Source organism: Clarias gariepinus, chromosome 28 (assembly GCF_024256425.1).
Source record: "Clarias gariepinus isolate MV-2021 ecotype Netherlands chromosome 28, CGAR_prim_01v2, whole genome shotgun sequence".
NCBI lineage: Eukaryota > Metazoa > Chordata > Actinopteri > Siluriformes > Clariidae > Clarias > Clarias gariepinus.
This window is the reverse complement of record NC_071127.1, coordinates 14,160,857-14,282,752: the sequence shown is the minus strand read 5'-3', so window position 1 is coordinate 14,282,752 and position 121,896 is coordinate 14,160,857. Positions and strand designations below refer to the sequence as shown.

General features: G+C 38.3%; 3 protein-coding genes, 1 long non-coding RNA gene and 5 other non-coding genes across 13 annotated transcripts; 5 read left to right on the top strand and 4 right to left on the bottom strand.

The window, feature by feature from the left end:
* Positions 1 to 1,397: 1,397 nt before the first annotated feature.
* Positions 1,398 to 11,749, bottom strand: gmeb1 (glucocorticoid modulatory element binding protein 1). Its single transcript, XM_053489730.1, has 10 exons — positions 11,555 to 11,749; positions 9,216 to 9,365; positions 8,059 to 8,093; positions 7,430 to 7,551; positions 7,109 to 7,212; positions 6,313 to 6,461; positions 6,040 to 6,171; positions 5,812 to 5,949; positions 5,561 to 5,683; positions 1,398 to 3,298 (listed from the first exon to the last, which is right to left on the bottom strand). The coding sequence occupies exons 2-10, from the start codon at positions 9,344 to 9,346 to the stop codon at positions 2,616 to 2,618; spliced, it is 1,617 nt and encodes a 538-aa protein (XP_053345705.1). The 5' UTR covers positions 9,347 to 9,365; positions 11,555 to 11,749; the 3' UTR covers positions 1,398 to 2,615.
* A 1,355-nt stretch (positions 11,750 to 13,104) lies between these two features.
* Positions 13,105 to 13,240, bottom strand: LOC128516231 (U11 spliceosomal RNA). Its single transcript, XR_008356757.1, has one exon. It is a non-coding gene; the product is annotated as a U11 spliceosomal RNA (small nuclear RNA).
* Positions 13,241 to 18,418: 5,178 nt separating this feature from the next.
* On the bottom strand, positions 18,419 to 23,906 carry rab42a (RAB42, member RAS oncogene family a). The gene is made up of 2 exons (XM_053490409.1): positions 23,544 to 23,906; positions 18,419 to 20,361 (listed from the first exon to the last, which is right to left on the bottom strand). Exons 1-2 carry the CDS (start codon positions 23,756 to 23,758, stop codon positions 19,935 to 19,937), a joined length of 642 nt encoding a protein of 213 aa, XP_053346384.1. The 5' UTR covers positions 23,759 to 23,906; the 3' UTR covers positions 18,419 to 19,934.
* A 4,830-nt stretch (positions 23,907 to 28,736) lies between these two features.
* Positions 28,737 to 33,807, top strand: LOC128515845 (uncharacterized). The gene is made up of 9 exons (XR_008356712.1): positions 28,737 to 28,751; positions 29,223 to 29,281; positions 31,109 to 31,243; positions 32,232 to 32,286; positions 32,476 to 32,534; positions 32,837 to 32,900; positions 33,096 to 33,138; positions 33,348 to 33,396; positions 33,586 to 33,807. It is a non-coding gene; the product is annotated as an uncharacterized LOC128515845 (long non-coding RNA).
* Positions 32,012 to 32,149, top strand: LOC128516225 (small nucleolar RNA SNORA16B/SNORA16A family). The gene has a single exon (XR_008356751.1). It is a non-coding gene; the product is annotated as a small nucleolar RNA SNORA16B/SNORA16A family (small nucleolar RNA).
* On the top strand, positions 32,557 to 32,694 carry LOC128516224 (small nucleolar RNA SNORA16B/SNORA16A family). Its single transcript, XR_008356750.1, has one exon. It is a non-coding gene; the product is annotated as a small nucleolar RNA SNORA16B/SNORA16A family (small nucleolar RNA).
* Positions 32,944 to 33,025, top strand: LOC128516236 (small nucleolar RNA SNORD103/SNORD85). The gene has a single exon (XR_008356761.1). It is a non-coding gene; the product is annotated as a small nucleolar RNA SNORD103/SNORD85 (small nucleolar RNA).
* LOC128516232 (small nucleolar RNA SNORD99) lies at positions 33,437 to 33,509 on the top strand. The gene has a single exon (XR_008356758.1). It is a non-coding gene; the product is annotated as a small nucleolar RNA SNORD99 (small nucleolar RNA).
* Positions 33,808 to 33,921: 114 nt separating the features above from the next.
* On the bottom strand, positions 33,922 to 48,801 carry ctps1a (CTP synthase 1a). Of its 5 annotated transcripts, none has more exons than XM_053490060.1 (20): positions 48,328 to 48,490; positions 46,767 to 47,220; positions 46,009 to 46,189; positions 44,382 to 44,552; positions 43,945 to 44,045; positions 43,731 to 43,847; positions 42,824 to 42,907; positions 42,633 to 42,713; positions 42,021 to 42,172; positions 41,761 to 41,893; positions 41,570 to 41,658; positions 40,635 to 40,729; positions 40,490 to 40,552; positions 40,346 to 40,389; positions 40,151 to 40,247; positions 40,003 to 40,058; positions 38,899 to 38,995; positions 37,409 to 37,553; positions 37,151 to 37,267; positions 33,922 to 34,533 (listed from the first exon to the last, which is right to left on the bottom strand). In XM_053490060.1, exons 2-19 carry the CDS (start codon positions 47,076 to 47,078, stop codon positions 37,183 to 37,185), a joined length of 2,103 nt encoding a protein of 700 aa, XP_053346035.1. In that variant the 5' UTR covers positions 47,079 to 47,220; positions 48,328 to 48,490; the 3' UTR covers positions 33,922 to 34,533; positions 37,151 to 37,182. The 5 variants fall into 5 exon arrangements, with proteins under 5 accessions (XP_053346035.1, XP_053346034.1, XP_053346033.1 ...); XM_053490059.1 differs by having other exon boundaries at positions 37,159 to 37,267; XM_053490058.1 differs by lacking the exon at positions 33,922 to 34,533 and having other exon boundaries at positions 35,278 to 37,267.
* Between the last annotated feature and the right edge of the window lie 73,095 nt (positions 48,802 to 121,896).

The window sequence follows — 121,896 nt, the reverse complement described above, 5'->3', positions numbered from 1 at the left end:
TGGTGAATATGGTCAAACAAAATGTAGAGCGAATATAAATGTTTTGATTGATATAGATCCAAATCTGGCCCACAAACAAGCCTGGGCGAACTTAACCTCTCAAACACAGCGATCACAAATTCCAGCCCAAACTTGCTGTCTTCAAGTATTCATAGAATAGGCTTTGGATTCATCAAAACCCCAACATGGATAATGCACTTACTGAAGAAGATGAACACATCCCGTGTAGGGTCACAGACAATTTAGGGCACAAGATAAGGAAGGGTAAAAGGAGAAGCACACACACAGTCATACATTACAAGCAATTTGGAAACACAAATCAGCCTACAACACGTCTTTGCACTTTGGAGGAAACTGGAGCCATCATGCACACAAACCAGAGGCAGGATCGAGACCCATAGCTCTGGAGGTATGGGGACATCCAGGACCTGGAAATTCTGATAAATACATGAAACATCTGTTATCCAGTGCTTTCAATAACTAATCAAACCCCATGTGGATTTTGTTACCCTATACCCTGAGAAACACATTATACTCCATCTTGTGTCAGTAACTAAAATGCCACAGGGTGGTTAAGTAAAGACTGATGGCTCTATGAGGATGTATTACCCCAAACCATCTTTGCCAAGAGATAAACACTAAAATAAAACACAACAAAGAGACTTTCAGACACTGATTGTATTTATGGCATCACTTTTCTACAGGATCCTACAGCAGTCTGACTGAATAATAGACTGGCATCAAAGCGCTGAAACACTGTGAAAGCTTAAAAAGGCAGGGCGCTGTTAATGGAGAAAAGTGCAGGGATAGGAAGAATAAGCTCTTTCTCATATTTAGGAGTGATCCTTTTTTATCCACAAAAGCGTATGAGGAGAGTTAAGACAGGGCTCAAGCACTCCCTGCTGGTTAAAGCATGCACTAGGTTGTGCTTGTGCTCTTGACAAAAAGCAAGTCCTCTTTTTAACGAGACTCTGCAGCTGCAGTAAAATATTTGAATAGTGCAAATGTTTTGAGAGAAGGCCGTACGTCCATGAATGACGATCCCGGGTGATGATCACTGCAGTCATTCAGAAACACCACTTGCACATTCCAGGAACTAAACTGGGGATATTAGTTATTGCCACATCTCTTTAAAGTCCTGACCACGCCCCAAGCCAGTCCGATCGTGGGTTCTGGTGTACTGAGAAAACCCAGTACAAGCACCAGTAAAACACTGGGATAAGTGCATTAGTGTAGCAGGAGGTTATATAGAAAACAAAAAAGAAAGTTTTCACTCTCATAACTGTGTATGAGAGTAATTTGTATTTGCATAATACAGTATTTGTTAATAAAAGAGATTATGCATTGATGCAAGGCTGACAAACAAGGATTGTTTATTGAAGAGATAAAACCTGAGCAAACAGAAAGACTCTTGCAGCCAATTCCACTTCTCAATTTAATGAAATATTAGTTGCATACTTCTGTGCCAAGACAAGGTTACAGATTACAGATTTTTGTCACTGTAATCCAGTTATTAACTCAGCCTTCATCTAAAATCAGGGATCCAGAGAAGATCCACTAAACCCATTTTACACCACAGAGCACGTCACTTGTCAATTGGGAAAACATACCATGGAAGACTTTTTGTCTTCACTGAAGGACTTAATGCATCACATCTAAAAATAGTTTTAACACATTTCCTCATGTTGTGCTGATATAAATACATGAAACACTCACATTCTCAAATAAAACACATTTTTCAGTAGTGCCAATATACTGTAGCTGGTTAAATTAGTAGCTTTTTTTTTTTTTTTAGACTGTCAAATATACACAACTTTACACATACTAAAAATATGATTTATTAGCCAAAGCCATGTTTGGTGTCTGAAATATTTTACTGTTTCCGGGCTAAAAAGCAATGATGTATCCCACCCGCACAGCACTGTACATTCAGTACATGCCTCACATTTTCCAACATTTGCTTTAAACAACGTTGTTCCATAAGGTTCATCTTAAATAAACAACTTTTGTAAAATAACAGAGAAATTCAAGTTTAATATTTCCATACTTAAATTAGAATTATATTATCATTCATATCATTTCTAGATATTAAATACAATTCGTCACACAAATTTTGGCTGGTTAGTTGTATATTATTTTTATCATAAGGAAAAAAAACTGGGTTTTAGCCAAACCATCACTTTAAGAGAATGGTTGAAAATCTGCATTGTTAGCTGAAGACATACCAAGTTATTTTATGTTATATAGAGCAAAGTCTTGTTTCATAATTACAGTTGTTACTCGTAATTAACAGTTGGCTTGAGTAACAGAGATAAACGTAGGTAATGGAAATTCCTAACATTTTGGCACCATGCTAAAGAAAGTGCCAATAGATTCATGTATGAATCATAAAATAAAATAAAAAGAAATAAAATAAAATAAAAATACTGTACTCATTTCTACAAATGCATATCAAAATACACGCGCATTCTCTAAAGTTCATAAAGGAATACTGGAGTTGCTCATACAAAAAGCAGTTACACAACTGGGCCATGCTGACCTCTATTAGGAAAGTAGTATAAAAAAATACAAGTGCAAATGTCAAAGCGTTCACTATGTGTGGTGATGTCCATGGATCATTCGACTTTGCCTTCGACCTGCATTTGCTCCTCATCTTCCACTACTAAAATCTGTAGATTGTGAATCTGCCCGTTGGTTTCCAAATGCAGCTCCTCCATTTCAACTTTCTCTTCTTCTCCCACCACTATTCCACTTGCATCCTCAGCTCCTGCCTCCATCCTTCTTATCTCTTCGTCCTCCTCCTTGGCTGCTTCCTCTGTCTCTGCTCCCATCTGCAGGTTGATCTCAATTGCTTGGCTCTCATGATCCTGCACTAACACTGTGTTTGCCATTTCCATTGCACCTGCTGCTCCCAGTTCCACCGTGCCCATTGTTCCCACCGCACTGAGATCCACGGTGCTCAGCTGTGCCGGCTCCTGTGTGGCCATCGTTTCCACCAACGTTAGGGTCTCGGCCTTGCCGTCACGCTGTGGAACGTGAGTGAAGAGAGTGACCGCACCAGGTGGCTGTGCCAGGCCTGGCAGGGTAATGGGTTGGCATACAGAGGAGAGGGTAATGGGGGAGATGAGAGTGTACTGGGGTGAGTGGAGCGTTAGGGGTTGGAGCACTGTGGCCGAGGCAGGCCGTTGTAGGCTAGGCCGTTTAGGAGCGCGCTTCGGTGGGGGAGGGGAAGATGAAGACGAGACCAACCAGCTCTGAGCTTGCTGCTTCTTCTGCTCCTCCAGCTGCTGTTCCAGGTCTAAGTAACACAAACAGACAGCTTTAATGTCAATTATCTTCATTGGGCATGTTCCCATTTTACCAATTGTAGATTGGTTAATGGGTTAATCAATAAGGCAGCTATCATATCTTTAACAGTAGTTATTGGTTAGTTATTGGTTTCCCCAACATGGCAACGTGAGACTTGTGCAATTCACCTACCCATATAAATGTCTTAAATCTTAAAAATGGCAGTCTAAAGTACTGGAATATTTAACTGAATTCATTCCACCATCGTTGGAGTGATCAGGACTTTGCGGTGACCGCTCCGAAATTATGTAATGCTTTACCATCTGATCTAAGAGCTATCTCTGATATATAACTTTATTCCAAATACTCTTTTAAAGTGGAAACTAAGCTTTGGTCTATTTTGGTATTTCTTCGGCTAACAATAATGCAGATTTTCTACCACTCTCAAAGTAATGGTTTGGCTAAAACTCAGTTGTACATATTTTCTAGGATATTCAATTCAATTTTATTTGTATAGCGCTTTTAACAATTGTCGCAAAGCAGCTTAACACAATCAAAAGATTTATTTAAGTTTGTATAAATCAAAATTATCAGATTATCCCTGATGAGCAAGCAGAGGACGACGGCGACAGTGGCAAGGAAAAACTCCCTGAGATGGCAGAAGGAAGAAACCTTGAGAGGAACCAGACTCAACAGGGAACCCATCCTCATTTGGGTGCAATTGGGTGCATTATACTGTGTGTTAGGAGACTGGACGTTCAGTATAACAAGAGATGTGTTTAAGTTAATATGGAGTCCAGTTCATCATTGGAGGCTCAGGTAGACTGTAGGAAATTCCAGTCCTGAACCATTAAGTGACTGCAATGACAAGTCCTCAGGATCCTCAGGATATAAATAATATTAAACTATCCAGCCAAAATTTGTGTGGAGAATTGTATTTTTAATATCTTGAAATGAGTTATATAATAATCTAATTCTAATTTAAGTATGGAAATATTAAACTTATATCTTTGTTATTTCACAAATGTTGTTTATTTAAGATTAACAATATGGAACAACATTGTTTATAAGCAGACTTCATATCCTTTTTTTTTATGTTTAATCATGCAAAATTGTAGGACAATTTTATTTCTCTTCTCAATTAATTTTTTTATTTATCTATTTTTTACGCAATGTTTTTGATTATTTTCACTAATTCGCAAAAAAAGCACTTTAACTTTTTTTATTTAATGAGCTATACAAATACATTTGACTTGACTTGACTTATAGCAGTGTCTTGCATTTGTGCACATCGCAAATGAGTTAAGACCTAATACCCAGGCCTGACAGTGAAATCATTACTTCATGTATAGAATTAAAAAATTTCCTTAAGTGCATGCTGTCCTGGAGAACATTCCACTGTGTAATACCCTGCTGTATATTATTGTAAATTATAACAAATAAAAAAAATTAAGTGGTTTGGGCCTAGTGTTTTAAACTACAGTAAGAAACGTTTTTCCACTTGCTTGCACATAACTGGCATTTAGACAAATCAGGCAAGTAACTAACTACTTGCAAGTAGGTTGTGGCCTTTCACAATTTCAGGGAGTGAGGTCTGAGGTCTCCGGTACCCCTTTTCCACCAAAGTGAACCAGGTGCTAGTTTACGTCTGGTGCTAGTGCCAGGTTCAATAGTTAACCTCCTAGAAAACTGGCTTTGCTTTTTCCATTGGCTGTAGATTAACCTTATTATGTCACTGTATAGTCCATGTACATCTCTACTTTCCCAGCAATGCTAACAGCAATGCTAGTGGCAAAAAAATTAATAAGGAAAGCTAGCACAGCAACAACAATGACAAATACCAACATGGCTTTGTGAGCAGTACTCCTGACAACTTAGACAAATTATCTAATCTGTGAGCCAGACAGCAGTCATTCCCCATCCGTCAGTGTGTGTGTGAAAGTTGTCCTACAACTATCTATCCTATCTCACTTGACTTACGGCCACCGCGTGAAACCGTGTAGGTGAGATAGGGGTATTAGTAGTTAACAGATTATGGGCCAAACTTCTCTATGTGATGATGGTAGAATAATTATAAAGGTCTTGACTAAAACATCATGCATGAGGAATCACAAAGGAGTTTTCATTTTCTGCAATGAAAAAGTACTCAAACTAGTTACTATAATCAGAAAGTAATGCTGTAATGGAACTGATTACTTTTTAATGACAGTAATTTTGTAATGTAATTAGTTACTTTAAAAAGTAACGTTCCCCAACACTGGTCATTACTTACTGGTTAACATTTTGAGGAAGTGTTTCTGTCCAAGGTCAGTCATTTGCCGCCGAATATTTAGGATGCATTTGATGGAGTCCAGCAGACCAAATACTTGAGCAAGGTTACTCAGAACTGCCACTTCTGCAAAACAGGAAAAAAAAAAAGTCACCCTTATATACAGTATTAAATAATCAATGACAGATTACCAAGATAACTTTTAATTCAGACTGATTAGGAAGTGTTGAGCGTGATTAGTGCAATTGGCTCACCAACATCTTGTATACTAGTCTGGTCAGAGCGAATCTGTACCCCTCTCAGCATCTCCAGCAGTTCTGTACGAATGTTACTGACCACTTCTCCCATAAGACCGACGTCCGCTATGCCTTTCCAGAAGTTCAGTGTCTCCTCTGGTAGATAAAGTGCATGCAATTATAACACTTTAGAATAAGAAGCCTAAGAAATGCATTGTCTTGAAAAAAATGAATAAATAACCGTACCCGATATCTCTACCACTTCCTTTTTCTTTGTAGCCTCTAAACTAGATGTAGGCCACTCCAAAGAGCTTGTCGCTTCCTCTGGCTTCTCTTCTATCATAACAACTTCCGCTCTATTACCCACAGTGACCTGACCTGGAAAGCAAAAAATAACCAACTAAAAAAAGATTTTCCCCAAAATAATTGGATTAAGATCGAAGAATCTCCTGCACCTTTCTAGAAAGTGTGAAAATCTTAATCGTGATGTGGAATTGGATTGGTGTGTAAATGTCCAACCTTGGGATGATGAAGGAGTACTGAGTAGACTGCTGTCAGGAGGGAAGCGTGTGTTGTTGATCAGGAGATCGAATTTGGTACTCCGGCAGGTGTTGGTGCACAGCGTGCTGTGCTGATAGAAATCTAACTGACCGGAGTCCATCATTTTCCTACACACACAGAGAGATGAAAATTTATAAAATGATTTAATATGCACAAAACTATAAAATTGTTTAGGAGATTATTTAATACTAATAAGAGAGCAGAGACCACAACTACTGTACAACCCCTCTATTGGTTTAGAAACTTTAGAAAACATTTTGGGAACCCGTATGTCAAAATTCACCTGGATAAAACACCAAGAGCAAATATGCATCCTTACCCATCCACTAAACATTGTAAAGTGTTCAGTAACAATATACAATGTTGGACTGAAACAGTTGTTTACATTTGTGTTCTTAAACTAATTATATACCAGAGCCTTAAGGTTTGATTGGTCACTATTAGATTAGATTTAGAGTTTCTGCTAAGCGTGGTTGTAAAAAATGGCCATTTAAGTTTCCTGTCAGCTCGAAACAGTCTGGCTGCTCCCATCGGAGTTTTCTAATCAATAAGGTGTTTTCATTTGCAGGACTGTCACATGTGCAACTAGACCTTTTTGTTTGCTTTCTTTTTGGTTCTTTTGTTTTTTTCTCCATTTTGTATAAAAACTGGGTTAATTAAACTGAGACAAACATAAACTTACTGTTTGAAAGTTATTTAAAGGACAACCATTTATAGCTCCTTATATCAGAATAATTGTTTTTTTCCTCTATACCTGAGCATGACACCTCCCATGCGGATGGCCCGTTTCCAGTCCTTAAGAGTAGCTTTGCCAGACATATGGACAAACTGCTTAGGGCTGATTAATTCATCTTCATACTAGAGAGAGACAGAGAGAGAGAGATTTAAAGTCATAGTACAATGAAGTTTCTAAACTTTTAACATTAGATATGTATAAGGCCAACGGATTGGGTTTCTAAATGCAGGTGGAAAAGTAACAGCTTATTTAATAAGACTCTCAAGCAGCACACTTATTAGTTTCTATTTCCACGATCACGTCTTATAAATGTCAAAAAACTCAACCAAGGTCACTTACTTTTACACATTTGACATTAATCCCTGGGCAGACAAATTTCTTGAACAGAAGAATAGCTTTGCTCTCGCCACATGTAATAGGGTATCCCAGCTCAACTTCCTCACCCGATGTCAAAACGTCATCTAAAATTGTTTTTTTAAAAAAAACATAAACAACATAAATGCTGTGTGCATGCCCTCAAGGTTAAAATGCCTTGGCTGAAACCAAAATAACACTTTTTTTATTATTTTGCACTGTTGCATGAAATGAATATGTTGTAAACACAGTACGTTGTTTGATGCAAATCTGAATAGAAATGAAATTTCGAACTGAACATTTGGTTTGCATGCTGTATTTAATACAAATAATAATACATTTTATTTATAAGCACCTTTTAAGCACTCAAGGACATTTTACATTAAACAGAAAAGGTTAAAAAAATAAAAACAGCATTTTATAAAGAAGTGAGAACAAAACTAATTAAAAAAATTTATAAAATAGTCGACAATTAGGACCTGCAAGATTAAATATAGTATAATGAAAACTTTTAGTCTCTGACATCTGAAAGTTGGCATGAACACTTAAAATAAAAAAATAGTTAAGAATTTAGTTGCAAGTTTGTGTGTAAAAGCAAAGAACATTTGTACTACCTGTTGAAGCTGTCTCTACTGCATTATCTTCAGTCCTGTAGAAACACACAGACAGATACACACTTAAATAAAAGCCTTTATTGATGCATGAAAGCCTTGCATTACTTGTCAGCTACATTAGTCCTCGGACATACTAAGAAAAAAAGCTAATGTCAAGCACCCACTATGCATTTGCCTGTTCCTCTATGCAGTACATCCAAAATCTTAATAATGTACTAAGGGAATACTGAAACCTTTCGCATATTTTTTCACCTTCGAGTAACTCCTCTTGATATGGCTCAGTGTTAAGGCTGCATTTATCTGATGTTAACATTACAAAAACCTAAACGCAACGTACGTTTTTGCGCATATAAGCAGTATTCCTTCAAATCGTACAAGTCGTGGTATGCCGTGTGGGTTTTGAAAATCGTTTTAAACCCGACTGGAACCGGGATTTCACCTACTGTATTAGCAATAACTTACAGTAAGTTGTGCATATTATTAGCAAAAAACTGATTATATGTCATGCCACTTAAATAAAATGTAATATAATAAAAATGTCAATTAATAAACAAACAAACAAGCAAAACACTATGCTGGGTATCAGGACGTAATTGACATAATTGTTTAGAACTGCTTTAGGACTGAACCAGTTCCATACACAACTCTTGTTAACACTAATAAAACTTTTACTTTTCTTTTTTTATATATATATATATATGCAAAAGTGCTGGACGTGCTGTACTGGCTAAACCTTAAAGTGTTGCAACAGTATAATTAGGTCTCCATAATCGTTTTATGGAGTTTTTGTATACTAGAGGTCGTCTACTTCAGCTGCTTCCTTGACACTGTCAGACCTACTCGAGATAAAAGAATAAATAGAAGAGGCTTTTTTACACTGACCCTGAAGCATCATTTATGGTAATGTAATGCTGAGAGCTTTGTTTTGCCTATCGCAGGCCAATCGCCCTCAATAAATACACTGTTTGTTATTCCGCATGTATTATAGAAGATCAGATTTTTTTCTGCCTCATGAGCCTAAGCTTTATCTTGCTCAGTACGATCCATATTTTTGTCCCAGTTTGACTGATCTCTATGCTAGTGATGTTGGAATACATTTACATGAGGCTGCTGTCACACATGCAATTAGTATAGGTGTTAAGGAGTAAATGACCCACCCAGGTGTGACAGGTTGCAGCTGAAGAATGACTTGAGTCTTGGCAGAATCACCTGCTACAACCTCCTCTTCATCAGTGGCCTTCATCACCACCACGTCACCCATGGACACGGTCATCTCTGTCTCCGCCATATCCTTCCTCTGGGCCACACTAGTACAAACAACAGAGACCCACTGTAAAGTCTTTCAAATGTTCAAGAAATGCTTTTGAGGTTAAATGCTTTTAAGTATCAAGGTTTATCACAAGCCAGTTCAATCTTGATATCATAGAACATTGAGGGGCTTTCGTCAGGAAGTCTGGGAGGGAGAAATCCAAACCATCAAAAACATTTTTTCCACATGCTTGAAACTTTTTCAACTAAAAAAAAAAAAAAAAGAGCAGGTCGTAGCAGTTCATAGGTTATCTTTGTAATAGATTGTTGAGTCTGGTTTCCTTTATCTCCTAAAGAACATTGTGGAAGTGAACTGCCTTTAAATAAAGTTTCCCCTCTGTGTGAACGATTATGTAAGGTTGCCCTGAGATGGACTGGGGTCCAAACTTAGTTGCATCATCGATCTTTATAATAAGTAGTAAAAAGCAGGGTGAACATGATGTTGATTAGGCATAGTCATATCTTAAACACTATGCGAGATACACCGATCAGCCTTAACATTATGACCAGCCACCTAATTTTGAATAGGTCCCCCCCCCCCTTTTTTTGCCTCAAAACAGAGATGCACTGTGTGTTCTGACACTTTCCATGGAAACTAGTCTTTTTTTTAGTTAAACCTTCACATATACGCTACTGCAGAGTGAAATTCTTTCTTTACATATCTCCGCGTAACTGGGGTCAAAGTGTAGGGTCAGCCATGATACATCTCCCTTCAAGCAGAACAATGGCAACCTGATGGACCTAGGGCTTGAACCGTCGACCTTCTGATCAGTAACCATGTTAACATAGCCATTTAAACTACCACCGCCCCTTTAAGCATTAATTTTTTCCTCAGTTTGAACTACAGTGGATCTTCACAGGCCAGCATTCAATCCACATGTGCATTAGTGAGCTTTGGTCACCCCTGACTCTGCCAACAGTTCACTGGTTTTACTTTCTTAGATCACATTTGGTAGGTCCTAACCACTGCAGCCTGGGAACATCAAACAAGAGCTGCAGTTTTGCAGAGTTCCTCTGAGCAAGGTGTCTAGCCATCACAATCTGGCCCTTATTACAGTAGCTACATTTTCAATATCTCTTACAAATGGCGGCTGAAAGTGGGTGGGTTATACAGTATTATGTAGCAAGTAAACTTTCCTGATGTTGATTTTGGATTGGGAAAAAATGGCAAGCATAAGAATTTGAGTGACTGACAAGGGACAAATTGTGGTGACTAGAGGACTATTCTGCTGGTTGTGAGACAATGGTGTCAGAATACACTGTGCATTACTGTTATTGTGACAAAATGGGGGGACCTACACAATATTAGGTGGGTGTATCAGTGTAAACATGAATGTTAAGCCATTACTTAGACCAATCAATGGAACTTTTTTAAAAATACAATACTGTAGGTTTTGTGTAATATATACTTAAAATCAGGAAAAGGCCATGCTCATGCTGTACTATATATAAAAAAATAAACAAAGGTGTTTTTTTTTTTAACATACTAAATTTATTAGCAAATGTTTGATTAGTGTTTGCATTTTCACTTTGTTTATTTTTTATGTATTATTTATTTATTTATTGCAGACAGCTCTTAAAATTGTGTTAAACACAGATATAATTGATATAAATCATTTATGTTTTGTAAGTTTGTGTTTCTAAGTGAAATATTTTAATATTTTTTGTGTTCAGGCCGTAATTTAGCTCCAATGCTAGCTGGTTGCTTTCATTTACGTTAGCAGGATAAAGCTCGCTTGCTAGTTAACGTTAGCTAACTGTCGTGTTAACTCCACGGTTACTTCAAATTAGCATGCTAAGCTAAAATGGTAAGCTTTTTGTTGTTTGGACAAGGGTTCAAATAAGAAAAGGAAAAAAAAGAAAGAAAAACGAAATCCTGCGTTAAGAATGAACCCGGCTGAGGGAATGAACCCGACTGAACGTCGGATCACGCATTTACGTTGCGTGTCGCCGCTTGTTTCTTGAACGCGTACGTTACGTTCAGCTTTTTTTTTGTACGCCTCGAAATGACGTGTCCCCGTGCGGCGGCACGCACACTGAACAAGCACGGCCACGCCGCTCCGCCATGCCGGGGGGCTGCAGAGCCGAGGTCGGGGTGATCACAAACTTCGCACAACACCCGCTTTCACAATCTCGCTAACATTGTGGTGTTAATATAATAAAATCTGATCTTTATTGTTTGCCTTACCGTTCACATCGACGTCGGAGGCATCCTTTTTTTCCCCCGAAAGGGTTGTGCGCATGCGCAGTTATGTCAGGTTTAGACTTCCTGGTAGAAGCAGAGGTTCTGTCTTTGCTCTGTAAGCTTTTGACAGAAAGTGTTTTATGCAAGAAGTAAATCGACTCATAGACCCATAGTTTTATGTTTAAATATACGAACCGATATTTGATATCAATATTCGGACTACTTGTTTTCTTTTTTTTTCCTTTTGGCATTTGTCTGAGGGTAGGCTGTCACAGAAACAAATAGATAGGATTCTTTAAAGATCCATTTTTACCATAAACTGAATTATAGTTTAGTTTAAATTAGAGACTAAAACATAAACAGAGTCATAACCTGGCTGACCTGGGCCTTCTGGAATATATCTTTGTGCTAATCGAAGTTCAGTTGAGATCAACCCTCTCATTCTACCCCTAGGTGAGATATTACTGTTAAAGCCACCTAAATGACAATAAACAAATTATTAAAAATGTTTAATGACTAAACATTACTTGTTCAGAAATGTAAAGACTTTTGGTGCATACATTTTAGCATTTATCTTTACTGGGATTAAGAGGTAAAGAATAAACCTGTTCCAGCATGACAATGTGTCCTGCACAGAGCCCTAACCTCCACCCCATTGAAAACCTTTGGGAACTGGAACACAGACTTCTTTGAAACCTTACTAATAAATTAAAAAAATCATTAAATAAATAAATAAACTTTTTAATAGCAAAATGTCTTCCCAAACTTTCTCTCATCTTCCTCAAAAACTCAAAAGGAAACCTGATTTTCAAACATCAATATTACAGCAAAGAAAATTACTGGGAAATATTTGTAGGTTAGAGAATAAACCAGAATTTTATGTAAAAGACTTTAATGTAAAAAGAAAAAAAATCTGGGATTTGCATGCACGAACAAAGACGCTGAAGCGACAAAACTGTGACTGGTTCTGCAGAATGTTCAGTAAAACTAAGCAGCTAATTTCCTCATTTATTAGTTATGTAATATATAATATATAGTATGTATAGTTTTGTAATATATATGTATATATATATATATATATATATATATATATATATATACACACAGTGGGTATAGAAAAGAATCACTCCCTTTAAAATAATCACTGTTTGTTTGTTTTGCAGCCTGAAATGAAGATACAGTTTTATCCAGCTGTATTTATTCTGTGCAATTTATAACATCCACTTAAAAAAGTATAGAACCAACATGTCATAAGAAAAAAGAAAAACAGAATCACTGATTTTTTAAAAGGATCCCCCACCCCCAAAAAAATGTGACTTGTCTGTCCTACATGGCAGCTAATTTAACACTTACATGAAGTTTCATTAAACAAACCTTTTGGTAAAACTCTTACTAAGAATGAATGATGAAACAAGTTTAACTGTTTAATAAAACTTCATCTCCTCAACTTAAGCACACAAGTAGTAGAAATTTAGAAAAACGTACACGAATTACCAACTCAGTTCCGTGATTATATATAATGCATTTAGAATCTATATTTTGACCAACATTTTCGGGGCGCCAAAACACACGGTTATCAGCAGCCCCAGGTAGTAAAAATTATGCATCCGAAATCTCTTGATAGCGATTCCGCAGTAACAGCAGAAATGCCCTGCCTTTACTGTGTCAATCACGACAGATGCCCTTTTTAAACAAGGCTACTGCGTTCATCCTGGCACTCCAAATGTACCCAGTATCCCGAAAACGGTGGGCACATTAACACCGGCCAACCTATTGTACAATTATTTCATGTTGTTTTAAATCTGTAAGTAATAGTGTTTACACTACAACTACTCTATAAAACCAGTTGGTAAAGAAATAACTTAGGAATGTTATCGAAAATACGGAATGTTATCGAAAATACGCACATACGAAGAGTACTTTACAAAAAACAAAGCAAAGGATCATGGGATGTTCGGTTCAGCCAATGGCAAAGCGTGCTTCTTTGCTTCTTTGTTTTTAAACATCAAAAACACAAAGACTCACAAAAACAAAGATTTGTGAAGCTTTGATATTTTTTGTCCACGTATTTGGTGTAAGTTTTTTAATTATAATAAGTCTAAAATGGTTATTCGAGCTGAACTCATGTCATGGCGTAAACGTATTAGTATCGCTAGTGAACTTTTTCTTTTTTTTTACCACCAGATGGCGCCATTGGACTCAAATCATTTTATAGCACAGAAATTCCCTGAATGGTCAAACCTCACTATAACATCAATATGTAGTGTTTCCCCACTTCCCTATCTGTTACCATAAAGTTTAAAGCACACAATTGTCTTTAATGGCATTGTATATTGTAGCATTACAATTCCCCTACACTGTAACAAACCAGGCCAAACCTATGCCAGCATATCAATGTTTCTGTACACAAATCGAGGACCATGAAGACATGGTCTACCAAGGTTGGACTGAAAGAAATCTAGTGTCCTAAAAAACTCAACCCCACTACACACCTGTGAGATTAACTGGAACGCCGACTGGACGCCCAGACCTTCTTGTAAAATCATTAATGCTCTTGTAGATAAATGAACAGGTGAAATTCCCACAGGCACGCTTAAAAATCTAGAGGAGAACATTCCCAGAAGAGTGGGGGTTATTGAAAAGCAAAAGGGGAATAAATCTGGAATAATATGTTTGACCTGTCCATATACTTTTGCCTATGTAGTGCATATCTCTACACAAGTTTTTTTTTTTTTTTTCGTTACAGGGCAACTGATATTCCCCACTGTGGAGATATAACTGTAGTTTCTGTGGCAGTTACCTAAGGAGTCAGGTTGTAATCTCAATGTGTGATTGTCCTTCAAACACAATGGGCAATTTGGGAACACCAATTACCCTAATCTGCATGTCTTTGGACTGTGGAAAGAAACTGGAGGAAAGCCATCAAGCATGGTAAGAACATGCAAACTCCATGTACACAGACCACGAGGTGGGGAATCGAAGCCAGACCCTAGAGGCAAAAAGTTAACCACTAAGCCACCATGCTGCCAGTTACCTTTAAATAATTATAATATAATACTTCCATATATAAACAAGGCATAGGGCAAACAGATACCTAACAAAAAACCTAAACTGTATTAATTATTTTCTTTTTATAACTAATTGTCACTGCACATCACGCTGCATTTAAAGAGAATCATTCCCAGGTAGACTGGTTTTCTTAAAAAAGAAAATCACTAGAACCATCATGACAGGACACGATGTTATTCGACATAAATAATTTATTTTTACGCCACACATTTAATCACAAAGTAATCTGTGTCAATTTACAGAATCCACAAGCTTGCACACAGCCACTGTGGGCATTAGTTGAAGGTAATCTGATGTTAGAACAGGTTTTCTTGCTTTCTTGAGTGTAGGTTTTTGCATGGGAAAAAAAAGACAAAGTAGGTCACTGTGGCTTATTTAGGCGCCACCACAAGGGGGCGCAAAATGCATCCAAATTAGATTTATTTTTTTTAATAAACATGTCAAGAAATCAAACATTACACAATCCACTTGAAATAATAAATGTGATGCTTAACGTGATATCATTGTAACATATTTGTCATGATTAAGTAGCTACAATTAATTAAAAAAAAAGTACACTTAATAATGTGATCTTTCTACAATTAAAAAATAAATACAGAGTGCCAAAACATTTTTTAATGTGAAAAATCATTTTTATGCATCTTTATGCATTGTCCTTGGTATCATAGATCATAGAGTCCATTTGAATCAAGCTAATATTGTTAAAAACTTATGACTAGTAAGTTACTGTTAAAGAAGTTGGCCAGAAATATGACAATATTGTAAATGTGCACATAAGCAGTAATATAAAGGAGTTCATTTCAGTGCAAGGACAAGGGGCATGCAGTAATGACCAATGCATTGACTACCTACATCAGCAGTGAGATATATATATATATATATATATAGTTATATATATATAGTTATATATATACATATATATAGTTATATATATAACATATATATGACACATATATATATATATATATATATATATATATATATATATATATATATATATATATATATATACACATATATATATATAGTTTTTTTACATGTAGAAATCCCAAACATTGCATAATCAGCTATGAATAATTAATGAAATGCAAAATATACCATTCTGAGCAGTTAGTTAGTGCAGACAGCAACACTATCTCGCTCTCTCCATAACAAACTACATATAGTGATTGCCCTGATTTATCATTGTCAGTGGACTTTTTAATTTTTATATGAGTTACCGCTTCACCTTAAGTTAGAGTAGACTTTGTTTAGCAGTGTATTCCAGGAACATTTGGTGTAAAACAGAATGCCAGTTCATTGTACAGCACTATTCACACACTTATGGACACCTACTGGCAATTAGGATCACCAGTCCATGCATCAACCTGTCTTTAGGAGGTCTGAGAAGGGAATAGAACCTGGAGTAACCTCACGCATACAGAGGCAGTGTGTGTAAAAAAAAAAGTCCAAAAATACAGGAACCCAAGCTCAGGATTGAACTAGAGACCCTGGATTTAAAAGTAAATATGTATTTAACTAACTCCTATAAAAATCCATCATATTGAAGAAAGAGTCCTGTGAAAAAATTCACACAAATTTCGTTACACCACAAATGTAATCGGTTAAATCCATTTTTTTATCACTAAAGCTTCTAATCTGTAATGGAAATCAATCTCAGCCAAAAGTTTAAACCATTCCTCCAATCCGTTCTGGTTACTACCTGTTTATCTACCCGACATTTTATCCATCCAAAGAACACATATGAAGAGAGATTTTGTATGCACCATGGTACAGCAATTATTTTACAGCTCCTTTTGAAATCTACTTTATAAAATGTTTATACAAAAGAAACCCTGTTATTAATATTAGTCACCAGGAATGAATGGAAAACGAGGGATTAGTTGCTGGCACTGTGTGTATAGCAGCTTTTAATGATCTCTGGTAATGAGAGTAGCATGATTAAGACCTCCTAGTCATTGAGGCGACAAAACTAATAAAGTATAAGAATATTATAGAATGTATTCAAATCATGTCAGATTTCCAATCGATTACACACAGTCATGTTTGTATGTACGTTTTGATTCTTTAGAACAGATATATAGTAATGCATAGTGACTATACACCAATCAGCCATAACGTTAACACCACCACCAGGTGAACTGAACAAAATTGATCACCAACTATACACCAGTATACTGGTGACAGGATCATGGTCACCCAGGACTAACTTTTGCCTGCAGTCAACTAAGGTCAGCCTATCCATTCTGGTCCTACAGAGAAGCCAATGCAACAGAAATAGCTGAAAGAGTTCATTCTTGCCACGTCAGAAAGGCATCAGAACAGCCAGTGCACCACAGCCTGTCACACATGGGCGGGCAGAGAGCCCAAGGCCACCAACCTGGCCTCTAAACCCGCCAGATCCCATCTCGATCGACCCCATGGACAAATAATTCCACTCCATGGAGACCCCACCCTGCAACACACAGCACCCTAAGGAGCCATTGGCAATGTCCTGCTGCCAGTCACTACAGCACCCCACCCAAAAGCCCTGTGGAGCCATGCTCAAGGGGCCAGTGCTGCCCCGGTGGCACATGGAAAACACTTAGGTTGTTTTAATGTAAATGGTTTAAAGTTATGGCTCATCTGTGTAGCTATGTTTCCAAGATGAATGTTAATTCTGTTTTTTTTCCCTTTTTTTAAGTATTATTTAAAATGATACAGTATGTAGCACACAGGAGATCCTTGTCAAACTAGGTTTCAAGATTTATGCTGTATTCTGGATGCCCATTTGCATTAGCTTTGCAATTAGTAAAAAGACTGGACTCAAGCACATGAGATCTGTGTTATTGAGTGTCATTGCATTGGGGCTGGGTGATGATGCTAGTTAGTTGGTTGTAATAGTAAAAGAGTAAAAGTTAGCTATAGTCTATAAATAAAAGTTGCTGATGAAATGAAAATAATTCATAAGCCTACAGGGATTATGTGAATGTTACATTAAATAACAGCTGTCTTAGTTATAGCACATGCCAAATCTATATATAGAATAGGCTATTTATATAATAAATAACCATAAAGCATGAAAAAAAGAAATGTGAATTAATGTAACAATGATAAAAGTAAAGAGAAATCATTTTAATTTCCAGAAGAACAAATCAGCAGTACCCTTATAAACAAGCGGTTTTTGGGTGTAAAAAAAATCTTTGTACCGTATATGCGGACAATTCCAGAGACGGCCTAAGCACCCATTGAAATCAATTTGCCGGATGTGCATTATGCAGATTAGCAAAATTACTTGCATTCACGCCTCTGAGATTAGCCAGGTTCGTCTTGAATAGAAACATTCAAGACTGGCCATTAAATACAAACACTTGCCTAAACTACAGTTTTAAATGCTTACTGCACTTATTATAATTTATTTTAATGTATTCTTTTTTATATTATTCAGGATTCCCAATTAATTATCCATCAGGTCATGGTAAATCCTACTGCATGGTGGCATTTGATTTTAATTGACTTTAAAATACAACATACAGTATATTAAAATCAAACTTTTGTTCTTAACAAATCCAGACTAAACTTTGGAACACTTACATTAAACAAAATGAAGATTATGTTAAAAAGAAAAGAAATAACAGCAGTTTAATATCTTGTTTATTAATTATGTTAGCTATGCTTTCAGGCTAGTTAACATGGCTAGCCAGGCTGATGCTAGCTACTGTACATGCTTTATACTGTAGCTTGCAGGATGTCCTCAGTTTTGGAACATCTTAAACAAAATTGGGATTATGTTAAAAAAAAAATAATAATAATAATAATAATAACAATAATAATAATAATAAAATAACAAATAATAATAATACAATAAAAAATTTAAAAAAGGATTTATCCTGTATTGAGTTAGCTACCCTATTAGGCTAGTTAACATCACTAGCTAGTTTGCTAACTTTCTAGCTTGCATCTGAATTTCCTTGTAGAGGAATCGAAAAGGCATGTAACTGTATTTAATGAATTAACAGTGAGTTTTTAAAAGTGAGTTTTATTCAGTTGGGTTTCATATTAACTGCAGTGTTAGTGATCAAGCTAAAACCTTAAAGCTAAGATTTACCTCCTACTGTATGTGATTATACAGTATACTAACTCTCAGACAAGTAGAACCATGATTTATAACTCAAGTATAATTATAATTACTACTAATACCAGACAATCAAAATGCCCTAGATGAAAGACCTTAATAGACACATACAGTATAGATATATCTATAATCCATACTAACGTAGAGCAGGATTTCATACACTATGAATAAAAAATTATTATAATGAAAGAAAAATAAATAACTCCCCTTATATTGTTAAGAGTTTGGCACTTCTAGAGCTGAATGTGGCTGTGTATTCACTTTCTGCTTACTGATGCACTAAGAAGAAGCTTGTAGAAGTGGCTTTTCTGACAGGGTACAGTAATGTTCATGCCGTAAGTGTATATTGCCATGTATATTGGCACTCAGATTTTCTTCTCTTTTTGCGTTAGACACTAGATTTAAGAGTAAGGGATGATTTCAGTTTGATGATAAGTTAGATAACCAAGTAAAGTCTACATGATGATACAGTGCCAGAATTTTGGCACATGGACTTGCTAACATTTCAGCTACTAATAATGACAGACGTAGTAGCATACAGACCGAGACACCACCTGGGAGTTTCAGTCTCTCAGCCTACTCTGTTTTCCCAGAATTGACACTCAGTTTAACTGTTTTCCCACAGCTGATTTTGCATGATTCATTTACATAATAACCGCATGATTAAACAAATTACATAACCTACTGTACCATGTTCATGTGGATCTTGTTTAGCATTTGTGAGTTCATGTGAAAATATGTGAAATTGTTTGCATCAAATGAAAAAGTAAAAGTATAACATTGGTTGAATAGGTGACGCAGGTAGCGTACGTCATTCCGCAAAGAGAAGGTACACTACATTCCTCTTCAGTGATTTAACCCTGTCTGACAAAAACTACAATAATACAGGGGAAAAGAGAAGTCCGCTGCCACCTCCTTCAACCAGTGATGTCTCCAAGTGCTTTTCTGCTCTTACTGCTCTTGCTTAGAACCTTGTTCTGTCCATCCAAGCGTATAATAATCCAACATGAAGCCTATCCAAAAGGAAGAAGGCCATTTTTTTTCTATCAGCGCTTCTTCATAGACCGACATGTCTAAAGATGGGTACAGACGAAACAAATGCAGGGACAAGCACTGAGCTTGACTTGCAAGACAGGAAGTGAAAGCGTGAACTCAGCAAGGACAACTGACTGACACACAAGTGAGAGGTTAAAGGTGAAGTCAGCAGTTGCAGCTCTTCTCTCTCGCTGCCTCTTCCTCAGCCGGGTAGAGGACTTTAGCTGTGAGGCCGCTTTTGACGCCGTCCCAGCCGTCACGTGCCGAGATCTCACCCATCTTCATGAGCTCATAGATGTCACGTGCCAGCAGCTCAAAGGCACGCTCTACATTGCTGTTGGACTTGGCTGACGTCTCCACATAGCGCAAACCCAACTCAGCCGCCAGCTGCTCAGCCTCATCACGGCGTACTTTGCGCTCCCGGATTAGGTCACTCTTGTGGCCGATCAAGATGTAGACCATGTGGTGGGGCATAATGTGCTCAGTGACTTCACGGTGCCATTCCCGCACGTGTTCGAAGCTCTTACGATTGGTCAGGTCGAACACCAGGAGCCCACCAACTGAGTTGCGGTAGTAGGAAGTTGTAATGGACCTAAAAATAAACAAACATAAAAAGCGTTTAGACAAACGTGTTATACTTGTTATACTGATAAAGACCCAAATAAAAAGGCGCAAAAGTGCAAACTCAATTTTGGTAGTTTTAAATAAATAAACAAAAATCAAGATAAAGGTAAGCATTCAAAAAAAGTTTTTTTTTTAATTCTAAAAACTTGCATCATCACCAGCCTCTTTCACTTTCCCGTGAGATTTTGATGACGATATCTTATTGCTGTCATAGCACAGGGAGATACACTGTATATGTTCAGATTGGGCATCAACTTAGTACACATACTTTTGTTGTACCATAAGGTCATAAAGGTTTTTTTTTTCTTTCTTTTTGCTGTACACACACACACACACAAGATAGATAAAGAGCTATATACACTAATATCTCTTTGAACAGGCGTTTGCTTTGATGATGATAATGGCCGAGTCAGGCCACTGTGTAAAACCTTTTCACAACATCCAAAAGATTCTCAAAGGGGGAAAGGTCTGGAATCTGTGTTGGCCAGTCCATGTGTGCACCCAAAACCACTCTTTCACAATTTGAGCCCAATTAATCCTGACAATGTCATCTTGGAATATGCCTGTACTACCAGGGAAGGAAAAAAAAATCTACTGATAGACAAACCTGGTAATTCAGGATATACATGGAGTCAGCTGACCTCATTTTTTGGGCAAATAAAGTTGCTGAATGTAGACATGACCAAAAGAAGCAACCACAGATCATAACACTGCCCCCACAGCCTTGTACGGTAGGCACTAGCCAGCATGGTGCATCAATTCTCTGCAAGTAGAGTAACATCTTTGCCATGACCACATGATGTGTCTTGACCTGTTGTTAAAAAATTGAGAAACTACTCACCGCATCGGTTAAGGTTAAATAACTTGTTGCCAGTTGAAATATATCAATCACTGCAGTAGTTATCTAGTGGAAGGCTCTTAATTATTTGTTTAGTTAAATCGAAGTTGGCTGAGAAGTGTATATGCATAGTGCATCTGGAAAAAAAAAAATCATGACTAAGTAAATTTTTTGTGATTTAATAAAAAAATTTAATGCTCATAGTGTAAATCAATTACACAAAATAATTGCACAATAATTCAAGCCTTTTGGTTTCCATTTCAATGACGACTGCTTATAAATTATAAGTTCAGTATGTTAAAATTTTAGAATATTTTATTTCGAGTTACTAAATTACTATTCATACATTATAAATAACATTTATATCTTGGTGTAGTTCATTACATGCAAAGCAAAGACTGCAAACTTGGCAGTTGTCCAGATAACCATCGTATACCACCTCCACAAGGAGGGTAAGCTCACAGAAGGTCATCGCTGGAAGGGCTGGCTGTTTGCAGAGTGCTGTATCAAAGCGTATTCATGGAAAGTTGACTGGAAGGGTGGTAGGAAAAGGTGAGATGAACACAGAATTAAGAAGATTGTCAAAGCAGAGACAATTCAAGAACTTAGGAGAGCTTCACAAGGAGTGTATTGTAGCTGGAATCAGTGCATCTAGAGCCACCGCACATACAGTAGACATCCAAGGTCCTCATTTCAGATAAAAGTAAATTTTGTATACATTTGGAAATCAAGGTCCCAGAGTCTGGAGAAAGAGTGAAGAATCCCAGTTGTTTGAAGTCCAGTATGAAGTCTTGCTGCTTGTGTTGGTCCATAGTGTTTTATGCAGTCTAAAGTCAACACAGCCACCTACCAGGATATTTTAGAGCATTTTATGCTGCCATCTGCTGATGAGCTGTATGCCAAATCTACCACTAACTGGTTTGCTGGCCAAGACAAATCAGTATGTGTGCAAACATCGATTACTGGGATATTGAATTTGATTTGCAGGTATCAGAGAGGTATTAATGTGCGGGATGTCTGTATTACCAATATCGGAAAAAAAAATTAACCTTCTTTGCTCCTCACGTTCACCACTTTGCATGGTAATGATAATTAAAGAAAACATCACACACACACACACACAAAGTGATGAGATCACACAGGATTTGGACTCAAGTTGTGTGGCCATAAGAGATTTTCTTATGGCCCACAACTGTTTAGTCCCAATCCCTAACTATTAGAGACTAATCAGAAAAATGGCTTCGTTCTGCTACTGGACAAAAAATTTTGCACTCAGGAGCAATAAAAAAAAAAAACATCATGTGGTCTGATGAGTCCAGACTAATCCTATTCCAAAGTCATGGCTGCATCCGGGTAAGAAAGGAATTGCTGATGCAAATGAAGTCAGGTGACTCCCTTAATGTACTGAATGACCAGGCTATCCCATCAATATTTTTTTCTTCCCTGATGGCATGGGCATATTGCAGGATGTGAAAAGAGTTGTTCTGAGAGCACAAGGAATCATTTTCACACATGAAATTTCCTCCCTATTGAAAATATTTGGGATGTGCTTCAAGGAGTGGTTCGACTCACCGTCATCAATACCAGTTCTCAGCCAAAAATGTATGCAACTCTGGATGAAAATAAATGTTGTGACGTTGTTTAAGGCTGTCGAAAGAATGCCACAACAAATGCATGCCATAACCAAAGCTAAAGGTGGTCCAACCAAATATTATAAATATAATAAATATTACAGTTCTATGGATATAAATATAATGAAATATTACAATGTTCTAGTTCTTATGCTTCTGTGAACATTCACAAAATGTGTATGAGGTTGTAAGAACACAGGCGGTAGGTTGTGTAATTCACCAGATGCTACTATGCCATGAGCTGCATGGATGGATGGATGGATTGATCATGAAGGGGGTTTGTTTACTTGCTTCATTCATCCAGTCAGATGCAGGGAGCAAGGAATCATACAACAAAGCATAGTAAATATGGAGGTCAATACTTATACACAGCGTTAAAGAGTGGGGGGGAAAAACCTCGATGATGTTAATTATGAAAATGCTGACGAGACCGAAAGGAGGTTTTGGTGGTTTATGGTGCTTGGCGCTGTTTAAACAAGATCATCGTTTTTTATCTTCCATACAAGATGATTCATAGAAATGGGTGAATAAAAATGAAATATTTTATATGCAATATTTTATAATAAAGACAATGCTTGGTAGATTGATGTAGAGGATTTGTTTATGCAGGTGTGAATGTGAGATGACGGAGGACTGTGTGTGTGCGTGTGTGTGCACGCGCCGTGAGCGCATAACAAACACCTGAATCTTTCCTGCCCGGCGGTGTCCCAGAGCTGCAGTTTAATCTTCACCCCCGGTTCTATATCGAGCGCGCGTGCATAGAAATCTACCCCGACCGTCGGGTCCGCCACGTCGCTGTACACGCCGTCCGTGAAGCGTTTAAGCAGAGACGATTTGCCGACCGTGGAGTCGCCGAGCAGAATAATCCTGAACTGGTATTGCCAGAGAATATCCATCGCATGGCGAGCTGGGAGGAACGCGCGTGCGGGGGTTCGAATGGTTCCGGGAACGAGAAAAACGAAAAGAAGAAAAGAAAAGCGCACGGAAGGGGAGACGCGGCGCGAGCGATCCTCACGGCGAGGCCAAGACGAGCGGTGGTGCGCGCGGGCGTGTGCTGAATGTGCGTGCGCGCGTGCGTGCGCGCGCGTCAGCTTTTGCAGTCACGTGGCCCACCCGATGCGTGCGCTTCACCATCGGTGCGTTTTGACGCCAAGAGACACAAATATGCGCTCAACAGGAAACAGGAAATCTCATGGTGCTGCGGCGGACAAAGCTCTTTTTATATCATTCAGCCACCAACTCAGCTGATCTTATCGCAAAGATTTTAAATATGACCCACAATATATATCCATCCATAGAGGAAACTCTGTAGTACAACGTGTAGGAACGTGAAGGCCATTGTACTTATTCCCATTTTATGACTGTGGTGGGACCTCTGGTCAACATTCACACACGCATTGGTGTAGTGGTTAGCACTGTTCGATTCCCAGGCAGGTTTGATTCATGCCCCTGTGCTTGGTGGATTTCCTCCGGGTTCTCCGGTTTCCTTTGACAGTACAGGGACATGCGAAGGACTGGCACCCTGTCCAGGGTGTACCTAGGTCTCCTTGAATGGGCCCCAGCCCCCATGACCCTGTATATAAAACATGCAAACTCCATATACACAGACCCCGAGGCGGGAATTGAACCAGAACCCTGGAGTTTGAATATGGGGTGAGTTTGGGCTCAGATGGCTAAGCATCTGGGGTGTTCATTTGAGGATCTGGGGATTCAGGTTCAAGCCCTGCCACATTTCATTCCAGGCACTAATGTCAGGTGAGAAGGACTGGGATGCATTCTGTGTTTCAAGTCACTCCAAAGGTGCTCAGTGGTGTTGAAACTAGGGCAAGACACTCAATTCAATTCAATTCAGTTTTATTTGTATGCTGCTTTCAACAACAGTCATTGTCACAAAGCAGCTTTACAGAATCCGAAGGAAATTAGGGAAATGATTATGAAAAGTGTGAGTAGATACGATATGTATAAATTAAAATGAATAGTTTAAGTTCTTTCACGCCACTATTGACAAAAATGTGAAAAATGTGTTCATGGAGACATTGTGACATTGTCACGCTGAAACACCTTTTAGATCAAGTGTAAAGGGAAACAGCAGAAATTCACAGTGATGGGAAATTCACAGCATTAAAAAGTTATGCACAATTTTGCAACAGTGTAGAAAAGACGATATAATGAAATGTAATGGTCAGGTGGCCCCAAACTTTTATATACAGCCATATATTCCATATATTGTAATTCTTAGATATTTTTACATCTTTAAATAAATGTTATGGTGCAACATTTAATGCACCTTTACTGCTTACCTGCCGGATTTGACATATCGTGGGGAAAAAAGAAATGAAAAATGTTATATTTGCAAAGGTTTGGCCATCAGTTTGTGCTCTAACATTCCTGCCACAGTTTAGGATGGGCTGATTATTAGACAATATGTTGAATCAGATGTTTTAGAAGCAGGACAATTGGTTGGGAACCTGTGGTGGTGTTACTGAAGTTTTTACCATGCATATTCGGTAGTTTCCATCTGCTAAATAAAGCCAGATCAGGAATGGTAATTAGTTCATTAGTACCACAGCATGGCACCAAGATTAAGAAACACTATAATTAGGTGTGTAATTGGTGTCTTTTTAAATCTCAGCTACTAAACAAGCAAAACATAGCATCATGAGAAGAGTTACTAGGGTGGTCAAAGGCTCTGTCCATGGTACTGAAACCTACATCAATGAACAATGGACTGCTCCTTTGCAAAGGTGTTTTTAAAAATATATATTATTATTATTCCTTCCAGCAAAATAAGCTGATCATACAAGATCTGGCTCGTGACTGAAATTTACTTTTTTGTTTCTTAATGATGCTTTAAATCTGTATAAATTTAATAATATTCTGTTGTAAGCCCGTGACTTCTGACCCATTTAAGAGTACATACACCATCAGCCATAACATTGCAATGCAAAACATTATGCCCTTTATTGTGTAGATTCCCCTTTGTGTAACTGGGGGCAGCTCTGGCCTCTTGGGCAATAACTCCACAAGACCCCTGTGGGCGTGCTGTGTTGTCTGGCACCAGGAAAAAAAAGTAAAACATTTTATTTATATTCTATTTCAGATCAGAACTTGCATGGGGTCAGCACTGCAATGGTAGCTTAATTGTACACAATGTTTTGTGTACTGCCTGGCACTGTTTGCACAAATTTTGTCTTGTGCACTGTATGTAGTTTAGGGCTCTTTAGTATAATTTTTAGACATGTGTAGTCTCGTGTAGTTCTGTGTTTTATGTAGCACCATGGGTAATCCAAAGAGGAGTTCTAAACAAGTGAAACTGGGATTTGTGATGAAAAATCTGGTGGATGAGGCATAAAACTTGACATTTACAGAAGACTTCAAGACTCTTAGCTGCAGTAAAACATTTGAATGGTGCAAAGGTTTTAAAGAAGGCTGAATGTGATTTCGGCCGGGGTGACTTGGCGCCCATTGTGAACATTAATAACTTTTTGCCAACTTTGCGAACAATCTTTTAAAAATACTACTTACACATCACAGTAACGTGGCTGGGAGTTATTGCCACATCTCCCATAAAGTCCTGATCTTGCTTCGAGCTATTTCCTCATGTTTGGGTCATTAAGGGTGTTCCTGAGAGGCCAATGTTTCATTGTCGGTGTGAAGCAGACAGTCCAATTATGGATCTAGCATACTGAGGAAACTTTCTACCTTTTTAGTATTGTAGGATTACAAATTTATAAAATGTTTGATTTACCTTCCAACGTAATAGTATATAAACAAACAGAGTTATGTACACTGGGTTTTACATTTGGAGGTAAAGATGGTGACATTCTAAGAAGATCAAGTCTGGTAGCCCAGGTGTCTAAGATATTAACCTTTTGTCTTTATGGACGTCCTGACCACTGGGTACCAGTGCATGTGCCTTTGTCTCTATTTGATAATGTGAAGGTCTGAGTGATACTGTCAGGCTGATTAGATTAGCACCTATGCATTTGAAAGGCACTGTTATGCTGATGAGATCAGGGCTGGGGAACTTCCGTTACCAGGCTGATTCCTGTACTGTACTACACCATGCTTTGTTTAGATCGTCTCCACCTCTTTGTATACCTTCCCTTGAAAAGTATAAACTCTCCAGAACTGATTTTTAGTCAGACTTGGATGAATACAGCAACGCACAGCGAGTTCTCAATAAAGAGTAACTTCTGCCTAAAAGATATCCCAGCGTCTCCTTGTCTCTCAACAAAGGAAAAAGTTCCCAGCAGTTTCCATTCAATAGTGAAACACTGGGATACTGCATTAGCAGGGGATTACAGTATATAGAGAAATAAAGGCAGTTTTTACTTCCATAACTGTTTTATGTTATTTTGTGCAAACAAAAAAATGCATTGCTGCTTTGATGTTATATTAACCACTAGACTTGTGGAAGGGCTTTCCACAAGTTTTTTGTGATGTGTTTTCATTCCTCCACAATAGCATCAGTGAATTCAGTAACGTTCAGTCATTTTATGAGCTTGCTTTTTTATGCAAAGGGAATTGTCATGCTGGAAGAGCTGGGGAGTGTCCACATACCTTTGATCATACATCTTACAAATTCTATCAGGCCTATCATACTCTAATATGGAGCTCTCCCACTTTATCAAAATACACAGCAGCCTAGTGGGAGAAATGACAGTCTGTCAATCAGCACAAAAAAAGGTGTAGCCGCTAGATGGAGACACTGACCTTTTTTCGTTGGACATGTGGCTCGCGACACAGGGGAGATGATGTCTTACAACTCCTTTAATTTTCACTCATTTTGACCGCGCGCCTGTTAACCGACAAATGCACTCTGAGACGCGTTAAATACCAAACATCAACGTTGCCATGGCAACAGTGTCCAACGGAAATTATTACGTTTGTCTTTAATAGAACACATTTTTATGTCAAAGAAGGAAGTGTACACTTTCACCCAGACTACAGTATTGGTGCTGATTTTATTATTATTTTTAAAAATGTTTTTATGTTTTACATATAATACAGATTAACGTGTGTGCCAATGAAGCTACTTCTAAAGTTTATGCAACATCAAAGTAAACAAATCCAGCTTCTCTAAAAAATTTAAGCTTTTCTTACTTTTTTTATTATATGTGCCATAAAAATTTTAATTTTTCAGTATTATACTGTCTCGCTTCAAACAATAATAAATATAAATGCAAATGATTCATATAGCTTTATGAGTATTGACTTTAAAATTGGTGTAAGCTTCTAGAAGCATATGACCGGTAAAATTATTTCTTAAATTGGTATTTGGTAAAAGCTTAAGAAGAAAAAAAGAAAAAAAAATCGGTAAAATCTAATTCATATTACAATATCTTAACAATCTTGCCTTTTAGACTAATACACCTTTTCAGGTTTATGTCTTTTTATGTGAGATCTAAATTGGCCAAGTTTCATCTAAATGACAGATAAGATAATTGAAATATTTGAATAAAAAAAGTTATGCACACTACATAAAAGAGCATGAAATTGTATTTACTGTAGCAAGTGTGTTCCTTTTCATCTGATATATATATATATATATATATATATATATTTACAAAAAAAGATACCAAGGACTGTGTGATAAGAAGCATTAAGTATTATAAAGAAGTTCTATAAAAAAATGGTTTTATTATGATCCTATATGAAAACTCACTTTTTCACCTAGGTGAGACACTTTTTATCACCAACATGCCATTTTGTATCATTGCGTTCCTAATCTTAATAATGAGGACATCATCTCATACACACAGGCCTGAGACACATGACAAGGGACTTTAGATTCTGCACTCCTGTTTCACATCTTTACTCATCACACAGATATGCTGCAGATAGAGAGAGAGAAAGAGAGAGAGCGAGAGAATGACGTTATATCAGGTAAGCAAGAACTTTTTCAATTAAATATTTAAAAAGGTCTCCTGAAATGGCATAACATGTAGATACTCCCAGGCATCATCACCTTCGTCATCTACATCGTCTTCCTCTTCGTCGTTATCGCCGTCGTCCCCAGCATCGTTGTTATCTTCGGCCTTGTCATCAGTGTCGTCATCATTGTCATCCTCATGGATACCGGTACAGATCCACAAATCCAATAATATAACCCTGTAGATTTACCCATCACCGATTCTATTTGAAAATAAGAAATTATCTCACCCTAACCACCTTTCTCAAGTTTAAAGTTTCAAAAGGTGTTTTAATCACATGACAAATATTTACATTCATATTGCCAAAGCTCACTAATAAGTCACAAGAAAATAACAGGAGTAGATAGATAAAAAAGGAGAGAAGATATTTATGTGTGTGTGTGTGTGTGTGTGTATATGATGGCCCTATAATCTTCTATATAAGGGGAAGAATAAAGAGGAAGAGGATAAGGAAGAAAAGAATGATGGATAGAGAGAGAAAAGGTAATAAAATGAAACACTGCACTGACTTAAACACCATCAAGACTTTAAAGGAATAAAACTGACATACAATAAAACTCTAAGCATAATTGTTCGCATTTTTCCCTCTTGGATATGAACAGATATTTATCTATAACACTTGCAATTACTTTGACATTTCAAAAGACACCTATTATGCACTATTCTGTTGTAACTCGTGTTTAGTTGTTTAAAGGAAGCCTCCAGTCTCTGTGTAAATTCAAGAACCATGAAAATCATTTTTGTCCTTTTTCCATGTGTGAATCAGCCAGAGTTTAAACAACCCTATTAGATTTTGCCCTAATATGATCTTATATAAGAGGAGCCCCTCCCCAGCTTGTCACTCAGCTCTGCTGTTTTCTAGAGGAGTGTGGCTCATGAGTAGCTCATTTCCGAGTCAAAATTATCCACATTCTGGCTGGAGAATTTATTTTAATTTACTTTTAGAAGAGACAAATGCACTGTATCGTTAAAAAAAATCTTTGCTTGTCTGCCTTTACATGCATATGTACTTGAGTAACATCGAATTCTTTATCCATTGTGTTTATTTTAATGTTGGCCCCATCCCTTTGCAGTTATAACAGTTTCAACTCTTCTGAAGAGGCCTTTCACAAAGGTTTAGGAGTGTTTTTATAGGAATTTTGGACCATTCTTTCAAAAGTGGAAGCTTTTGTAAGGTCAGACACTGATGTTGGCCAAGAGGGTCTGGCTCGCAGTCTCCGCTCTAATTCATCCCAAAGTGTTTTATCAGGTTAAGGGCAGGACTCTGTGCAGGCCCATCAAGTTCTTCCACACCAAACTCGCTTATCCATGTCTTTATGGACCTTGCTTTGTGCACTGGTGCGCAGTCATGTTGGAACAGGAAGGGATCGTCCACAAACTGTTTCCACAAAGTTAGGAGCATGAAATTGTCCAAAATGTCTTGGTATGTGTAACGTCCTGGGTATTGCGTCAGGCAAAGCCACAGACAACTGCTCCACGGGTTTCCAGTCAGGCAGGCCCGTGGCCACCCTCAGGTGCAGTCACCGTTATGATGGCAATCAGGGGGATGCATGACACCTGGATGCATGTCTATAAAGGCCCCCAACACAAAGTGACGTGATTAAACTGAAAAGACACTAAAGAAGGGTTAACCCCGTCTTCAGGGGACTTTTCAGTTGTATATGTTTCTTTGTTTCATTGGTGATTTTGTGTTCAGTTAATAAACCCACCAACGGGAAAAGCCTTCCCTAAGCATGCGCAATCACTTCCACAGCTTACACACACAAATTTTCCTCCGATGCCCTGCATCAGGAATCTGTAGAAAAACCCAGGTGAGCTATGACCACGCACTATCCCTACCCATCATAACAGTATGCTGAAGCTTTAAGAGTTCCTTTCACTGGAAATAAGAGGCTGAGCCTAAATCCTAAGTAAACAACCCAACATCATAATCCACCAAACTTTACACTTGGCACAATGCAGTCAGACAAATACTGTTTTCTTGGCAACAGCCAACCCAGACTTGTTTATCAGATTGCCAGACAGATGTAGAGTCCAGTGGCGGCAATCTTTACACCACTGCATCTGATTCTTTAAAAACCTATTGAAAGAAAACAATAGAAGTGACTGCAACACCTGAATTAAATTATTTGGATGGTTGAGTGAAAAAAAAAAATAATTATATATATATATATATATATATATATATATATATATATATATATATAATTATTGCACAATGGAGTAAAGGAAAAATTTTATAGTCTAAAACTGAAATACGAGACATTGTTATTATGGTTATTAATTGTACTTTATTTTCCTTAACAAAAGAAAAACTACATTTCCCACAATACTATGCGCGTCGGCGTAGTCCCTGAACCAATCAGCGTGCAGGAGCTGCACACATAAGAGGAAAGACCGCCTTCTTTCTTCCTCTTTCTCTGTGTGTGTGCTGAGCTAGTCACGGTGAGTCCTCTCAATCCTTCAACATCGTGCAATTTATCTTGTATTAGGTTTAGATTATATTTATATTTGGGTGTATTGAATGTTTAAAAGTAAGATGTGTTTAAATTTTCAATGAATTGGAAGAAAGATTAGGCATTATTTTCACGGTTCCACGTGGGGTGGGGTGGGGGTGCTCTGTGACTGTGCATATGGTTAGGAAGTTCTAGGTATTAAAGTTGATACAATGTATTACAATTTCAGTCACATCCAGTACAGCAGTTTTGATCATACTAGTGATGTATTAGATTGTAACAATGTAACAATTTCTCATGGTGAATGCTAAGTTTTAACCCGGGCCCTTTTTTTATTTGTGCACCTAAGCATTAGAGATGAAGCATTTCTGAATAACATATTTATCAGTATTGTGTGTTTTAGAGTGGAATAACTCTTTAATAAACTTGTTGAGCACCATAAAAAGGCTTCATGCATTATATATGACTTCACAGCACCCAAAAGGTGTTGGATTGGGGGAACTAGATAAGCTTTAAGTGTTCTGTTAATTCATCATGAGGAAATGCTGATTCCTAGTCTGGATCTCTAGGAATTTATCATTTATCTGACCTTGTTCATTCCCATGATTTATGCATTTGCTTATTTGGACTAAATGGTAATTTAATCCTTAAACATGGCCATTCATAAGTATTAGCATTTAATTTTTAGAGCACTGCATTTCTAACAGAGTCTTTGTCTGAGCATGTTTATAGACTGAAGGGATGTGTGTATTAATACTTTGGCACTTTATCGGAGGAGTTCCTGTTTCCTTATAGCAGGTTGCGATCAAAGGGTGCCTAAATAATCACTTTTACCGACGGTCGCTGTGCGGCTTTCCCTATAGCCGCTTCAGCAACATTAAGGAAAAGGACACTTGATATACTCAAGTTTAATATGTTGCCAAAATAAAGAAATCAAATTGTGATCTTTAACTCTTGACATTTTCTGGCCCTTACAGTTGAGTCATGTTCAGAGAGCCTGATGCCATGGAGATGAAAATGACCTGCTCACTGGTAATTTACATTCTAGTTTCCTTTATATATTATGATTTGGCTGTGATTTACTTACTTGCCCTATCTGAGAGTGAAAACCCTGTTATGAGAATTTCTTAACCTCAATGATGAGCCACACAAACCCTAAGCTTTTGCTCCGTGTTTTTGGATATTGAATGATTTATCCTGAGCTGTTCGTTTCCTTTACAGCTGAGTGCAGTCGGATGAAAGTCAGACAAGCTGATCATGAAGCTGTGTTTGAAAAACAGGTAACTGATTGTTGTTTTGTTGCCTGGCCCTTATCGAAGGCGTTCCTGTTTCCCTGTAGCAGGTAACGATCAAAATGGAGCCTAAATAATGACTTTTACCGACGGTCGCTGTGCGGCTTTCCCTATAGCCACTTCAGCAACATTAAGGAAAAGGACACTTCGTTCAATGATATTTCATATTAATGATAAATCTAGATTGCTAAAATAATGACGTGCATTAATCAATCTGTTAATCTGTGTGAGTGTTTTGTGCCTAGAATACTTTGAGATTTGGTATTTATCTTGAGATGCTTTCCTTACAGATGAGGGCGAGGGGGAAATCTTGCCTAGAAGTAGACAAGATGATCCTGGAGTCCAAATAAAGAGGTAATTGACTTCTAAAAGAAATTTTTATTGCTGCAAGCTTTGACCTGACTATGATGACCCACTTGCCCTATCTGAGAGAAGCTCTGTTATGAAACAATCAAAAATCCTCATTTTTCTGAGTCAGTCCCAGGAACTTTAATTTATTGAGCCTAATTTAAACTTCAAACATAGTAATTTGTCCGCTTTCTCTTTTAGGTGGTGAATAAACCGTCTGACATGGGGCTTCCACTTTGAGAAGGTAAGAAGTTAACGGTCTTCTGCTAAAATGTTATGACGCACGGTTTCTGAGGATCTTTGCTCTCGACAGTGGGACTGGTTCTCCAACTACGTGCTAAAGTAACGGGCAGATTTAGGCAGCTTGGGCTGTTCGGTGCCCAGTGCTGCTACGCTACTTTCCTACACAAGTCTTAACATATTTGACTTATTTTATTTGTTTCATTTGTCTAGGATGAAGCCTGATTTGTGACGCGAGACCATAAGGCACCCAACACCACAGGTATGTCATTATAATAACGTTCCTTCCTGCCCCATTTTAAGCTGATCAAGGATGACTCCATTTTAATTGGTGACTGCTGGATGAAGCTTGCGGATATGGGACTGAGATCAGCTAATTATACACTGTTACTTTTTTTTTTTTTTTTTTTTTCCAAGGCAGAACTAAGTTGTATTTTCTCTCTTTGCATAGGATAAAATCCAAGGAGGAGCACACCGAAGCTGGAGTGATGCAAGACCAGTCAAATCTCTAAATCGCCTTACTAGCTGAAAAAGTTTGTTACATGATGAAATAATTGGCAAGACGAAGTTCATGGAAAGCCTGTGATCTTTAATCAGAATGGAAAGTGAGACTATAGGGGTGCATATTGTCCCTGTGTAACTCCTTTTAACTAATAAAACTTTGATAAACCAATGATCTGTGTGGTGTTTCATAATGTTACAGGCCAGAAGTAGCGTTTTGTTGAACTAGTTAAAATGATTTAATAAATTGGGGCAGTTCTTTTTACAAGGCAATGAACCCATTGCACAAAACATTAATGTCAAAGGAGTTAGAATACTCAAACATTTAAGCAAGCTTATACATGCACATCTGGGTATTAAAGATTTATTAATGGCTAAACATGAAGGCTGACACTCATAATTATTGTAATGCCTTCCTAAAAGATTTAAGACCAGCTAAAGCTCTACAGGCATTCAATAGGCATTTTAATTACCCCTATTTGTTATGCATCATGATCTGATTTAGCTTTTCTTGCAAACCTTTTTATACAAAAATCATAGGGGTGATCATGTTAAATGGGATGAAGTCATGAGATGGGATAGCTGTTTGGATTGTAGGGTAGAGCAGAAGCACCTATCCTTTTTTTTATTATTACAATAATACATTTTTAACAAACAAGTGTATAAATTATTGACCAGAAAGATTGACAGATTTTTCCTGAAACAAGTTGAAGCTGCACAGGCCACAACCAAACACATGAAGATGGAGTAATACACTTATAGAACTAATGCAAAAAAACAAACATGCTGGACAGAAGAGTAATTGATATGATGCCTCCAATAAATTTGCAGTAAAACATTTTGAGAGAGAAAAAAAAAACTGGTGTGCCCTTCTTCCTTTTGGAAATACTGAAGACTCCTGTAGAAAAGACAAATGAATACAAGTTAGCTATTTGTGAAAGATGCCAGAATGTACTTCTTTTTGAACAGGGTAACAAAGGTTTCCAGAGTGCTCTTTAATGTTCCAGGTAATTTCTGGCATTTCTAAAATTCTTTAAATGGTGATGCACCATTTCAGTATCTGCAGCTTTAAAGACTTACATTTTAATCTAAAATCTTTGTTGAAGTGCATTTTTCTAATCAGAACACAGGAGGTGGGAATTCCTTCAAAACCATGACAATTTAAACTGTTTAAGTCCCATTTATGGATCTCTTATTTTGTTTGTTAAATGGGTCTCCTGTGTGTGTGAACACAAAGTCCAAAAATAAGTGAATTTTGAATATGTGCCCTTTAAAGAAACTAATAGAAAAATACACCATTATAAAGTGATTCATTTTACAGACCTGCCAAACTCTTTTTTTTTTGCGAATGCTTTATCCTAGTCAGTTATAATGGTTTAAAATTTGTGCTGTCAATCGATTAAAAAAAAAAAAAACTAATTAATCGCACTTTTTTTTTGCAATTAATCACGATTAATCACAATTAAAAGACAAACTTTTTGGATATGTAAATGTAAATAATTAATGTAAACTCGAGACAATGAAACTATTTAAATTCAAATATGATTGTTTATTGGAATTTTTGTTTAACTTGTAACAGATTTTCTCATGTAAACAACATACCTGCAATAAACCATCAGTATCCTCCAAATTAACTGTTGGCATGAAAGCAATATTTATTACAGAAATAAAAACACAGGTATGTGCCATTTGTGTCATTTGAATTTTAAAACAATCAATGCAATTTACATTGGCGAGGCCCTGTAGAGATTGTTTCGGTGGGGTGTTTTGCTTTTAAGTGATATGTCAAAGACGAATTACTTCTGTGGTATTTAAAGTCGGCTTTGCAAAATGTACAGATAACTTTTGTTTTATTCACAGAACCATCCGGCAGATGGTTTATCCATACTTCTTTGCACGTTGAACACACGTCGGCTACAACAGGAAATTAAAAAACTGCGTTAATTGCGTTACATTTTTTTAATGCGTTAAATATTTCAAATTAATCGCATGCGTTAACGCGCTAATTTTGACAGCACTATTTAAAATACAAATGTTTTTATTTAGAGAACTTCAATCAAGTGCCAGGAGAAATGGGCTTTTTATATACAGTCCTAGTACAGCCATGGCCAAAAGTTTTGAGAATGACCATTTACAATTTTGTCAGAAGAAGAAAAGGTGAGCGCTACCATCAGCCCTGTGTCATGTCAACAGTAAAGCATCCTGACATCATTCATGTGTGGGGTCGCTTCTTAGCCAAAGGTGTGGGCTCACACAATTAGGCCTAAGAACACAGCCATGAATAAAGAATTGTACAAAAAAACATCCTGATAAGCGATGCCTTGTCCAGTATGATATAATGTGTAGCTTGCCATAAGGCAAAAGTGATGAAGGTGCTTGGAACACTTTGTGGGGAAATTCCCCAGACAGTAATCCCATTAAGAACTTGGGGTTAATCCTAAAGAGGTGGGCGTACAAACAAAAACCCACCAAGTCTGACCAACTCCAAGCATTGATTATGCAAGAACAGGCTCCCATCAGTCAGGATGTGGCTCAAAAGTTGATTGACTTTTTCGCCACAGCTGTGCATTCCCAATGCAGCAGTTAAGTTAAATCGCCTTAGTCTTGGTCTTACTATTATTTACTGATCGTCCATGATACCATCTCTACTGTGGATCCAAAAAGTTACTACTTTTGGCTGAAACTTGCCATATACAGTTCTGTAGGAAGGCAACTTGTGTGCAAAACTTTTATAGTACTTTTTAATGACATTTATTTTATGAGTTCATTATTACATTAATACAAAAACATTTCTGATTACTATTTAAAAATTTAATCTTACAGGAAAATATCTGGAGGGCAAGAAAGAAAGCAGAATATTGTGTAAAAGACCACTTTTCAGCAAATAAACAAAACAACAAAATAAAAAAGCTTCTGGGTTTTGCATGAATAAAAAAAAAGAAGCTTGTGCAACAAAGTCCTCAGAAGGACTCAGTAAAACTACGCAGTCATTTTCCTTATAAAAACTGCACAAATTCTACCGAAGACTATATTAAGCAAAGGCTCATCACACCAATTAATTGACAGTTAGCGTTTATGGCTCTTTTGAAGACATCCTTGCTCTACAGCAGTTATATGCATATACCCAAGACTTTTGCACAACGCGTGCACAAACACACACCCATTTAGCTCATGTTTGGTACAAATATGTTTACAGTGAACATAATTCGGTAGCTTTGAATTTACATTAACGTTCGGTTAAAGAGCATTCTTTAAGCTTGACATGACCACAGAGAAAAGGTTAATTGCTCTGCATCACAGATGAAAAGAGCTCCCTAGGGTGTTGGTTAATACATGATACGATATGATTGGTTTACCTGCTGGTTTATTGGGGGGGAATAAAGAAGACTGATGTTTTTGTGCATTTTAAGTAATAAATGCAATAGATGAACACACACGCGTATGCACGTGCTAAAGTTGGCAAGGCTGATTGCATTGTGGTCAACTTAAAAAAAAAAGAAAGAAAAAAGACCTACAGACATACTGTTTAATTAGATCAATAATTTGATCAGTCCTGGGTGATGGAGGGCAGTTTGAACTCTGAGATCTCTGAATCTGGAGAACTGCTGCCACTGCGATCGCTATACATGTCTCTGTATGGAGAGAGAGAGAGAGAGAGAGAGAGAGAGAGAGAGAAGAAGAAAGTTAAGGACCTTAAATCTAACCAGTGGTTGAATGAAGCTTTTGGTGTGCTGTGTAAGAGAATGTTGGCGTAATGGTTTAGGGTTCCATACCGTGGCGAGAGCTGGCAACCTCTCTGTAGGTAGCTGGGCAGTTTTCCAGCAGCAGCCAGCAGGAGCCCAAAGTATGGTGGAGAGGGTTTTATTGGCCGGGATGTGAACTCTGGATGGTACTGGACACCCACGAAATACGGATGATCTAGAAAGCAGATGACAAAGTATGCACGTTTAGACCAGGCTACAATACTTATTCAAAACGAGAAACAACCAAGATACAGTATTTAAGCGACAGTTCATGCTGTTTAGAATAAAACTACTCAAGATTACTCGAACATTTATGCTTGAAAGATAATAAGAAATAAAGTGAAAAGCTTAGAGAAAACTGCTACCAAGTCTGTAATTATTGTCACAAAAGGTAAAATGTATTAAAAATCAAGTTTAAAAAAATTTATTTGTTGTTCATTTGAATTTACGTCATTTTAAGTAAAAGATTTCCAACACAATCACGAGTCAACTATTGGCACCCCCGCGTTTAGAACGTTGCACAACCTTCCTCTGCCAAGATAACGCCACCAAGTCTGATCCTACTTTCACGAGAATACAGAATCTTTCCAGATCCTTCATCGCTTAAAACCAGTTAGGTTAGATTATTGGATAGATTTGGATGCACGTTGGAAGATGTTGGAAGATCCAACCATGTCATGGTTGAAAAGACATGGTGGGAGAGACAGTCAGTCCCCTGATAGTCCATAGAGTCTCTGATGGTGAGGAAAAAAAAAACAAACAAACAACAGGGCAGCAGCGCGGTTGCGTAGTGGTTAGCACCTCTGGCCTTGCACCTCTAGGGTCCGGGTTCAATTCCCGGCCAGGTTTGATTCCCATCTCTGTGTGCATGGAGTTCTCCCCGTGCTTGGGTACTCTGGTTTCCTACACGGGCCAAAGACGTGCAGATAAGCCTAATTGGTGTTCCCAAATTGCCCATAGTGTGTGAACGAGTGCATGTGTGTGCGCCCTGCGATGAATTGGCACCCTGTCCAGGGTGTACACTGCCTCAGTCTCTTAGGAAATAGGCTCCAGGCCTCCTGTGACCCTGTATACAGGATAAAGCGGGAAAAAAACGTTTTTTTGCCTGCATAACCATTATTTTACGCCAAATCCATCAGGGTCTGATGCACCAAAGCTATGTTTAGATAGATAGTTATAGATGAGAGGGGGTGCCAATAATTATGACATGTTAATGGTATGGTATGTTAAAAAATGTCTAAATTGATGTTTATATTTCCCTCATATTTTCAGTGTAAAATACAGCTAAAAAATGACAATTATCTTTTTAAAGGAGGCGCCAATAATTTTTCTACAAAATTTTCTCTTGACCAAACCCAACATTCTCTCTGGTCCAGCAAAATTTACACACGGGTATGATAATAGAGATACATATACAAAACCTCGTCCGATACAGGAAATGCTAGATGCTATCAGATTGTGTTGTTTATACATCCAGGAAAACAAGCAGACACGACTTCCTGTAGAAAATGCTGACTCACCCTCCAGCTCTATGACCTCCATCCTCTCTCCCTCCACATCCTGCCCCACAAAGTGGAAGCCCTTCTTTTCAAAATGTTGCTTCAGCTCTGGGTTGACCTGCAGAGACAACAAAAAAAACGACGCCTTCATTTCTCAACACTACAGAGTGCGCCCCCTACAGCATGATTTAGACAGTACAAGTTTAGCAAAATGATAACTTATTATAAACACTGTACGAGATGATCCTAATGAAATCTTTGCAGACTCCCAAAAAAGACTGTGTGATATAATGGCGAAGATTCTCTAATTAATTCCAAACTTCCTGGAGGCTGATTCAGGATTGTGCAGTCAACAAATATTTTTCATAATGAGCTTAGAGTCAGCATTTTTACGTCTACTAGAATGTATTGTTTAATTTTTTCATTGCGATTATGGTATTTGTTGCCATAGTGTGAGATTCACATAATTTACCCTATTGGTGGCTTTTAGGTCAAACACTATTCACCACATTAAGCTGATTTCCTTAAATTTATTATTTAAAAAAAAAAAATTTTAACGTTGTCTAAAAGCCTGGCCTCCCAGGAACTCCTTTAACTGGGGGAGAAAAGAAAAACACAGCCTGGTTTGATCACCAAAGGCGTTCTGTTCATGACCCATGAACTCGGGTCATTGAAGAGTTCTGCATGATCAAAAGTCCCGGTTTGATTTGAACATCCCTTGAAGAAATCCTATCAAAGTTATCATCCTTATTGCAAACTGTTATTCTTTTGCATTTTTTTTCTATTTAACAGTTTAATCAATTAGAATTAATAATCAAATTAATCAATACCAAATATTTATTGTTGATTCGTTCATGACGTCATCACAATTGATTCTCGTCCGAACTGTGTAGGTGTTAGACCTACTGGAGTGAAAGTAATAGAGTAATGGCGCTATGGCGAAAACCTTCACCAACTAAAAGCATCTCCCAAGTGTGGGAACATTTCACTCTTAACTCGAGCAAGGCAGCCCATAATCGCTTCAATAATCGACAGATGAATCAATAATTAAAATAATAGTTACAGCCCTATTTACCAGCAGAGTAACATCTGATGGTCAAATGGTTCAAAATGTAAGCCACGTACCTCAAAACGATGTCTGTGTCTTTCTTCCACATAGTCTGCATCTCCATAAAGCCTTCCTGCAGGAAGACAACAGGATTCAGATCAAATCACACTGATTTATACGTTAAAAAAGTAATTTGTACAATATCAATCGGATCCTGGTTCTTACTTAATATACTATTCTTGTTATGGAAAATAGTCCGTCGCTTTCCCAGCCTCATTGTGCCGCCCATCTGTCCTGGATTGTGCTCAGGCATATCGATCACCTGCAACACAAAAGTCCGATATATTTACACAGCATTATTTTCCCTATCCATAATTTTATCTTGTTGGTCTTAGGCATTATTTAATCTTGTAAACTCACCACAGGGTGTTTGGATTCTGGGTCAAACTCAGTGGAGTTAGCATCTGTTAAACAAAGTTCAATAATTAGCAAACAACAGAATTGGACATTTTCTCTAGAGTTTACAGACCGCATGGAACGAGAACGAAAAGCAGTAAAACGTACCTTCCCAGCCCAGTATGTTCCTGGCAAATTCACAAACTGCGAGCTGCATTCCCAAACACACACCTAAAACCACCAAAACAAATATAAGTCTCTCTTTAAACAGACCAAGTAACTAAAATTCTTCCTTAATGTGCTTCGCTCTTACCTAAAAATGGTTTCTTTTGTTTGCGGGCCCAGCTGATGGCCTGAATCTTGCCTTCTGTCCCTCTTACTCCAAAACCTCCGGGTACCAAAATACCACTGCAAGCAAATGGTTCATATTTAAATCATGTTGTGAATCCTGTAAACTGCACTGATATTACAGGACAGAGCAGGGGCGTTCAAAATTAGGAGGAGATACATTTGGGAACAGATACACACCTGAGGGACACCAATATGTTATGTTATTATGTAACATACAATATTTTTTCAATCAGATTGAAATAATTACGATTAAAGATTCAAACGTATGTGTGTTTACAAGCAAAGCAAGCAAAACTGTGATTAACAAAGCAAAGTGATTCTGCAGGGGGATGCAGCGTGTTTAACAGCTTGCGGACATCAGCGTCAGACCAACCCTAGCAAAGTCAGGAGAGGTGTCGTATTTTGCCAGATAAGGCAGATATGATCATATTTCTGCAAAAGTATTGCTGAAATGTGAAGCTGGTTTCTATCATACCAAGAGTACCAACTACTGCTGTTATTGGTGTTAAATCAATGTAATTGGCTCAGGTGGCATGCAGTTTTGTTATTTTGTATTTACTTATGTTTATATATATATTTTTTTTAATGCATCAGTTCAGGCACTGTTTTAGGCTCCCAAAATGTAGCTGTATTACTGTGTTGTACTGCCACTGTGAGGTAAAAGGAGGTATTGCAATGCATTCTAAGAGAGAAGCCACAAGCCAAATTAAAATCAGAGGGTGAGTAGTAAAATGTATGCAGCTATTTCATTAGAGGAATTGAGAACTGTCCCTTTCAGCATTATCAAAGTATTGATCATGTTTATTTATTATGAGCTGTGAGTCAGCATGCGGCGATTTGATCCGAGCATCGTCTAGGCGCAAATCTCTAAGTTTTATGTGAAAGCTGATCACTTACTCTGCACTGCAGAGCTTCTGCCAAGCTTCATGATATTTCACTGGCTCGTCCTGCAGAGTAGCAGGCTCCAAATCTGCAGAATCGATATACTGAAGAAGATTTAAAAAAAAAAAAAAAAAAAAAAAGAGGTTAAGAACTGAGTGTATACATCGCCTCTGCCCATATTTCCATAGCATCATCTTTGCACTTACTTTAACCTCTAGTTTATGACTGATGGCAAGGGCTGAGTGCTCCAGGGCTTTGATAACTGAAGCATACGAGTCAGAGAATTTGGTGTACTTCCCAACCAGGGCAATGGAACAATGCTCCAACAGTCTGTCTGACCTAAGACACAACAATTTATAAGCAAAAAGGAAGAGGATTAAAGGTTACAAAGTTGTTTAAAGGGTGAGTCTGTTACTACAACAATGGGTCACTCTTGAAGGATTGTCCTTCTACACGTCTCACACACCTGTCGGACATCTCTTTCCATTTAGCGAGCATCTTTCTCGGTCTGCCCTCAATAGGCAGGTCGAGCCTCCGGCAAAAGTAGTTCACGACACCCTGCTCCTCTAGCAGCAGCGGCACTCGGTAGATGGACGACACATCATGGACGCATATTACCTTGGTAAAGATAAAAGAACATAGAACTAACGGCATTGCACTAGATACAATGATGCAATTACGATGCAGTAATATTTTACTAGCCGATAATTAATAATTATAAAAGTATATAATAATATAAAAAACATCCAACACCCTGACCCAGTTTGGGCTGAACCTCACATCCAGGACTTAAAACACTGGCAAATCTGCTTAAATAAAATGAAAGCCCTTATGGGCAGAACTGATGCTGACAAAATTTTCATCATAGCATAATTATAAAGCAATAACTACTAGGAAAAAGAAACCCTCCCAATAGAACAGTGAAGTGCTGACTGATGAGAAGTGTATGAAGTGTATCTGCATGCTGCTTTATTTCCAGGCTTGGAAAATAATGCACATAATAATAATGCATGCAAAAATGTTTAGTTTGTCTACAGTTTAATACAAGACTGAGGGTTTTGGGAAGATCGAGTCCCACCTGTTCAGGTTCCACGTGACAGAACATGGAGATCTTCTCCTTCACAGAGTTATCAAGCGGAGTGCAGCAGCGGCACATGATCTTGAGGAGGTAAAAACGAAATGGTCACTGTATTGAAAACTATAATGTGTTAACGTCACTTTAAAACTGAAGTTCTGTATATTTAAATTGAACACAGAAAAATGGCTGACCAGGTCTGGAGAAAGGCCGAGTCCTCTCAGCTCTCTCACGCTGTTCTGTGTGGGTTTGGTCTTCTGCTCACCTGTAGCACTGGGCTAAACATCAGATATGTACATTGTAAAGTCATACAAATATAAAGTCATCTCTTTAAAAAGGCCACGGTTAGCGACTTGAAATTTTGAGGGAAGCAAGATCGGTCATTTCCATGTTGCATAAACTTTTTGCATAAGCTTTCGTGGCACGCACATTTTCTGTATTATATGTATAACAATAATAAAATAACCATTAAAATAAGCATTCTTCTCTCCCTAACTTTAAGGGGGTGGGGGGACGCCCCGGCGCCCCTTATTGACCGGCCGGCACTGGTCACATATTGCCAGATAAGCTAGTAGTTTAAGGATCTCTTTTTTTTTTGGTGCAAAAAAAGTCTCGAGTATAAAAACAGAATAGGGCAAAAAACAACAACAACAAAAAAAAAAAACGGCCACTTAGTGGAGGCGACGTAAGCTCAAAACATCTTCGTTATGAGCCAGCTGACAGGAAGGCTACAGTAACTGAAATAACAGAACTGCTCCTTGTTATTGTGCGCATTCTGTGATGTGTTTATGCTCAATGTGGCTAAAAAAAAAAAAAAAAAAAACATTTCAAGTTACCATAACCTAATTATGGTTATCATTCAACAAGTTGTTCCCTACTGAGGATGGGATGTTCACTAGACACTTTATGCGAGTGAAAATCCCAGGAGATTTCTTTTGGAAATATCCAATCCGGCAACCGAGCCACAATCATCGATCGCAATTGTCCCATCAGTCTGATGTTCGACATAAACATGAACTGGAGTTCTTGATTTGCGGGAATGTGAAAGTGTTCCTAATGATGTGAACACTCTGTCAAATCCCGAGTCGCATAAGGGCTCACCTGTGGAACGAGACTGACGTGGATGTTGCAGAAATTTTCCTTCTTCACTTTAAACTGGAACTGTCTGAACGCCTCGATGAAAGGCATGCTCTCGATGTCTCCGACGGTTCCTCCCAACTACACACCAACACACAAACACACACCATGTACAGGACTTGGATAGAAAAACCATACAGGATTTGTGAACTTTATAAAACATCGAGTTTAAACGTACCTCAATGACGCACACTTGAGGCTCCATGCCATCATCATCCACAGGGATCTTGGCTTGCTTCATCACCCACTCCTGAATGGCATCGGTTATGTGCGGCACCACTGAAATACAGCGTTTCATTAATTTAAGCAAATGGTGAATTGATTCAACTTTTACTTTAGGGTGCAAGATAAAATTCTGCCCCTTTTGATGAAAATAAATTGGGGGAGAATAATTTATGACGTACACCAGTGATACACTTTTCCTCCAACGCTTGCATTAATCTCCTCCACGCACACAGGTTTTTTTTAATACCCCGTGCAGCAATGTGTATATATATTTATACTACTAAACTACATATATATTTATACTACTATATATATTTGTTCATTATAGGATACACAATTTCTTTAAAATTCTCATGCATATGATCACATTACATAATCTTATATCCTTACCCTGCACGGTCTTCCCCAGATAGTCTCCTCGTCGCTCTTTGTTAATAACCGACTGATAGATCTTGCCGGTGGTCAAATTGTTGTCTTTGGTGAGACGGATATCCAAGAAGCGCTCATAGTTCCCCAGATCGAGGTCGACCTCTCCTCCATCGTCCAACACAAACACTTCACCTAAACATACATATACACAACCACACTCAGTCTTCAACTCATTAGAATTAATTTCTTTACTGTGTGAAGAGATCTCATGACATGAGACAACATGACGATATTTATGCCCCGTGATGTCGGTACAGACGAGAATCAGAGTGTGAGGGTAAATAATAGCATAGAAGATGCCCCAGACAATTTTTAAATCATTTGTGTGACATTTTTGTTAACCTTACTGTATTGTTATTTTCAGCTATGTAGTAAGGATGGGAATTATCAGAGAGCGGCCGATACGATATCTCGATCCAAGGGCGCGATATAATTTGTCCCGTGATTTTATAAGTATTTTGTTTCAGTGCACAATACATGTATAACTCCCTTAATTTTTTGGTTCTAAAAGAAATTCAGTTCGAAGGTCACACAACTATTTCAATTAAAAGACGGTTGAAGTACATAATTCATGCATAGTTACGAGGTCTGAAAAGATTCAGACGGGTTGAGATTGTGGTGAAACATTTTGACTGGAGATGATCATTCACACCCAGACGATAGAACTGAAGTGCCAGACATTACAAGACGATCGTGTCATCGATCAACTCAACCAGGCCGGTCCTTCCTGCTCCTAGACACCCAGCCTCGCCCTGTACAGGCAATTCTCTGCCGGCTTTAAAAGGATGCAGACTTATTCACTTTACCCAGGAATTTCTGCTATCGATCTGATCCCGTATAAAACCTTGTGACTGATCTCTGCTCTGTTTTCGGGACTGAAAACCAGTTTGGATTCATTTTGCTCGCTATTGTTTTTAAACGAGTCAGATTTGAATCGCGATCAGCTTCCTGGAACACACCCTGTCTCTTTGTCGCTTTGAAGTTCTCTTTTTTCTTGGAATCACTTGGGGCTTTGAAGGTGATCCTGGATCTCGGACATTGGTTCTGGAAATTCTAGATTGATTTCTCTCAGACTGACCTGCTGGATGCCTCGACTCTGGAAACCCACACCTTCATCAGGAGACAACCATTACTAGTTGGATTTATTTCTCTCAGACTAATTTGTTTGCGTCTGCTTTGAACGCTACACAGTTGTTGGGTATCTGACACAGTCTATTCCCTCTCTTTAAATAATATGTTTTATATTTTTATAATATTATTTTATATTTTTTATATGTCTTTTTATTCTATCTCCGTTATAGATTTTGCCAATGAACATTTCTTAATAGCGTAAAAATACATTTTCATGAAATGTATTGCGATTCTGTTTCCATTACGATTTGTTGCATTCTAAACTTGTGGATAGTTTAGATGGCACCACCTGTAGGATCAAAGAAAAACTGCACCATTTCACCACTTCAAAAGCAAACGCGCATAAATAAAAAAACAAATAAATTTCAAAGACAAAGTCTACATGACTTGCCTCACAAAAGAATAACGAGGCATCTACTCATCAGTAGTACTGAATGCGTGCATCCTTTTACTTTACCGTGCTCATATGGAGAGAAAGTCCCAGCATCGATGTTGATGTAAGGGTCGATTTTAATCGCCGTGACATGAAGGCCGCATGACTTCAGGATAGTCCCGACACTGCTAGCGATGATGCCTTTCCCAATGCCGGAGATCACTCCTCCCGTTACCAGAATGTATTTCATTGTAGCGGTCATAGACTGTAAGACAAAATGAGGATTTCTTTAGAACTAGAGCAACACTTCAAGTTTTAAGGCAACACTTTGGATTGTGAAAGCAGATCTAGTATAGACCGTTATCTGAATCTGTTTACTAGAAACACTTTTGCGCAATTCAGGGAGGCATTTGCGAGCACTATTATTTAGTACACACCTACAAGGTGGTGACATAATTGTGGGCGGCGCATGTAGGAGCGTGGCATCTTTTTGTCACAGCTGTACTGAGAATCCGTTTGGCGAGCAAAAACACCCAGCCACCTGCGTTCTTTAATTAGAAACTGAGCACTAATGATGAAGGGCTGAGGAGGACCTCTACTGCGTAGTAACCTATGGGTTACATTTATTAATTATGCATCTATAAAGTGCATCTACATGCTAGATGATGAATAAACCAAAGAAATTAATGCGACTGGCTCACAATTCACAATTATTATTTTTTTTTTTAATGCTGGCTATTTTGCAAGTTACTACACAGAACAACCAAGCTACTATTAGTTTCCCTATACTGCTGAAAATGTAGCACATTTGAATCGTGCAAATGTTTTAAAGAAAGCCGTACGTCCTTGACTGACGATCCCGGCTGAGGTGGCTCGGAGCTCACTGCAGTCGCTCCATGACCATTCAGCGAGTGGGCAGCCTGATCCTTGAAAATCGACGGACAACTTGTTGCGGACTTGCAGAAGAGACGCATCTGTCTGCGTGAACTGTACACGCAATCATTCGCCAAAACCACTTGTATATTACAGGAACTCGGCTGGGAGCGGATGCCGTACAGTCCTGACCTCGCTCCAAGCCTTTTCCATATGCTTGGGGCATTAAAGGAGTTCCTGGGAGGCCAGCGTTTCAGACATGAAGCAGACAGTCTGATCATGGCTCCAGCCTACTGAGAAATCTTTCTACCTCGATGGTATCCAAGCACAGGTGTAACTCTGGGATAAGTGCACAACAAGGCAAGGATGAGATGGAAGCTTAAAACCTGCTGCCTCTTGGTAATTACTGGTTTGTTCACATGCCTGTCAAGAAGAACACGACATTACACGTCTGAGCATTTTTAGTGCACATTATACGTCTTTGTAAAATCAGAGACAGATATTTAGAGATATATGCTAATGCAGTTGCAAAAACTTAAGGGGAACAAAAACTATTATGGGAACATCAATATGCAGCCAAGGTGTGACACCTACGATTCTATGAGAAACAATGTTCTATATCAGGTTATTATCGCTTTTATTGAAAGAGCATGTGATAAAATGTAAGCAGTAAGTAAATATTTGCATATTAGTTAAAGACATGTAATCTCACATTTGGATCAGATGATTCCTTAGACAACCATATCTGTTTATTTTATCTGACTTATTCACCCACACTTTCATCGCTCTTTATCCCATTATCGCCTTCATTTTAGTGTCTGAACCACGTGCAAATTCTGACCGGTCTCATTGTACCCTGTCCATGCGATATTGGTTGTATCAGCATTTAAAAAGGTCAAAGCCTTGACGTCAGTTTGTCCCATCTAGATCAATGCAAGTGCAACTTTTCAACCTCTGGTCATTGGGCACCTCTGCATTCCACATTTTTTGCTGAACACATAAATCATCATCACAGATCTTTAACAAGAATTGTTTGGTTCTAATGAACAGATTGTGCTGTTTTGTTTTTTTTTACAAGAAAATTGCTGCTTATCACCATATATGTGTGTGTGTGTGTGTGTGTGTGTGTGAGAGAGAGAGAGAGAGAGAGAGAGAGAGATCATGTGCTGGTATTTATTTCAACCTCGTGAGACACGTTTTTCTCCCCCAAAAAATGCAAATAGTATAATAGACAAAGACTTAAAATGTAATATAAATTTAAACGCCATGATGATCTCGCGCTGGTTTGGAAAGACAAAAAAGTATCAAAGTATCAAAGGATCAAAGCAAACAGTAGCGCGCGACCATCTTTTAGGCATATTGAATATAACTCCAGCTAGCACACAGACTTAATCTACTGCCAACTGATCAACCTTATAGCTTAATGTCATATTTCAGCTAGTGACTCAAATCAAACAACAACCATGCAGCTAGTGAACTTAAAATAAGTGCACACTTTTCTTTTACTCATCATCACCTTGTCGAACTCACCATCTAGCAGAAGACAAACACTGTAGCAGATAAATGGAAACGAATCTGGAACAAGGTCCCTAGTTAAACCAGTGATCTGACTTTAAAGGCAAGCGGGGAAACGTGTTGAAGGTTAGCAGCTCCTGAGGAACACCATAGTGAGACTCCACGTGTGTGACCCGGAACAAAGCGGGAAACAGCGCGAAGACGCATGGTCTTTTATTTTGAAGTTTTCAAAATTCAAAATAAAAGCTCTGCTACAGCGTCTAAACCTCTAGTATGCGCGTGCGTGTGTGTGTTTGTGTGTGTGTGTGTGCTGTGAAAACCATTTACATGAGGATCTGATGGTGCTGCAGTATCCATGAATTTTTATTATTCCGTTAACTGTGACTGCTATATAATAATAATAATAATAATAATAATAATAATAAAAGAATATAGTTACAAAGTAACGATGATCGAGCCCAAGGAGCTGCGCTATCGCCACCCAGGTGCATCAGACGGACAGTGGGCACGGTGGTCACATGCATTTAAAGGGGAAATACCAATACCATTATGACATAATATATTATACAACTATATAATTATATACAACTAAGGAAATTACTTTTCTATTGGGTGCGTTTTTGCAAATAACCTAAAATAACTGACGTTTTCTGTTGATTAGAGCCCATGACATGCATAACGAAAGTTGTTCAGCTTAATGAGATCTAAAGGTGTACCAGGATTTACAGAACATGTACAGTATACATGCGTATGCATTTGAGAAGCAGCAAAATCTCATGTAAAGACCTTGTGCCATGCCCAGTGTCCGGCCACTAAAGCATCCTAATGGTAGCAGATTCCAACCTGTGTGCTGATTTTTGAGCATGTTGAGCCCTTTAAAACGCCCTGTAAAAAAAGGAGGGGGGGGGGGGGGCATTTTGGACACTATGATGTCATAGTGCTTGGGCCCTGTAAACAGTCCTGCTTTGCTTAAGTCATGATATGTTTAGTGAAATAGCACTTTTTGATATTTCAGCACTGTATCAGCTACAATATCGTAAGCGTTAAATTAAATGAACACTACAATGCAATATATATATATATATATATATATATATATATATATATATATATATATATAATATGGGTCATTCTAGAATTGCGGGTACATTTTGCGTCTCCGAGAGAAACCTTTTATTATTTTTCAAAAACAAAGAATTTATTGAAAGAGTTTTGAACAATTACACAGATTATATCAAGCTTTCACTAAAAATCATGTTTATATGTGGATTTAGGAACATTTTGTCATAAAAATATTAAATTAAAGACTATATACCTATTTTTGACTGTCTATGCCTCCTGAATCATACATTCAGCTTGAAATAATTACGTCTATTTTAATCTTTTTTGTGTGTTTACTCTACTAATTTATGTAAACAGTTGCATAAAACATCTATTTTCTGTATTATTTGTAATTTTAGTAATTAAAAAATACATTTTGTGTCTGTCCCTACGTTCTTGTCAACTCTGTTATAAAAAGGCACAACAATCTTTAAAGCACTGATAAAAAAAGCATGTGACTTGCTCCAAGTGATGTCACTTCCTCTGGCGGGAAACTCTGGAAGGCACTGAGGTATGTCATTATTCCTCTCTCATTAATTTGTACAATATGTGTAGGATACACCAATAGTAGAATAATTATTATATATAATATATAATAATATATTATATATATTATTATATATATACACCCCAATATTATCATCCCTGCACTGGCTACCTGTTCAGTATATAATTGATTACAAACATATTAGCATTACTCACGTACAATGATTTAGCTCCGACACATCTAGCCAGTCTTCTGATACATTACAATCCACCATGCTCCTTAAGATCGCAAAACTCTGGAATTCTGGTACTTTCCAGAATATCAAAATCCATAAAAGGGGGTAGAGTTGTGTGTTTAGCTCCTAAGCTTTAGAATAGCCTTCCAGACAGTGTTGGGGTCTCAGACACAGTCTGTCAGTTTAAAAGTAGACTCAAGACACGTCTCTTTATTCTAGCATGCACATAATTCATCACATAACCTTGTACTCCAGTATATCTAAATGCACACTCCCATCTAGTGCTGCTAATATTCTGATTGGCAACTCTGCAAATTTTTTTCTTGTCCACCTGTTTTTCCTTTCTCTACACATCCTGAGGCAACTGGAGATTGTGCCAGCTCCAGTAGGCAGAGACCAACGCTTCAAAGATCTTGAGGCATTCAGAGAAGGACCACTTCCAGCTTCATGATGGTTTTGATACACACATGCTGCTCCTGAGCTTCTAGTGATCCAGACGCCCCCTCTGTCCTATGCACGATATAACGATAATGTCGTTATATAATAACTGTTGTCCGTTATCAACCAAATGAGGATGGGTTCCCTGTTGAGTCTGGTTCCTCTCAAGGTTTCTTTCTAGTGCCATCTCAGAGAGATTTTCCTTGCCACCGTCGCCCTCAGCTTGCTCATCAGGGACAATCTCACGGTCTTATCTAACCACATTTTTTTTCTCACTTATACATACTTTTTTTTTTTTGTGTGAAGTTGCTTTGAGACAATGACCATGGTTAAAAGCGCTATATAAATAAAATTGAATTGAATTAACTGGCATTGTTACAATATTAAGTATATTACTGTTTATGGCCCGACCTAGACCGGGCCGTAACAGGCATTTACCTCAGTAAGTGAGACAAAGAAAAATACATATGTAATATAATCACACAGTAACACTTAATGGCCTTTCTTTTTCATCATGTGCATTGGTAAAATACTTTGTCGTGATTATAGATTAGACACTAATCCCCTAAATGTGTGAATTTGAGTGTATATGTGTGCCCTGTGATGAATTGACAGCCCGTCCAGTGTGTACCCCGCCTTGTGCCCAAAGTCTCCTGGTCAGATCTGTGATGCCAGTATAGATTGTTAGAGAATTTTTATATTACTCTAGCTTCGGTTTTTAATTTTACAGTTTCTTACCCTTTTTGGTCTTTTCCTCAGCTTTTATTAAATGTTCAGATTTGAAATTTTGATAGCATACTTCCTTAATATCTATTTGGTTCCAGGTTTTTAAAAGGCTTCATTCCTACTTAAAGTAAGGACTTATTGTGGTATTGCATGTATGGTTTGGAAATGAATAAGGATGTATTTCTTTTTTTTTATCTCTTAATAGCAACATTAGCCTTATAGCTCCAGTGCAAAACCACTGAACACATGACTACACTGCTTTACTGATCCTGAAACAGTCAAATCGATGCCTAGTTCTACATACCACATGTCGTGCTTAATCAAAGAAACATGGACGATGTTGATCAAAGTAATGAGTGATTTTCTATTATAAATGTATTATTGTGTCACTATTTTTCCAGAAGTGGATTAGACCTAGGGGAGAGTTAGCTTGATATACGTAGCCTATTTCATCAGGACAATATTAAATCTGACTAAAATTATTCTAGTTTTGATGGTATAAAGATGAAAACAGTAATTATAATCTCTATATATTCAATATTAATAAAAAATAAATGTAAAGTTTTTTTTCTTTAGCGGATATTCTTTTCATAATAATTATTATTAGTACTAGCTAACATAGCGTAAACTGTCAGCATTTCTGTAAAGATTCATTCATGTTAACATCAGAAAACGGCTAATAAAACAATAGTTCTTTCTGAAGGACTGTCTTTAATTTTGCTCTCAGTCCATTTACCTGATCTGTTTCAGAATAATGCTTTTTTATTGGTTAAGCCTATAAATCATTCAAGCTTAAGAAATACATCATCTATCTATCTATCTTATGGCATGACCCAGTGAGAAACAGGTGCAGATGATGACAAATGATTAGGCAAGTGATTACATCACTATACTGGTGATGCTGAATGTTGCGTGGTTGAAACAGACGAGAGGGGAAATGAGGTTGCTGCTAAGTTTGTTACAAAAACAACCAAACGACAGTAAAAAACAATTATCTATAATTAACAATTATTTGAATCTACATAATTTAATTTAATATGAAGAAATGCTGCATGGCTCAGGGCTTTTGCACAATCTTGTATATTTTCATATTGATAATGAGAGCACTACTCATTCATATAGCATCTCTACTATAATATCTACTATAACAACTATTAAATCTCCTTAAAAGTCACGTAAACTGCCAGCTTTATCTAAAATCGAGGCCAGTTCGACCTTTTTCAGTATTTCTACAGGCACCAAAAACATTGTAAGAAGTTAATTGCTTAATTTGTATTATGCAGTACACCTTTCCAGAACCATGTGCACTTGCATAACAACTGCACTTGTGAACAAACAGTATTACATCGCGTAGTTGTCCTTATTAGATATTTTAGCAAAGTGCTAAAAGTCTTGATTACATATTAGAGTATGGATAAAGAATGTTTATAAAAATGGATGAAAGAAACATAACCGGCAATTAAAACAACTCTGTTTTCAAAGAACTTGTAAACTGCAATACCTAAGGGAAAGTTGTACTGCTCAAAGCTTGGTTTTCTATCAATCAGGAGACAAAATTCTCACTTTAGCCCCAATTTAGTTTCTATTTTGTCTGATTTATTCCTAGTGTATAGAATAGGTAAGACTGGACAATTAGCAATCAGAATCATCCTTGAGACATACAGTAAGAGAGGTAACCTCACTAAACTCCACTGCTGGAAAAGAAAATTAGTAATACATACTGTACATACACCTGATGTGAATCTCCGTCACATCAGATGATGGATACTCCCCACCCTTGAGGTACATCTGTTGTTTTTGTGGCAGGTACTTACATGGGTGGGTTGCCAGCTCAACAATTGTTCCTGAGCACTTGGGGGTAAAGGACCTTGCTCAAGGATCCAACATTGTTTTATTTGCTGCAAAACAACCCCAAAGCACGGTTGATCCACCCCCTATGCTGACCAGTTGGACTGGTGTTCTTTTCATGAAGTTTTGTACCCTTAGGTCTCCAAACAGAATGTACCTTTGCTTCTATTTTAACCTCATCGGTCCATAGCACTTTTCCCCAAAATGCACCAGGCTTGTGTAAATGTTCTCTTGCGAAATCCAGATGCTGAATTTTGTGATGTGGAAGCAGGAGAGGTTTTCTTCTGAAGACTTCTACATGAAGGCCATATTTGTGCAGGTGTCGCTGAACAGTTGAACAGTGTACCACAACTGCAGAGTCTGCCAAATCTTCCTGGAGGTCTTTTGCAGTTAAATGGGGGTTCTGACTTGCTTTGCTGATCTTTCTTAGTCCTCCAGACCTTACCTTGACCTCCACTGTTCCTGTTACCTGGAATTTCTTAATTGCATTCCAAACTGAGAAATCGAAAACACTTTGCTAACTTCTTTTAGCCTTCTCCTGCTTTGTGGGCGTCAATGATTTTCATTTTGAGAGTGCTAGGCAACTACTTAGAGGAATCCATGGCTGTTGATTGTTAGGCCTTTCCTAACGATGACTGTGAAAAAAACATTCTTTTGCAGGGTGCATTCACTTTTTCACTGTTGTAGGAAACAAAAACAATACACTGATATTGCTTATACCATTGCAAAAGGGTGTTTATGTTTAAATTTATGGCTTTTTAAGATCATTTTATCTACCGCTTAACTGTTCACATTAACAGAAATATACTGTATATACAACTTTCCTGAAGCGTCCTCTGGGGACTGTTTTCTCCGACACTCCAAAGACATACAAATTGGGTTAATTGCCATCTTCAAATTGCCCATTGTGTGTGTGTGTGTGTGTGTGTGTGTGTGCCTTTTTTTAAAACTGGGAATGCCAGTTATTATAATCTGCATGTCTTTGGACTGTGGGAGAAAACCAGAGCACCCACCAAGCACAAGGAGAACATCCAAGCACAGACCTGAGGTGGGAATCGAACCCGACCCTGGAAGTGCAAGGGCATAGTGCTACACCACCATGCCATGTTAGCATAAATGAAAATAGGATGAGAGTAAAAATAGGATAAGAGTCTCTGCTTTTTTTAAAAGAGCTGCAAAAGTCTGGAATTATTTTACAGCTTGAAGACATCTCTTTTTAATACTGAAAAGGCTAATTGGAAATTTTTTGGTGCCTCTTGAGTGACAAGTGCAACATCCCACAATGTCATTTTGGCCTGACATAGAGCTCATAGTGGTCTGGAAGACATAAATGATACATTTTTAGAACTCTTTTCTAATTTCTAATTTCTTTTCCGCTGAATAGAGATGAAGTTAATGGACAGAGTCATGCAGCTGCTAAACAGTTCAAACTTGACTAAATCAAATAGAATATGTAATCAGCCACACTTGAACTTTTTCTACCTTTTTTTGCACTCATTTTCCATTTTTTATATGATCATCTATCAACTTGAATTCACAAGTAATTTTCCCAATTGCCCACAGTGTAAGCCCTTTTCACTGAGTATTATTGATTCTGGTGCATATTTTTAGCTGGCAAACTTTTATAAGAACTACCCTGGATTTGCAGCAGTTTAAAAGACCATTACATAATAAAATGTTTCATAATGTATGGTATAAATATATTAATCAAGGATGTTTTTTTCTCTTTCTGGCTTTTAAAACCTTTACCATCCAAAGTCAAATGCATTAGCATTATAAACAATCCAATGACCATGGCAATTGTTAATTTTCAAGATGATTGTTTTTTTTTTCATTTAGCAGTTGATTTTGAGTAAGTAGTTCCTAAAATGATGTTTCATTAGCATTAGCGATGTTGCTCCTGTTTACAAACAGGTTTAAAGACAAGCAATCCAGAAACCAGTGATTTCAGAAACATCACTTCACATCAGACACCTCTTTTTATACAGCTGCTCTTAATTGAATAAAATTTTTGGCTACTCTACCCACCCCTGCATATGTCCTATACCAGTCTCTTTTTCTCTTGTCCAACCTTCATGAATTGTACACAGTAAGAGCCAGAGTGCTGAATTTAGCTGCATTGGTTTAATTCATAAAAAGGTGTCTTTAGGTGCTTCTCCTTTAATATTTAATTTAAGACAAAGCAGTCTATGATAAGAGCTCTAAATAGCATAAAGAGATAAAGTGAGACATATAAATGCGTTTCTGGAGGTTATCTTTTAAACATTCAAAAGGGTCTCCATTATGAGTGTACGATCAAAAGATGAAAAACTCCTGCTTTTTGTCCTTTTTTTTTTTGATCAAATATTTTTATTGTGTATATTCAGAGACATGTACAACACAGAGTAGCCATGAAATACACAGTAAAGACAATATAAAATAAAATAACAATAACAATAACAAAAACCCTCCCCCCAACCCCCCCTTGGCGACACCCTAACCATCCCGTCCTGGATCTCAGAATATGACACAAATAGAGAAAATACATGTAAATACAATACAAAAACATAAATCATCTAGTTCCTTATGAACAATTGCACTGCACTCGTTTTTTGATCAGATTATAAGCTGCATCCCATGCAATGATTGTTTTCTGACTGGCTACATGCATCCGGGCTACGGATCTCTCCATCATAACAATGTCTAACAAGGAGTTGGCCCATCGTTGCCATGACAAAACATGAGGTGGCTGCCATCGCAATGCCAACATTTTCTTAGCTGCAGTGAGTCCAGCCAACAGTATGTGCCTTTGTTGGAGAGAGAGTCCTAAACTGGAATCGTCATTGAGCAGGAGTAAGGAAGGAGAAAAGGGGACAGTGACCTCAAGCAAATCACTCAAGGTAGCGGAAATTTGTTTCCAGAAAGCAGACACATTGGGACAATCCCAATACATGTGCATAAATGACCCTACAGCATTAAGAGTGCAAAGGTCACAATTAGGAGATGTGATAATGTTTATAGCGTGGAGCTTCCTGGGGGTTAAATACATCCTGTGTATAAATTTATAGTGTATTAATTGGTGGTCAGGATTTTTGGAGGTGTCATATAAATTTTCCCATATTGTGTCCCAACAAATTTCTTCCTCTCCAACCAATGTGAGATCCCTACTCCACACACTCTCTGCTGGCAGCGGTGTACGAGGGTCAGAGATATCCTTTTTTTTTTGTGTGTGTTTATTTTTGTATTTTTTTTCTCCCTTTGTGATCTCATGGTGGGAGCTCTAAAACCTACATTAACTTGTTAAATATTCATAAAAACACTGCAGTTGTTCCTGTGAACATTTAGCGACTAGAATGCCTGATCCTTGAAAATCAACAGACAACTTGTTGTCAATTTGCATAACAGACACATTTGTCTGTTTGAACTGTACACTTAATCATTTATGCATATCACTTGCTCATTACCATATTGCCACATCCCCTGTACAGTCCTGACCTCATTCCAAGCCATTTTGACATGTTTGGGCTATTAAAGGAGTTCCTGGGAGGCAAGAGTTCCAGACATGAAGCAGGGAGGACACTGAGAACTCTTTCTATTTAGTTATATGTGGTATATAAACACTAGTGAAACTATGGGGTGGGTGCATCTTTTTTTTTTTTAGCATGATGATGCCGCAAGGGTCACACTCATCATGTTTTTACCTTGTTTACAGTAAGTTCAGTCTTTTTTAGCATCTGGTTGTCAAGCCTTTGTTGTGTGTGTCAATGGTTATCATATATTTCACAGTATCACTTACATTCTGTAGGGTTTTTCCTCATCTATGGTAGATGATTATTATCCTTGATTTCATGTATTTGATGTATTGATCTAAACTTGCATCTGCCTTCACTTTAATATGCAGTATGACTAAAGGTTGACTATAACATTGAGTCACTTGGTGTTGGAGCAACAGGGGAAAAGAGAGTTGGTCAGAGCCAGGCGGGAATGGCTTGACTCAATATACTCAGGTTGTTTTTAGTGTGAACTATCTTCAATGCTCCTTGCTGTACTGAGGACATCACTCTGCCTTAGTGCTATGCTAAAGATTTAATTCCACCTCCTTGCTCAGCTGGGGATGTCCCTTTACACCTCTGCCCCACAGAGGCCTTGTCATTTCTCCTATCATGATTTGTCATGTGTTGTACAGTAGTTTTGCCTCACGTCTAAAGTATATGTGTATAAGATTCTTGTTAGACTTACACCCACCTTCATCTGTAAATTGTGACAGGATTCCACCACATTACTCTTTCTCTCTGTACACTTTATCTTGTTTTGAACACTTTGTGCTTTGCTGTCTGGTAATTCTTATCAAAGTCAGATGCAATCCTCACTGCTGTTTTTCATCAGTTTTTTTTATACTTACAATTGTACATGTATTGTATGTTGGTTGTTTTTCATTCCAAAGTTATTTAAAAGGACCTTTTTTTTTTTTTTTTTTACATTACATCCGAAAGCAAATAAAGAAAAAAAATCATTTCTTTGGCAGATCTTGTGCAAAAAGGCAATATTACATTTTTAAAACTACTACCCTATGCTGTTTTGTAATCATGTTTAACCAGCTGGTCCAAAAATCATTTAAAATGGATGTATGTAATCAAATACCTTCAATTTCAAACAGGTGCATCTGGAAAAATTGTTTATTGTTGGGCACATTATCAAATTGTGAAATGGTACAGGGGTGGCATGGTGACTTAGTGGTTAGCAAAGTTGCCTTGCACATCCAGGATCCAGTTTGATTCCTACTTTAAGTCTGTGTGCATGGAGTGTTTTCCCTGTGCATGGGAAGGCTGTTTTCCTCCCACAGTCCAAAGTTTAAGTTAATTGGCGTCTCCAAATTGTCTGTAGTGTGTGAGTGTGACCTGCGATGGAGTGGTCTAGGGTGCACTCTGCCTCGTGCTCTAAGTCTCCTGGAATAAGCTCGAGCTACAGAATATTAATCGGGTGGTTTGAATGTTATGTTGTCTTTAGATTTGATTATGGTGCACAATATGGAGACCAGTTTATGTGTCATCATACTCAAAGAACCACAATTTGATGCTGATACCACCAGGAAGAAAACTCCATAAATGTGCTAACCTGATCATTCAGTACATTCAGGTCATCAGCTGACTTCATTTTATTGCAACATAATGTTGTTGAGACTAGACGACCAACTAAAGCTACCCAGGATCATAACGATGCCTCCAGAGGCTTGTACAGTGGGCTTCTATTGCGTACACATCTCTTCTACCCTGATGCACCCATCGCTCTGTCAATCTGGACTCATCAGATTAGACCACATGACATTTTCCACTGCTTCAAAATCCATTTTTATGGATCAGTTTTTTTCTAATGAGTCTTACTAATAAGTAGTTTCCTTATGGCCACACAGTCTGTCACATTGTGCAAGTTGAATGCTCTTACTGTAACTATTAAACATATTTTTTATTTCTTCTGATTAATTTAGCTATGTTTGTTCACCAAGCGTTTAAGTGATCTGCATTCATTTTTTTTTCTGGTCACATTTCATCCACAAAATTGATAGTTCAGCACTATCTTTCCAGGAACAGGAAGGTTCCTAACCCTATACCCCTTTAATTTAAACTTCGTTAAAAGTTGTTTTCTTTGCTTGGTCCAGTCCAACAATTTGACCCTTCTGTAACAGTGATAAGCTTTTTGTTTGACCAGGCAGTCCATTAAACTTTATATTTTATAATAATGAAATGCCTAAACCTCATGAATCTATGAATTGATCTTTGCACCATATCATATTCGGTGAACTGGACCCCTGGTGTACTGGACCCCTACCCTCATAGCTTTGCTATTTTCCTTATGTTCTTTTTCCCCTTTCACCTTGAAAACAATAAATATAAAATATAAAACATTTATGTGTCAGTGTCACATTGCTGTGCTGTTCTTGTACGGCATTTATCCTCATCCTATTCTCTTTCTATTTGTCTCTCTTTCACTGTCCCTTTCTTATACACTTCTCCCTGTTATTATGTGTGCTTGGTAATTCCACACTGTCTGAGCCAAGCAAATGTGTTGTATAAGTGGAAAACAATTTTCTTTTTTAAAAGGACAGGGAACTGACTGTAGCCGAGGTAACTAACTCAAAGCTTGTGTGTGTGTGTGTGTGTGTGTGTGTGTGTGTGCATATGTGAATTCTGCAGCATTTGTGACTATTGTGTGAGCACAGGGTCTGGAAAGGCTTGCATCAATAACGCAGGAAGAACCGCGACCTGATAATTTGCACGAGTACAAAGGCCAAAACCCGACAGTAGGTGTGTTCTGCCCATTTTTAGGCAAATTAGGAACAGATTGACTCTGGGACTGTGTGGCAGTGCTGGTGTAATCTGTGGAAAGGGCAGAGCAGGGAAGGGTAGCAGGGGGAAGGGACTAATGTTCGACTTTGGGATTGGAGACATGGGGATAAGTGGAGACAAGCACACAGGTTAACCTGGATGTCACACTTATATATAACCAAAACACAGTATCAGTACTCATTTTATTTATTTTTGTATGTTATATACAGTACATATAATACAAAAAATGGGTGTCCCAAAGAAGCTACTTCTGAAGTTTATGCAACATGGAAGTGACCTTTTTTTTCTTCTAAATATTTCAAGTTTCTAACTTAAGCCATTTTGGAGAGATGATTTTATATGTGCCCCAAAATTGGTGGAAGCTTCTAGAAGCATCTGACCTGTAAAAATTGTTGCTTAAATTTGTTTTTGGTAAAAGCTTAAAAGTTTAAAAATTTGTAGTGTCCGTAACCATGTCAAATTCATGTTGCAATATCTAAACAATTTTGCATTTTAGAATAAATCCAATCTTCATCTCAATGACAATTAAGATAATTGAAAGATTTAAATAAAAAAGTTATAGATACTACATAAAAGGGCAGAGAGATGAGAGAGAGAGAGAGATTATAACAAGTAAGCAAAAACTGCTTTAATTAAATATTTAAAACAGTCCCCTGAAATGGCATCAGAATGAAACAGAACCCCAACATCAACATCTTCATCATTTACATCGTCTTCCTCATGGTCGTCATCGCCGTTGTTATCTTGTTGGAATAGAATGGTATAAAAAGAGTAATAATAATAAATATATATTAAGTAAGAGTACAGAGGTTTTGTTCTGCGGTCAAAGATAAAGTGACTCATGAACGTTATTTCAAAAAATAGACAGCAAGGTTATTATGAATAATAATAATAATAATAATAACAGGAATCAGTGCATGTGTGCATATGCATGCGTGTGATATGATGTGATGATGTGGTCACTCACTGCCCCTCACTTGTGTATCTGTTTAAGGGAAAGACCCCCTTTTTTCTTCCTCTGTGCTGGTTTGTAATGGTGAGTAATCTTAATCCATAAACATCATGCAAAGTTATCAGTTATCAGGTATAGATTATAGTTATATTTGGGTGTATTGAATGTTTGGGAGTGAGATGTGTTGAGATTTAGGTGTCGAGGCTTCCCAGCCAATAGTTTCACCAAAAGAAAGCACCATTCAAAGGCGCATCATCATTGTAGTGCCATCTAGTGGACAACGTGTGTAGCAACTAGATCGTAACATCGCAATCCGCACAATGAAAATGTACATGCAGCTAAAATGTACAAGTTGCATTCATCATTAACCATCGTGTGTGGTGTTTGAAAATTTACTGTTTTAGGAAATGTTTATGCACAGACTTACCATATCTGACACAATAACACCAAAATTTATTTAAAATAAAACAAACTATTTTTTTCCTTCTTCATATATTATATAAGAAGTAAATGTAAAGCTCCTTGTGTAATGCAAAAAAAAAAGTTTTACCGAATCTTGATTTGTGAATTTAACAACAAAGATGTTCAACGTAATGATTCAGTCACGTGATTCCCGCAAACGCGAGGCTTCGTTTGTTATTGGTCACGTGACTCTCGGGGACACGACACACTTCATTTGGACACGCCCCCTTCTGCTCGATACAAGCATCGAAGCTTTTGTGTCAAAGTAACATCAATCATTTTCAGTCAGCAGAAAGAATGATTTGACATTATTTTCACGTCACCACGTGGATTGGGGAGGAGTTTTGTGGCTCTGCTATATGGTTTGGGAGTTCTGGGTATTAATAGGTGTATGTTACAAAACGCGCTAAAGCCTAGGTACTGAATTAGCTGACATCGGTTGTTTAGGAATCGATTTTTCACTCCTTTTGCATGACAGCGTTGAGAAAGACAGAGCTTTCTATGCAAATTAAACATTGCACAAAATTTTTTAAATAACGTTTATTTTGACGTGGGTTAACTTATCAATAGCATGTTATACTAGACAAATATATAAATTAAATCACCAAACTGTCGCTAATATTTTCATGCAACCTGTAGTGACGGTGAAACGAACCGGGTATACGATCATAGTTGATTGACAAACAGCGGACAACACTCTTCGCCAGCTTCAGAAACAATGTGAAGCATGTCATTTGTTGGGGTTGTATAGCGCACTTATGGAATGAATACGATGAGATGACAAAGTAGAGGTTTAATACCCCTATCTCACCTACTCGGAAAGATGGAAATGTACTCACAGCGCAAAAACTCGCGGTGAATCATGATGAACCCTACTTACGGCCACCGCGCGAAACCGCGTAGGCGAGATAGGGGTATAACACTGTATCGCACAGCAAGTCACACCGCATAGGTGAGATACAGTAGGTGTATTAAACATTACACTCATTCAAAAAAATGAATGGATGCAGGGTTTGTAACTCCCAAGTTTATTTTCTTATTAAACTAAATCAAATTTCATTATAAAATAAAACGTGTCAAAAGAAAAGTCCATCCAGTCATGAATAATAGCTAATGATCAATGAAACATATTTTAAACAAAAAGCAGCAAGCAGCTGGACATCGGGATGTAGAGCCTAAGTACGACGCGTTGGCCTGGCAAGTGCAGGTCTGAGCAGGTCAAGAAGCTCCATAATCTGTTGCCTTGGAAGCCTAAACCTTTTTTCTTAAATAGCCACCTCAGGCAAAATATGAAAAGGGCTGAAGATTTGCCTAAAGAAAAAATTTACATGAACCACACGGCTCCGTGAACGGCGCCGTCTTCGGTTTAGCACAACAACACGCTGTATCGCTCCCAAATTGTTTGCCATCTGTTCAATATTAAAATTGATTACCAATTTTAATGCATTAGTCACATTATGAAATAGGCTAATTAAAAGTCACTCTATTAGTTCTGATATTAAATAAAATATAATTCATAAACAGGTCTAAAGTATATTCCATCATTAATACGACTTTAATAACGTGCCATAATGTGCTTGCATACACCGCTGATTTTTAAAGACTGTTGCTCAGACTAGCGTCTTGAGCTGAAACTACGCTAAGAGTGAGTTTAGGTTGGTCCAGACCAACCTTATGAACGTGTGACATACGAAGAGATACTTATAGTATAAACGTTTCAGGAATCGCACCATAACGTTAAGAGAGAGGTTAAGGTACTTAGCGATAAGAAGCTTTCGGGAAACCGGGCCCAGATCAGTTAATGTTTTCATCATGATATGTATGCTGCAAAAATTTGTCTTAACTTCAACACACTTAAAACTTAACATTTTTGTTTAACATCCGGAATTGGAAGGACTGTAAATCCATCATGGCGGCTGAAAAATCGAAGAAAGAAGCCTTAAAGGCGCTATTAAACCATTTTAAACATTAATATCGTCCTGCAAATTGCTTTCTACAAAAAGTTAAGGGCTTTAGGCTCTTAATTTGGTCATTTATATACTTAAATACATGTTTTGGTTAATAACAACATGGGTCATGTGATCGAATGGCGCTATCTGATTGGTCGATGTGCTTTGTTTACAAAATAAAGAAGTGGCACTAGGGGTCCGTTCTTCGTACGTCGCTTGACACGTCCGAGATGAATTGACACATCTAGGATGAGATCATCGTTCTAATTACAATGTGGCTAATTTGGTTCTTCGAGCACACTTGTTGTTAATGATTAGTATAGCAGGATTGAGTTGTCTAGGATTATTGTGCGTTTGTGCGTTGGTTTAAAAGGTGATATGCATTGACAGTAGGAACACTGATCACAACCCCTTCGATTGGTTGACGAAATGGCAAAAGAGCAAGCTCAATTTTTTTTTCAAGTGGAGCAAGAGCCTTTATTAGATGGTTATGGAGAATTTCAAACTTTAATAAAGACACACACACACACACACACACACACATATATATATATATATATATATATATATATATATATATATATAATATCTCAAATCCTATTTATATTTATAATTGCTTTTTTTGTCATCTTTAATGTCAGAGCCAGCAGTGGACCCATGCGAACGTGGGAACAAGTAAAAGTGAAGTACAAGAACATCTTACAAAATGGTAATCTTTAGCGTAGTTATCTTCATTTTCTTTTAGGACACTGGCAAGTCAATGTGCTTTATGGTTTAAAACAGCAACCAAGAAAAAGGAGGAACAGAAAAAAACAGATGGTGGTCCGGTGCCCTTTCCCTATACCCCAGCAAAAGAGCTAGCCCTTGGTTTCAATAGTAACAGACCAATTATGAAGGGCATCCCTGGGGGTGAGAAAATTACCTCCACTTCGGTCGTGGGATAGAATGCTACATATTATTAGACACACACAGCGATTAACACACGAATGATGACCACAGCCACAAACACACATGTTCTCACGTGAGTCAGTCCGCGTCAGTCATGCTCTTTAACCAATCAGTCAATCGCCATTTCAACAATTCTAACCCACCAGGAGCGCAGCCCAAATATTGTTTACATGAAATAAAGCAGGTTTAAGCTTACAGACCTGTTGCTATGACAGCAAGTGCGAGATGTGCATTAAAGAACAAAACAATCCAAGATCAAGACAAATCTGCTAACTGAGTTAGCGGCGTACTAAGAATGGAGCCCAGGCCTTTAATTTAATTTAGTTACTGGTGTATGTTCCAAGTACCCCCCCCCTCCCCCATCTAGGAGTGTACTTAATGTGGTGATATTAAAATGTATAAAATATAGTAAACTTCAGGGAAGAATTCCAAATTTGGTCCCCTAAATTAATAATGCTATATTATACACACAGTTGAAATGACATTAGCCTATCTTTAAAAAAAAAAGGTGTTTTATTTAGTGTTTTAAATAGTGAGAATAGAGGTTTTCATCATCATTCATGTAATACTGATCACAATGATTTTGCTAAAACAATAAGAACAAATGGATGGCATTTTTTAAGCTTTAATTTGCCATAACTTTTGTTTTTTTATTTTTAGAGATATTTTTATGATTTTGGTATAATTTTGTTAAATAACATAATGTTTTTGTGTTTTGCCATTTATAAGCATAGGCATAAAATTTTTAAAGCAGTACATTTGTACACAAATCTGTGCATGTTCAGAGGCTGAAGGGATACATGCTTATTTGCTGCTTGATTGCTAACAACGGAAGCGTGGATGATTTCCCTACAGATGAAAGTAAGGGGAAATCTTGCTTAAAAGCAGACCCTCAAAATCCTCAAGTCCAAATAAAGAGGTAATTAACTTCATTGCTGTAAGCTTTGCTTGACCTGACTATGATGACCCACTTGCCTTATCTGAGAGAAGCTTTATTATGAAACAATCAAAAATTTGGTTCCGGTTCCAGGAACTGTTTTCGATTTCGTCATGCTAATTCAAACTTCATAGTAATTTGTCCTCTCTCTTTTAGGTGGTGAATAAACTGTCTCTGACATCCGGCTTCCACTTTGAGAAGGTAAGATCAGTTAATGGTATTCTGCTAAAACATTATGACGCACGGTTTCTGAGGATCTTTGCTCTCGACAGTGGGACTCATCCTTCAGCTTTGTGGAACTGAGATCAGCTAATTTTCCACTGTTACTTGTGTGCACATTGGTAGGTAAAAAAAAGAAGCAGAATTGAGTTGTATTTTCTCTCCTGTCCTTGCATAGGGTGAAATCCCAGGTGCAGAACTAAGGATGAGCACACCGAAGAAGCTGACGTGAAAGGATGAGTGATGCAAGACCAGTCAAATCTCTAACTCGCCTTACTAGCTAAAAAGAGATGTACTGTACAGTTTGTGTTACATGATGAAATAATTGGCAAGACAACGTTCATGGAAAGCCTGCAAGCTTTAATGGTGGGAAAGTGAGACTATATGGTGAATATTGTCCCTGTGTAACAAATTTTTAACCAATAATCAATTAATCTTTATTTCTATAGCACCTATCCACTGCCAAGTAGTTCCTAGGTGCTAAACAAAGAGGAAAATGCTAAATGTGGACTAAACTTGTCAAATTAAATAATAAGACACACAAAAAACACAGATATGTAGCAGGAGATAATAATAATAATAATAATAATAATAATAATAATATAACATGAAAAGAAAACAACAATATCAATCAGATTATAAGGCAAGTTAGAAAATCTAATCATGCCTCTCCTATATAATATAGGCTTTTCCGAATAAATATGTCTATTAGTTTGACTTTAAATGTGGAGAATTTCCTTTTAGAGGTAAGATAAGGAGGGAGGGAATTCCAGAGCTTAGGAGCTGCCACTGGGAAAGCACGATCACCCTACGATTTATATCTCGTTCTGTATACTCAAAGTATGTCCAGGGGTGTGCAGTTGGATAAGATCAGAAATGTAGGTTGGTGCCAAACCAGAAAGATCTTTAAAAAACAAATAGTAAAATTTTGTACTCTATTCTGTGACGCACCAGTAGCCCGTGAAGAGAGAAAAGGATATGCGGACGATTAGGGGTACCTATTAAAAGAAGTGTTGCAGCAGTGTTGGTTATGAATCTTTAGTACGGCAGACTCAGCGCTGTGACATGTTCTAAAACCAGCCTCATGTAGGTTTCGAGGCTTTCCGGCCAATATTTTCACCAAATGGTTAATTCATGAAGCTTCATTTAAGGGCTCATTACACAAATTTTGTGTAGCGACTAGATCTTAACATTGCAAGCAGCACAATTAATATGTACATGCAGCTGCACCTGTTCAAGAAAACGTTTCTGCACATAATCAACATCCCTGAATATTTAAAAATTAACTGAAAAGTGCACGAGCCTTTACTTAAAGGCAGAACGAGTCGGTCACGTTATTCCGGCAAACGCGGAGACTTCATTTGTCATTGATCACGTGACTCTCAGGGAACTGACACAGACTTTGAAGCGAGGCTTTATTTTGACACACCCCCTTCTGCTCGATACCAGCTTCGGAGCTTCGGTATCAAAGTATCATCACTAGTTAATAGCCACTTTTTGCCAGAAGTTTTTGCAATTTTGCATCCTCCGTGTCTTGAGATCATATTGGCCCAGTTTGGTGGCGATCTTATAAATCTTCTGGGAGGAGTACATCCAATTGGTGCATTTTGCAAACAACTCAAAATGGCTTCCTGTTGAGTAAAGCCCATGACATGTAAAGTGAAAGTTGTTTAGCTCACTGAGATCTAACATGGAGAATTTACATGAATACGTGCAAGTGTGTATGAGCTTTGCAGCAAAATCACCTGTGAAGGCGCCACACCCAGGGCTCTGCCATTCAGGCATCCTAATGGCAGCAGATTCCAAACTTTCTGTTAATTTTTATAACTTTTTGAGCATGTTAAGACCTCCAAAAAGCCTTGGATGACCAAAAAAAAAAAAGTTTTTGGGCCCTAAAAACAATCCTTTGGTGTATAAAACACAAACAGAATCAGGATACATAACTGGAACTAGCACTGTGGCCGTGCAACTTCGGAGTCGAGGGTGGAAATCCTGCCTCGGGGGTGTGCATGAAGTTTGCATGTTCACACTGTGCTTGGTGGTTTTCCTCTGGTTGCTCTGGTTTCCTCCCACATACCAAAGACATGCAGATTAGGTTAATTGACATACAAGGTGTACACGCCTTATGCTCAAAATTTCCTAGAAGAGGCTCCAGGCCCCCCACGCCCCTGTACAGAATATGCGGTATAGAAGATGCATGAATAAATGAATGAATAACTGAATTGATCAACATATGTAGTCAGATCTGTGATGTCAGTACAGATTGTTTTAGAATGTTATATTGCACTAATTTTATTTTTAAATTTCTGTCTTTCTTTTTGGTCTTTAGTTTTGTTTCTCAGCAGCTTGCACACACTTAAATGTGAACGTGATAAAAGTGAGATTAAAGTTGAATTTGTTATTAATTAATTAATGAAAGATTAATTCAAATAAAACTCAATTTCATTTGTATAGTGCTTTTAACAGTGGTCATTGTCCACTGTTATGATGAGATGAAAAGACTGAAACATTGACTTCATATAAGTACTTTTTTGTCTAGATTTGTTGTTTTTTCTTTTCATTTCTTTTCTCTTTTTTATTCCGTTATGTTTATAGATCATATGGATGTAAGTCCAAATTCAAGTATACTTACCCCAAAACATAGATGTTATAGCATATTTCCATTTCTCTATTAAACCTGTTGTTGTTGATACTTTGATTGCATTGACCAGCAGGTGGCGCCATTGCTCTACTCGTGCTGGAAACTAATTGCTCAGACAACAAAAAAGGACAAAAAAACAATTAAACACTTTAGGTTGACACTGTAGCTGATATGCTGGCCATGCTAAAACAAGAAAAGGTACATACGACTACAAAAACAGATTGCAGGGTCAGTGAGCACCCACTCTTGTCAAATCATGTCAATTATTGATTTTTATAGTTGGTCGTATGTTTTCTGACAATGTAGGATATGTTATGAAAATAAAAATCATATTCATAGCTAAAAACAATAGATAACTCAACACACCGGTACTGGTAGCATGTTTGGTAGCATACAGCCTAAAAATCTGACTTTGGTTCCAGGTTATTTTTTTTTAAAAAGTCCCCATTTCTACTTTTCATTGATAGCAACATTAGCCTTGTAGTTCCAGTGCAAAATCACCAAACGTTTACCGTAATTACATTGCATTATTGATCATGAAAGGGTCAAATCAATGCCTAGTTCTACATACCACATGTCATGCTTAATCAAAGAAACATATTGACCCGTTAACTAATTTTAAATTTGCGGTAAAGGTGAAATATAATTTGGTAGTTTTTGTACTCTAAATATGTGTGGCAACCTGGAAAAACCCAACAGATTTGGACATTTAGCTAACAATAGTGAAACCTAGACCAAAACTAGGAGAGTCTAAAGATCGCTAAATTGTTAGCTAAGTGAGTTTTCTTCAGGGAATAAACGTCATGCTGTGATCCAATTGTTGGTTATGTACCAAAGCAAAATGGACAACATTCAGTTTGTTACCAGTATAGCTAACAATCTAGATGGGAGGGGACAAACTTGTAATGATTAAAATTATATTTAATAATAATCAACACAAAAAAGAAACAAATTTAGCCAGCAAAACTCTTTGAATTAATGAGTAAGTCAAGAGATTACTGTTCATTAAAAGTTGTGACTGGCATTTACCTTAGAAAATGAGACAAGAAAAAAAACCATGGATGATGTTTAATGTTGATAATCAAAGTAATGAGTCACTTTTTATTAAAAACTTATAATTGTGCATACAAATGTCACTATTTTCCACAAGTTAATTAGACCTAGGAGAGATGTTTGCTTTGTATAGTCTGTTACATCAGGACAATATTAAATCTGACTTAAATTATTCCAGCTTTGTAAGTACTAAGATGAAAACATGAATTATAAACTCTAAATATTGTTTTTGCTTTATATAAATATAATTAATTTGGAGAATCTATAATCCATAAAGGATGTATTAGTGTACTTATGATTAATAAAAAAAATATATATATAAAGTTTCTTCACATTAGCTTATATTCTTATTGATAATCATTAGAATTAGTACTAGTCAGCTAGCTAACGTAACGTAACCTGAAGATTCATCCATAAATGTTAACGTGTCAGCGCCTTCTGTCAAACGGCTAATAAAAAAAAACGTGAACCGAATTTTCTAAACTCCTAAACGGTGCAAGTTTAGACAAATCTTTCCAAATGTTGTCTAATTTTTCCCCTGTCAAAACCTATATCATGCAAACGTCTCTGCAGCGCAACATGTAAACACTGCCACAACTGCATGCGTGTGTACATGTGTGTGTGTGTGTGTGTTTGTTTGTTTTTAACCACATGGTCCCTTCAGTCTGGTGATTTTCATGCTACGTATTCAGTTTCTGTGTAATAAACAGATTTAGTTTAGGTTCTGTTCATGAGGCGTGACTTTCCATCTGTGCTTAATCAAAACTGCCCTACTGTTTTGGGACAGTGTAAACACAAGTGATTACAATTAGCGACCGAGTAAATCGTTTAAGCGAGAAAAATTGAAGTGATTTGAAATGCTGTTGCGACGTTACGCCTATCGCACTGACTAGCTACGTGGTTGTGTACTTTGTGGCAATTTTGAAAATTGTGACACATCTAAGTAAAAAATACAGTACCAAGTAATTATTATTAGCCTTGAAGGGCTTCAAGTCACTTTACTTATTTTTTTTTTTACCCTTTTCCAGGATCTTTAGGGCCCAGGGGAGTGTGAGTTGAAATTAGCCAATCATTTTTTTCTTCTCTGCTGTTGCTATGTGGTTACTGAACACTAGAGGCTTTCTCAGAGCGTTTATCTAATGCACGTCAAAGTGGCCTACAGGCTCCTGCCATGTAACTGAATGATAAGGAATTAAAGATCGATTACCTACATTTTTTGGGGCCAATCAAATGCTGGTGTATAATGTTTATTTAGCATATAAAAGGTATATTTAGCATGCCAATGGAGTTATGGTGAGGTTACAATCGCAGTATGGGAATTTTTTACATTGAACACCTACTGTAATGGAGGGAAATCTGGGGATCTTGTTTTTTTATTTAATTAAACTTGAGAGACTGTTGTGGGTGAGATTCCCCAAAGATCAATAATTTCCGAAATGAAGGGAGATGCTGTTTGAGTTATTAAAACCAAGGATCACATGAATGATCAGGAAAATGAAAAGAAGAAGGGTGAATTTTGTTTTTAAATAAACAGCCAATTACATTTATTATTGTTAGAAGAAACTCTTATGTAACTGTTTTTCCCTTGGGTTATGTGAAACGTGTTTTGGAAATGTTTGTTGGTTTAGTAGGTCATGTTTTTGGGTGTCATCTGAATGCATGATATTTTTTCCTCTTTTGTTTTGTATATTCTTTGGACCATAATCAGGACTGTACCTACAGTACTGTATGATGGCTGCATGTGTGTTCACATACAAATTTACAGTATATCAGGACTATAGCACCTACACATTTTTTTAATTACTATTACAATCTGTTCCAAAAAAAAAAACAAAAAAACTAAAAGGTCCTTATGCTGCCTCCTTATTTTTATTAGTATGCTGTGCTGCTGAGAAGCCACTGGCAGCTTTTATGATGAAATGATTTCTTGCCAGTTACTTAATGCAGGAGTTGTGAATTAATCAGCACATCTTAAATTTTACTATACTAACTCAGACCTTTTTATTTGTTTTTGTAATTGTAATTCTTTCGCATGACACATGCTTTGCTGTCATGAATATCAGCTGGACTATACAGTTATTCTTCCTCCTCACATGAAGAAATAAAAAGGGCAGAGCATTGTTCCCGGGAAGCTGCAGCAGAACACAATGCTTGCTTGTTAATATGCATCTCAATGCCTACATATGTTGCAAAACCTTTAATAACATCCAGATACACTATAGTCAAAGAACAATAGTGGTTATAACAATAGAGGTTCTTTGTCTTGCATGATTTCTTCTCCCAGTTTTGGAGCTTACTGAAGGCCCAAATCTAAACAGCATGGTTCACTACTACCACTTCATAATGGGTCTGTTTTACAATTTGTAATAAAATCTATTGGATTTTAAATGGTTCTCAAGCTTTACTTATTAAGTCAATGGCATAAAAATGAAGCAACTGAGGATCGCTAACTAACTGTTTAAAAGGTCCTGGTATAGCAATGTGGACTCGGATCATAACAGGTGATTCAGCATTGAGGAAAATGAATTATTAACCACATGAGTCACTCTGGAGTGGCAGCATGTGTTTAGCAGAGCAGCATGGAGGAGGGAGCATTTTCAGATCTCGCCCAGAAAAAAAAAAGAAAAGCAATTGCCTCAGGCCGTTGACGAGACGTGGGAGAGCTGTGTTATTTCCACTGGACCAACCTTGTTTCCAGAGAGGCGGTGTAGCACATGGATACACACACACACACAATTTTCATAATAGGACATTTGTCTTACTATCGTTGTGAGGATCTTCTGTTGACATAATTAACTGATAAGAATTTATAATATGCCTACACCCACACAAAAAAAATTATTCTAACTATTTTGGGACAAATCTGTCAGATATCCCTATCCTAGTGAGGACACTCGGACACAGAGGCACGAATACACGCTCACCTAAAATACTTGTATCCTTGCAAGACGTATTCTGTAGCGAACACATAGGGGTCGTGTCCCTATTTCGATCAGTTGGACGTTCACCGTATCTCATCTTAGCACCAATTCTTCCTGCAAACCCAGAGGACACAGTGTCCTTTGTACTTCGTCTGTGCACTAATACGCATGTGATTAAATCTTACACCATGCCCCTGTAGAGTCAGTGCTGATGCTGAGCTGATGGCCACATCGCTATGTGTCAATATGCATGTTCCTCACTGGAAGAAGTTGATGCAGTGGTTATTGGCATTGCACTGGGAGGGATTGGGATTCAAACTGGCAACTACTTGAGGGAAGTTTGGCGAACTGTTGGAAAGAAAGACAATGATATGACTACTTAATTGTCCATGATTACTGCTGCGTGTAAACTGCAGATACAGACTTCCCAGCACGCGCATTATCAGCCGCTCGGAGATGTAATGAGACAGTTTTAATTCATCTCGGACCATGAGTCTGATTTAATTAAACTGGCCCAGTAGCGAAAGCCCACCACATGCACATCATCCCACCAGCAGGATCACTACCAGCAGCCATTCTGTCATTTCCTCTAATTAAAAAATGCACCGCTCTAATCAATCAGCCCTGGCTTGTTCCTCATAACACACAGACGCACGAGTACACAGGGCACTCGACAACAAGCGTACGAGTAATGCGTTGGCAGTAGTTTTGTGATCAGTGTGGATTTTGCAAACCTTGCTAAAGAAGCAAGCAAAAATAGCCAAAGAATAGGAATGCTGGCTTAATTTATATTCTTTCGAATACAAATTGCTCCAGAACTGCATATATGTGTTTCAAACTGGTGATCAGCTCTATTTCAGTCAGCCCTGGCAACATGGATGAGAAATGTTTCATTCAGAGAACAAAGCTGGCACAGTGTACGAGTGAGGGGTCCTGTTTTCAAATAAGATACCACGTGAGTGTTAAATTTGGACACGAGTCAGTTAGGAGCTTTTCTCGAAAACAAATAATTTTCATTTCGCTCACTTGACTCGTCCCCATAAGAGGACAACCAATGTCAGTAAAAGGCCTCCTACATCAACAAAGACATTTATAACGTAGGTGTCAAACTGTTAGGCATGCACCATTCACTTGGCATATGCCATACAGTACTGTACATGCAGCCACCTACTCGATATAGTAGTGAAGGATGACTGTGACCACATCTCTGTACACGAGTATCTGTAGTGCTGTAGTGTTTGCACTGGGAGACAATACTGTGCAAAAGTCTTGAGGCAGTGCTTATTTTTTCCAAAGAGCCAGACTGTCTTGTATTTTTAATGTAGTCTTGATAAATAGTTCTTCAGGCTTCCTGAGAGCAGAACAAAATGAGAGCAGCATACAGATACTGAAAACCTTGACCACGATATCAAGCAAACGCATATCACTGGGATCTGCTCTCATTTCGTCTCTCATTTTCAGTCCGGTTCCTGTTTCAGAGGAATGTTTTTTGTTGGTTAAGCCACACAGTGACCTATGAATCATTAAAGCAGAAAAAACTACAGAACTATCTAATGCAGTGAGAAACAGGTGCAGATGATGACAAATGATCAGGTTAGTAATTACTAAACTGGTGCTGAATACTGAGTGGTTGGAACAGACGAGAGGGGAAATGAGGTTGCTGCTAAGATTGTTACATAAACAACCAAATTTTTTTATTGTATCCCTAGGCACTTTTCAGTCTGTTTCCTTAATTTAATTTACATAATTGGATTTAATATGAAGAAATGCTGTGTGGCTCAGGACTTTTGCACAACACTATATTTTCATATTGATAATAAGAGCATTGTAATGCACTACATCTCTAGTATAATATCCATGTCTATATAGTTGTTGATGCAAGATTCCTGCCGAAATCCTGACCGAGTCCCGTGTTGACATTCTCACTTGTCCGTGGAACAGCTGCTCTTCTGTTTTTCTTTCCATACTGACTAACGCACAAACATCACCGTCACTGGATGTGCACTTTCCACCAATTCCAGTTTATTTACTGATGTCTTTACCAAAGATCTGAATGCCAATGACTGCTCCATTTTGAAACCAGTTTAACACTGACTGAAGCTTCTGTCATCCATATACCAATAATTAAATCTCCTTTAAAGTCATGTAAATAGCCAGCTTTATCTAATATCGAGGTCAGTTTGACCTTTCTCTGTATTTCATCAGACACCAAAAATTGTAGGAAGTTAGTTCCTTAATTTATATTATGCAGTACACCTTTCCAGAACCATGTGCACTTGTTATATTTCTCCAGTCATTTATTTAAGTCTAAATCTGAATATGTGTTTATTTGGCATCATGGTCAAGGTTGCCAGTGCTGTGTGAACAAGCTGTATTAAATCACATAGATCTTTCAGCAAAGTACTAAAAAGGTCCTGATTACATATTATAAATACCGAATGTGTATGAAAATAAAGGAAGGAAACATAAGCAGCAGTTAAAACAACTATGACTTCAAAAAAATCCCCACACTGGAAAACTGTTAGGCAATACCTAGAAGAACATTTTCTCAAAACTTGTTCTTCTACAACTCAGTTGTTTCAGCCCAAATATAGATTTTTGTTTTGTCTGATATGTTTTTGATGTATTTCTCCTACACATCAGCGCATATTGTGTATGTGTATGAAGTACCATGGATTGGCACCCTGTACCCTGCCTTGTGCCCTACGTTGATTAAGGATAGTCTATATATACACTGTATGTATGTGTGTGTGTATATATATACATATATATATATATATATATATATATATATATATATATATATATACTGTCTTAACTAATGTATACTATCCTTAATAAATGTAGGGCACAAGGCATATATGCCTTGTGCCCTACATTCATTAATGTATATATATATATATATATATATATATATATATATAACTGGCCAGGGACTTAAAATTTATATTAGCCATAAGTTTTTTAAAAAGCAACTGAAAAATTAAAAGATCTGCTTTTCATTAATTGACCTGTGTTGTGTTAAGGGTTAAGATGGTCAATGGTCAGAAATTATTTTAAAATGACAGCTAGCCAATTATTTACAGTGCATCCGGAAAGTATTTACAGCGCATCAGTTTTTTCGCATTTTGTCACAGCCTTATTCTAAAATGGATTAATTTTTTTTGTTCCTCAGAATTCTACACACAACACCCCATGATGACAACATGAAAAAAGTTTATTTGAGATTAAAAAAAAATAAAAAATTATTAAAATAAAAATAAAAATTGAGAAAGCACATGTACATAAGTATTCACAGCCTTTGCCATGAAGCTCAAAATTGAGCTCAGGCACATCCTGTTTCCCCTGATCATCCTTGAGATGTTTCTGCAGCTTAATTGGAGTCCACCTGTGGTAAATTCAGTTGATTGGACATGATTTGGAAAGGCACACACCTGTCTATATAAGGTCCCACAGTTGACAGTTTATGTCAGAGCACAAACCAAGCATGAAGTCAAAGGAACTGTCTGTGGACCTCCGAGACAGGATTGTCTGGAGGCACAAATCTGGGGAAGGTTACAGAAAAATTTCTGCTGCTTTGAAGGTCCCAATGAGCACAGTGGCCTCCATCATCCGTAAGTGGAAGAAGTTCGAAACCACCAGGACTCTTCCTAGAACTGGCCGGCCATCTAAACTGAGCGATCGGCGGAGAAGGGCCTTAGTCAGGGAGGTCACCAAGAACCCGATGGTCACTCTGTCAGAGCTCCAGATGTCCTCAGTGGAGAGAGGAGAACCTTCCAGTAGGACACCCATCTCTGCAGCAATCCACCAATCAGGCCTATATGGTAGAGTGGCCAGAGGGTCTCATCAGACCTGACAATTTTGTTTCTTTTTGGTTCTTTAGGTGCCTTTTGGCAAACTCCACTTTACCATATAGGCCTAACTTTATTTTTTGATTTACTACAGTAACCAGTAAATCACTTTTGATTTTAACAAATGTCCAGTAGAATACTTAAAGTTATTCACAGAAAACATCATCATTTGGGCAATATCAGCAAGGAGCCACGGTGGCATGGTACTGTCGCCTTGCACCTTCAGGGTTTGATTCCCGCCTCTGGTCTATGTGCATTGAGTTTGCATGTTCTTCTGTGATTGGAAAATTTTACTGCTCAAAACTTCTTCTTCTATAACTCAGAAGACAGATTTCTACTGGGTACTCCGGTTTCCTTCCACAGTCCAAAGACATGCAGATTAGGCTAACTGGCATTCTCAAATTGCCCAGTAGTGAGTAAATAAGCATGTGTGTGTGTGTGCCCTGCAATGAATTGGCACTAAGTCCTGGATGTACCCCGTCTTGTGCCCTAACTCCCCTGGAATGGGCTCCAGACCCCCTGTATACAGAATAAATCGGTATAGACTGATGAGTGGGTGATACAGCAAGCTTATAATACAGCCTATAAGCAATAATTTTCAATCTGTTACTTTAGCCTACAAATACAAAACCAAATGTATGAAATTTATTTATGTGCTGATAATAAAGTCAGATATCGCTGAGAAATGGCGATTTAGTCTCAATGAGAATTCAGTGAACACTCTATTTGTTTTTTTCTGAACTCAGCATCATCTCCATCATCTTCATCTTCTATACCAATTTGGGAATGTCAGTGAACATAATCTGCATGACTTTGAACTGTGGGAGGAAACCTGGAGTAAACCCATCAAGCTCAAGGAAAACACCCAAGCACAGACCTAAGGAGGGAATCAAACTCTTGACCCCTAAGGTGTGAGGCCACAGTGCTAACCATTACACCACTATGCTGCATGAACTCAGCATAAGATGCATAAATGAGGATGGGATGAGAGTAAATTGAGTCCATATAGAGAGATCTCTGATTTCGCTGCTTGAGATTAAAACGAGGTGCAAAAGTTAAGAATTATGTTAGAGCTTAAAGACATCTCTTTTGAAACTGAAAAGGAGGCTAATTTTAAAATGTTTGGTAAATCCTGAGTGACAGCAGCAACATGCAATAATCTCACTTTGGTTTCACAGAGAGCTCATGGTTGTCTAAAAGACATATTTGAAACATTTTTGAGAGCTTTTCTAATTTTCTTTTCTATTGGGTAGGCATGAAGTTAATGGATGGAGTCATACAGCTGCGAAACTGTCCAAACATTACTACATCAAATAGAAAACTAAATCGGCCACACTTTTAATTTTTCCTCCTTTTTTTTGCACTCATTTTTTAGATGATCATCTATCAACTCGATTTCACTGATGATTATTGCATATTTTGAGCTGGCAAAATTTTATAAGAACTACCCTGGATTCTCAGCAGCATTACATAATCAGACATTTCATTTCTATTTCTGGATTTTAAAACCTTAACCATCCAAAGTCAAATCCATTAGCATCTATAAACAATCCAATGACAGGGCAATTATTATTCGCAAGATGAATTTTTATTCATTTTAACCATTGATTTTGAGTATGTAGCTCCTTGGATGATGTTTCTTTTTATTATCATTAGCGATGTAACTCCTGTTCAACAAACACCATTTAAATACACTGTATACATTTTATTATAATGTTAACTATGCAAATAGAAAGAGCTGCCTGATGTTCTTGAAATCACTGGGCTCTGAATTGCTTGTCTTTTCATCCTTGGAAAAGTAGAAAGTGCAGAATGGTTGGAGATAAGATATTTGTTCTTGCATAATGTGTTGAATTGGTAAGCTTTAAATGCTTTGCAGAAGTAATGAAACCAGTCCATGGTTGCGACTGAAGAGGAAGCTCATTGCTACTAAGCACACATTAAACGACTAAGGTTATAGAAGACCATTAGGGATATACAATATAGTATGTATATAAAGGAATTACTGCTTGGAAGGTTGAGCAAGGCCCCTAACCCTCAACTGCTTAGTTGTATGTAAGTCATACCAGATAAGTGCATCTGACAATATATATATATATATAAATATTTACTTCATCATAAAATTTGGAAACTTTATGTATATTTACTATCCCACTGATTTATTTACAATTTTTATTTAATGCCTAGAATAAGATTTTTCCATGTATATACCTATACCAGTCTCCTTTTCTTTTGTTCCACCATTATGTATTGTCCACAGTAAGAGCCAGAGTGCTGAATTTAGCTGCATTGGTTTAATTCATAAAAAAGTGTCTTTAGGCGCTTCTCATTTAATATTTAATTTAAGACGAAGCGGTCCGTAAGAGCTCTAAATTGCATAAAGGGATAAAGTGATAAATGAATAAATGTGTTTCTGGAGGTGCCGAGCAGCCTTGATGACTCACTTTGTACGCATTTATAAGATGACTTTAAAATTCCAAAAAAATATATACCAGCTACATCAGCATTTTTTGCCATTTAGTTGGATCAGACGCTGTTCCTGTTAAAAAGCCTTGTGTTTTCACAGATCCATGGCTCAACGCAGACCTAGGTCTATTTCCTAGGAACTGAACTCTGAGAGAACGACCACCTGCTTTCCCATTGCCGTTCATCAAATAGGCAGTGATTGAGAAAGAGAGCGAGCACAAATGTGATTATTTCATGGCAGAGAATGGTGAAGGATCCAAGGAGGGGCGGCCAGAGGCTCACCAGCGTGTCCAGATGACAGTGAGATAGCTCACTGTGCAGAGTGCTGGCTCAAATGTCAGATGTTCTGCATAATTAAATAAGAGGAACAGTTACCATGCAGACACAGAGTGAGTCATAAAATGCACATAAGCGAAACCTCACCATATACCAACCGCACTATGAACATCTTGGTTTTCTTAAGTATTAGGTAAATCTAGGTTAACTGGCATAGGGCTAAGACTTAAACAGAAATTCTTAATAATGTCTCAACACCACAAGATGTTTTTACTGTGGTTTTTTTAAACAAAGTGCAATATATTGAGCATTAATTATTATACTGAATATTTAAAATATTTATATTTCCAATAAGTAGTGTGTCGAATCAACCACCTGAAAGAAATGCTGGTAGTGATTTACGTATGTACAATAAAGGTCGATCAAATTTTAAATTGGATGTTTCATGCAAAATTCACTTTGTGCATGTATGATCAAAAACGCTTTTTGTTCTTTTTCTATTTTTGTATTGGCCAGGGCTTAAACACACCAATTACATTTTTTTTCCCCCTATTGTGACTAGTTGTGGAAGGTAACTGACTATATTTACTTTATTACTGCACTTCACATATCTGTACTTTACTTGAGTAGATTTATAATAGAGGATAGTTTTAATCCATGACATGCTCCAAGAAATATCTGTACTTTTACAGATAAAAAAAAAAAAAAAATGTGTTTGAAATGAGACGCTGAGCTTGTTGTAGACACTGATGAAAACAGCACATCCACAAATGTTTAGGGGAAATGTTAAGCGATTTACTATAAAAAAAACCCCACTGTGAGCTAATGTAAGCCCTGTACTTTACATATCAAGTAAATTTGAAAGTGACTGCCTTTTTACTGTTCCTCAAGTGATCATGTAAATGGAGAACTTCTACTTTTCCTTGAGTAATATTTACCCTGGGGAATCTCTATATTTACTTAAATTCAGGATTTGTGTACTTTGCCCGCCTCTGATTGTGACCTCATTAGCCTTCCCTGGCTTGTTTCTAAGCTCTGGAGTTCTCAGGAGGGGCGAGTAGCTCATTGACATAAACTCCGGAACTGTGCATTTAAAGAAAGGTAACATGAGGTATAAAAAAAAAATATTATCCAATGGGGTTTTTCAGCCGGAGTATTAACAGATGTACTTAGGGGGGAGCTCTAAACCATTGTTAACTTGTTAAAGAATGATGTTTACTTTGATGTTAAAGTTTCTGGTCCAGACTTTCATTCGACACTTAATCATAATCTTAATCATAATCATTTGACTTCCTATATACTTTTAAAAATATTCACAGAAAATACTGAACAATACAAATCTGGCAGATTAATCCTAATCCTTTGAATGAAGAGAGATAGCGTTCTTTCTAATAAGTCCTGGGGCTGGACTCAGTCCACTCAGGTATTACAGTAACAGGGGGGTCAATATATATATATAAGATATCCAACCCTTAATTTCCTCATCATATCATAGAAAGTAAGCTTAGCGACCCTGCAGGGCAACCTCATTTTACGTCATATGTCCTTGCAGGATCTTATTCTTTTGATTACCCATAGCTATTGATCATACGGTAGGTAAAGATAAATATATGGTATCAGAAGAGATTCAGTTGAGTATTGAGCTTTTGCTTCACCACCACATTTTGGTCCACTAAGTGGTACAGTACTGCTGCTGATACAATCCTTCTGTCAATCTCATGCTCTCATTTTTTTACTACTCATGAATAAGATTCCAAGAAAAGTACTCCACCAGGAGCAATGTATCGTTCCTCACCTACAGGGAGCATGCCGTTCTTTTCTGAAAGAGAACTATGGCCTCGAAGTGGGTTATTTTTATCCCAGTGACTTTACACTTTTCAGTGAGTGCGTGTTGGGCGTTTTTTAGATTGTGTCAAGAGAACAAAATCATCTGCAAATAACAGGGATGTTACTTCTAGCTCCTCCACACTGGACACCGCACTAACCTTGGCTGTGCCTTAAAACGTCCATGAAAACCACAAAAAGGAGTGAAGATACGGCACACCCTTGACAGAGTCTGACACCTATTCTAAACAGTTTTGTCTTAATGCCAAGAATGTGGACAGAACCCTCACTGTGTCTACACAGAGACTTTTTAGTGTAATGTAATGCATAATTTATTTATAAGATGTATATTCTCAGTTGTACTTAAAGTTTAGCTTGAAGCAATTGTCAAATAAATGCATGTATAATAGAAAAGTAGTAAAGTACAAGTTATAATGGGATGTTATATGAATTGAATGCAAGAATAATGTATTTTAAAATGGACTAACATACAAGTGGTGGCTTAGTGGTTGGCAATGTCACCTTGCACCTCCAGCTCCTGAGTTCGATTCCTAAATTGGATCTGTGTGGGTGGAGATAATAAACACTTTATCTCAAGAAACAATAATAATCTGCATTTACGTGGGTGGCACGGTGGTTTAGTGGTTATCACTGTCGCCTTGCTCCTCCAGGGTCCGGGTTCGATTCATGGGTCTGCAGGCATGGAGTTTGCATGTTCTCCCAGTGCTTGGTGGGTTTCCTCCGGGTACTTCGGTTTCCTCCCACAGTCCAAAGACATGCAGATTAGGCTAATGAGCATACCTGTAGGTGGTCCCCAGGAGAAAGAAATGGCAACCCACTCCAGTATCCCTGCTAAGAAAATCTTGGAAGGACTAGCATGCTATGGTTCATGAGGTCACAAAGAGTCAGGCACGACTGAGAGAGTAAACAAAAAAAATACAAAGGACGTTCAAGTCGAACCAGTGAATTTTTATGTGAAATTTCACATAAAAGAAGGCTTACAACCCACTCATATTTGCAAAAAACTTTAAACACAGTACTGTAAAGGAACTCTTAGCCACCATTTCAATGATGCAAATTGTTTTAAATGTGGCGTAGATCCGCGAATGACACTTCCGGCTGAGGTGGCTTGGACCCTACTGTACTTTTGAAGGCCTGATCCTGATTCTTAAAAATCAATGGATATAACTTGTCTCCAACTTGCTGAAGAGACGCATCTGTCTGTCTGACATCAATTATAAACACTTGCACATTATAGGAACTAATCGCACCAAGCCATTTTTTTTTACATGTTTGGGCCATTAAAGGAACTCCTGGGAGGCAAGGGTTTTAGATGTAAAGCAGGCAGTCCAATTAGAACTGAGAACACTTTCTACTTTGATGATATCCAAGCAGCAATGAAACGCTGGGATAAGTGCATTAGAGTAGCATGAGATTAAAAGGAAAAATAAAGGTAGTTTTTATTCTCATCATTTTGTTTTGTTATTCTGCATAATCAAAAGTCCCTCTATGACGTGACCGCCCCTTGTATATTTCCCTTAAACAGACCCTTTAATTTTTACACTGGTATCACTATACTGCTGTAAAATCCACTTAATTTCTTCCCTGATACACTTTCGACTTTATGATGCCACCAATAAGCACAAACTCACCAACACCACCGTTGAGAAAACAGCCCCAGACATCTTTGTGCTTTATGGTACTTTTAGTATACTTTGAATTCTGTCTTCCATTTGTTCATTTGAAATCCTCTAAAAATAGAATCTGCGGTCTTTTGTGCATGGTCTTGTGCTATTTTCATCCTTTGTTTCTATTCTAGAGACTGATAATTAGCAGCAGCAGTGTGTCGTCGCCAAGCGTTTGTTGTGCGTGTCATTCACAGTATCGCTCATAGTCTTCAGGTTTTTTCCTCATGCTTCAATATTAGACAGAAAGCTTGACTATACTGTAACATAAATTTTTTAGCGCCCTTGAAGAAGAATCACTCGATGTGGGAGCAACAGGGGAAAAGAGGATTGTTTTTAGAGAAGGTGTCTCCCAAATTACCCAACCCTCCCTGCCCCAGTGAGGACATCACTCCGCCTCCTTGCTATGCTAAAGATTCAATTCTACCTCTTTGCTCAGCTGAGGATGTTCCCTTACACCTCTGCCACAATGAGGTCACCACTTGGGTCACAACCTTGCCGTGGGGGCCATGGGTCTCCATCCTCCACCTCCTCCGTCACCACATCACTTGGCAGTGTTCGTCGATCCACCTTACGCGCTACATGAAGAACTTTGCTACCCTTCTTGCTTTGCAGAGAATGTTGCTCCTATGGCCTCTGTAGCTATTCACCTTGGTTAACAGCATTACTAGTTTTTCAGTGTTTCATTGTCAAGCTTTTGTTGTACTTGTCATCATTCGTCATGTGTTGTACAGTATTTTTTGCCTTATGTCTAAAGTACATATTTAAGATTCTTATTTTCATGTTTTTGACTCTCTGTTTGTACTTTACTTAATGAAAGATCTGCACTTACACCCACCTTCATCTGAAACATGTGACAGGATTCCACCACATTACTCTTTCTCTCTGTACACTTCATCTTGTTTTGAACACTTTGTGCTTTGCTGTCTGGTAATTCTTATCAAAGTCTGAAGCAATCCTCGCTGCTGTTTTTCATCAGTTTTTTTTCTCTCGATTTTTGCTCACAATTGTGCCTGTGAGTTGCTTGTTTTTTTTATTTAGAAGTCATTTCAAAAAACTATTTCACATAACACTCAAAAGTGAAGAAATGGCGAATTTGTTTTTTTTTTGCTTATTTTGCGCAAACAGATTTATGTGCGTAAATTGTTAAAACTTCTTTATCCTTTCTTTTGGAATCATGCTGGTCCAATGATCATCAAATGCCTACAATTTTATACTGGTGCCCTAAGGAAATTGTTGCGCACAACCTTATTAATTTGGGGTGGCTTAGTGGTTAGCACTGTCATCTTGCACCTCCATGGTCCTGATTCGATTCCCACTTTGGTTCTGTGTGCATGGAGTTTGCATGTTCTTTCTGTGCTTGTTGGGTCTCTTCCGGGTTCTCCGGTTTCCTCCCACAGTCCAAAGACATGAAGATTAGGCCAATTGCCGTTCTAAAATTGCCTGTAGTGTGAGATTGATAGTGTGTGTATGTGTGTGTGTGCCCTGCGATAGATTGGCACCCTGTCCAGGGAGTACCCTTCTTCGCGCCCTAAGTCTCCTGGGATAGGGTCCAGGCCCCTTAACCCTGTATATAGGATAAAGCGGTCTATTTACTGAATGGGTGTATGAGTGAGTGAGTAAGTAAGTGAGTGAAAAGGTACAGGGCTACAGGTTAAGTCCAAAATGCTCCATTTGTTGCCCAGAGAATGTCTAAGCAATGTTTTATTTCACAGCATGCGTTCTTCAACATCTCTTCAGTCACCACCGATCTTGGTGCACTATCAGGAACTGTTTAGTTAAACATTTGATCTTCGTATGCCTCATGAAAAAAAAAAATCAAGCAACTTTATCTGTAGTGGCAAGGGTATTGCAGTCAAGAACCCATAAAGAACTACGCCACCATCTTGCTGGAAACTGCTCATAGCCAAAATACTTTTAATTGAGGTGCAATGTAAAGCTCCAACATGTCCAGGTAAAGGTTTGCTGAAATCATGGCCTTGGTGAATAAGCATTCATTTATTAAGCATTCATTATATTCTGTCTTATGTGACCTACAGAATATTAGTCAGGTGGTATTAATTTTGTAATGGTGACTGTTTTTGGCTTTAATTATAATTGTGGTGCACCAGTTCATGTGTGAAAATAATTCCTCATACTCCCAGAACCACTCTTTCACAATTTGTGTCTTGGACTAAGCCTGTGCAATCAGAAGGAAAACTATATTAATGTGAAAACCTGGTCATTCAATACATTCAGGTATTTTTTGCTACATAACCTTTCTGAGACTAGACCTGATCAACTTGAACAACCCTAGATCATAACGCTGCCTCCAGAGCCTTGTAGAGTGGGCTTGTCTTGTGTGTGCATCTGTTCTTACCCAGATGCACCCATTGCTCTGGAATAGGGTCAGTTTGGGCTCAGTAGACCATATAACTCTTTTCAAATGCTTTCCAATGTTCACGCTCATTAGCAAAATGAAAGCTTTTTTTAATGACTCTCACTAATAAGTAGGTTTCTTATGACCACACGATCCATGTCTCATTGTGCAGGTTGAAATGCTCTTATTTTCACTATTAAACATACCTCTGATTTCTACTGACTTGTTTGGGTATGCTACTTCATCACGCGTTTAAGTGATCTGCATTCATGTTTTTTTTTTTCTGCTAAGACTTTAACTTCTGCTAAGTTGATGGTTCAGCACTATCTTTCTGAATTTTTATATAGGACAGTTCCTAACCCTATTCAAGTAATTTAAAATCTCATCAGTTGTTTTCGTTTCTTGGTCCATTCCAACAATTTGACCTTTTAGTAACAGTGACTTTTTGGATTTATATATTTCTTTTCTTTGGCCAGGCAGTGAATTGAACTTTATCATATACGTAAGAAATGCCTTAACCTTGTGAATCTATAATGTGGTCTACTGTATATACTGCCAAATGACATAGAGTTGATTATTATATACTGTGTACTGAACCCCTGGGATTAACCCACTCTCATAGCTTTGCTATTTGCCTTATGTTCTTTCCCCTTTCCCCTTTCAAAACTTAATATAAAATAAAAAACAACTCCATGCACTAAAGAGACCAATAGTTTCGTTATCTGTGCTTTTTGTCTTGTAGTGCTCACTTACTCGTTGAGTTTTGCCCTCTACATTATTCATGTGTCAATGTCACAGTGCTGTGCTGTTCTTGTACTGCATTTATCCTCATCCTCTTCTCTTTCTATTTGTGTCGCTTTCACTGTCCCTTTCTTATACACTTCTCCCTGTCATTATGTGTCCTTGGTAATTCCACACTGTCTGAGCCAAGCAAATGTGTTGTATAAGTGGACAACAATTTTCTTTTTCAAAAGGACAGGGAACTGACTGGTAGCTGAGAATGCTGAGTTAACTAACTCAAGGCTGGGGGGAAGGGAATGAGTGTGTGTGTGTGTGTGTGTGCGCATGTGCGTGTGTGTGCATATGTGAATTCTGCAGCATTTGTGACTATTGTGTGAGCACAGGGTCTGGAAAGGCTTGCATCAATAACGCAGGAAGGACCGCGACCTGATAATTTGCACAAGCACAAAGGCCAAAACCCGACAGTAGGTGGGTGCTGTCCCTTTTTAGGCAAATGAGGAACAGATTGACTCTGGGACTTTGTGGCAGTGCTGGTGTAATCTGTGGAAAGGGAAGGGGAGGCAGGGGGAAGGGACTAATGTTCGACTTTAGGATTAGAGACATGGGGGTAAGTGGAGACAAGCACACAGGTTAACCTGCATGTCACACTTATATAAGCACACAGTATTGTTGCAAAGTATTTTTTTTTTTTTTTGTTATACTATAACACAAAAAATGTGTGTGCCAACAAAGCTACTTCTGAAGTTTATGCAACATTTAAGTGTCCCCTTGCTTCCCTAAAAATTAAGTTGCTAAATTTAATTTCTCCCCAATATGTGCCCAAAAAATGCCAATTTGCATTTTTAAAATGGAAATTATTTATATTTCTTTATGAGTATCAATACTAAAATGTTGCTTAACGTAAAGCATTACGTGCAAAATTAGGGACTTTTTCCAAAAAATATATAAAAATAAAAATAAATTGTAGCAATTGTACCATGGCAAAATTCATGTTGCAATATCTTAACAATGTTGCATTTTAGAATAATACACTTTTTCAGTTTTATGTCTTTTCATGTGAAATCCAAATTGGCCAAATTTCATCTGATTGAAAATTTGAATTCAAAAGAAGTTACGGACACTACATGAATACATTGTAATTAGCCAATGTGTTTCCTTTATCTGATAAAATATAAATGTGTATGAGATAATTGAGAGATAAGAAGCATTAAGTATTGTAAAAAAAAAAAATGGGGTTCTTATCTGAAAAATCACTTTTTCACCTAGTTGACACTTTTTAGCACCAATACCATGTCTTTGCTGACACTATGACAGAGTTTCGGACACAGCTGCCTGTTTTCAGAAACCATTTTGCTCGTTTCTTTGCATAAAAAGAGGATTTCCGAATATTCTGTAATTTCTATTTTTAAATAATTATTATAACTACTAGGATGTTCATAACGTCTGAATAGCATTATGTTTAAAATCCTTATTTTCTCATGATGTGTTTAACCATAATGTTCTAATGATGACCCTAAAGGAGGTAGTGCATACTTCAGCCAGAATGCTGGGAATGTTATGAGCCTGTAGCACACTCCCTGCAGGGCAAGAGAAAACATAACATGCAAACAAGCACGCACACACACACACACAGAGTGATGGGAAAATGAAGAGGAGGAGTACAACAACAACATTTGTCACTAGTTTGGTCTATGAGGTTTCAGTTAATGGTACGCACATACATCTTACACCCTGTTACACAATGTTTTGCTCTAACACACACACACACACTCACAGACACCATGCACATACAGAGTGCTCATTTAGGAACAGAGTGTCCTGTGTTGGATGAGGATAAACAGTTTGTCTGATAAGGCTGAGGATCATGTTGTGAGCACATTCATTACTCACATTCTCATCGACACGGCGAGAACAAAAACACATTCCGGCAACGCAGGGACTTTTTCAGAAGAGATTCATACATGTACACTTACTGTACACTTTCCCGGATCACAGGCGGTAATGCTGAACTCTGACCTCGGTCAAACATGGCAGCTGAGCACACAACACGCCTACACTTCTGGGCCAAGATGACTATGCTAAGAATTAGAGTAATATCCTGAGTAAAAAAAGAAAGAAAAATAAAACACACACAAATTTTCCATTGTGGTAAAACAGATTGAGCGGTTGTTTAGGAAGAAATCAGAAAATGTTACACACGCTAATGTGTTTTAAGCGAACGCTGGATAATCCTCTTTCACTTTTATCACACTTTCCTACTAGCTGTTTCTCCTTTCATTACACTTAATGATGGGACATAATTGGTTTTGATCATCAACCACTCAATGGAGTGTATCCCTGGTGAAATCACACACACACACACACACACACACACAGATTCTCAGTCAGTGCATGTACAATGTGCGTGCACACACACACACACACACGCACACACGCACACACACTCTAGATTGCTGATTGCAGGTAACACATGATTAAGGACAGCTCCTGAGAGTTAAGGGGTTTACTGAGAAAACAATAATCTTAATCATCTCTCTCTCTCTCTCTCTTTCTTTCTTTCTCTCTCATCCCACTAAGCAAATTGCAATTGTAGGACCACATCACTCTTAGCATTTACTGCCTGTTTTTAGTCCAGTCATTTTGATTACCCTAGCTGTTCTCACTATTTCTCCCCTGTGAAACCAAAGTTTTATGCTCAACGAGCTCAAATTGTAAATTTATTCACTTCTTACATTTATTCTTCTCTTTTCCTTCTTCCATAGAGCTCCTCCTCAATGCTTTTTTTTTTTTTTTTTTGACAATAGCCCTTTTTTACTTATTTAAACAAGCACATTTATTTTCCGCAGCGGTTTATGAGAAATGTGCTTTCAAGCAAAACCAGCAGTTGCGATCTGCATTAACTGAAGCATGAATGAACAGCATGAACACTGCGCTGTTCTTTTTAAGTAGGAAAGATGCAGCATTTTGGTTCATTACAGATTGGTGTTTGTGAGGATTACAAGTATTAAACCTTGCTATGTCATGGTGTTTATTTAGCTGTGGATGTTGGTTTTTAATGTTGCCGGTTAAATCTTTACGACACGTTAATATCTACAGTATTTAAGGCATTTGTTAGCTGAGTGGAGGAGCACAAACAGTCTGTCCTGTTAATTATACGTTCCACTTATTCTGAAATTGTCTACAGGGAGTCCGTAATGATTTTCCAAACTCATTAATGACGTTAAACGTATAAAGTTCAAGTATAAGCTTATTAGTTTTTACTGCACACTCTAAAATCAGACACAATTCTGTCTTTGAAGCACCCGTTTTACCTTAAGCAAAGTAGCTAACTATCATATTGAAGAAGCAACTGAGCTAACTGGCTAAACAGGCTTAGCTTGCTAGCTAGCCAACATGCCTATATGTACGCTGCTCAGGCATAACATTAACACCACCTTCAGGTAAAGTGAATGACATTGATATGCCAGTAAACTGGTGACAAGTCTAACCCATGCCCGTGAAGACCAAAGGCCAACCCCTCCAGTCCGATCTAACAAAAAAGCTAATTTAGCACAAAACCCTGAAAAAGTCAATGCTGGCCATAATAGTAAAGCATCAGAACACTCATTGCAAGCATGCATGTGGCCCGGAAGGCAAAAGGTTCATTGTCAACTCCTGCCTCCAAACTCTCCAGATTCCAATCTGATCAACAATCAGACAATTCACGAGGCCCCGCCCTGCAATCCACAGCACCCGAAGGAACCCCTGTCCATGTCCTGCTCCCTAACTCCAAAGCACACTCCCAGAACCATGCCCTGGTGGCACGAGGGAAACCCAAAATCTAGGTAATTTTTAATGGTAATGGTTTTAATGTTATGGCTGATCTTTAATATATTTTTTTGAAACGAGCAATATATATTTTTTGTAACAAAAACCACAGGGCTCATCTAAAACCAATCAAATTCTTACTTAGGAGTTGCCTAAAAATCCATTTGCCTAAACATTCAGAGCCACAATGACTTTAAACTTGGTATCAACAGAATTTTTTGCCTCTCTAGTATAAACTTAAGAGAAATACTATATATTACATTAAATGACACTTGAACAAGAAGATCTCTTTGCCATTAACTGCAGTATGATGTAATACATAACAGAAGATGAATAAGCAAATGAAAATGAACTCTAATACAATGATATAATACAATGATAATTATAAAACAGTTATAATTATCACATTTAATCACTGCAAATTTGTCTTAACAACATGGTTTCCACCCTCACTAATTGGCAGCCAAAATAGCACTTGATAAAACATCAGTTTTTGCATGATGAACTAGAATAACTGCACAAACCAAACTGTAAGAATATAGATGCATAAACTGACTGGAGAGGTCACAAAAATATTTATTTACTTTTCTAAAGTATTTTCTTTTTGCCAACTGAACTTCTCTATGTGTGAAATCGAACCTTTTTGTGAATATACCATAGCTCCAGGGTCCCTGCTTTGATCCAGAGCTTGTGTTACTGTCTGCGCTTTACATGATCTCCCATGTGTTTAAGTAGGTTGCCTATAGATTCTCCTTTTCAAAATCATGTAGGCAGAAGGATTGGTTAAACAAAAGTACCAATAAAGGTGTGAATAAGCATGTATACGGATAAGAATGATGGACTGTTTTCCCATCCAGCATGGCAGAAAATATAACAACAGGAATGTAAATTGAGGAAACACAACATGTAACCAAACCAGATGCAAAAAAGATACTATGAGAACCAGAATAAACCCAAAATCTTTGGTTGGCTCCTCTAAATCTAAGGCTGTGATATTGGACATGTGGCTTGGCATGGGGTCTGTGACATGGCTTAGCATAGAGACTGGACTGGGACTTGGCATGAGTGCTGGACCTGGACCGGTGGTTGGCCTGGTGACATGGCATGGCTTGAAAACTGGGCTGGGACTTAACTACATCTAAAGCTTTAGCTGGGCATTGGACCAGGACTTGCCATAGGCACTAGACCAGAAAAGGGTCTGGGTTGGAAACATGGCTACTTTGTGGGCTTGAGTCATAACTTGGGCTGGAGCTCAGAACTTAAGAGGGTATTCTGTGGGTGGTGGCACCACCACAAGTTTGGGAGGCATGAGTGTTTTCAAATCCTGGATGGCGCACCAGCATGATGCTTTCAAAACTAGGGTGCAGAGCACAAGTCATGAGTGAAGCAGGAGTACACAGCAGGCATAATATTCTGGAAATCCTCCAGTAGCACTCAAAGTTAGAAAGCGTAGCACACATAGTGACAGAGTCAGAACAATGTCCTCCAACCCGAAAGTTAAAAGCACACAGTCCTCAAAACCATCTGGTGAAGCCAGCAGGTGCTGCTTGGTTAGGCTGCGAGGGTGCAGTGCCAGGCTGAGACAGAGCAGAACATGGCTAAGACCAGACATCACTTTGGCTGGGTCAGGCAGGGTTAGCCTTGGGCAGAGCGGGGCATAATACAAGTAGCACATGGCCTGATTCTGACCAACCAGAACAGGGCTCAGTCTCACTGGTCTTCAAGTTGACCTTTGGATAAAGCTGAACGACAAGCAACCCCTTGTAGCTGTAGCTCCTGCAGGCATTGAACCTCATGCTGTGTTTGGAGCATGGCTTGGCAAATGTCCAGCTGTATGTAAAGCTGTACGGCTTGCCACTGGATGGTGTGTAGTTGTTGCAGCCCTTAGTTTTCGCACAACTGGTCTTCTATTCTGTCATGCATTGTAGGCAGGACCTGGTATAAATGCAGAGATTTGACTTAATCTTAACAATAATCAAAAAGGTTTAGTGGACATACAGAACCCTACATGGGACAGCCTTGATGTCACCACAACCCTGACCAGGATAAGTTGATTACTGGAGATGAACTAATGAATAAAGGGTGGTAGCACCATCTTGCCTCAATGTTATGACACCTTCTTTTCCCTTGACTAAAAAAAAAAATCTCCTTTTATGGACTAAGTGCCTAACTCTATTTTCGTTTATGGCATAATTATTCATCTTCCTTTAGATCTTGAAAAATTAAAGTCTTCAAAGTCATTGCACAACTTAACAGCCGAGACACGTCAGGACTTGCAACATACTGATTTGCTCAACTTCTTAGTTCAAAGTTAGCATAAAGTTTACAATCCTTTTCTCCTTCCCAATTATTACACATTACACGCATTAACCAGTGTTAGGCCAAACAACCTCAAAATCTTCTAATCACTGACCCTTTCACATTGACATATGACTTGACATCACAATCAGTTGCTTGTGCTCAAACATGCTTGAAAATACTTGCAATGAGATTATTTCCAGACTGGGAAAATAACATTGCTAAACCATTCACACTAAATGAACAGCCCCAATGGGAGGTCACAGTAAGTAGTCACTAAGCTGGGAGGTGAAGTAGCTAAGCAGTAAAATTAGTAAGTCAAGTGCGTTTACACATTTACGTGGTGTTAGTCTGACTAAAAGTAGATTTTTTTAAAAACATATAAACATGTTAGGCATGTTAAATTGAGCTTCTTAAAGTCGGACTAGTGCAACCAGATACAGTGGCGAAATGTCATATTGCAAAACGCATTTTCCCATAGGAAATAATGTAAATGGAGATGATCTATCCCGACTTTGCCGGCAGTTGGTTCGGCTCTGTTCGTTCGCTACGTATGCTGAGACAAATTTCTCAAACATTCAACAGTTTTTAAGGCGAACGTTCTTAAGGCGGGAAGTGTAAATGCCGAAGTACCACTCTAATGCTTTTGGAAGTCTAGCTACTCCTTTGATGTATAACTCAATCGGGCACAGAATCAGCCTAGGTTTTTTATGTGCGTGCTCCACAGTTCCTGCAACAGGCTTTGACCCAGAAGTTGACAAAAATGTGCAAAAGATAGAAGAGGTAGCTAAAAATATTGCAGAATTGTCCATGTTTAAATAACACTACAACCACAAGGGATAGCATGATAGCAAAAAGTAAGGGGTACAGCATGGATAAAATTTACTGGGCTGTAAAGTTGTTTATGTTTTTAATTGTGTGACATGCTCCTCGCTGATAGCTAGCTGTTTGTCGAGTGTTTGGTGTGTGATGACATAATAGAAAAGGTCCAATACTAACTGGAAGGAGGCATATTGCTACCTATCATAACGGAGTCTGACATCCAATAAATCAATTCCGCTTCCTTGTTTGTATGTGACTATGGCAGGAGTACAGTCAAATTGCATCGTTAAGCTCTTACCATAGCTTGAGCTAACTGTCCATGTACTGACTGAGTTGGAAATAGGGGCTGAAATCATGTACTGAGCACTAAGTTTTAGAAGTGAATCAGAATACAGGACAAGAACTATGTCAACAGTGATCAAAGTGCAAAAAATATTAGAAATAACTAAAAAGAAGTGTAAGATCAGACAGAGCCACGATATATCCTGATGGGTTGGTGTTAAGCCGTTCTACTTTGTTAAACAATTCTATTAGTAAAAAGTTTCTATTTCACCCCTTCTAACTGCCAGTGGTGGTGAAAATCATGAGTTTCCCATCTTCCCGTCGTGTTCCCTATAGTGGAGCTGGACAGCATGAAGGGACAGAACTCATTCACCATTGATATCAATGATATTTCATATCTTGCTACACAGTGTTCAGCAACATGTGGCTCCGAGATAGCCACCAAGGCCTTGGTTCCTACTGTCCTTTCTACTTGGGGTCGGGACACCTGAAGACACTCAATACATTTAAATAGCCTGATATATAAATATAAAAATCACACTTGAACTATTTGTCCTTTGCTCAAAGTTTCTCAAAAATTCTTGTTTTATCAGAGTCTGCTCCACTGGAAGATGGATGCTATCAGCATGGATTATTAATGAACTGGATGCCTGTGCCTAACAAGGAGTGTCCCTTCCTCATATGGCATTACTTACTGTAGAGAGCGGATTGTTCTCGGTGAGAGTGTGGTGGTCATCAGAAGATCTGCAAGAAGGTTCAGGTATTAAACGTTCGTATGACAGTGGTATATATTGCAAATATTGTATTATACTGTACATCACTTTCTGACTACGGACAAAAATATTTAGGTAGGTCTCATGTCAGCTGGTGGTTGTCTATTGATCATACAACCATAATTACATTAATTACTAGTTCCAACTAGGACCCTTCAGGATCTTTAATTTGTTTCTCTTGGAACCATTAAAGAAACTATGTAGAAGGTAATAACAGGGATTTATATTTTGTCCAAAGTAGAAAGCTAAAACACCCTTTTTAAAGATGTATGCAAGATGTATGCTTACAGTAAAAAAGCTATAATTTTATACAAGGCATAAATTTGAACAATATAAGAGCTTTTATTAATAAAACTTCTGTATAAAGAGGTCACACTAAGATAAATATAATTTCTAAAATCATATTTGAGGTATCTAAAGCATCACAAACCAAATCAGGAAAGTGCATCCTGGAAAAAAAAGGCATTTGTTAACCATAATAATGCATCCTTACAGCCACTTCAGCAATTCTATATCAATTGCTGACCACAAACATCTTGCCTGCAGTGTAGTTGGACGTGTATGGGCTCAAGAGGGCTATGGATATTCACAGTATATTTATGATCACATAAAATAATGGCCTTCCAAATCAGCTTTTTCTTTAACTCTATGTAAGACAAAGAAAAAAAAATAAAATAAAGAAGGATGAGTGAATGAATGAATGAAAGAAAACCCAATTCATGAATGAATGAAAATTCAAAAATTTAAATAATTAAAATTGAATTAATTAATTAATGGATAAAAATACAAAGTAAGAAAAATAAACTAAAACCCAAATAATTGATTATTTACTTAATTCAAATCCAAATAATGAATGAATAAAAATTCAAACAAATAAGGAGATTCCAATGAATAAACTAATCAATCAATTAAAAGTAAAAGAATAAATAAATGAACAAATAAATTAATTAAATTCCAATTAATCAAATGAATGAATCAAAATAAAAATCAAGAAAGAATAGAAAGAAAGAATGGAAATAAAATAAAGAAATGAATGAACAAATGAATGAATGAAATTCCAATGAATGGAAATCAAATGATTGTACGGATGAATGAAAATCCGTTGAATAAATGAGTGAGTGACAATCGAGTAAATAAATGAATGTAAAAATGTAAGAATATTCAGTGCAATTGTGTGAAAAAAAAAAAAAAAAGTGAAAATTCAGTGAATTAATGAATAAATCAGAATCCATAGAATGAATTAATTAATTAAACTCAAAATACTGAATGAATAAAATCCAAAGAAAGAAAGAAAGATAATTGAATGAATGAATGAATGAATGAATGAATTAGTGAATTAAAATAAATAAATGAAAAAATTAATAGAAGAAAAACCAATGAATTAATAATTGAATGAACGAAAACTAATTCATTAAAATCTAAATAATGAATGAATGAAAACCCAAAGAAAAAGAGAAAGAAAGTTAATCCAGCAAATGAATGAATTAATTCCACTGTTTTAACTATTGAAACAGAGAAATACATCTTAAGAAATGCTAGATAAATATAGGGATATTTAAGAAATTTTCACTCGTTATAGTAATATACCACATCACTGCACTTATTATTACATCATGTGGGGTTTTCAAAATCCTCCTTTTTTTGTATTGTGTTCTAAAATGCTTTGTTCAAATTTGTTCAGTTGTTTTACTTAAAATTTGGTTTAAAGCCTGTTTGCAGTCCATGTTGGTTTTACTTTACAAATGAACCTTACTGTATAGGTATAATATGTTCGAGTATAACAGTAAAATATATAGTAACATTACAATAAAACTACAGTACACTGTATAAATAATGTTTATATTTATTACAGTGACTACTTAGCCATGCTGTTGGTATTTTTACAGTGTAAATGTTAACCAGAAAAAAAAAAGATTTGACCCACTCTCAAAGTTACTGTGTAAAATTATGTATAATAAAATTATTCTAAGTACCAAGAGAGTCTGACTCAATTACACTGAAATCCCTAAACTGCTTTTAGGCACTAAGCAGGTAAAGGCTGCTTCATTGAAATGGTAACACACCATCAAGGGCCAATCCTCTTAGTCTGTTTTGTTGTCATTTTCTTTTAACCTTTTCTTTTTGGAGTTTTTTTTTTCCCCTTTTTAAACAAACAAAGGAGGCCATTTTTTGCTGCCAGTTTCTGTGCGTCGGAGGCTCTTTTCATAGAGAGAAGAACAGCTGCTAAAGACAGGAGGTTCTGTTGTGACTGGTGACAGACGTGCCAGCTTGTTGTGGCAGCACCTAAACAAAGCCAGACATGGTCATGACCTCTTAGGGGAAAAATGTAACCTGCACAAAGCAAGATAGGTTTTTAGTCTGCTTTTAAAAAAATGTCAAAAATACATATTTTTTTCGTGGCAGAATTAGGAATCGATGCTGTTTTTTTGCTTAATAGTATGTGCAGTTCAATTCAAATGCCCCTTTTGATTTACACATATTTTTTAAAAGTGCTTTACAAAGACCTGAGACCAATATGTTAAAGGTTCAATAAGTTTCTGTACATACAAAATGTACCAGTTCTGTACATTTTCGTCATCTCTTATTAGTACATACAATCATGCATTTTAAGCAATAGTCTGCGGTTACAAACTTTAGACATAGCCTGGCAGTGACATACGCTGAGTTTACGTATACGTACTGAGGTGTTAAAACCAAAATTGCACACATCAGTATTCAGACGTCAGCTGTAAATACAGTCTAAAGCACTACTTGGTCACTTGCATATGAGATGTGCTTGGGAAATGCGCGAAACATAAGTCATGTCTTAGGGTTCATCTTTTTTGCACGTCATTAGATTGAGTAAGGAGGAGTATTTAAGTCTAATTCTACGGTATGACATTTTGTGACCCTGAAATTTTGGCCATTGTTAATGCACTCAAACAGACAGAATGTCATTCAGCAGCAATTTTAAATACATAAATCTCACCTTGAGAGATTGTGTGCGTAGTATTTGCATGTTCTCCCAATGCTTGGTGGGTTTTTTTTTCCCCACCATAGTCCAAAGACATTGACTGTGTTTGGTGTGTGTATGGGTTGGCACTCCATCCTGGGTGTACCCTTCTTAATTTCATCGCATGGATCCATGCGCCCTGTTGACCTGACAAAGAAATAGCAATATACCTAAGCAGTATAGATATTGGATGATTGGATTGTTAGATTGATAAACTCCTTAGGAATTCTGATCACTTTGCTTGTCCTTCATTCCACTTTCTCATCGTCTTTACCGCTGCGTCCTGTTTACAGGGTTGTGGGGGGCCTGGACCCAATCCCAGGAGAATTAGGGCACAAGACAGAGTACACTCTGGATAGGGTGCCAATCCATCACTCATTTTCACACTAGGGGCAATTTGGGGAAAGCCAGTGCGCCTAATCTTGCATGTTTTTGCACTGTGAGAGGAAGCCGGAGCACCTCAAGTAACCCAACCAAGCACAGGGAGAACATGCAAAAATTAAACCCGGGTGGGAATCAAACCCGGGCCCTGATGGTGCAAAACATTAACTAACAAAACATTTGTATTATATTATTAACGCCACTACTTAACAATCACATTAAAATAAAATAACATAAGTCCATATTATCTATCCTTCAAATTTCAGTTTCCCCTTAAAATCAGTGATCTAGACGCTCTTGGGAGAACAAAACCCCTCCTTGGACACTTTAACTCAAGAATCAAGGTCTTTGTTGCGTATAGGTCATTTTAATAAAAACATCTGCGTTTGAACATCTGCGTAAATATTGATGTTCCTTTTGAACTTAACTCATGGCCTATAATTACCGAAGCACTCAATAAAAGAAGCCTGGAAGGAGTCTTAGGAAGAACAGGCTGCAGAATGCAGAGTGTACTCCGTACATGTTTTTACGAGAATAATTGTGTTTTTACATCGATCGTCCGTTCAAAAGCAGGCTCATGGGTCTATAATACGACTTAGTGTAGGGATTTAATTGGACTACCCTAGCTTAACCACATGACCAAAAAGCAAACAACACATGACACCATGTTATTTTGTTTTCGTTGTAAGACAATAGATACCAAAAAAAAAAAAAAACTCAAGAACGTAATTAAGATAAGCCTTCAAAACAACCTAAAGAGAAAAAAAAAAAAAATTCCCTGTGCGATCCCGGGAAAAGAAACGATTAAAGCTACACCATGCCAGCCTTACGGGCATTCAAACCTCCGAACGATTATAGAATTACACTCAATCTCAAATAAATAACTTCATATTAGATCCTTTGGTTAGCCATTTCCACACAGAAATAAATAAATAAAGAAGCACTGAAAATGCCCACACTACCCAGGAGGCACACTGTTACCAGCTAAAACAGTGTTAAACTAACACAGCAGGAGAGGATTGGCTAGCGCTTTCATCATCGTATTATATACCGAAGTTGGATGTAATATTGAGAGTGTAAGTACGAGGGCCTTAGAATGGAACGTCTATTAAACACACAGAGTTTCTGTAGCTGCTTGTTAGAAAAACACACTTTCCTTGTATCCATTGTGGAATAATTCAGCTGTAGTGGATTAACAGAGTTATTAAATGTTGTCCCAGGGGACTATAACTGTTTAATGCTGAAGAGCTTACGGATTATTGTAGAGGTGCGTGTGTGTGTGTGTGTGTGTGTGTGTGTGTGTGTGTGTTGTGTCCCTGTATTCCCCATCATTAGCTCACTGAGAGGCGGCTGTAGGTGAAGAGACATCTGCCAAAAGGACCTTCAATCAATCAGCTCTAAATGATACCTTCTCCTACACATTCTATGCCGTTAGCTCTTATAATGTATTTTTTCTGGGCGAAACTTTCTTAAAGTAGTGCAACAACTTCTGTTACACACACACACACACGCACACAAACTAGTCAAGGAGGAGAGTAGGCCAGAGAATAGCCTAAGGCTCACATGGCCTCTTTTCCTGTGTTAGAACACATTACATAAGTGGATTGAGCCCAAAAGCCAAGACTGGTCTCCCCGGGTGCATCATGGGATATTGTGTGTATACATGCTTATGTGTGTGTGTGAGAGAGAGGGGGAAGGAGAGTGCATGTGGAGACAGACGTGCAGAGCTTTAAATAGCTCTAATCCTGCCCCTTACCCTCATAAACACACTTTTCTGGCCCTGATTCTTCTAAGCAAGCACTTGGCAGATTTATAAGAGAGGCCAAACTACTATCTCATATCTTGTGCTCGCAAGGTAATAAAATCCACCTCAGGTGTGTTTGTGAGCATGCACGTGCTTCTGGATATTTGTATAAAATCGTTCCGATCTTGAAGAGAGGGAAAATGTTTCAACTTGGCACAAATCCAAATACACTAACACATTTATTAGCTGATGATTAATGGACGGGACATACGGTATACTGTATACTGGAGGAATATATTATATATACAGTCATGTTCAAAAATTAATAACCTGTGTAAAAACTTAATAAAAATCATATGATCATATCGGGGCGGAACGGAGGATTAGTGTTTAGCACTGTCGTCTTGCACCTCTCTGGAGTTTGCATGTTCTCCCATGCTAGGTGGGTTCCCTCCGGGTACACCGGTTTCCTCCCACAGTCCAAAGACATGCAGATTGGGCTAATTGACGTTCCCAAATTGCCTGTTGTGTATGAATGAGCATGTGAGTGTAGTTGTGTGTGCTCTGTGATAGATCCAGGGTGTACCCCACCTCATGACTTAAGTGTCCCGGGATAGGCTCCAGGCTCCCGCAACCCTGTACACAGAAAAAAGCGGTATAGATGATGAGATGACGGCAACAATGATGGTAGTGGGATTCAATATTAGGCAAAAACACCATAAAGGCAAACCTAAGTACCACCCTATTGCTTCAACTGGATTTAAGACCAGCCAGGTTGCTAATCATCAGCTACTGAATAATTAATCTTCTTAAGGTTTGCAGACCTCTTATAAAAGCAGACTTTTTTGCAATTTGCTGGTCTGGAGCATTTAGGTGCCAAGAGGGAAAGACATAAGCGAGGAACCGTTCTAGCATATTCACCATAATGTCAGGACATTGAATACCCAGATAAATAGAAAAAAAGTTTTCAGACAGTTCAGGCCTCACTAAGCATATTAAATGTTAAAGTCCATGACAGCACAATTAGAAAAAGACTGAACCTGTACGGTTTGTTTGGAAGGGTTGTCAGGAGAAAGCCTTACTGTCAAGTGTACTCAGGCACGGCTCAAATCAGATATGATAGAGAAGCAATCGTAGCTGAACACCGTTGTTATCAGTGGACGTGACGTTATTCTCTGAAATCTCTGTGTGCATGTAGCACATCCTTTCACCTACACAGCCATAGACGATAAAGTAGGAAGGCACGCAAGACCATTGCTCTTGACATTTTTTTTTCAGAAATACCAACAATATTAGGCATAGCACAAAGGTTAACTTCCTTGTTCTTAACAAAAACAGAAAATCAGCCAGTGGAGGAGTGGGGAGGAGGAGGATTCATTCCTGGGCAAGTTGACCACAAACTCCTTTGTGTACCAGAATATTCTAGAGCCAAATTGGTCAATATTGGGTTATGCAATAGGATAATGATCTGATGCATCCTGGGAAATCTACATCAGAATGTTTTGGAATGGCCTAGGAAAAGTCCAGACCTCAACCCAATAGAAATGCTGCGACTTAAGAGAGCTGTTCACATGCGAATTACCAAACACCACAATGAACTGAAGCAACTTTGTAAAGAAGAATTGGCCAAATTTCTTCACAATGATGTAAGAGTCTGATACAGGAAATAATTACTTCTGGTTATTGCTGCTAAAGTTCGATCTATAAGCTTTTGAATCATAGGGGGTACTTAGATAAATAGTATTGGTCACATGTTTTTTTTTTATTGTAAAATAAATAATGGCACAGTAAAAAAAAGTTATATGTTGTTGTTCGTCTAAGGTTGTCATTGCCTAATACCAAGACCTGCTATTATCAGATCATTTTTTTATTATGCTTTTACAGAAAAACACATCGAATTAGAAGTGGGCGTACTAACTTTTGAACATGACTGTAGGCGGAACTATGTTTGGAATGAACCATCTTCATTTTTGGGGCTAAATTATCCATGACTGCACTTCCTCTCTGGCATGTTGGAGAACTAAGAGTCCTTGCAATAGCAGGGACCCAAAAAACACACACAAACATTTCCTCGTGGAAATACAAAGCTGTCAATACATTATGTAACATGTTGTGGATAAAGCTGCATTATGCATGTTGTTCACAAGGCTGAAAGTCATGCAAACCAGTCACAAGGGAATCTGGGGGTTATTTGGGTTTCGTTTAGACTTTGCTTGTTTATGAAATGTGCGATTAATACCCTATACACTACAGGAAATTACTTGTACTGCTTGTACTATGTATCATTCTAATAATACCATGAATTGCATCTATTTTAGAAAAAAAAACAATCCTAGACATATAGATTTAGTTCCAATAGCTATTACAGACTTTTACAGCAATAATCAACATAAAAAAATCTCACTTTAAACCATAACCATGAGTCAAACTGACACCCATCCAAGACTTTCTAATGCTAATTCATAGCATTGTGTTTTATTTACTGTTCTTCTTAATTTGACCTTAAAACAGTAAAGTCTTTTTTGATTTTTTTATGAATCATTTAATTAAGAGATTCCTAGGAAATAAGAGTAAAAGTCCATTTTATTTACAACTTTGACACAATTTTCACAAAACAACAATAGCATGAAAGCTTGTCAAGGAGAGGTTTTGATATGGGTTTGTGCTCATACCTTCTCTTATAACTCTATCATAATAACTTTAGGTTTTATTATTTTTTTCTTTTAAAGATTAAAAAAGCTATTCGTAGCACTAATTCTATGGTTTACATAATGCATTTAGTTCGCATTTTGTAACTGTTGCATGTTTTTCCAAGTTCGATTTGTAGTTGCTTTGGCAAGTCTGTGAAAAAAATGAATAGTGCCGAATCAAGCCTAAAATATAGCCTAGATTATTCATTCTAAATGGCACTACAGGTAGGGAAATAACAATGAAAGGTAACGTTTGACTGTAACCTCAATTACTACTAACCATGATTAATGGTGCATTGCAGTTACCAAGGACCATACTGATGAGCAGAGAGAGCCCTTAAAGGAGTATAAAGACTAAAGAGAGAGATAACAGATTTAGATTCCTCTTCACCATCTCAAAGTCCATGACGGAAGTCCCTCCTCTTTGTCCCCCAGCCCCCCCCCCCCCCCCCCCCCTTTTCCCTTTTTGACTCGGAGGAAAAACTCTCAGTACTTCCTTTTGTCCTGTGGTCCTTTTGGCACTCTGACAGTGGACCACAGCTCACGACTGGGAGCCGTATGTTTGCATGTGTGAGTCTGTGTGTGCATGTTTGCGCGAATGACAATGATGCTTTGTTTCCTGCATACTAGCCTCCCGCTCACAATAGAGCTTTTTAACCAGTATGTGTTGGGATTTGAGGCAGCAGGGCCTCCTCTTGAAGTCAAATGTGTGACAGCTTGCAGATATGTACTACTCCTACAAACACACTCATAGTATCTCACAATCACACACACACACACACACACACACGGTTGCTTTTTATTATATAGAATTTGTCACCGATAGTATAATTACATGTGTTGCATCACCTCTTGCGGTTCTGCCACCTCTGGCAGTCTTCCCTCTCAGTGCTAACTCTGGGATGCTTGGTGCTTAATAAGGGCAATTTCAAAGTTAATTATGGGATATAAGAAGTTTTTTTTGAAACATAATAAAATTTCCAATATTCCAGCAACTAGCATGGTTAGCTTTCACCTCCTAATGGGGGTTCAAATCTCGCCTCTGGTTTTCCTTGTGCTTTGTGGGGTTCCTCCTGGCACTCTTGTTTCCTCCCAACCCAAGGTGTTGTAGGTGGACTGGTGTTTCCAAATAGGTCATAATGTATGATTAGGTGTGTAAGTCTGTGTGCCCTGAAACTAACCTACCCGGGCCATAAAACTGCTGAACATTCAATTGTCTAATTACTTTTGAGCATGCCCAAATGGCGGCACTTTGAACAAAGAAATTGTAATTCCTAAACTGTTAATAAAGAAAGCAAATTAAAAGGCGGCACTTTAATTATATCTTGGTTTCTTTATTTAAAATCCATTGTGTTGGTGTACAGAGTCAAAAACATGATGTGCAAATACTTGACCTGACCATACAAAAACTTTAATAGAATTTCTTCAACAAAAGTATTTTAATGTAGTACTGTTACTTTATGATATTAATACCTTCATCACCCTCATGGTGGTTGTTTGAATCCCACCTTGGGTCTATGTGCATGAGATTGTATGCTCTCCCTGTGTTTGGTGGGTTTCCTCCAAGTACTCTAGTTTTCTTCCACAGACCAAAAACATGCAGATTAGGCTTATTTCCAAATTAGGTGTGTGAGTGTGTTTGCCCTGCGAGTGCCCATCCAGTGTGACGAGCTTTCAGAGAACCCTGTATAGAGAATGACTGCATGAGAGAGAGAGAAAGAGAGTAAATGCACATTTTACCTCTTTCTAATTACATGTTAAGATATAGAACAGGTTAGTTATTGTTAGCACTTACATTATAGCAGCAAAAAAAAAAAAAAAAAAAAAAAGTTAGTAACTTAACAGTGTTTCTTGTACCCTCTCTTGAACTTAACAAGAGATAAAAAGCTGGTTGAGAAACTGCAAGAACGGAGAAAAGAAACGCCCAGACAACTCTCCTGTGTCTGAAACAAATTCTGAATGTTAAAACAACCACCAGACACCCTAGACTTCTACCATAAATTTTACATGTTGAACATCTTTAAACAGAAGGCTTCAGTGTATCAAGGTGTTTCTTTGCCATATATACAGTACTAAGCCAAGAGTTAAAAGGTTGAACATACCTTCCAAAACTTCAATGTGTTTTTTTTTGTTTTTTGTTTAGTAATTCATTTTCTACATCCTAGCATATAACACATGTGGCATTAAGTAATTAAGTAACAACAAGAACAATAGTCATTTGTTATTTTAAGACAAAAAAGTCAGCTGTTCTGGAATAGTTCTTGCAAGAACAGTATTGTCAAGTGCATTTGCAAAACCCATCAAGCTCTCACGAGGACCATCCCAAGAAGACACGACCAAAACTTACACTATGCGGCCAAAACTGCAATGACATTATATCCAAATATACAGTATATATACTTCAATATGGAGTTGGTCCCGATTTTGCAGCTGTAACAGCTTCCACTCTACTTGGAAGGCTGAGCACAAGATTTGTGGAGTATTTCTGTGGGAATTCGTGTTCATTCATTCTGTTAGCGCATTTATGAGGTCAGGCATTGATGTTGGACGAAAAGGCCTGGCTCGGCAATCTCCGTTCCAGTTCATTCCAAAGGTGCTCGATGGGGTTGAGGTCAGGGCTCTGTGTTAGGGCCGGTCAAGTTCTTCCACACCAAGCTCATCAAACCATGTCTTTATAGTCCTTTTTTTTTTGTGCACTGGGGCTCAGTTATGTTGGAATAGAGAAGGGCCTTCCCCAAAATATTGTCACAAATTTGGAAGCATAGCATTGCCCAAGATTTCTTGCTATGCTGAGGCTTTGAGATTGCCCTTGACTGGGGATGAGGTTGATTGAATTCAATAATTAACAGGTTTGACCAAACACTGTTGTCTATTCCTTTAGAGTTACCAGCCTGAAAGAAAAATCACCAATTAAAAAACAGCACCTCAGATTAGATCCATTATGAAGGATATACGGTGTGTCCAAACTTTTGATTGTTACTGTATACTACAGTTACAGTAATGAAGTTGAAACCTTATGTAAGTACTGTATAATATAAAGATAAGGTTGGTGGAATTATTGCATTGAGATGAGTTGACACTAAGATCAATTTAACTTTAACCTGACTTAACCCGCTCTGTCTATTATATTGTGTTCTTTCTATTTGTCAGTGTTCCGGCAGCTGCTCCAGCTGATCGCTCTCTATGGCTCCCTGCAATCTGCCCTACAGCTGCTACAATTACCCTCAGAGAGCAAATCTTAACTGGTTACCCCTCACTAAACACAGGGCTTCTCTCTGTCTTCGTCCACTAGCCTCCTTCTTTTGCTGCTTCCACACTGTATCTCTTTCTCCCAGGCAATTCTGCAAGCTAAACAGAGACATTGTTGTTGGCCTGAGAGACACCATAAAAAGCAGACTTTGTTCTGTGGTCTTGATGATCTCTTTCACTCCCCTTCTCTCTTTCTCTCTCCCTCTCTGCCCTTCTCTCTGTGTCTGAACAGCAGATGGTTAATGATTCATCGACTGGTTTGGTGTGCAGCACACACGCTTGTCAGTGTGCAGTTACTGTGGACGTGATAGTCAGCATGGTGTGTGTGTGTGTGTGTGTGTGCGCGCATGCTGATGAGCATGTTGGTTAGGGGAGTAATTTGTTTGCGCAATGCTAATGCTCTTAGAAGCAGTCAGAGAATATTAATCATGCTATTTTTATGAATTGTTATCATTTGTTCTAAGCTGAGAGGTTTTTATTAAAAGAGCGCTTCTGTATTTTTACCCTTCATAAATATTCATCAAGTCATAAAAAGGTTTACGTCGCTGCCTTACCGGAATCCACCACTGATAGCTGGATATCTGCATTGCACACGTTGCATCCAGAGCTTCCTTGAATTGCAAGGTATTCAAATTATTATACTGATGAGTTTATGCGATGCTGTGTTGCTGTACACAAAAATTCTATCCTTTATGCTGCTGTACAAAAGGGAAAAAAATTCCAAACTAAGTAAAGAAAGTAACTAAACCGCTTGGAAGTTGGTATAACTCACTCACTCACTCATCTTCTATAACGCTTAGTCCTGTAAACAGGGTCATGAGGGGCCTGGAGCCAAATCCCAGATGATTTAGGGCACAAGGCGGGGTACACCATGGCAGGCACACTAACATACACTCATACACTAAAGGCAATTCGGGAATGCAAATTAGCCAAATCTGCATCTCTTTGGATTGTGGGAGGAAACCAGAGAACCCAGAGGAAACCCACCAAGCACAGGGAGAACATGCAAACTCACTGCACACAGAGGTGAGAATCGAACCCGCACCCTGGAGATGCAAGGCGACAGTGCTAACCACTAAGCCATTAACTCCTTCGGAGTTAAAATACTGTACTAAATGCAGTGCCAGTCCCAAACCTGGTTGGAAGATGCAACGGTTGCGTCAGGCAGGGCATTCGGCGCAAAACCTATGCCAAGTCAACCCCTTGACAGGAGCAGCCAAAAGAAGATTTATATACTGTATCTGATCAGGGTTCTGTGCCTTAGAATCAGAGCTTACGGTGAAATGGTATCATGGAGCCACCTTGGTGGTCAGAAGCTATGGCAGTCAAGTGGCAGTTGTATATAATGAACAGTCTTAAATGAACTAATACCTTGAAATGGAATGGAGATTGAGCCTGGTCAGCACAAATTTGTGTTCATAAGTGAACTGGGATCATTTTGGCATTCAGAGACACAGGAGGATGTAAAACATGACTTTTTTTCAACAAATATTTCCTTCTGTGTTATGATTGGTTGCAAGAATTCGGCTTAGTCTGTGATTGGTTAGGTCGCTGGAGCTCTGAAATAGGAGCCAATCCATGAGCGCGAAGGCGGGACTTAAAAGCAGCTCGGTTAAGTGCCTTTTGTTAAAGGCAGTAAATTGAGGAAATGGTGATTTGACCAAATTGTTTTGTAAGTGTGGTAAATGTGCTGGGCCTACACCTTAATAATCAGTTTATCCACCCTTGTTGTTCTGAAAGCAACGGTATGTGTGATATTTCTGACACATATGGTTAACAGCCTCTTAGACACCGACACTGTTGTGGTAAATGCCACGCCTATTCTGATAGCAGAAAGATGTGTGATGCTTCAATGCACACACGGTGGAAGCTTAAAGGCTTCAACTTGTTTTTTTAACTACAAAATGAAAGGAACAGCGAAATACTTGTTGTGCTCATTTTCGGTGCATCTGTGTAACTCAAAAACTCTTCTATCCAACTTCTTAAACAAAGGGTGGACTCCAGACCACTACTCCAGAGACCCCAACATAGATAGGCTTTAGGTAGGTGGATACTCATCAGTCCCAGAGTAATGGCACTTCGAGTTTATCCCAGTGAACACGATGGTTGCCTCAATGAGTTTTTGTTCCTGAGACTTGGAATCTTATTTGTGCATATTCACCAACTAGCAATTCAGAATATTCAACCTTCTTGGAGAAGGCTCACAAGGTGCTTGAACAGGTACCTCCTACTGTCTTCATAATAGTAGTGGGAGACTCTAAAGCCATTGGAATAATGGGGATATTTGCAGGGGCATGACTGAACCCAAGTGGTTAAATGTTATTAGACTGTAATGGTGGTAACCCTAGGATGCGCTAATGGACACCAGTGATAAGTGAAGTTGAAAAAGGACACTTTCTAAGTAATGCTTATGGAGGGCTCTTCTATTTCAGTTGCCAGAATCATTCAAGCCAACAAGGCTATGACATAAGCATTTTCTGGCTATGTTCAGGTTACCAACCTGAACTGACTCAATTCCAATTTTTTGTACCCCAGTCTGATTTTTGCGCCTCTGCGTCACTTTCATATGTGATCCTAGATTAGATACGTATCTGATATGTGGTCATGCAACCTTAATGAGAACGGGAATTACAGGAGACTTCTTGCCTCTGCACATTCAGTCAACACTGGCAACGTGGGAATTTCATAGAAGTGCTCAAACAGCTAAAGCAAGGTGGCATCTGGCTCTCTTCCTTCTTCTCGACCTTTACAAATACAACAGCAGACTAACTGCTTGCCATCGTCCAGAGCAAAATCCCAAATGTTTTTTTGTAAAAGTAAAATTGCGTTCATTGTTTGAAATAAATGAGTTATTGACACAAACTTATGATCTGTTTTAACCCAGATGACGCAAGCAAAGATCAATATGTGCATGTGTACCATTTCAGATAAAAGTAACTTGTAATTATAAATGTGATGCATCATGATATGCAAATCTGATCTGACCTAAAAGTTAGAATTGAGCAATGTGGCTATGAATGTGAACATAGCCTCTGAAGTTTGGGCATGGGAGGGGTTTGTAGCCATGGAAACAGAATTTTTGAGTGGCTCCAAATTGATTGTCGATGAGATCGTGTTCGAACTATGCTGAGCAAACGCCCCTTATGTAAGGCTGGTGATAATGATGCTGATGCTGTCTTTGGCACCATTTGAGATAAACAACTAAAACACATTTGTCACATCAAATCAGGTATTAGGTCACATTTTCAGTGATTTAAGATGCGTATTTTCAGATTCCTGGTGCAATAAGCTCCAATTTGTTACCAAAAATAACCTGTGTGACTTAATACCTGTTTTAATGAATTGATTATATTTAAAGCAGTTTCACTATTCAGTGCAAAGCAGCAAGGATGCAAATGAGAACCTCCAAGTCTAAAGGTGGTGTCATTTAAAAGAGTGTGATTTTCTCTTCAGGCAAGGGGAGAAACTCTGGTGTAAAGGATTTTATCTTACTTTCTTGTTTTTGGTGGCATAGCGGTACCTCAAGAGTGTAGAAAAAGTTCTTTCTCTATGGCGTTATCTCCACGTATGGTCACAAATGTCGGTAGTGATTCAAAGAATAAGAACAGGTTATAAGAATTAAGTTTCTCTACATGGTTTTAGGACTTGCTGATGTGCTGCAACTAGTCCAAACGGAGAGGAGCCAATTGATATGGGCACCTTACAAAGATGCACCCTGCTTGGCTAACTCTTGCCGTGTAGAGGTTTGCCATCCCAGGACAGACTTGGGACAGACTTGAGAGATTATATTCCAGAAATACGGCCTTAATAGAACAGCAGTTTATATTGGAAACAAGCTGATTAGTGTTGTTGGAAACCAGCAATGATTAAAATAATAGCACAAACTTTTTTTCTGCATCAATGTTTATGTATGTGAATGTGATAGTCTGCCAAATAACTAGTTACAAATGTATAAATAAGTATTTTAGAGCCTTTTATTGAGTGCATTGATCACCAGGAGAAAATACGAAGTTTTCTGCCCTCAAAGGGGATGAACATCAGATGCCCAAGGGATTACCCCTCAAGATACACCTCAAACAGAAAAAAAGCACAATAAACGTACTGACTGGTTGGAAAAAAAATAGAGAATTGTTGGAATGAATAAGAGTTGGAATGAGTTTAGATTTCTTATGATCATTTTTTTTCCTCAAGAATTTGAATGAGCCTAAGCGTCTGAAAACAATTTTAAACAAATTTTCTAGGTTTTCATTCAAAAGAAGACGCACGAGAAAAGGTGTGTCTGCTCCTAATGTTGGTTCTTTTCAGTTATAACATTACTGTTGCAGAGCCGGCATCTAATCTAAGTTTTTCTTCTGTGCTTTTAGAGCGGAAACTGTCTCTTCGCCTAGCTTCTTCCTGCTGCTTACAATAAGAGGAAGTGAGGGGCTGAGAGCAATGGCACTATGTGTGTGTGAGTGCGTGTGTGTTGTTATCCATTTCAGGACAGCCTCTTCTGAACCAAAATGTGGCGAGAAAGAAAGAGAGAGAGAGAGAGAGAGAGAGAGAGAGAGAGAGAGAGAGAGAGACACACACACAGGAAAGCTTAATATTGCTCAATAACATGTCAGTTTTCCAGTCATATTTATGTGGAAATGTCAGTCAGCTTTCTGTCATGCCCTAAAAAATATATCAAGATATACTAAAGATAGAAAGCCACATACCAAAGCAATGTCCACCCTCTGCAGCTCCAGGCTGTGGTGTACTGCTGGGTTCAGTGGCTAAGCAGATGGAGCTTAAGGCCCAAACCCAGCAGGACACAAAGGATCCAAATCAGTACAGGCAGTTTGGAAGCTGATAACAGATCCGAGATCAGAATTCAAGCTGTTGAAATCTTGTGCACTTGGCCTGTCTGCCGTAAGCCAGCATTTGAACTAGATCTTACGTAGAAGGCTTTAAGGCATGTCCTCCAGTTTCTTGCAGCCAATCCTGCTATTCACTCCTGTGCATCAAATTCTGTTTTTGGATGGTGCGCTAACTTGGCGGTTTAGCTGGAGGGCAGGCTCGGGTCCTGGCAATAAGCTACCCAGAGGACAAGAAGATATCAAGCTCCTGCTGTTATCAAAAATAAGATGTTGTGCTGTGTTCAACACCTACAGGTGTTGTTCCAACACGTGCACTTGTGAAATCATGGACTCCCTTTTTGTCACAGAAGTGAAACCCAAAACCTAAACAACCATGACATTAGGGACAACAGTACACAATCAAAGAAGAAGAACAACAAATGAGATCACACAGTACTGAAGCCATGTCAGTACATCACACTCATACTGTATATGGTGAATAACACGGTGATGACACGCACATGTGTGGCAGGTTGGAAAAACCCAACACATGGTGAAATTGTGACATTTTTATACTATATATAGTTCTGAAACTACATTTTTCCCCTAAATTGAAAGTTTTTTTTTTTGTCATGTATTTCAATCAGACATAAAAAGTTATAGCAATACAAAAAGTGAAAATGAAGAATATTGCATTCAGAAAATTCCATTCTGTCTTCACTTGTCTACAAGTCTATCTTGTTGAACTACAGTACTGTGCAAAAGTCTTGAGTCCCCTGGATTTCTTCATATTTTGCATCCAAAGAATCAGACTTTCCTGTATTTTTAATGCAGTCTTGAGGAATAGTTCTCCAGGCTTTTCTGAAGAATGTTCTTGGCTCTTATTTTTGGAAGTTTTTGCTGCTCATTTTTTGCTGCTCAGCTTGAACAGAATAATTTTGTTTGTTAAGCCAGACATTAACTGATGAATCATTGAAGCTTAAAAAAAACATCAAATTTAAGGCATAAACCAGTGAGAAACAGGTGCAGATGATGACAGATGATCAGACTCTGGTCATCTGGAACTGATGAGAGGGGAAATGAGGTTGCTGCTAAGGTGGTATAAACAACCTCATTTTAATAAACAACTGATTTTTCAATTGTATCTTTAGTCACCTTGAGGTCTATCACAGTAAGACATTTCATCCAACATCAAGAGGTCGCCCAGTCTGGGCACTGCATTGGGTTTGGGCATTGGCTTGAAATCTAACCCATTCTGCACCAATGCCCACATTCCTTTAAGGTAATCAACATAATTTAAGTTGATATTAAAAAATATGTGGCTCAGGTTTTTTTTTTGTACTGTAGCTTGTTATTTAATGTAGGAAATTTAGAATTAGATTTTTTTTTCCTTTTATTACAGCGAAGTGTGTTTTGGACACATCTATCAATCAATCCATTTAAGCAGACATCGCTAACTCAATGACTGGCTGCAAATGACCTATGACACGACACAAGCAGTCACTAACAAGGACCCCAACCTTCTTGCAACATACAGGAAAACACACACTCAATCATAGACCATGGGCAATTTGGAAATGCCAATCAGCCTACATCACATGACTGTGGAGGAACTCGGAGCACCCAAAGGAACTCCATCAAGCAAAAGGAGAACATGCAAAGTCGAAGAACACAGACCAGAAGCAAACCATAACCCCTGAGGTTGAGGTACCATGCTGTCCTACATTTATCATTTCTTTAATATTAGGTTATCAGGGTTAATTCAGAATGACAAACCAAACCATAATAATAATATCTCATGACGTACAGTATTTTCAACACTTTGCTGCTGTATGTATGTAATTTAATATACGTTACTGATGGAGCCCAAACAGTGATATATGGATGTTCTTATTAGAACTGTAGAACTTATTAAATCTGTTGTTGATTTGCACACGACTGCACTCAGTATGAATCATTGCAGTACTCAGTAGCAGCTTGACAGATGAATCAGGAACCTTCGGCTGTACATTGCATGCTTTATTTAATTTATTGCAAGTATTTAGGACATTTACAGTTAGTGAAAATGTCTACAGACTGTCAGGCTCTGCCACATAACAGAATTCATGTCTAGTCAGCATTTTAGTCATTTCCAGATAGCAAAAAACAAAACAAACATGTTTTTAAGGTACATAAAGTGTAACATGTTGCCATGTTGCATGACTTTTAGGAAATGGAGGAATAAATTACACTTTTCAGTACCGCGTACCACTATAAGATTTAGGTGCGGCCCACAGTACTGGAAAGAGGGAAGAGCAACTGTCTGTCAAAACCAACATTTAAAAAGTATCGCATTACCATAGTGGCACTTTCAGCAAGAGAACACATCTGCTAGTATTATGTCATCTTAAACAACAATTCGTCTCTTTAGCACTTGCTTCTAAGTCGTTCCTAATGGCCTCTGAACCATCCGTGTTGTGTTACGAGCGTAATTCCCAGCTAATGCAAACTACAAAGCTTTATTAGCCTTTTTATAAATAAAATATAAATACATTAAATATATTTATATATTTGTAAATTTATAAAAGTAAAGTATAAATAACAAAAAAAATTATAATTAGGCATCATTTTTCCTGGCATGTAATAAAGTGTAACCATAACGCCTAAGTAGGATATAGAGAAAGGGGGGCATGAACCACAAGAAGAGTGTGTGTGTTGTGTGTGATGTCCAGTTCACAGTTATTGTAATAGTAATGTGTGATACGTAAGAATAGATGGAGCAAGCTTAGAGAGGGGGGTGACTGATCATTCAGCAGCCTCGCAGCCTGTGGAAAGAGGCTGTGGAACACTCATCGAAGGTAGCATGTAGGGTAGATGGTGCAGACTAGTTTTTCCAGTCCCGATTATTTTCTCCGCTGCATAGTCTGTTGTTCCTTAGCGCAGCTGGAAAACCACAACAAGAGTCCATATGTCAGCACACTCTTTTTAGCACAATGGTATAAGTTCACCAAAAGGTGTTGAGAAAAATTGGCTCTTCTCATTTTCCTCAGGTAGAAGAAACACTGCAGAGGTGATATTATTGGCCCACGTTAGGTCCTCTGTCACACATTAAAGCTGGTAACCCTCTCTACCATCCCATTTCCAATAGTAAGTGGTAAGTGAATGGATCTTGTGCCTTTAGAAAAATCCACAATCATCTCCCTGGTCTTCTTGATATTGAGGGCCAAGTTAATTGTTAATGATGAGGCCTAACACCGTGATCTACAAACACCGTCATCTGCAAATTTTATGATGGTAGAAGGAAGGGAGGCGCAGCAGTCATGTGTGTAGGGTGTATAGAGTAAAGGGCTAAGTACACATCCCTGGGGGACCCCAGAGTTAATACACACTGTGGGTAATCTAAGGCACTGTTTGTGCGTGTGCAACAAGTTATTTTACGCCCTACATAGCACACTACTTTTTCATTTTATCTTCTTCTACTTATACTTTTTCTTCTCCGTTTTCTTCTTTCGCTTGCTCCTGTTAGGGGTCAACACATTTTCCCAATTTATGCCATTTGGAGTTTAACCCCAGACCAGGTAGTTAGCTGATGCTATTCTAAAGTGAAATAAGTGGAAACATAAAAAAAACCTATGAGCTTTACATGACTGTCCATCACCTCCATGGTTTAATCTCTTTACCTTTTGGCTTCATATTACCAGTAAGAATTTAAAGCTATTTTAACTCCAAAATAGCTTTTATGAGTGTAAAATTTAAGGCCTTGTTCATATGTGCTTATTCTTCAGGTTTATTATGCAAGTAAAATTTAAATATTATTTAAGTATTAGAATTACAGAGTATATGTTATTATTTTTTATTTCTTTAGTTGTTACAGTTCATTTTATTAGTTGTCAAAAATGTTTTTTACCTTTTCATTTGGAATTAGTTAGTGGTTTTTTGAAAAAATATTTTGCCCTTACAGTTGTCTGATACTGTAAGTGTTTGTATCCATTATTGGAGGTGTCAAGATTTCAAGGGGATGTACAGTATAGTGCAGAATTCACTTTTAGGTCATTTGATGACTGACATTCAGGGGGGGGGTCTTTAGTGTGCATGTAAACATAAAAAAAAAAAAAAACATTCCCTGCTTTGTGTACACTTTTATTTTTGTTTTGGCGGGGGCTTAAAAATTAAGGGACTAAGCCAATCAGACAATCCCCCCTCCAGGCCCCCCACCCTCCGTCTGTTGTAACCTCATATAAGAAGATACCCCTATTGTGACCTCATATAAGAAGATACCTTACCCAGCTTATTGTGGAAAACAAGCAGACATTTGATGGAGAGGTGAAATGAAAGCAATTTGAGGCAGGAAAACCCCATTATCTTTTTTTCTTACAATTGGAGAATTATCAGATACACTTTGGGGAGCCCTAAGACCCTGATAAATAAATCTGGGAAATATAAGACACCTTTAAGTCTGTGAATTATTATTTTAGCAGTAAACCCGTGGTTAAAGTTTTGAAGGTATTTACTATGTCAAAGTGCATGACAACAATGTATATTCCTCTTAAATACCTCTTCACTGTTTCATGAAGACTTTGATATCAAAGCCCACCAAATGATCAAAAAAATGCACACTTGTTCCAGTTCGTCCCGTCAGATAAAGAAGAACAATCCAAAAAGCACAAAGAACAAGGACATGCTTTAACCTTAAACACTCTAAACAAAATGCCTTTCTCTTTTGCATTCCTGAAAAGGCTGACAGAAACTTCAGGATGGTAAGCAATGCCTAAGGCCACACAGAAAACCCACTGTGTTTTTTTTTTAACTGTACTGAAGCACCCTACTGAGCTCCCCGTAGAGTCAGGGATTTGGCAAGATCAATAAAGAACAGTTTTTTTTCTTCTTCTTTTTTTTTTCTCTTTGCAATTGAGAGGACAGAAAAATAGACTATCACCATTCTTTATTTCCCAGATTAATTACAACCAATTTGTGCTTCATGGTGACAAAAAAAACATCATGTCATAAAGTTAATTATAACACAATTCTAATGGATTTTAACACATTTGGACATTGCTTTTAGTGCATTTTAGCACTACAAAATAGTAAATAGGAATAAGTGTGGTATAAACACATAGCAATATGATGTATATTTTTGTATTTTTATAATTGTACTGTAGATGCACTTTCCCACTAAGTTCAATGTTTTAGTAATTACTGTTTCCATTTACTATTAGACTACCTTTATTTCTGTATATGTGTATCTATGTGTTTATATATGGTTAAAATTAAAAATTAATAAAATCTATTTTTATTATTAATATAATCTGTTGTCTCTCTATTTTTCTCTACAAAAAAAAAAGATTAAGCATTATACTATACCACAATGTTATTGAAATTAAAAAGAGACGCAGTGCCTTATCATTTAAACCCATAGTAATGTATCATATTTAGCTGTTTTGATGAGTGTATTGGATGCCTTCTAAAAGGCACTGAGAGCATGCTAACGAGCGAGATCTCTAAGCATTGGTTCAATTTTCCCCCTTTTCCTCTTCAAGCAGGGCACTTTGACAAAAGCGGCGGGAAGCTATTTAGCCACAGTCTCCAGAAATCAATAAGCTCATTCCTCCAGGCCCTTACAATGACACACACACACACACATACACACACACACACTTTGAGTGGTCGTTTGTGCTGCTGCCTCGACATTAGGGGAGAGGCCTCCTATGTGTTATTCTTGCTGTAATTACCCAGGCTGATATGCATTGTCAGGCATGTGAGGGTGTTTTCTATCCTGTTGGCACTGGACAATATATAATTGGTGAAAGTCAGAAGGTTTGGTGCCACCCACTGAACAGAAGTGATACCGAGAGATCACGTTCAAAAAAAGCAGAGATGAAGGACAAACCTGATATCTGATTTTGATTGTTTCCCCATATGTCCTGTTCATGCCAAAAGAGCCATGAAGCTTATCTTACCACATAATGGTAAATGTTTAGTTTCTTGGAAAAACAAGACAAGTCCATTGTGACCAAAAATATTACAAACTGAAAACATTTTTGTGCATGTGTTCTCTGAGTCACAAGGGCATTAAAAAAAAAACACAGATGCCAAAAATAGGTCAAAATTCTTTTGGTTATTTCATTGTGATTTTTGTATTATTTTACAAAAAGCTATACCTGCACCCCCCACAGTTTTATCACAATTGGGAAATCAGTCTGTACTGTGTTTTTAGGTAGTTTAGCATCTTTAAAATGTCGGTTGACTTTTAATTAAAGAGTGCTCATGACTCATGCTTTATTTCAGTTAGTCAAACTGGCCCTGAAAGTGTTGTTCTGTTTCACACAAAGAATGTCGAAGGTTATGAAAAACATTATCAGTTTACAGTGCATCCTCAGCAATACATCAGCAGCACCTCTACTACTTCAATCGAAGTACTGGGTACATGAAGTCCATGACTGCTGGGGAAATGGCAGTGTGAGTCAACAGAGAGTAACAGTGCTTTTTCTGGGTGCGAAAATGTTTTCAAGGTCAACTGAGTGTATTTAGTTCGTTCATTGCAGCTGCTATTTTGTATTTGATAATATTTTTTGGATGTGTCACATTTTGCTAAAAACAAGCAAGTTTAAAACTAGACAAAAAAAAATGACAAAATAATTTGCAAAATTGCGTGAAACCCTAATCCTACCCTAGCCCTATCATGTTTTTTTTTTTAAAGTCTCAACACATTTGAAGGAAAGCCCTATCCACCTATTTCACTTACATGAGCTCACAGATTCTCATGATTGGCTGGTGTCACTATGATTAACATAAGATAGTAGGCCGTCCTTTACTCCAGAAGAGAACAGCTATGGACCGCACTTTTGGATGACAGAATTCAAGACAATTAGTCAAGTAAGAGTAAATAAGGTGCTAAAAAAAAAGTCATTGCATGAAAAATTTCTTTTTTTTCTTTACAAATTTCCCCCAAATTTACAATATTTGAGGAAGTTTGAATAATTATGTTAACTTGTTAATTATGTTAAGTGACATATTTCATCACCCCATTTATTAACATTATATTTTAATATAGGTAACATTAGCTGGCGAGCTCACTTAGATAAAAGCTGTTAGTGTTTTAGTTGCTATATATATTTATTGGCTTGCTAAGCCAATAAATATACATAGCATATACAGTACAATCCTATAAAATAACTTAGCTATCTACCAATTATACCAGATACCCATTATACAATATTCTCTGCTTTACCTATAAACTACAGAAGCACTTTTTGTGCATATTACACCAGGAAATTGCTATCAAGCATCAGAAGTGACATCTTTAGTTCAAAACAGAGCTCACTTAGCTAGCTAATGGCCTGTACGTTTTTCTAAAGGTTGGATTTTGAGCTGTGAAATGCCGGTATCTCCATGAGACTTGGCATAATTTGCAGATCCTTATCACACTGTTTCCTTCGAAGCTTATAAAACTGTCTCAGACCTTGCTCCTGCTGACTAAGCATTTGGTGTCTAAAGTGGCAGAAAACTGCTTTATTCTGATTGGATCTTGAAATTGATTAACCTACAAGTCTTCTGGGGGTTAAAAGCATTATTTTTACTCTGTAACAAGGAGCAAAGATAAACGTAGCGATTAAAAAAAAAAAGAACAATCAGTATAATAATTAAATTATACTCTGGAACAGTGAACCAGGGAACAGTGATGTAATATGTAATTGAAGTACTGGAACAAGATTATGTCTTTTGTTATTTTCCACTACAACCATAGCTCTGTTAAGGTCTCAAAGCTGTTTGGACAGAAGGTGTTGATTAATTTATTGTAAATGGAAGCTCTAGGCAGCATGGTAGCACTGCTGCCTTGCATCTCCAGGGTCGGAGTTCGATTCCTGCCTCGGGGTCTGTGTGCATGAAGTTGGCATGTTCACCTCGTGCTTGGTGGGTTTCCTCACACAGTCCAAAGACACCCACAATTGGTTAATTGCTATTCGCAAATTGCCTGTAGTGTGTGAATGCAAATGTGAGTTGTAAAAATGTGAATAAATACAATCGTCACCATTGGCCTCCAAGGCCCCTATTTGGACACCAAATATGTCTAGATGGATGGATGGTGGAAGCTCTAGTGGGCAGCACCGTAATATAGTGGTTAGCACTGTAGCCTCACCCTTCCAGGGTTAAAGGTTCGATTCCCACCTTGGGTCTGTGTGCTGGAGTTTGCATGTTCTCCCTATGCTTGGTGGGTTTCCTCCATGTACAATGGTTTCCTCCCACAGTCCACAGACATGCAGGGTCGACTAATTGGTGTTTCCAAATTGCCCGTAGTGTCTGAGTGAGTGAGTGTATTGTGCCCTGTGATGGATTGGTACCTTGTCCATGGCTTAGTGCTCTGAGTTCTCTGTAATAGGCCTCAGGCCTCCTGTGACCCTGTATGGAAAAGCATTATAGAGATGAGTGATTGAGTAAGCAGCCCTAGGGGTAGAGCCAGCTGTAATACAAATAATATAGTCTAATTATATAATGATAATATAATAAAATGTGCTGTTATTTAGAAAAAAGTGGTGTATACCTCACCACTGATTTTGGTAAGGCACTCTCCCATCAAGGCGACAACTACCAAAAAAGTAGAGCTAAGACTATTACATATTTTTTCATTTTAACTTGTGACGCCAGCCAACCACATCTTTTTGAACTGCTGCTCATGCATAATTGGGGAACGCATGACACACTCTGACACACCCTCACACAAATCGCTATCCACCCCTTCCGCTTGCATGAGCTCACAGACACCCATGATTGGCTAGAGTAGCTATGATTGATGTAAGTACGCTCAGCCAATCTGCTCTCTTGACCACCACTTTTCCTATTACACCACATAGGAATGATATTGTGGCGTGGGCGGGGCGGCGGCTGACGACCAGCATGCCTTGCGGGGATGTCGGTGTGTGTTCACCATGATGGGGAAAGGTGTTTGGGTTGGTGGCTTCGGCCCTGTTTGTGTGAGGGGTGTGTGACGTGTGAAATGTGCTTCAGTTCAAGCTAGTGGTGAATTGGATGTAGGCTCCTGAGTGAAGGTGCTGCTCATGCCTTACATGCTGTGTGCTTAATAAAGTACTCCCAGCCATTGCATTGGGTAGCAAATAAGCTCACTCGTCTCTCCAGCATTCTTTCCGGCGTAAAAACGCTACATTGGTGTCAGAAGTGGGATGGAGAATAACGGGTTCGAGCGCACAAAGGAGGACCTTCTAAAAATCCAAGCGGGCCGCCGAGTAGCGGAGCGACTACTCGCGCAGAAGAAGCGCTTTTCCGGCGGAGCTAGCGCGAGCACACCACGTCAACCAACACGGAGCGGGAAGCAGAAAATCCCGGCGCTGGATCTCGGGGCGGAGGCTGGCACTGCGCAAGCGCCGGAGCAAGATACAGCTCCGTGCGCTGTTAGCCGGCAAAGCGAACTGCCGCTGCACGAGGCCGAGCGCGCTGAGCCCATATTGGCGGCACATCGCGGCGGAAGAGCCGAGCGACCGCCCGCAGCTCAGTGGCGTTCGGTTCGTGAACCTAGCCGGGGACAGGGCTACCCGTCGCGGCTAGGCAACGAGCAGCTCTCCGACGTTTCGCGGCGAGGCGACGGCGCGGGTGATCGTAAGGAGGCGCTGCGCGAGGTCAAGCGCGCTGAGCCCATAATGGCGGCACCTCACGGCGAAAGAGCCGAGCGACCGCCCGCAGCTCAGTGGCGCTTGGTAGGTGAACCTAGCCGGGGACAGGGCTACCCGTCGCGGCTAGGCCTCGACACCGCTTCCGAGATTCCGCGACGACGCCGAGGCCAGGGACCGCCGGACTACCGCTGCAACGTTCTCAGGCCTGAGGGACAGCCGGACTACCGCTGTAACGTTCTCAGGCCTGAGGGACAGCGTTCACCAGCAGCCGCTAAACAAGCGCCGGGTGGACGATTGGGGAGCCCCGCGGGGCTTTACCTCGACTGTGTGCCAGACGGCGTCTTACTGCGGGCGCTCGTGGACACCGGCTCCACTGTTTCCTACGGGTTGTGGAACTGTGAACCGCTCATCGCCAGGCAGAAGGGGCGAATGGGCGTGGACACTCACAGCCAGCTCGGCTCTCCGATGTCATCTACCGGGTGCGGTTGGCAGGGCGGGCACGAGTTTTGCCCCACCGGGACCGTCTTGCGCCTCCACAGCCGCACGCCGGGGAACCATCGAACTCTGGAGGCCGGACCGCCTCAGGACTACATTCGCGTTCACCCCTCACCTGCCAAAGGACGCCGGCGTTCCCACCGCCAGCGCCGACCGCCTCCACGCCTCCGAAACGGAGTTCTTCATGGTGACCAGGGACGGTCACAGCTCGGGTGGGGGCAGTGTGGCGTGGGCGGGGCGGCGGCTGACGACCAGCATGCCTTGCGGGGATGTCGGTGTGTGTTCACCATGATGGGGAAAGGTGTTTGGGTTGGTGGCTTCGGCCCTGTTTGTGTGAGGGGTGTGTGACGTGTGAAATGTGCTTCAGTTCAAGCTAGTGGTGAATTGGATGTAGGCTCCTGAGTGAAGGTGCTGCTCATGCCTTACATGCTGTGTGCTTAATAAAGTACTCCCAGCCATTGCATTGGGTAGCAAATAAGCTCACTCGTCTCTCCAGCGTTCTTTCCGGCGTAAAAACGCTACAATATGTTCTTTATTAATATAATACAAATTAAACATTAACATATATATTATACAAATAAAAACAATTGCATAACAATGTTTCGTAAAAGGAGAAAGACACTTCAGTTTGTTTTGCTCCAGGAACAGTGGTTCAGGATTGTAACAGTAACCTAGTAGTCATCATATTATTGTTGTTTTTTCTAATGCTAACAGTAGAGCTATTAATATTGGTGTTATTTCGAGAGATGAAGTATAGCTGAATTTTAACTTCCGATCTCTAGATGTACAAGGCTAAGATTTTTTTGGCTTGGTGTCCCAGAAATAAATGATCTGCATCCACCCCCCCCCCTCCCCCCACCCCAACCCCAACCCCAGCTTAATCCAATCTTACTGAGATTTATGTCAAGACTAAGAACCTGACTCCTGTAAGACAAACAGGATTAGACTGGGATCTCCTTCTTGTTCTTTTTCCCCCTTCTCCTTCCCTGTGGGGAGTGGGTGAGGGTGATGGAAGATGTCTGAAAGCAGGAAGTTGTTGGTGCAACAAACAAAGCAATCAAATGGTAACGTGCATTCTGCCTAGAGTCGGGTACAGCAGAAGGAAAGAGAATTTGGGGGGTTGGGACTGGCATGTTAGATGGTTTAAAAAAAAAAGAGAGAGAGAAAGGACCGGTGATGCAAACTTTTTGCACATGAACATGCTTCAGTTTGGTGCATGTAACGACCTGCTTCAGAGAGCTCAGTGGGAAGCTCCTAAATGTACATGGCACTGCTGTGTGAATAGATGGGCATGAATGGCACCCAGCCAGTAATGGAGCTGAGCAATCCCAGGTTGCCAAGGTGACTGGCAACCAATCAGTTTTGGAGACAGAGGCAAGGTCAGCAAGGTTAAGTGGAGCACGGCAGGACAGAAATGGTGGAGGGCCCAGGCACTCGAGCCACTAAGCTTCAACAGCCTGAAAAATGGACCTCATTTCACTCCATTTCTCTTCCTCTCTGTCTGCTCTGACTGATACTTTACTCTGTGCATGATTCCAGTTACTGTAGGAACTTGCAGCACTGAGACACATCATTAGTCATATGAAAACTCAGCAATCTACTGAAAATAACCACAAACTTAGATAGTGGGTCACAGCAAGCATTCACACAGATATGCACACTACACACGAACGCTTACAGTAACAAACACGCTAGTGTGTGCAGGCTGGTTTCAGTTTCGCATGCTTGTTGGAAACACTTGTAAATAATGAACACCAGCCTTATGATATAAATGGTGGATGTTTGATCAAGGCAGAATGGAAAGAGCGAGCTGAGAGAGATGAGCCTATGACAAACAAGTCCACAGAGACTGACACACACACTCACACACACACACACACACACACACACACACACATACACATTAGGATGTGGGATGATGTAGAGGCGCCACTCAGCCTTGCGCCCTGTTGTGTCACTGCACGGCTCTAAATAATTTAGCGTCACTCAAATATTGATATGGAAATCACCACTGAGTGATCTGACAGCATGGGAAGAGAAATAGAGATAGAAAGAGAAAAACGAGAGGCAGGCTCTCAGTCGTTTCGCCTCTGTTGTGTTTGCTCTCTTTGGCTTTGTAGGCTTGCAATCTTCCTGTAAGCATGCAGGAAACTATTGCGTCCACCTAAATGATGCTCAGTGACCCAAAAATCCTAATTATGTACGTGTTGGTTATTATATATCATAAATCACGATAACAAAATGATGGATAATAAATGACAATGAAAGGTGTTATAGGATAACAAATTTAAGCTTTAGGGAATATTTAATACTTAAAGATATATATAAACTAAAGATATTCTTATATTCTGCGTAGTACTGTTTAATGTAAAGTAACAATTTATTTTTTTTTATTCTGTCTTGAAAAACTAAAACTGAATAACACCAGGAGCTTCCTTTGAAATATTTTATCAAGCTGCTTCCGTAGCTAATTTTATCTTGATTAACCCACTAGAACAGTTGGTTTCAAAGTAAGGTGCCTGTGGTGTCAAGGTGTCTGGGATTTTTACAAATTCTAGCTTTGATTACAGCACACAATGTGGTGTCCAATTCACATGTGAAAAAAAAAAAAAAATCCTCCTGCTCCCAGAACCACACTTTCACATTTTGAATCCTGGAATATGGCCGTGCCATCAGGAAAGAAAAACTCCATAGATGTGATAACCTGGTCATTCAGTACTTCTTCATTCAGCTGACGTCTTTTTATTGCCTAAACCTGACCAACTGAAGCGACTCCAGATCATAATAAAGACTGGTCCAATGGCCACTATGCATGATGGGTGCATTGCTTCATGCACTTTCCTTCCTACCCTGACATGCCCATCACACTGGAATAGGGTTAATCTGGCCTCGTCAGACCACACGACCTTTTCTCCACTGCCCTGAATTCCAACCTTTAGGCTGAAGTCTTTAAAATAAAAATGGTTTTCTTATAGCTGCACAGCTGTGTCATTAAAGAGTCCCATGGATACAAAAAGTTTGAGAACCCATGCAGTATACGATACTGTGCTTATCAGGCCCTACACCGAGCATGGCATTAGAGTCCAGGTCACAGAATTCTGCACAGCCTACAAATATGGCTGCAATGGACTTCAACACCCAAGATGCAGACAGACACAATTATTAACCTCTTACACCTGGACTCAAT

Excerpts from the sequence above, each read along its gene's own strand:
- rab42a (XM_053490409.1), bottom strand. The coding sequence starts at position 23,758 with ATGGATATTCTCTGGCAATACCAGTTCAGGATTATTCTGCTCGGCGAC. Across the intron at positions 20,362-23,543 it reads GCCGGGCAGGAAAGATTCAG|GTCCATTACAACTTCCTACT; the intron begins GTGTTTGTTATG and ends GTTTATTTTTAG.
- ctps1a (XM_053490060.1), bottom strand. The coding sequence starts at position 47,078 with ATGATCAGACTGTCTGCTTCATGTCTGAAACGCTGGCCTCCCAGGAAC. Across the intron at positions 40,553-40,634 it reads ACAAAAGAAACCATTTTTAG|GTGTGTGTTTGGGAATGCAG; the intron begins GTAAGAGCGAAG and ends TGGTGGTTTTAG. Across the intron at positions 38,996-40,002 it reads GACACAGACATCGTTTTGAG|GTCAACCCAGAGCTGAAGCA; the intron begins GTACGTGGCTTA and ends TTGTCTCTGCAG.
- gmeb1 (XM_053489730.1), bottom strand. The coding sequence starts at position 9,346 with ATGGCGGAGACAGAGATGACCGTGTCCATGGGTGACGTGGTGGTGATG. Across the intron at positions 6,172-6,312 it reads TACTCCTTCATCATCCCAAG|GTCAGGTCACTGTGGGTAAT; the intron begins GTTGGACATTTA and ends TTTGCTTTCCAG. Across the intron at positions 5,950-6,039 it reads GGAAGTGGTAGAGATATCGG|AGGAGACACTGAACTTCTGG; the intron begins GTACGGTTATTT and ends TTTATCTACCAG.